Raw genomic sequence first — 127,014 nt, 5'->3', positions numbered from 1 at the left:
GGATGGATGGATGGATGGATGGATGGATGAGTGGATGGATGGGTGGGTGGATGGGTGGGTGGATGGATGGGTGGATGGATGGATGGATGGATGGAGAGGTGATACAGAGATGATAGATTTTCTGGAATTAGGTCACATGATTGTCCAGTGTGATGTACCTAGAACCTATAGTTCAAATCCAAAGGCTGCCTGCTGGTGGGACTCCTCCCTTCCCCAATCATGGTGAGTCTTTTTCATAAAGCCCTGAGCTTCCTGGAGGACACCTAGTCACATTGTTAAGGGCCATGATTTTACAAAAAGCCTATGGATTTAGTTTGAATTTCATACAAAGTAGAGTGTCTCAGAAACAAAAAGAGTGTTTGACTAAATGTACAGGCACCACAGTCTAGCCAACGTGACAGAGATTATTAACCATCATAGCAAAGCTGACACCAAGCCTAGAACCAGGGACTCTACTTGGCCCAGGAAAACAACATATCCCATTCTGTTGGAATGAACCTTGGCATCATTTTCTGGAAGAAACTGAGACACAGTCTTTCTCATTGGATTTGAAATGGGATGGATACATATACGTGAGATGTGCTATTGGTACAGTTGGTTGTGGAAAAAGTCCCTTGGTTTGACAGAGAGAAAAGCATGGTGCTCACACTGAGAGGAAGCCGCATGGAGAGGCGGAGCCTGGGGCTCTGCCTGACTCCTGGATGACTATCTTTAGGTTTGAAACTTGGCACCCCCACACTGCCTAACCCAGTAAGTTCTCAGCTTTCGTAAAAGCTAGATTCTTACAACACTCAGTTTCTTTAGGTACCATTAAAGCTTATGGTTAGTGTAAGAAATCCTTTGTTACCAAAAGTAGTTGCTTAATATTTGCTATTTTGTTTTCAAACTTAAATAAGGAAGATTGCCTAGATAGTCCAAGACAGACACTCTCTACAAAACAAATCTTCTGTCACTAGAGGGCATTAGAGCTTACACTTACCAAAGGACTCATCAGACTTTCTATTGACCAATAAAATGTATTTAGGGGGTCATAGGAGTTCCTGTGGTGGTGGCTAGGCAGTGCAGCTCCGTGACAGATCCTGCTTCCCACGCATCTTCCATCCTGAGGAAGGTTAGCGCGGATGGAGTGGCAAAGGCGGAGCACAGGCGCCGCTCCGCGAAGCCTGCCCCTGCCAATGTGGATGCAAAGCCTAAAAAGGCCACCGGAAAGGATAAATTATCTGACAAAAGAAAGAGAGAGAGGGGAGAGGAGAGGAGAGAGGGAGAGAGGAGAGAGAGGAGAGAGAGAGAGAGAGAGAGAGAGAGAGAGAGAGAGAGAGAGAGAGAGAGAAGTGTAAACGAGAGTGAAAAGGGGAGTGAAAGGCAAAGTGACCAGCAAACTACAGATTTGCCTGCAGAAAAGGGAAAGACGGAAAACCAGAGTCCAGCCTCTGAGGAAGAGAAAGAAGCCAAGTCCGACTAAGCATCCATCACATCTGTCAGTGGTCCCCGCCTCCCTTCTTGTACAATCCAGAGGAATATTTTTATCAACTCTTTTGTAAATGCGAGCTTTTTGGTAGCTCAAGAAACATTTTAAAAGGTGAGGGAATAGCACCTCGTCCCATTTTAAAAGTGTAAATGTTTTTTAAGAGGTTAAATCATTTGCTGGTTGTTTATTTTGGGGTACAACCGGAAGCAGGATACTGAATCAGGAGAGGCTGTGACTGTCTTGGGGGTCACCATAATATTCCATAGAAGGGTCTAGTTTCATATCCTATGGGACAAAACAAACTAAATGGCAACTTGGAGTCTCAGTCATGCATTCGTGTCTGGACTATTTTCGGTTATATCTGGTCTGGTGTTTCTAGTAGAATCATTTCCTAAGGAAACCACTCCTTGTTCCTTGCTCTGTCAGAACTGTAACTGCTCTGGTCATAAAGTCGATTTTCCTAACAGTTGTGATAATGTGCTGTGAAACATGGAGATTTGGGGTATGTTCTGTGTGTGGCTTAAAATTGTGAGTCGGTGGTTTGTGAGCATTTGGTTATTATGTGAGGTCTTACGAAATTTGCCAAGTTTGAAGCAGGAACATCACTGGAGCAAGTTCGAGGAGGAACAATACTCTTCATTTAGGTACATGAACACAGTGTGAGTCTGTTCAGAGTGACAGTATGTGTGTTAAGAATTGGAATGTCTGTGGACTCTACTCCTCAATAAAATCTCAGCTTGTGAAAGAAAGTATTTAGGTTCACAGACAGGGAAAAGGAAGAACTTTAACCTTGCCAGTTAATCTGCAGTGAGGACCACAAGGCATTTTCACCTCTGGAAGATTACATTTCTCATGGGATGAAGAGACTCTGTGTGCAAAGCGTTTAGTATACCTGAGAGCCAGCTCCATTGCTAGTTCCAGTGTGGCTTTACAAGTCAACGTGTTGAAGATAAATTAGCTGGATTCTGGTGTCCTTTCCTGGGCTTCCTGTGTACAAGCATGTTCATGTGCCCCAAGAGACAGCACTACCCAAAGGAATGTGCCCGGAGTCTGACGGATGAGGGCTGAATGCCTGGCCCGTGACGTGTGGAAGAAGCCCTTCAATCTTCCAAATTCTCCCACGAAAACTCGCCTACCAATATCCCTATGCTCCAAAAACATGGAAATGACAAGGTCAAAAACATTCAGAAACTGAGATGCAGTTAGTCAGGGAGGGAGGCAGAGGGAAGGGGGCTGCAGCAGAAAGCTAGGGGAAATCTGCAGACCCAGACTTAACACCCAAGTGAGCATCCTGCCCCTGCCTTTTCTGTCGATGAGGCTACACTAAACACAGAGACATTCCAGGACTCCATGCATGTACAGGCATGCAGAGGGATGAGGAATATGACTTCAGGGGCGTTGGCCTGGTGTTGATGGGGTTTAGTCTGCAGTAGGCTGTACCTAAGACATGATCGTCGTGTGCCCCTCTGTGCGAAAGATTGGCTGGTGACTATAAATTACTCAGCATACTCCAGGGTAAGTAACCAAAGCATATGCCTAACCGAAGAGAGCATCATCTTTCTGTAATCATCAGGACACCTAGCTGAAAAGGACGACTGGCCAACGGATGGCAAAACGTACAGCTCAGCATCACTTATGTCTTCTTCTTTCCTTTCAGATTTCCTGATCCAATGTGCACGAGTGTTCCGCCCACACCTGTGTGTGCACCGCACAATCGGCGACAGCATAGATTAAAGACATGTTTTGGTAAAGCGTAGTTTTAAAAATCAACTTACTTGCTTCTTGAATCATTTTTTATTCTTAAAATAAGACGTCACATGATAGTCCAGGATGGAAAAATCAACATTCCTTGCCAAAAATAGAAAATATCTACAAAAATAAATACAAACTAAAGTATTTGCCAGAATACCAATAGAACTGTTTTCCAAATCACTACCGGTAAGACACCGTCCCTCTGGAAGGATTGGTATAAGGCGTACTCTGTACTCTCAGTATTATCCTGTGGGCTATCCCCAGATGACAAACTAAGGCTGCCAAAGCTGGCCTAGGGCCCTGGAAGAGAGGTGATGTGAGAGAAACTGCTGGGGCAGTGAGGTGTAAGAGGATGAAGATGACCCTATGACCCCAATGCCAAATAATTATCAACATTTAAATTTTCAGTATAATCTGTTTTCCAATGCATCTTTGGGGACTCATTCAAAACCATAGCAAGAACCAAAAGGAATCATTGGGTCAGGGTTCTTATTCCCTTTAGAGTCTGTTGTTTCTTCTCATTAGATCTGAAAGTGAAATCATCAGTTTTAATCTCAAACTCTGTGTGTTTCTGTCTCTGAGGGTCTATCTCTCTGTCTCTGTTCCTCTGTCTGTCTCTTACATGTGACTTTTTCATTTGCACAAGCAAGAACAACTAAACCCAAGAATGAGATTTTCATAGGTGGAGGGGGCAGGATCAGAAAGTGCTTAGGCCACACAGATTTTTTTTTTAAATTCTTGGTATATTAAAGCAAAAGCAATCAATAACAATATTGAAATTGGAAGTCTTTAGTGTCTCCCTGTGGCCCACTGATGCTTTTAACACTTAAAACATAAATTCAGAATTACGTCTGTGTCACAATTCCATTTGACATTTGATGTGTCAGTATCCTGCATCACTTGAGGCTCTTGATGGCTGTGGCCTGGGCCATTCCTGACATCTTCTGACCTGTGTAGTCAGAAAGCTGGGGTGAGTGGTAGCTAGAGGAATTTGGAATCTTAAAATTAACATCCGTCACTTCAAACCTGATTCTCCTCCCTGTGCTCCTGGGAGCTGAGCACCACTCTTGGCCTATATCCTTCCAAAACTTGCTCCCCCATTTCCTAAAAGTTTACTCCCTTATGAAGGCCCTTTCAGTATTTAGATGTTCTCCTTGATGCAGTAACTTACTGTAGTTTGACAAAGGTTTACCTAACATTCAGAGTGCAGAGCAGTATCTGTGAGCAAAACTAAACTTCATCCACAAAATATTTGGGTGACAGGGGAGCTTAGCAGCTCAAGGTAGGCACAAGCTGGACAACCTGAACTGAAACCACAGGACTCACATGGTAGGCGAGAACTTTAAGTTGACGCCACCCCACCCCCATGTACACAGGAGACCTCCCTCTAACCCCACACAATCCCTGTTCCTTGAGAATTTTTCACACAGGCAGCAAGAACAATGAAGGTGCCTAATGCTCTCATTATAGCAAACTCAGGGAGCAATGGATATTTTTACAGCAGTTTTCACACCGAGTAAAGACACCAGGATAATAGTCTGCTACCTGGTGAGTTAACTAGTGAGTCTGTGTTATCTTTGTTTGTGTGTCGAGAAAGGGTAGTTTAAGGCATTACATTCATTCATAGCATATAACACTCACACTGGCTTGGCTGTGTGTGCTTGCTTTTCAAAATATCAACCCATCTGTTTTTCACATTTCCCTAGGAAGTGGGCTTTGGCCCATGCTCATTCAGTGACCATGTGGGCTTCTGAGGAAAACTTGTAAAGTCCACACTAAGCCCAATTTCCTTTCAACCCTATTGTGTTGGCGATCTTATGATAATGGAAGCTTAAAACCTTCGTGTTTCATTGTTCAGTCAAATACTTGGCTTCCTACAGATTCACAATACACCATTACTATTTTTTTCTTAAGTCCTAGGCTTTATTGACTAAAATTCTGATATAGTGAGCTAGGACCCTCTTTATCGTATTGAGTAAATTCATAGAGAAGGGGCCGCTTCTCTTCTCTGCTGCTTGTACCCATTTCCCTTTATAAGACTGACAGCTCACAAACTGGATGTGGGCGATGGCCACACGCACTGCATGCAAATGCAGAATAATTAAAATGGTAAGGCCACAACTGCACACTCCAACTTTATGATTTTCAAATATCAGGATGGAATAAATCACCTACTCACAGTATTAATTGCAACCATCACTGTTTGTGCGAGCCTGGAATCCTAGCTCCATTTAAGGCTGAGGAAGGAGGGTCATGCCTAGCTTCTTGGGAGGCTGAGGCAGGAGGATTACAAGTTCAGGGCTGGTGTGGGAAATTTGGTGAGATGCCATCTCAAATTCAAAAGGATACAGAGGTTACTCAATGCTACAGTGTGTATTTCAAGCTTGTGGTGAGACCCTTGATTCCATCCCCAGTGCCACAAAAGCCACTCTTAAATTTGGAGTCTGATCCATTAAAGTCTGAGAAGGCTAAGTGACTATGGTTGTCCATGATATTATAACTTAAAAGGACTCAAGAGGTGACAAGAGCTAGCTAGCTCACGGAAAGGATCCACCAGTACATGAAAACAAGCCTGCCTGCTGTCTACCGTTCACAGTTTTGTCAGCTGTATTTTTTTTTTTTTTAGCATCTTTGCAGTTGGGTTATGGGAGAAACGCAGGAAAACTAATGAGTTCTGACATCTCCTAGCAGGCTTGTTACCTGACTCCTATTTAGGATAGCTTTGTATTATAATGTGGAAGACACACTTTCAGGGAGCAGAACCACGTTGGCCTTGAATGAATAAATATTTTTTTTCCAAGAGGAAGATGGGGAGGGGAGAAAGGGAAGGAGGAAGAGAGAGGAGGAGGGGGGAGGGAAGAAGAGGGGGAGGGGAAGGGAGAGGGACAGAGAGCGCCTTACTTCCTTTTCAAGTACACTGAGCTTTTCTGTGAACTGAAGGAAAATTGGCTGGAAGTCGGCTGTGTCCCTTGGCCAATCAGGAGAATGTGACCATAAATGTCCATGAATTGCCCCCTCTTTGAATCACTGCCTTTTTTATTTCTGTCTTGGGGACTTGCATTTTACAGTTCTGTGCCCCATCCATGGCCTTTTACTTATGACTTCCCTCACTTCAGAAAAGACATTTAAGTTCAGTGTGGTTGTTCATCTAAAAATCTAATATCTCTTACATGAAAGCCCTTAAACTAGCTCATACACTGGTTTGGTTCTCTTAATAATCGTAGCTAACACATTTAGAGAGCTCGGTATGAGCCAGGCACCATTATAAGGGCTTTACATATACTGTTGTATTTTATGCTCATAGAAGTTCCCATGATGCCCTGCTACAGAGGAGAAATAGCCAGAGGAACCCACTAGGAAGGATCACACAGCATTCATCACCCAGTGAGGAAGCTACAGAGCAGAGATTTGAAGCAAAGCAATTGTTTCCTGTGTTCTGCAATGTGCTACTTTTACATATCCTAGGTCATGGAGAACTCAAAATATGCCAGACCCTTTTGGCTATATTAACTCATTTAACTCTCACACTTGTCTGATTTATACAGACAGATCAAATCCATGTTGCATCAGGGCATCATGGGAACTTTTGTGAGCATAAGATACAATCGTCTTTATAAAGGCCTTATAACGGTGCATGACTTATACTGAGTTCTCTTAATGGCTAGTGATTATTATTAAGAGAACCAGAAACAATATATGAATTAGTTAAGTTTTCATGTAAGAGATGGTGCTCTTTTAAGGAAACAATCACACTGAACCTAAATGTCTTTTCAGAAATAGAAATTAAGGTAGAACTGAGTAAACTCTGTGGTTAGTACAATAGGAGGATAGCTCTTATCTTTTTGTGAATGAGGTCATTTACCTCATGTTTTGTTTTGCTTCAGTAAAAGCTAATCTTAAACCTTTCAATAGCCCAAGTTCAGGCTTACACACATAGGATTGGGCCTGAGACACGTTTTCTGGAGTGATCATTAACTAACGTCTTCTCCATCCATTTTCTCTTCTCTCCTTTCCCACCTCTCTCAACCCTCTCTTTGCACAGCGCACCGTCACCCATGTGGCTCTTCGTAGCTCCATTACAACATCCAAGGTGGGTATTGGAGGTCATCAGAAGGGCTTTAACCTTGGCTCTTGCTTATATATTAAGATTAGATTTCTTCATTTTGCATTCCTTTCGTTGAGTACTAGAATAGACCACTCAAAATAGACTTTACTACCTGACGTTCATGTTGTGAATATAGCTAAAACACTGGACACCACAGTCCACACAGGTGAAGTATAAGTCAACTGCCACTTCACTTACAAGTACACATTCCCTCTCTCTGCCCAGTGATTAACACAGGAGCAATATTTATCAGGAGCTTAATTACATCGAACTTAATTGCAAATGTATGTAATTATATGATATATATTACATATTAAACATTGTACATTATACACTATACATTATATGTTATACATTATAAATTATATGTTGTATGTTATATGTAGAATTATACATAATATAAACAATATTAAAATATAAAATTAAGCTCAGATGATATATATAAAATATCACATTTGAATACATATATGTATATATATCATCTGAGCTTAACTTTCTATTATTATCTCCTCTCATTCTTGTTTTTCATATTCAGAAACTGAAGTTTGGTGAATGAGTTACTGATACATGCTTGGGCAAAGGCTAGCACACAGGTCGAAAGCCTCCTCAGCTCACATTGTCACTTCTTTGCTCTTACCATTCCTGACCTCTGATCCTTACAGCCGGCCTCTCTTTGCTCTGTCCCCACCCTGTCATCCAAATGTCTCCACTGGAAAAGACCCTCATTGAGTCTCACTTCCCGTATAAGGCAAAACTAAAGACTTGTAGCCTCTTCTGACTCACATCACCCAACTCTGACCTTCCCAAACTTAGAGGTTCTCGGCGTAGCTGAGGAGCAAGAGTGGATGCTACATTGGAGCCCGTGACATGTAGCCTGCCTGTCTTTTTAAATGGATATTTGAAATCAGTCTAGATTCACCTGGAATCACATTATTGTTCGTTTATTAATCAGTAGCTACTTGACCTTACATAGTATGTGACTTCTTCCTTGTCAGATTTCCTTGTCAGAATAGCAGACACCTGAGAGAATAATATTTCTCCCTGTTTCTTTTGGAATTATTTCTTTTGTTTTTTGAGATTATAACATAATTATGTAACTTTCTAATCTTATCATAATTATGTCATTCTCCCCTTCTCTTTCCTCCCTCCAAATTTCTTGTTTCTTTACATGGAGATTTTGAGCTTAAATTGGGACCCCAACAATCTTCCCTAATCCTACAACTACTTAAAAGGACCAATAGGACAATGAATGTCCCACAGAACTACAGTAGGCAGGTCAAGGATGGTCCCAGGTCCACAGTCCCGCTACACAAGAACAGATGACACACAGGAACTGTCATGGTCATCCCTAGCCTCTGGGCCTCTGATCACCTTTTTAGGGCATCAGACACCAGGCTCCGGTTCTCATCCTGTTCTTGCTGCTTTCCTGCTTTTGATGCTGATGAGGCATGGGTCCTTATGCGGCCTCTCTTCCCTCCAGCTCTAAGGTAACGTAATCACCAACGGCCTCCTCTTTAGGATGTGCAGCTCTACCAGGCTCCTGCCTTTTAATTTCATATTTCAAGTGCATTCTTGGATTCTTACTCACATTCTAAAACCAAACCCTTTCATTTACACCTGGGCAAGAAAAATAGAGACTTGTAACCGGTAAAGTAAATAGGTAAACAAGCAATAAAATTTTGAAAGAGACCCATTATCAGGTCTTCTAAAACACAATTTATGCCCATAGGCTTTCTGTGTCAGTTAGAATCCAAAATTACCTTGGTGGGGCCTTGACAGCAGAAACCAGTTTTACATGCTATGTAGCCTAGGCTAGCTTCAGATTCACAATGTAGCTCAGGCTGGCCAGGATAACTGGCATGTCCTACCAAACCTGACCTCACAAAGCTAATTTTACAATGACGTTAATGCTGCTTCTGATTTATTGACTGCTTTCCACACGGTAGAGAAGTAGAATGGTTGCGTGAGTACACTTCAAAGATCATAGTCGAGTCAAAGATCATGGTCGAGTCACGGTTAAGTCAGGACGCACCTGTACTTTGCTTCTCTGAGATTTTTGTCTTTTGTTCTATGAGATGAATGACAGCAGAACCAACTTTTGCTCGCTGTGAGGGTTAAAGGAGGCGCTTTGCATAAATTCTGTCTCACAGTAAGTGGTTGGCGGATATTAGCTGTCATGAATAAAATAATGACGAAAGAGGTAAAATTCTAGACGTCAAAAAGGAGGAAGTGTCACATAATCTCTGATATTATAGGAAACATTTAAGGCAATGTTGCTAGCGATGAAAACACTAACATGGGATAAGAGTAGAGAAGACTGAGTTTAATAATCCACCCCCTCCCTGAGATGGTCACACGGAGAGCCTTCTCTCCATCCCTTGACGGTACAGTGTACTGGCAATCCAGTGTTTTCTTACTGTACTCAGATCTGCATGGGACTTCCCACGTGGCCTTTCTTCCTTCTCTTTACAGTGGTTCCGACTGAGCAGAACATTTTCCCTTTCTTAAACCCTCTTTTTTTGACAGGGGACAGTAGGTATGATAGAAACTTGCGCTCAAAGCAGGCACATCAGTGTGCAGCCGGCACCATTGCAAAAGCCAGCGAACACATGCCGCGTTGTTTCCTAGGTTTTATATGCTTGTGTGGAAGAGGTAGTCAAGAGCTTGCCCTGGGTTTTAAAACATATGAGCAATTCTTCACGAAATTGATAATTCATTGCTTACCAAAGGAATAATCAATCAATCAAATCAATCAATCAGCTTCTCCTATGGGGGTCCCCCAAGAGTATTTTGGGGTTGCTTTTTGTTTCCTGTTTTTGTTTTGTTGCTAATTACTCAAAGAAATCTAGAGAGCACAGGCAAAACTCTCCTTACCCAGAGTTATCTCTAGTGTAACCCCACAAATAGATATCATATTGGGCTAAGCCTCTATGGCAGTTCAGTATATTTAGTGAAAGAATTCTTGATTTCCACTTGGGAACGTCGCCTCTAGTGAAATCCATACATTTATGCTTTGATTTGCATGATACAATTTTATTTTTAAATCTTCTAACATATTTTGTCTGGTCTTTTCTTTCTTTCACAGCTTCAGATCAGTTGAAAGTGCCACCACTCCGAATGCTTAGTGAACTTTTAGAATTTGTAATATCAGTAGGGGTCTCCCATGTTCAAGACATAGAACTGATAGTGTTAGTCATTGTCAGGTTACTGATGGGGCAGAAGGATAAAATTACAGAATTCTGAGAGCAAAAGTATTTGAACTAGGTCAGTAGCATATAAAGGGTATTTAAATGCAATTAATGTCTTACTCTATTTTACCTGATTTTTTATGATGAAGGAGCATATTGTCTTTCACTCTCTAAGCTGTGTGCTTGTGACTATACATTATTTCTTGCCTTTACTGTCATGCGTGACAGTGTAATTTGTTACTACATTACCTTATACACTTCATAATTGCTACAACTAATTAAGGATGGCGGCCTGTGCTAGGTTGCTCATGTAAAGCAAACATAAGATTCAGTGCTGGGGCAGTTTGGTCTTGGCCTCAAGTTTGAGGGAGAGTTTGGGTTTGGGTGGCTACTAATTGGGGGATCTAATGAACTGGCTTCTGCTGAGGCCTACACCTTAACATATACTGGGCATACCACAGCCTTGGCATTCAAGGTTAGACTTCTAACTCCAGTTGTGTGGAGCTGTGATTCAACACTGCAGTGCTAATCCGATATGCTAATTCTACTCTGAACGGACCCAAGGGAGGTGCTGAGAGGAGAGAGAACTCCAAAGCAGTTGAGGCTCCAAAGTTGTGAATTGCCAAGGATTTCCCTGGTCTCTTCCTACCTTAGCAGTGCATTGCCACAGGGTTTGACCATTCTTTGAGAATGTTTATCAAGAGCCCAATTACGAAGTTGGTCCTTTCACATTGTGAGGCTGGACCAATGAAGGAAACAGAGAAAAGGGTCTGCCAGATGGCTCAGCAGATAAAGCGTCCTTGCCGGCAACTTGAGTTCAATCCCAGGGTCACACAAGGTGGTAGGAGAAAACCGGCTTCTGCACATTGCTTTCTGATCTTCACACGTACTGTTGAATTCACACTCCCACACCCAGACACACACACACACACACACACACACACACACACACACACACACACACAGAGAGAGAGAGAGAGAGAGAGAGAGAGAGAGACGCTAAATAATAAATGTGATAGCTGTTTTTAAATTTCGTACTCTCACAACATATTCAATTTGGGAGAAAAGCAGTCAGGTCCTGAGATCTGCTCTTCAAGCGTCCAGAGATGTGTTTTCAGGAAGCTCCACCTGAACTCTAGGCCCTTACTATTGTGGCCTCTTCTTGATAGACCCCCGGAGTGGGGAGACCCTCACTCAAGTCTCGGGATGACGCAACCCCCCAAGAACTCACACAAGACCGTCCTTGTTGTAATCACATGAGGTTTATCGATAGCAACCAGTGCACTGGGGTCGAGACTCGTATCCCACGCAGGGGTAGTGGAGTTCGACCCCGAGAGGCTGGGAGAAGAGGTATTTAAAGGGAGAAACCACAACCTGAGGGGGCAGGGATGGCGTCATAGAATAACAGTGAAAAATCACAAGGAAGAGCTCTCTGTTTCTCAAGATTGTTTCCTAGGAGAAGCTGTCTCCTACTTCTCAGATTGTTTAACTTCATGGTCCGCTAGTTCCTAGGAGAAGTTGTTTCCTGCTTCTCAAGATTGTTCTCTAAGATTTATGGTCAGCTAGTTTCTGGGAGAAAGCTGTTGAGCTGGCCAATGTAATTATCCATTCTATAGCCCTAGGAGAGGCTTCTTGGAACATACAATTCTGGGGCCTAACCTGTTTTCTTTTTCTGCTCTAAACTTTGTGTCTAGGGGGGCAACTTTAAAACTTTTATCTTTCATTCTCTGCATCTGAAGTTTCTGGCTTATCTGAACACTGAGAATGGACAAAGGGCAGAGATGTCACTGTTTCTGTCTCCCATGCAGCAAATGAAACACAAATTCTTTGGCAGCACATATGTGTCTGTAGTGTTTGTGTGTGTGTGCGCGCGCGCGCGTGTGTTGTGTGCATGTGTGCATGTGTGTGCGTGTGAGTCTATAGTGTGTGTGTGTGTGTGTGTGTGTGTGTGTGTGTGTGTGTGTGTGTGTGTTATAGGACTCATGGATAGGAGGCAGGCTAATTGAAAGTTATTGGCAGACAGCGGGTTCCGGGAACAGAGGCTCGGTTTTCTTCAAGGATGTTGTTCATGTTACACTGGTTGTGTTATAGCCTTGGCATCCTGGCGGTGCTAACTCGACTCAGTGGATTACAATGAAAATGTAGAATACATGGGTTGGGAAACAAACCCATGGAATCTTGGAGAAGTGGGAGGGGGAAGGGAATGTGAGAAAAATGCATCGCACAGACAAATGCAATTCACATAGTAAATACATAGAATAAAATAACTTGAAAGCCAGCAGTGTATTTTTCCACTCCTTAGATCCTTAGAAATCAATAATAGAAGTCTCTGGGTTTTTGTTGTTGTTTCTGTTTCTTTCCAGAAGAATGCCTTTCACCTGCTTCTCTCAGTAAGCGAGAGCATTACTTAAACAGCGGCCACATGCCACATACGTCCTGACCCCAGAACACTAGAACATTTGTCAGGTTCCAAACATTCTGCTTCCTAATTAGGAGAAAAGAGATTTATTTTTACCAAACAAAGCTTAAAGCAACTTTGCCAAGGTCAGATGGAATTCACAGAAGCATTTTTATTGCTTACTAACCTTTAGCTGACCCACCTAGGTCCTAAACAAATTGCCTTCTAGGACGGGGCTGCTCTTTCCAAAGGTTTCGAAGCAAATGGATAGGACTCTAGGTGTAATCTTATTTTTAATGCCTAAATCACTAACTTAAAGTAAAAATCCTCTAGACATCGCTTTAGGGGAGAACAAGAGTCGTCTATGTTTGGATTGCTGTCCTAGAGATATTGAGAGCCTAATTAAATTACCAGGTGACTAATTAAGTCTGGAGAATTTTACTCCTTTATCAAGTGACCAGGTTACTTTTATCATATTTTTATCAGTTATGAGTCATCTCAATGTTTCAACCCTAATTTTAAAGTGTAATAGGTTAAGGCTCTGGGGCTAGAAATACGGCTCAGGGGGTAAAAACTCTTACTTAGCAAGCCTGAGGTCCTTGATTCCATCAATCTCTGGGACACATCTAACAAAGCCAGGGGCAGTGACGTGCATCTAATCCCAGCATTCTCATGGTGAGATGGGAGGCAGAGACAGGACAATGTCTCAGAAGCTCACGACCAGCAACCTAGAATATGTATCAAGGAAGAAACAAGATCCCTTCCTACCAAGCTGCAAGGGAAGAATTGACCCCTGCACATTGCCCTCTGACCTCCACAGGCATGTCACATGCACGCACGCACGCATGCACACATGCACACATGCACACACACCACAGATAACACATACATGCCATAATAAATAAAAAAATGTAAAGCTCTGTTGTCAAATATGCAACTATGAAAACCTCACAGGTAAACATGAGTCTATCTTCTTCTCGGCATAAGGTAATTCATCATGTGCTTTTGGAAAAGGCTTTGGATTAGTAGCAAAATGAGTTTGGATCATACACAAATGTTTACCATTTAATAAGGTAGCTGAAATTTATTTAGTTAGATTTAATTTAATTACTTTGATCCCAAAGGGAAAAAATCAGCCATTGAAGGTTTTGGAGGGTGGCAGATTTGCAGCAAACACCTCAGGGCACCCCCTAGGGTTTGAATCTGGAATGCCTCAGCAGCCACACTTTGAGCACTTGCTGCCTGTTGTCTTGCATTGTTTTGATGACATTGGAGCCTTTAAGAGGTAAAGCCTGGTGATAGATTAAAAAGAGGGCTTTGAAACGTATGCCTACCTCTGGTCTGGTCTTGGATCCTTTTTCTTCAGATCTACTGCATGTGAAGGGCTCAACTACATGTCTCTGTAGCCATAAACTCCACCACTCCTTCCTGACCATCCTAGACTGTACCCCCATAAGCCATGAGCCAAAAGTTTGGCAAGATGGCTCAGAAGTTAAGAATGCATTCTCCTCTTGCAGAGGACATAGCTTGATTCTCAGCACACTTGTGTGGTGGCTTACAGCTCCCTGTAACTCCAGCTTCAATGGATCTGACACTCTCTTCTGGTTTATATGGGCACATGCAAGCATATATTGTCACACACACACACACACACACACACACTTAACTCAATGTTTCTGATTTTTAAAAATGTGAGGCAAAATACCCCTCTTCCCTTAGGCTGTGTCTGCTAAGTATTCTGCTATGAGATGCAAAAGTGATATAGACAGTATCTTAACCACGGTCTAGGTATCAGTGCCTGACTCTGATAAACTTATTGGCAGCCAGTGGTAAAGCAGTGTGCTTTCCTTTTGAAAGAGGACCTAGAAGAAACTATATCTAACGAACTGATTTCTTCATTGTGAACTGCAGGGAAGAATTTCACAACTGTCGCCCTGGCAACCTCTCGAATGGCCCAACCACGTTCTCTACTAGAACACTGCACTTCCGGCTTCTCTGAAAACTGTTCAGACGTGGAGATGTGGCTCAGTACTTAAGAGTGCTGGCTGTCCTTGTGGAGACTCTGACCTCAGTCCCTTGCACCCACAATGGCAGCTCACAACGGTCTGTGACTCCAGTTATGGTCTCTAAGGAGGAGAGACACACTGGCATGCTGTGAATGCATGGCGGAATGAAAGTTGAGAAATGAAACAGAAATTAAAAGCACTTTTAGAAAGACTACAGCTTACAGGTTGGGTTTTTAAAATTCCCTATCAACTGGACTTTGATTCTGTGTCAATGATTTTTTTCCCAGAAGCTTGTCTTTATATGTAAACATCCACACATTGAGGCTCACCAACCTTAGACTGTTATCCAAAATACCTAAGAATGCTGCAGAATCGCCTTTAGGATTCTCGGTCAGACAGACCTCGGGAACAGAATCAGAGATGCGTTAAAGGGTAAATGTGCTTGCTTTGATGGCGTAGATGCAACATCAGGAAGAACAGAGAAAATACTGAAGGGAAGTATTTCTGCCATCATGTGGGCTTGCACGCAGTTTCTGCAGGATGGAGCATTTGGACCGGCTCTCAGAGGGTTTTAATTACTTCTATTAGAGAGGCAGCATTAATTCCAAGTGGGCAGTGACTACTTAAACTCGGAATGAGCAAATTAGTAAACATACAAAACTATTCAAAGGCTATAAAAGAAGGCGGGGAAAACAACAGAATGAACGGCAGCATGTGGGAACCCGTCGGAAAATTACTGAGCTAACTGAACCATTTTATATTATATTATTATTATAATATAGATATTACATTAATTGTCGGTAGAGTAATCATGAGAGAATATCAATCATGTTCCTAAAGTTCCGTTGTGTCATATCACTACTGTATAAACACTAACTAAATTCTCATATTCTGTCTGCCCAAAGCCCAGACAACAGCTACGTTCAAGCAGATCTGTTTTTATTTGTGAGGCTTCAGAGATTTTGTTTCATTTTATTTAAAATGGCCAATTAACAAGCCACCACCCTAGTTAGCAGCGTTAAGATCCCCACCCCCACCTTGGATAAACTGCCAAGAAGCTAGGTGTGGATGTCGTCTCTCTGTCAGAGCACCTCCATGTAATGGTCAAGTCTTGGCTGGTTTCTCCAGGAGATTATGCAGCAGGGACAAGAGGCAGATTTTGCACGAATTGCTGTGATGACTCTATGGACATTTGTATCACACATCCACATTCGAAAATGTCATTTCCTATTAGCCTGGAAATTACAAAGCAACTGTTCTAGTGCTTGTCACTGTTACTTATTTCTGCCAAACCAATAAGGGGTGCGGTAGGAAACAAGTCCAAATATTTAGAAAGAAGTTAGATGAATACTATTTGAATCTAACTTTTGTCGGTTGATATCTGAAGAAATAAAGCCACCATCAACTCTTAATATATTTTATTTAACTCATCACTCAGATACCAACGTGAATTTAAGTAGGTTATGTAGATAAGGAGTGTGTGAGTGTATCAGTTTTCTCCCTCCCAGAGATACCTCTTACCAAACATCTTCATAGAATTTGGTAATTTAAACTTACTTTAATTAAGTAATTCTACATCCGTTGTTGTTGTTGTTGTTGTTGTTGTTGTTGTTGTTGTTGTTGTTGTTGATGATGATGGTGACGATGATGTTGATGATGATGAGTCTACTTATGTGTAGGTGCTATGTGTATGAGTGTAGGCACGCACAGTGCACATACACAGAACTCAAAGCTCCTCTTCCATGAAGGGTCCCAGAGATCAAAATTCAGTCATCAGGCAGACAGAAGGACTTTTACCTGCTATCTCATGTTCCTAGCCTGTGGTTTTCCTATTCTGTGATTGTCTTTGCCCTTATTTATTTGGTCAAGTTTTATCTTTGAAAATGGAAAATATATACAATATTTCTTATCATACCTACTTGGGGTTGAGACAGGTATTAAAGAACTGAAATGTGAAACATTCAAAACAGTGAAGTCGATAAAATGCCCTGCTTTGTCCAGTTCAGGAAAATGTATTCCAGCCTAAATCCACCAGTGACTGAACAAAGCCTGAAGATTCGACTCCATTATTAAGGAAGATGGCTCTTCTGCATGTTTCTTATGGGTTAAGTGGAAGGGTGCAAATTGTTGCTGAACAATGAAACCCTCGTGTCAGGCAATAACTCAGATGTATCCCTTTGCCAGACTTTAGATGCATAAACATCAACTTGGGAATTCCAGAGTTATCCTGACTAATTTCTGGACTTTCCCAATGAGACATTGATACTGTGGTCTTTCCCGTTCCCTAGCACTAATATGAATTGTGCTAAACTAGACAAGGAATCATTGGGTGGTCCCAGAACTTCTCAACAGACACTCATCTACTGTGGATTAGCATCAGCAGGCTTAGATGCAAATGGACCTGGAAGTCAGGAGAAGGAAAGGTTTGCTCAGTCAGATTTCCTACACATTTCCCAGATGCAGAAGAGGAAGCTGATATTGGGGATAGATTTCTTTGGAGACGCACAAACACGGCTAGGGCTTTGCCCTTCAGTAAAAAATGAATAGGTACTTTAATGGAGGAACATAAAATGGAGTTATTTCTAAGCATATCCTGAATTTCATCATTAAGCATGAGATGTATAGAGTGTCTGTATATTGAAAAGTATTCTATTTTAGAAACTTGTAAAATCATATTTCCTTCTTACATCAGTACATCTGAATATGAATCTAACATCAGCATACTTTTCCAAATTTGTCTAGCCATTATAGACATTCCCTTACTGACTTGCTCATCCTAAAAGCCCAATTAGAGCATCCATGTAAGTAATATTTACTGAGGATTCCTATGCCAACACTATAATTTGGATTGTGATCCAATGGAGAATATCTGCCAGAGACCTTGCTATAGCTCAGGTAGGAAGGTGCATATTAGTGGAATCTCCATGCATAGACCTGCTGTTACAGTCTATAGTAATCATATGGGGAGAAGACAGTATGCTATTCAAGCCTATAAAAAGACCTAAGTTGGCTATAGTGGTGTATTATAGTGGGATTTGAGGCAGGAGGACATCCTTGAGACCAGAACCAGCCTCAAGGGCATAAAGACGATGTCTCACCAAGTAAAAGTGAAAAGATCTGATCAAGAGGAAAAGGTGATCAAGACGGCACTTTCTCCTTGAAAAACTGATCATCCAGAGATATGAAAAAAAATGATGGTATTGTAAACATCAAAATGCTTTTAAAGATAAAATTCTAGGAGCTGGGGAGACAGCTTGAAGGCAAGAATGCTCTTTGGAATACCTAAAGTTGGTTCCCATCACTCACATTAGGTGAGTCACTACCACCTGTAACCCCATCCAGGTGATCTGATTCTCCTTTTCTGGTTCACAAGGTACACACACACACACACACACACACACACACACACACACACACACACACACACACCATTCCCTCATATCCATCCATACATAAACATATACACCTACACACACATTTATGCATCTACATATATACCCCTGCATAATACATATATACTCATTTACACATACACATACATATACAAACTCTCTCTCTCTCTCTCTCACACACACACACACACACACACCCCATGCCCTCATATCCATACATACATATATATACACCTACACAGACATATATGCATATACATATACACCCCTGCATACATACATATATACTCATACACACATACACATATGTATACACATACATACATATACAAACTCTCTCTCTCTTTCTCTCATACACATACACACACACACACACACACACACGCACGCACACTAAAATATTTTAAAATCTAGTAAAAATAGATCATTAGAGACTAATGCTCCAAAACTCTTCTTTGTGTAAGGCACAACATTCATGCTTTTTCTCAGATTTGTAGGATCTTTCATCGAGAGACATCAAAGGCTAAGGTACTGTTGGATCTTATAAGCAAAGGTTTGGGTACACCCGGTAACTCAAGACATAGGCATTAGTGGAAATAAATACTTATTTCAAAGGTTACATGTAGACTGTTAATACCCACTGTTTTGAGGAGTTGACAGGAGCTGGGTAGTAGAAGAGCCAAGGCTAATCACAGGGGAAGAAGTCCCCACTGCCACCCTTTAAGGTCATATGCTTTTTGGCTCATCAATAAATTGCCGTATTCACATCATAATTATAATAAACAACGATTCACAATCATAAAAACTAAATAAATGCCTCATTTATAAAGGTTCTTGTCCTGAATGCTATTTAGAACGGAAGGGGAAAATGGAAATGAAGCTGGATTACCTGTTACCCTAAGCACTAAACTCACAGAATCCTGACAAAAGCATCCAATTCTGGGAAGCCCTCCACCTGCGTCTACTTTCCAAGAAGGCACTCAGAAGGGTAAGCGAGGTCAAAGGAATACGTAGAATTCTTTCAGCACACACATATAAGTGACTAGAAAAGAAGAGAGAAATGTCTAGGTCAGTAGCTGCCTGGAACATTTTTAGCAGAGTCTCATTCCAGGCCAGCCAGTGAGAAAGGAGCAGCAAAGGTCTGTGACTCAAAAGATGCCTTCCCTTATAAGGTCAAGGCTCTCGGCGGCATTTGGACTGCTTTGGGAGGAGGCATTCAATTCTCGGAGGAAGCCAGGGTTTTCTGTTCCTCTCTACCAAAAAAGTATGCCACTGACAAATATGTGTTCAACATGCAAACCGGGCCTGCGTTCTTTCAGGTCGCAGCAGTGCCCACGTTACCAACATTCACGACTGAGTTTTGGACTAAGTTGCTGTTGTCATGGATTCGGGGAAACAAACAGTTTTCAGTTGTTCATCGTGAGTTTTAAACCCAAGGTGAACAAAAGCTCCATGGTGATTTGTCAGGATCTCGCCCCCTGAAAGGAATATTCTTAAGATATATCTTTGCTCTTAAGTAAGAGTGTGTATTAAGTGCATGGCTAGGACCTCTTAAAAACGTCATAGATATTCTGATTGGTCAAATATTCTGGTTAAATGAGAGCAGTTATACCTAATTTCAAGGACCTAAATACACATTAGTTACAAGAATGCAAGTTAAAGATGGATAATTATTGTGAATTAAATAGTTTACTTCTGAAAAAAGAATGTTACAATCAAGACATCCTGCAAGCTCACAAGAAAACTCCCAATTGTTGATATATGTTATAACAAAAACATTTTTTATCTGAATAATGTTGTTTGAAGTACAGATAAAATATATAACCTTACGGGATGACGATGACACTGACACTCTTCTGAGATTTTATTCATGTAAAGATTTAGGTTTGTGAGTGACAAGGGGCTTGTGTGTCTGGAGATTTGACCATGCTAGGAGGTTTACGGTTTCCTCCCTTTTTTAAAAACCGACCAAAATGCGGATTTGCATGAAGGCCCTGACCAGAAAGAGCATCACCCTGGAGGTGGAGTCCAGTAATATCATCCAGAATATGAAAATCAAGGGCTAGGACGCATATGAAAAGCAATCCCCAGGCCTGTTCATCTATGCAGGCAAGCAGCCGGAACGTGGTCACATGCTCTCTGATTACCACATCCAGAAAGAGTCAACTCGCATCTGGACTCCTATCTGAGGGATGGGTATTAATTAATTCCTCAGTTTGCATTCCGGGTGGGCAATGATGGGGTTTCTTTGCACTAGATATAGTCATTTGCCCAGATTTAAGTTTATAGATTATGTTTCAGTAATACCTGAATCTATGTTAAGACTATCAATAAAGGTTTCATTAATTGGTTAAATAGTAATAATAATAATAATAATAATAATAATAATAATAATAATAATAGATTGAGCTTATTCTGACTAGCTTCTCCAGAGAGGACAATAGAGTATGATCATAAGCTCTACCTTCCTGCTTTGAATTTAGTGGTGACTGAAAAATGGGTCCATGTATGGGTGAGCCAGGATTGCTTCTGGCCTGGTGGAACTTACAAGTTTAAGCCTGCTTCGTTATTTTAAATGGACCCTTGTAAGATTCAGATCCCAGAAGGAAAATCATGGAGCAGAATGTGGTGGTTTATATGTTCATTCTCCATCCATGGCAGTTTAAGAAATAGCAGCCTTGACTTGCTGAGTCTGCTGCCATTAGAAGGTTGTTGCCAGGTGTGCCACAGTTACCAAATTTAGGGTTGGCAATGTGGACTGCCATAAAATGCTTTCAAGAATGGAACAATACCGAGGATCATAATATTGTCACCAGAATCCAGCACTCCACCACACTCCTGTCAGTCTTTACAGCCATCTGTAAGAGGTGCCGTGCCATTACATTATAGAGAGCAGAAGTGAGGAAGAACTATGCCAGGAGGTTTGAAAGAACTCGATGAAACAGTGATGCTTGACTCTAACCTAATTCCATGTTCCACGCTCCAGGCTCTGTTCCATAATATCTTTTTGCACAAATAATAACAATCTTTTCTGACTCTAGCTATCTCAAATTCCAATCAGATTTTTCCAAGCGGTGGGAACTTTGCAGTATGAAATTACCCTATAGGGTCTCAAAGTTGTAGGCAAAGGAAGAGAATGTCTCAAATTCCAAGTTGCAGCTTCTAACATTCTTGAGGCATTCAAAGATATCTCCCAGGGCCTTTTCTGTTCACTCTCTTTTCTGAGGGCATAAAGCATGTCTGATGCTCAAAGTGACACACACTCCCAGAATGCTCTTGGCTCAAAGGCATTTCTTCATTGTTCAGGCTGCTTTGGTCTTCTGGAATCCCTTCAATCAAGCATCAAGGTCCTCTGGTGGAAACCTCAATGTCTGCCTCTCTTCAGATTATTCAACAGTCCAACATCCACTCCTAAGCCTGAATGGATCCAAAGCTAGGTGTCAGCAGACAAATACTCCACAGAGATAACACTGATGTTATCATTATATCTGTATGCTTTTGAGGACTTGGTGTCATGCTCTCCTCCTGTCCTATGCCTCTGGGATATTGGGTGGCTCTTGTTTTAATGAAGATCTGTGTACTCCACATCAGATAGTAGCTCAGGGGACTCCTAGGACAATATGTCTCAACTCACAGCCCAGCAATGTGTTAAGATTCTGGAAGTTTAGGCCACATTTTAAGGAAATTTTACTTATACCTTTTCCAAGGACTGGAGTGGGAAAATAGTCATGGAATTATATTTAATAAGCAATTTACTTTTTGTAAGGCCTATTCCCCAAATGAGCCAACATAGTCAATTAATGGCAAATGAGAAGCAATTATCAATGTATGGCCAAACTGAGACTCTTCCAATGAGTCTTGCTGATCCTGAAGGAAGGGATTTCTCTGAAACTGAGCAGTCCTGGGAGGTGTATGCTGGGCCAAGGTGCAGAAGAGGCCTGACAGCCAACCATGTCTGCTTTGATGACCTGATGTTCTAGAACACATGTGATCCAGTCTGTGTTCTGTGCATGAGATTTTGGTTGTCAGACAATACTAATGTGTCCAATGTGCTTCAATTCCTGAGCAGGGATCCTGGGCAGACACCAGTCACAGCTTACTTATGGGAAACAGGGCCATGCTTTCAGACTGTACTAAACATGGAGTCGTTAAAGAAAGACCAGAGCCAGAGAACTTCTCTTGTCTTGTGAATCTTATCTGCTCTTTTCTTAAAATGAATTAGAAGGTGAAAATAGGTGCCTGAGATGCTCACTGTAGCTCTTTAAAAGCTGTGGAAAACAGGAAGTTGTGTAACCGCATTCCTGAGCAGGCTGGCCCAAGGGATTAACCAACACACTGGCTCTCTCCAAATGTTTGCAACCCAATGATTAAGTATAGAAAAGATGTGCAGAAAAGATAGACATTGGTGGAAGGTAATTGTGTTGAATGTGTCTCTACAATGATGGGAACCTTATTTGAAGCTATGAACATGGGCATGGGGTCCAGTTAAAGTAAGCAGGACATTGGACACATGCCTCGGACTGTCTCTTGCCCCAACTCCTTGACCTTCTCTTTTTCTGCTTCCTGACTTCTGTAATGTATTCAGGATTCAAGGACATTTTCTATGCCTTCATACCTCTAAACACTGCCATATAGATAGGATCTAAATCACTTCTTGATTTAGAGTAGTCATTCCTTGGGTGCTTTCTTTCTGGATATGAAGTGTATCTTAATAAACTGCCACTTACACTTCTGTTATTCAACTCTGATGTTGCAAAGGTCTAAGACCATCTCTCAGAAAAATAGATAATTATTTTTCTGTGGTACAGTGCAAAACTCTATGTGTGTATCATATACGATCCACAAGATAGTGCCTGCTCAGTATAATGAGAATTGAAATAAGGAGTTAAGTTAAAAGATGTAAAAGGGCTTTTAGGATGAGCTACAAGGCAATTATAAATTATCACTTTGTAATAAAACATGGATAGGCAGAGAAGGGAGAACTGGGTGGGGGGAATCTAAAAAGCTGGGAGCAAGGGTGACACTTATAATCCTGCAATTGCAGGGTAAAGTCAGAGGATCACTATGAATTTAAGGTCAACCCATATCTGAAAAAGCACCAGGCAGGTCTCAGAAAGAAAAAGAGAGAGAGAGAGAGAGAGAGACAGAGGAAGATGGTGGGAGGGAGAAGAGAGTAAAGGAAGGAGACGATGGCTAAAAGGGAAAACAAGCTTGCACAAATGCTAAGGCTGTGATGCACATCCTGGTTCTTTACTAACTGAATGGGAATATCAGGCTGATTACTCTACAACTAGCTTCCTTTCTGACCCAATATGTCAATATCCAAGTGTGCCCGGTCACCCTCTTTACTGGTCTTTGTTGAAAATGGTGGCTTACTAAAGATGGTAATTTGCCAACACTGAATAAATAATAATAATAATAATAATAATAACAGTAATAATAACAATAGTAATAATAATAATAAAAATAATAATAAAATGCTGTTGTCTTAATCCACAGGTCCAGAAGACAACATGTCAAAGATGATTGCATAGCTTTACCTCCCAGGACTTCCAGAGAGGGGCAAAAGTAACTTGGCCATCTGAAGACAGTTGCTGTGAAACACCCAAACTCTCAGGTACTCATCATAACCTCCAATAAGTCCAAGTGGTTGTTTAAACCCTCACTCCCAAAGGGAAGGAAACTCTCACTCATCTTCCTCACTGTGTGTAAGTCTCACGGGAAGCACTGTCCTTGGGGACGTGCCAGGCACCAAACAAATACAAGTAATTCCTCTTTTGTGAATTATTAGAGACATAGCATTTAGGGCATTACCAAGCCTCGACTCCAAATTCCACTTTCCTTCCCTCTGACCTGGCATTTTAATGACAGTAGAAGCTGGTTGAAGGACCAGACACTTGACTGAGTCCTGAGGGAGGCTGGTTGGTCTTCTGAGGACCTGAGCTGGGGTTCCAGCACCCTGCCTGTAATTTTAGCACAGGGGATCTGATGCCTTCTTGTGCTTTCTGGGACATGCACACATATACCACACACAAACACACACTAAACATCTTAAAAAATAAAAACACTTTCCTTTTGGAAAGCTAGCTTCAGAAACAGTGGATGTCATTCACTCATGACACATGAGGACCTTTCAAGCCATAAACTTTCTTTTCTTTCTTTTGTGTGTGTGTGTGGGGGGGGGGTGGGGGGTTCACACCTTTAATCCCAGCACTCAGGAGGCAAAAGCAAATGGATCTGAATGTGAGGCCAGCCTGGTCTACTGAGTGGGTTCCGGACAGCCAGGGCTACACAGAGAAACCCTGTTTCAAAAACAAAACAAGAGCAACCCACACCACCCAAAACAGTGGGGCATGGTCGTGCGTGTTTTTTATCTCAGCGCTGTAAAGGCAGAGGCAGGCAGATCTCTGTGGGTCCAGGCCAGCCAGGGTTATACAAGGAGACCTTATCTCAAAAAGTACAAAACACAAACACCCCCCTCCTTTCTACTTGAAGGCTTTTCTTCCCTTCTGATCGGTGAGGAAATTCACTCCTTAAATAGGTGTGAGTCATGTTAGTCACTAATTCTAGTTAATCAATAATAATCAAGGAGTAGATTGGGCCCACAGTGTACTCGCCTATTAAACGCTGTATGTGCTTGAGTCAACACACGTCTCATCCTCAGGTGTTGCTGTGGGTTGGCGCCATTGAATCTTGGTGCTGTGTGACAGCAGCAGCACAGTGTGGATGCCACCATGAGACAAGAGCAAGCTATGGTCACAGCATGGTGGTTGACCCCCTGGGGCACAGTGGTGGCCTGCTGCTTCAAGGGACCAGGCCTCTGCCTTGCTCGAATTGATCTCCACTTTCTGCAATAGATGCACCAACATGTGCCTGTGTTCCAGCATCGCAGACCTAGCCTCTATGGCAATCTGGGTCATCCACTCTCTTAAATGTTTTTAACTTCTGTTGGTTGAAACACACAAACACGTGCCAATTGTGAGGCGATGCTACTGTGACCTGTAGGCAGGACCCAAGCACGGTTCCCTTCACTCGCAGGACTTAATCTCTTAATGGAACACAGGCTCAACCATGTCCATGGGAAAGAAGAGAGTTTGACCTGACCTTAGATTTCAGTTTTAGAAAAGTGAAGCTTTATATAGTCACTGTTTATTTCATGAAAACTGAGCAACACTGGCATTGAAAAAAATATAATAATCATAATGTCTGGACATCTCTTTTGGGGTCTGGGAGGGGAGGTGGAACTGTAGCTGCTCAGCTAGGCTTCTTAGCCTCCTGGTTCAAACATGCCTCCCTACCTAACAAAGTGCAATGCTCAGTGCATGGACCAGCTCTGTTCTCCCAAGTGTGGGAGAAGGGAGGATAAAGGAACAGAAGGAGGAGTTGATGTTAAATACCCCACTTTCTCTCAAGCCAGAAGGAAGCAAAGGGGCAGGGCCCTGGGGTGGGGTAAGAGTTGTTATTTCCACTGGAAAAGGAAAGAGAAATGTCACACTCCCTGACCCCTCCTCCTCTTCAGAGAAAGTGTACTCTAACTAGCAACCTCTACACCACCGTCCCTACACATCACAGTTGGGAGGGGAAGTAGGCTGGCCCAGCCCTCCGTAAGTCTGCTGAAGAGCTGACACAGGGAAGGAGGGATCCACACCAGGCAGCAGTTTCAAGCTATGGAATGAAGGAAGGCAGAGAGGAGCAGCACACGAGGCCAGGAGACAGTGCAAAGGGCCACAGCTTCTTTGTTTTTTATCAGGTGCCCATTACAGATGGTTGTGAGACACCCTGTGGTTGCTGGGAATTGAACTCAGGACCTCTGAAAGAGCAGTCAATGTTCTTAACTGCTGAGCCATCTCTCCAGCCCTGTTTTTTTTTTTTTTTAATTCTATCATTTGGAAGAAGGTGGTAATTAATTTCCAACATACACTTCAGAGTCCCACCTTCCACACAGCTCCTTTACTCATAGCCCTTTGGTTTTTCAGACAAAATTTATGAGCCCTCATAAAGCCTTACAGGTATTGAATACTCCTCAATGCACCTGAAAGCAGTGTTCGGTCCCTTACAAAGGCTGTGTTCCAGAGACTCTGTCCCTATACATTTGTGGTAAGGTGGCTGTAGACACACATTAGGGTAAGTGGCAACAGGAAACGGGGATGCCCAGACACCTGGGTGCAGGGAGGGCAGGAACATCACTTCTACCTTCCTTTGTCTTTTCCTTTAAAAAAAAGCAGTGTGATTGGTTAGAGAACAAACCCCAGAACAGTATGTCAGCTCCAGAGGTGACAGAGCGAACAGTTCCCAGAAAGGTGAGACAGGGAAAGGTCAGGGTAATGCTTGCAGCCTCAAGTTCCTCAGGAGTTTCTGGCAGCCCAGCTCATAGTTCTCCTTATCCACGCTCACCAGCAGCTCGGTGGCTTCATGGCCCACAGCTTGCTTGAGAGAGTCTGTGATGAAGACGCCTTTCAGTGCCTCTAATAACGAGCCATTAATGTAGTCTCGCCATGCGTCAAGGAAGGTGAGCTCAGAGAACTTGATGTCACAGATGATGGAGCCCAGGTCCCGGGATTCAAGGTTAGTGTTGGCCTGGTTAAAGCGCTCAAACTGGCGCTCAAGTGGGTCCTGCTTATTAGAGAAGACAGCGCCTTGCAGAGCAGTCTCATACTGGCAGTATTCCGCTCGAACTCACAGCCTGATGTCACATGTCTGCCTTTTCTTCAGGTCTGGAGTCACTGACTTCTGGCGTTTTCGCTGACTCCCAAGTGTGGATCTCCCTCAGGCTGGCAGCTTACTACACATTTGAGAACCCGAAGTGGGTCAGCACACCACAGGATAGTGAGTGGGGAGGCACTGTTTTAAAGGGCTGGGGAGGCCTCGGTTCTGGATCACTGAGGGCTCTGGGGATCACATAGCGAATTGATGTTTCCTCCAGATACTTGTCTACGAGATCAGGGCACACAGCCCATTTCTTCTTGGGAGTAACGTAGGGCAGCAGGTCATGGCGAGTGATGATGCGTCATAGGTACAGCACCTGACGAAAGTTACTCTCGTCACAGCGGCCCTGGCGCTCCAGTGCCCATAAGAAGTCACGTCCATTTCAGATGAGTCCACGATCATGGTCGTCAATAACATCAACAAAATGGAAGGAACGCACGCGAACATCTCTGTGTGTTAGGTGGGTGCCCTCGATGTCAAACATGGGGCGGAAGCTGTAGAGCCCATGTTCCTGCTCAACATGCTCTTCGGGCCACACCTGGCTTGCCCGCCTCTTTAGGCCCGCCATGCTAGAGGCTCAGAAATGGAGTGCTTTCCAGAATCTCTGAAAAGAGCAGCTACAATCTCCAGCGATCTTTGCAAGAAACTTAATTTCCCAGGGCTCTTCCCCTCTCAAGCGCTGGCTCACCCCATAAACTTTCAGGCAGGACTCATGGTGATAGCTTTCTACTCCTTTTGCTTGCCTTGCCTATACTTGTCCTTGGAAGGTAATAACTTAGGGCTGGTTTATTTTTCTACATTCCACAGCGTGAGTTGGTTGCTTCATTCCTTTTCCTATCATTGGTAATGAACCATTCTCCTGTGAATTCAGCCAGCCCTTTCCTTCACCATCATTAACCATCACTCCCCTAAATCGTACAGACGCATGTCTAGCTCTTGTGCCCATCACTCGTGACCAAGTGTGATTTGGAAGAAGCATCTTCAACCCTGTCGGCCCTAGATATCTAACATTTAAAGTTGGAGCTGCAGAAATTGTGCTCAGTGCTGAGTGTAGAGAGCCTGTTACACACTAACTGCTTAGTTTGTCACTGTTGGGAATTATAACAGTGGCTGCAATGGACCATGGACTTCATGGACACGGGGCTCCTCAGCAGTCTTTTATTTGCAGATGTTCTGGGATCCTTCCTCTGTCACACGCCCTTTTATTCAGCCCATACTAGCTTTTCTTTGACACTTCCTCCAAGGTCCAAAGTTGTCTCTGTGTCTTTCTGTCTCTGTATATGTCTGTCTGTCTCTGTCTCCTTGGTATACTTTCTTTCTCCTTGGATATACTAGGGTTCCAATTTCAAAGCACACAATGGTCAACGTATCAACAATTTTACTTTTTATTTATTTTTTATTTGATATTTTATGAATTGACATTGTGAATGTTATCCCCTTTCCTCCCTCTCCTATCCCCCATTCTTCCTCCCCCTCTCCCTGCTTCAATGAAGATGGTCCCACTCCCACCCACCCACTCCCACCTCAACACCTTGGTATTTCCCTACACTGGGGAAATGAGCCTTCACAGGACCAAGGGCTTTTCCTCCTATTGATGCTAGACAATGTCATCCTCTGCCAGATAATTCTACTTTTATTCACTGGTGTCTAGAGAATCCATAATTTGATTTCTGGACTCAATAACTGACTATTATCTAGTCTTATAGAAATCAGAAAACGCACATCCACTGTTTCAGCCACACTAAGAAAATTATAATCACAACTGGAAGAAGTCCCAGTATTCATTTGGTTCTTGGCCCTTTAGCCATTTACATGAGTACCCAATTCTCAAGGTTAAGGATGCGTTTAAAAGCAGATTCCTGGCTGAAAAATTTATACTGATACTCTACCTTAAGGAGGTGAAGTATAGCCTTCCATTCTTTAAATATAGTTGTTTATAATGGAGTCCATGCAAGAATTACTGTTATGAATCAGCTCGATGAACTGGGCAGTGGTGGAGCACACCTTTAATCACAGCACTCCGGAAGCAGAGGCAGGAGAATCTGTGTTCCGGGTGAGTCTGGTCTACAGGGGAAGTTCCAGAACAGCCAGAGCTACACAGAGAAACCCTGTCTAAAAAAAAACAAACAAACAAAAAAAAAAAAAACCAACAAGGTAGAGAAACCTGAAAAATGCCATGTCTTTCAGGTGAAAAGATTAACATCAATTGTTAGAGGAAATATTTCATCTCAATGATTATATTCTCAGATAAAAACCCTGCAACCTTTGCATTTATAATAAGTTTTAATCAGCACTAGAACTGGGCAGTTATCTACCCTCTGTGCTATTACAATCTATTTCCCCTTCAATAACCCTGTTTTGATAATTTGCTATGTTCTATCTGGAAGGTTCTTACTGCAATTGGCCAACTCTTCTGGCTATGTTTTCATGATTCACCCAGCCCATGGCAGCTTCCTCCTCTCCCTCTCCTTTCTCTTGTGGTTCTCCTCCAACCCCGCCCCAGGAACTGCAGCTACCGCCTATTTCTCTTCTACCCAACCATTGGCTATCAGCATCTTTATTTAACCAACAGCTTTAAATTAAGGAGCAAGGTCACATTGGATGTGCAGACTCTCTCGTCCTGGGGAACAAGCAGATCTTGGGGGGCAGTAGTTAGCATTACAGACATAGTGACAAACAGTAGTGCTAAGTCATCCTGATCAAATAAAAAGGACATGCTACTTAGCTTTTCTTCTCAAACACAACCCCATTTTAATCAGGGAAGTAAAAAACAGGGGGCAAATCTCAATCAAGGGATATGTTACAGAATAGCTTACTAGTCCTCAGAGCTAGCGAGGTCTTTTAAAATAGTTTCTTAGACTGCAGCATCTGAAAGGATCTTCAGATGAGAGGACTAAGTGCACAGTGATGCAGGGCATGGGCTTCTGAAGCAAAGGGACAATAAGTGTCTTAGTTTGTTTTCTAGTACCACGATAAACACCATGATCAAGGCAACGTGGAAGGAAAGGGTTCGCTTCAGCTCACAACGGATAGTCCATTATGATGGGAAGTCAGAGCATGAACTCAAGGCAGGAATCAGGAGGCAGGAACTGAAGGCTACAGAGAAACGCCACTCATTGGCTTGCTCCCAGTGACTTGCCCAGCCTGCCTTTTTATACCACCCACAACTACATGCCCAGGGATGGTACTGCCCACAGTAGGCTGGTTCCTCCCACATTAGTCTTTAACTGAGGAGGTGACCCACAATGTTGCCTTCAGGTCCATATGTTAGAGGCATTTTCTCAGTTGAGGGTCCCTCTTCTCCAATGACCCTTGCTTCTGTCCAATAGACAGAACAAGAACAAACCAAAACCAACCAACAAACAGAACAACTAACCACCACAGGCATGGACTAATACTAATAAAGGATGGCCTTCAGTTAATAAAAATGTGTCAATATTAGTTCATCCATTGTGATAAATGCATAACAGTGCAGAAAGAGATCAGTCATAGCAGAGGCTGGGTATAGGACAGAGAGGAGCACTTTTTTTTTCATTTTTCTGTAAATCAAAAAAGTATTCTCAACTAAAAAGTTTAAGTTACAATTCAGGAGGTGATTGGGTAAAGGGTCCTAGCTTTATAAATCACTAACACAAGAGTCCTATGGATTCCGATGCCACAGGCCACAGGCTTGGCTCAGAGGGATTTTGGCTGCTGTGAAAATTCTCATCCTGGGCGGTGAATTATAATACGGTGTCTGGGGTCAGTAGTCTCTCTTAGCTGATTTAGTAGTAGCCTGAACTTACATTGGAATTTGGAAAGGCCTTTTGGGTAATTTTGTTGTAATTGTGTTTAAAACTCACTATACCTGAGAATTCTAATTTGGTAGTCTATCCAAACTGAAATTTAATATAGATTCAATGTAATGAGGTTCAGGGGAGATGCCCCAATGGGTATAATGCATGCTGTACAGATATCAGGAATGGAATTCCAATCTCCAAAACCCACATGAAAACCTGGCAGGTGCGCAATATCTGGAGCTGACTGGCCAGCTAGGTGAGCTGAATCAGCAAGCACTGGGTTCAAGGGAAAGATCCTGTCTAAAAGATCCTATGGAGACAATCGAGGGACATAAACACTATCACCCCCTGGCTTTTGCAGTACCTATATATGCACAAGCATGTGCCCTGGTACATGTAAATGTGCATACACAAAGGCATGCACACCTGACATCATACCAAAGCAAAGATGAAATGAAGTAGAAATGTCAACTCTATATATTTTGGTGGTTAATAGTTGCATGTGTCCAGTGGCTACTGCATCAGGCGTTGCTGATTCTGGGCATTCCTGTCACTACCAGAGCTAACTCAGCAATACCATGCTAAGTCATCTCTGGACCAGGGCCCAGTGAGGTCTAAAACGGTCTCCAGTTCTCAAGGGCTGTACTATAAACCATCACTAAATCACATTGCCGAGACATTCTGTGATGTCCGTGGGGCAATACAGCTGGAGATGACTCTTCACTGTGTGCTTATAGCTTAGATTTATTTTCTAGTTTCCCTGAACTGCGACCAAGTGACCAGATGCATGCTCCCCAATCAGTCCATAGCTCCTTGCATCCATGACTGCCAACAGTTATCTAAGCATGCATGGCAGTTATCTAAGCGCTCAGTGGAGCTCTGTAAACTTATACACACTCATCCAGTGGGCCTTTCTCTCCCAGAAGAGACTGGAGCTGAATATAAAATCTCAAACTCTGGCTGGAGAGATGGCTCAGTGTTTAAGAGCACTGACTGCTCTTCCAGAGTTCAAATCCCAGCAACCACATGGTGGCTCACAACCATCTGTAATGATAATCTGATACCCTCTTTTGGTGTATCTGAAGACAGTTACAGTGATATATATATATATATATATATATATATATATATATATTTTAAAAACCCTCAAACTCACACAGTGTGACCATTAATTACTTGCTCAAAAATTGAGCAAATCCTCCTTGGTTACTTCAGATTGCTTTTTGAAATTCTTAAAATAAATAAAACAACTAAAACTTACTTTCTTCTTCTTGTCATAATATTCTGATTACTGACAAATACAACCAGTATAAACAAAAAAGTTATAAGATTATCAAAGCTCTTTTCTTGGTTTTTAAAGGAATTAGCTTGTGAAATGACCAAGACAACACTCCAACACTCATGAAGCAAGACATCAGCACAGATATCCATGCCAGGGTCTAAAGTAAAAAATAAAACACAAAAAAAGAAAAACATGGAACTTTGCTTTATATGATGCCTATGATAAAACCGGTTGCATTAATCATAAATGTCCCACTCTGCCTCACACTATGCAGCCTCTGTATTTGAGCGATCAATGTATTTCTTAGTTGATGAAACCAGATACAGAGTAGAAAACTCTTAAGCAACACAAAGAAACCCCATTATTATTTAGCAACCATTAGACTCTTCTAAGAGTCAACAGTGTAATTCTCAAAGACAGCTATGCGTGCCTGGGTGCAGGTGGACACCATTAATCAAGAGCATGAGACATGGTAGCGTGAGTAGACAGCTGCTGGCATTCACCCTGGGCTTTCCCTGACATGCCAACAGTTCAGAGCCACTTATGGAATCCGTCTAAAATATCTCCATCATGAATTGAATCAGAACCTTGGCTTGCAGGAGGGAAGTACAGAAATGTAAAGCCGTTGACTGTCCATTGAAGTCAAAGAGCTGATGATGTCTTTGAAGAATGGCAGGGTCACTTGATCGCTGTTTCTGTCCAGTGGGCTCATAGACACAGAGGAGGATGAGCAGGCTTCATTTCAACATTTCAAACTTCTTTTACAATTTGTTTTTATGATGGGGCAATGGGTCATCTCTGTGGCCAAAGGACGGTCCTTAAGCACGATGTCAAGGGTCAGCGATAAACCAAGAACACGCACGTGGAATGTACCTAAGGGTTAACGCAGTTACAGTGATTCTGACTTCTAAGTTCCTCTTAGGGTAACATAGGCTGGTGAATCCTGATTACATACTTCCATATGTAATACATACAGACTTCATTGATACTGCACACAGACTCCAGACTACATACAATGTGGCTTCCATAAAATGATCACTCCTCTGCAGATTCGCAGGTGACCCAAGCATGTTTTGTTATAGGCTACCTTTTGCAACAGTGTTGCCTTAAAGTCCCAGCTAGTCAGAGACAGGCCCTTCCTCATCTCAAGCCCTTAGCTAATGGACCAAAAGGCTAGCCTGACAGGAAGAGCTGGCATCTTCTGAGGAATGTGCAAACCATGCCTGCCTCTGCTCCATGACACTAGCCCAGTGTCTGGGCATTTGAGCAGTTGTTCTGAGGGCTCAGGATGTTTATCCCCATAAGCAGCTGAACTGCCTCCTGTTTCGAGAGCAGAGCAAAGGAATGCAGTGGAAGAGACCCAGGCCTCTGGCCACCCAGATTAGAGAGTTTTGTGCTGAGGTCCCTATATGGTTGTGTTAGAGTGAACGGCCAGCTTCAGCCTGTCTTTGCTCCTTGTTTGGGAAGCGAGTGGGAGGGGATCAGACCAGGGGGCTATATAACCCTTCAGCGTTCAGCCTCCCCAGACACCACCCACCCAGAGTGGAGAAGCCCAGCCAGTCGCCATCAGGGTAAGTGGCCCCAGCCCAGGGATGTGACTTAGAGTTTTCCCAGGCTTTTTAATCATCCAGTGGAACCAGACGTTGTCTGTAGTAATCTGAATGACTCACATGTTTTGAATTTTTGAATAAAGACTTATGCTGTTAAAATGATTGTAGCTCCTTAGCTTGCATGATTTTGCATCTAAATGGGACTAAAAATGAAGCGTGGTTTACTGGCAAAGGAGATGGAGAGGAAATTAAAGTTTGTTCATGCGTGTCATCTGTGAAATCTGTTTACACTAAACCAACTGCTCGGATCCCGCAGCCTACTGTAGGGGAGAAGTCCAGCCGTCTATGGTAAATTATACATTTGTTTCTACTTAGGTGTTGGACACTTCTGGATTTGTCTATGGTTAAGACTTAGTGTGAGCACTTTCCATCTGACCGAGTACAGCCGGGTTAACTGGAAGTGGATGTCAGGAGTGAACTGGCGCGGTTGCCTGCGCTCTGGTTTTGGCTGAGTGGACTGCATTGCCTCTGGGTTTCCGGGGCTCTAACAGTAAACATGTATATCTTGTGCCCTTACGATTCAAACCTATGTCATTGGTCATTTGCAGCAAAGCATAGCTCCTCTACTCTCTGCAAAGAAATGAGGAAGTGTCTCATTCGGGGAGATCTGATTTGCGTTTCTCTGCCTCAAGTGTCCCTCTGGCCCCTTAGGCAGAGTCTCTGTGGAGCCACCCCACTCAGGGCTTGGTAGCTTCTGCAGGGAACGGAGTTTTCTCGATAAGATTTTCCTCCCATTTTGTGATTCATGACTAAATATGGTTTGCGTTTTGAGACTCACAAACTGGGAAGGTTACTGTCCTTTCCTCCCCTCTCCCCTCCCCTCTTACAATTCATTTTTGGCACAAGATGAGCTCCACTGTGCTGCACCAAACTCCCCGGCCTCGGGTGCAGTTCCAAAAGCGGACGCTGGAGCCCAGTGTGTTTTACCTAATTAGGAAATGCTCCCTGCTTCAAACTGAGCTGCTCCTTCAGGTTAGATAAAAGTTGCAAACCACAGCGGCAGTTTCCTCTGGAAACACGCAGACGTCTTCTCTAGTGACGACGCTCCTTTCAAAGCTTATTAAGACACATTTTCTGGATATCTTGGATGAAGTAGAAATATGTCTTTACTGAATTAGACAGTGTTTTTTACTTGCATTTTAAAAAAACTAGGAAGCTTATTTCTCTGAATATACTAAGGCACAACCTTAAGTCATCCTGCCCAACAGTTTATGTGGGTTATCCTTCCCCGTTTTCAGAGGGCAGCCTAATTCCCGAGTGGCTTATCTCATTTGCAGCCCGGATGCTAAGTGTGGACAGCAGGCTTCCTGTAGACTCTCCGCTGGTCCTTTGCTGCTGGCTGCCTCTGCCAGTCACCTGGCTGCTGTGCCTCCCTGTGCTTTGAGACTGTCTTCCGAGTCCTTATCGTCCACTGGAAAGGAAGCTAAATATAATTCAGTGTCTGAAAGGAGAGGCAGAGGAGAGAGAAAAGAGCAAACCAACCAAGATCCCATTTTTCCGTTCTTGTGAGGGGAACCCAGGCATTGAAGATTTCACTCTGATTTTGGAGGCAGGGTTTGAAAGGAAACCAAAATCACAAACAGAATCTCTGGGTAAAGACAATAGTCACATGATGAGATCCACAAGCAATGCTTGTACAATGCCCTTGATGTCCCCTGAAGCTGTCGAAAACACAAGCTTAAATGTCAATTACTTAAAATGCTATTTTAAGCCCAAAAGAGTATGTGCTCAGTTAGTCAAGGTTAGAAGAAGAAATACCAGAACTCAGGGAAGAAAAAAATATCTATAAAACCTGATACTTGCCACTTCCAAAGAACCCCAGTAAATATCTTGGAGAGAATAAGTAAGCTTTGGGGGTGAGGAGGTGGGGGGCAACTCACATTTTATTACGGTCATATTATGTTTCTTTCTGTAACTTATCAGTCTTAAGTAAGAATAGCTATTCTCATCCTGTTGGATTTTCAGCTTAGCAGTGATTTTGATTAATGAGGAAATGTTGCAACTCCTAAAATTGCAAACACCCCCATCAAAAATTTCAATCCAATATTCTCTACTAGAGTAGCTCTTGCTAGCCTTCAACTTGTGATCCTCCTGCCTCAGCCTCCCAAGTGCTAGGATCACAGGTCTACATCACCACGCCCAGCCTTGATTCATGTCTAATGCCTCACCAGCACACAAGTCTTCAGAGACAAAAGATTTTTCTTTTAAACATTTAATATGAGCAAACATTTTAACATTTTAACATTCTCATACGCTGCCCATTATTCAAAAATCTACCTTTTTGGGGAAAAATATATTTTGCAAAAAAAAAAGTTTGGTTTGATATAGATAACAAACAAAACTAGATAGTTCTTTAACATGTGCTAATCACTATGTCCCTATAGATCTATGTTCTCCTCTCAGGACCTCTCATCTGTGCTCTGTGGCCTGTTCACACACTAATGCTCTGCCCAACTTGAGAGTGTTAAAAGAGCCTGTGACGCTCCTGCTCTTTGTGCTGGGGGCCTGTGGTGCTAACCTGGAAGTCAGGGTTTCAGCTCATCAAAGGCTTTACAGCCTGGTGAAAGCATTTCAAGATAAAGAGTGTTAGTTGAGATCTGGGGAGAGCGTCCAGCTAAAATAACAGAACAGGGCCAAGAACCCTGTCTGTGGTTGGGAGTGACCATAGGCTCTAGCCAAACACTCTACATTGCATGCAGTAGCTGCTCCCTCTGTCTTTGCAGGACCTCGAGAAGCTGCTCCAGCTATGTGTGAAGAGGAGGACAGCACAGCTCTGGTGTGTGACAATGGCTCCGGGCTCTGTAAGGCCGGCTTCGCTGGTGATGATGCTCCCAGGGCTGTTTTCCCATCCATCGTGGGACGTCCCAGACACCAGGTGAGTCATAGCTTGCACTGAACACAGAGAGGGCAGGACCGTAGGCTAGATCCCTCCATGTCTACACGTATCCAACAATTGTGTATTGCTTTCTACCCAGCGTTTATAAAACCTTGTGGAAAAACAGATCTGTGATAGTCTGGGATATAACCTAGTGGTACAAGTCTAACGTATCCCCCTTCCCCAACCCCACTAGTAGTAATTAATACTGAGTGATATATGCTAATTTCATGTATCAGGCAGAAAGATTACATGGTCACAGCCACTATGATCACTACCCTCATTAGAGTGGCAACCACAGCTGTGGTTGTTATAAGCTGTCCCTGTGAATACCATTACCACTTTGGGGAAAGAAACTAGGACAAAAGAATGCCCTGGCTGGTCACTCATCCCCATAGAGTTTGGTCTTAGATGAATCACTGCTATTAAATGTAGCTTTATATCACACCAGCTGTTAAAGGAATCATTAACTCACAAGTTTCAGGAAAGAACTGACTTGTGCTATGTTGAACCATTTTAGGGAGTGATGGTTGGAATGGGCCAAAAGGACAGCTATGTGGGGGATGAAGCGCAGAGCAAGAGAGGGATCCTGACCCTGAAGTATCCGATAGAACACGGCATCATCACCAACTGGGACGACATGGAAAAGGTACCATCCCTGGGAATCCGAAGGCACCACAGCATGGCACAGCTGGGGGGACATAGCTGGTCATGCCTGCTCAAGTGCCTTGTTAATATTTAACTTGGATTGTTACTGCAAAAAATCTTGACTTATTTCTTTCTGAAAATAAATCCCTTGCTGATTGGTGTTTATAAACTGATGGTTGGGAGACTGTTCTGTAGCTGAGAGAAGTCCTCTGTTACTGCGGGATAGATTCTCTCTCAAACCCACTGGACCCGCATCCCCAGAGTACAAGCTATTTAGAGGCAGAAATCTGGGAAGGCCTTAGCCAGCCCATTCTTGAGGGTTTGTTGTTGTTGTTGTTGCTGTTGTTGTTGTTAATAATAATAATAATAATAATAATAATAATAATTTTTCCTGAGCAGTTTTAACTTTCATAATTGAAAAGAGACCACTGTGATTCATTCCCAAATGCCTGTGAACATATTGACGTGCACGTGTGACTGAGTTTTTAAACGAATACCCTCAAATTCTCTTTCTGTGCCACAGTAAAACCCTTGTTCCCAGACCACTGTGGAAGAGCCAACGGAAAAAGAGATTATGAAGCTTGTTTTTAGGCATTTTAGAAACTCTAGTGACAAGCAAAGCAAAGCAAAGGGCCAATTAGAAGTAGACGTCTTTTTTAATGCAGCAGAACATATTAAAACTGCGACATCTGGCTTTCATTTATCTGCTTTATTAGATTTTTGTATCCTCCCACACACATACACTCATCCACACACTCTCACATGTATCAATTAAAAGTAAAACCAACACATACTGCTGCTAAAATGTATTGGAAATTAAGTTAAACCTTTCTCCCACTGCAAGCGCTGCCCACCCTTGCCTTTAGTTAGTCTGGCTTGTGTTGCTGTAGTTTGCATCACAGAGACAACACAGGGCAGTGAGGGGTGGGGTCTCTCCATGGAGCCAATGGGGTCTCTTTACGGAGCCGGACAGCATCTCCCCATGGATGATCCTGGAAAGGCATAGAAAGAGGAAAAAATGCACCCACATTCTAGCATTTAAATTCAAGGCATGCTGTGGAGAAAAGCAAGCAAGGAGGGATTGGGGTTTTGAAGCTTGTTCGGGGTAGTCACAGTGTAGATGATGGAGTAGGGTTTGTGAGCACTCTATTTTTTTCCTGTTTCTTCTATGGAGTAGGGTGTTCATCCCGTTGATTGTCTTTTCCTTTGGAATAAGATGAAGGGATTAAGGACGAGTTGCCCACTCTTCTTTACTGTAATGAGGAATCATGAAGATGATTTTCCAAACTGCTCAGCTCTTCCCTTCCTTCCTCCCCCACACGTGACAGGACTTGCACGTGTCCCTTTGTTTTCGGGAAAGCACAAAACCAAAACCAAGAAACTCGACAAAGCCTTTACAGTTGGCTTTACTTTTGTTAGTTTGTAAACTGTCATGAACCATGCTCGTTTACTCCTGGTTGAGCTCGTATTCCTGATGCTGGTGGGCAATGGCCCTTCTGTAAAGGGTGAATTACATTTAGCCCCTTCCATAACAATGTGTTCTTCTTGACACTCGGGGATTAAAGAGGTTGTGCAACTTTAAAGCCAGCACACTTTTGTCCAAAATGCGTTCATACAGTACACACAAGTGAGCACGGGCTTTTGGGGGGACGTCTGCTCCTGAAAGGAAGGTCTAGTCTGTGCCTGCATAAGTTGCTTTCTCCATCCTGGGGTGGGGGTGGGGTGAGGATGTAGAGGGAAGCAGTTGGGAGACCTTCTCTCCACCTGCACACACACACACCCACACACACACACACACACACACACACACACACACACACACACACACACACACACACACACCCATACCCACACAAACAGCCAGGAACACTCTAGAAGCGTTAAAAGATGGCAAGTAGGCTTTCAGGTGGGCCTCAGTCATTTATATGCATGGTCATTCGTCCTTTTATGTATTATACTAAATCAACTTTCTGTGAATAAGCTAAGGTGAAGACATAGCATGACGTGTAACTAACGAATGAGAGTGCCTACTCTAGCCTGGACACCAGCTCAGGACTTATCCTAGTGTCATTTTCGGTAACTCACACAAAAGAACCAGTGGCGCAAAAAAAAAAAAAAAAAAAAAAAAGAACCAGTGACGCCTCGCTGGTTATTTCTCTCGTTCTGTTACCAACGGTGAGACCAGAGCCCCAAAGAACTGCGAACTTGCTGGCTCACAACAGGAATTTGTGACAGGAACTTGGAAGTTCCTGCTGAGGAACAGGAGGCTGCCCAGCGGAGGTCTGAACCTACACTTGACTACAGAGCCCTTGACCACTGCACCATCCTGCCCCACAGTTGCTGTACATACAGTCTTCTGTATGGTGTTCACACTCTCTGGGCTTCTGCATCTGTGCAGACGAGGTCCTGTGCATTTCATCTGGTTCTAGTTTTGTCCCGGTCCCTTTATAGGACCTCCCACGTCCCCGACGGCACACCATCCTCATATTCACCTTTACCCTGCTCTCTAGATCTGGCACCACTCCTTCTACAACGAGCTTCGCGTGGCCCCAGAGGAGCATCCGACCTTGCTAACGGAGGCGCCGCTGAACCCTAAGGCCAACCGGGAGAAAATGACCCAGGTAAACATTTGCTCCAGGAGCTAACCCAGATGGATTTGGGGCAAGGGCAACCAGGATAACATTGTAGCACAATAGGCAGACATAAGGCCTGAACTGGCGGTTCGCCAATAGACAGACCTGGAAACCCCAAAGTCCAGGGATCTTGACAGCACTCACACCCTTGCTGCACAAAGATGACATCATTTTGCCTCAGAGGGCAAGAAACAAGTTTAAAGGTTTAATTAAGAAGGGAGAATATTTAGGGTTTAAAAACTTCTCATAGGCCATTCAAAATGCAGGATAATTCTTTTCCTAGGACCCAGCTTCTTTGTTTGTTGTTTTTTCAAGGGACAGAGGTGTAGGCTCATGATGCCAAAATGATATGCGAGTATCATGAGGCTTGGTATAATAAATACTCAACAAGGGGTAGCAACTGTCACTGTTATCTATGTGAATCCCAAGACTATACAGAAAGGGAACATCCAGCGAACCAGCTACAGAGATTTCGGATGTGGATGAAATAGTAAATGTTACGCCTAATGTCAGTTCCACACAGCACAGGGCGTTGCAAGTGTACTCTAAGCCCTAATGATTTAAAGCAGGAACTATTATCCCAACTACCTAGGCTCAGCTACAGAATGGGATTTTCCTAAAGTCACAGTTAGGAGTGGTGGTGCCTGGAGTTGACCCATGGATTTTCCCCTTGAAGAACATTAAATGCACACAGCCCAGGGCCCCCTCCTTGGAAGAGCATTTGGTGTGCTCACCAGCACATTAGCTGTTCTGGGCAGTGGTTAGCATGTTGCAAATTGTGTGAGAGTGGAGACATGATGGAGAACTACGAATTTTTAGCAAATAACAGACATTCTGTCTGGTTTGTAAAGTAGAGAATGTTATTAAAATGCAGGCTGGGGACATCTTCTGATGTAGGAGAGATCTAGGGAGCTCTGGTTTTAACCTTGTCCCTGGATTGCATGGGCCATTGGATTGGCATTTATATGTAGCCCTCTATTCTGTATTTAGGTCTTATCTGCCGGGATCATAGCATCTCCCACTAGAGCTGCAGGGTGGGGTCTGGTTCTAGGGCTAGCTCTGACCCCAAACTGCATGAAACCATGGAAAAGATCAAACTGAACCACAGACAGTTCACTCAACCAGGGTTATTCCCAGAGAAGATCAGCATTGGTCCCTTGGATTTTATCTTGTCACTTCTTTTGTCTTTAATATAGTTAATAACTCTTAGACTCCCCCAAGAGCTCAGGCCAAAACCCTTCTCCCTTTACATTTGAGAAATAAAGAAAAAGTGAACACCATAGTGAACATTGTAGTCAACTCAGGACCAAGACTAGAACCTGTAGCCGTCTGCTTCACACCTTATAAGGTCCTATGCACATACCACTGGCTCCTTCCCCCTCCCGTCAGGTGATGGTTGACTATTACTACTACCTTCATCTTTCTTTGTCACATGACCAGAGCTGCCTTGCCTTATTTATTTATTATTTATTTATTTATTTATTTATTTATTTATTTATTTTTCCTGGAGGGTTTGAATCAGGGAGGGGTGTGTGCTCTTAAGTGTTCGATGGAAGGCTGACAGACTCGTTTACCTAACCCTTTGGATTCCTTTGCAGATTATGTTTGAGACCTTCAATGTCCCTGCCATGTATGTGGCTATTCAGGCTGTGCTGTCCCTCTATGCTTCTGGACGTACAACTGGTAGGTGGCCAGGGCAATGAGAACCTTGATCAAACGAATCCATCAGAAAGTGTAAGATTTGATGGTTACAACCTGTGGGTTGTGACAGTTGACAAGTGAATTGGAATACACAGAGAGGGTCCAACCCCATCCTACCCCCCCAAAAATGCAAAAGAAAAAGCCCTCACTTTTTCAAAACCAGACCTGGACCTCTCCTCACTTCTCTACTTCTGCAGCAGTAGAGTTTTAATGGTGTCTCCCCTCTTCTTCTGTCTCCCCACAAGCCTATCCTATCAATACCTATTTTACTTATCCCATCAAATGCCTTCTTATATATAAATGCCTTTGATATAAGGCTCTTAGGGAGCACTGCCCCCACAGTCTTCGGTGTGAGAGAAAGTAACTGCACCAGCTGCTGTGGTGACTTCCGCCATGCTTAATTGTCCCCCCAGGTATTGTGCTGGACTCTGGAGATGGTGTGACTCACAACGTGCCTATCTATGAGGGCTATGCTCTGCCTCATGCCATCATGCGTCTGGACTTGGCTGGCCGAGATCTCACCGACTACCTCATGAAGATCCTGACTGAGCGTGGCTATTCCTTCGTGACTACTGGTGAGACGCAGGGGAGGTGGAGGGAAGAGGGAAGAGGATGGAAGACACTATGTTGTCCACTGTGACTCAGGGGAAGGGATGCTGGCCCCATGAAATGGCCAGAGAGGAGGCTTAGCTGATAAAACCATTTGCTGTGCAAGCCTCACAACCTGAGGGCAATTCCTGAACCCACAGTGAAAGGAAAGAACTGATTTCTGAGAGCCTCCTTCTGATGTCCATACATGCGCACCTGAAATACACATACAGACATGTGTAACCACACATAAACACACAGTCATATGCACACACAAACACACACGCATACCCATACAAATAATAACGATAATAAAGTTTAAAACAATAAAAATAAGCTAATAAAAGCGAGTTGGTGTGCTAGAGACCTAGCCAACAGTGAAGCCTGACTCCAATGCACAGAGAAAGCTGAGGTTTTCCTGCTTTGCGATTGTAAAGTTATGACAGTTTCTTTGAGAGTCGCTCTAGACATCGGTGCAGAGGGCAAGTCATAGTGGAAAATCCTATCTGTTTATGTGGCTAGAGACCAAATCCAAGGTCTTGTATTTGCTAGCCCAAGCCCTCTAACACTCAGTTATACCCACAGAAGTACTTGGGTAATTTTTAATTTCTTCATTTACAAATAGTAGAGAAAGTGTAAGAGAGAGAGAGATGTACTTGGAACCTTTTCCATCTCTCTCCGTATACCGCTGGAACTGGAGCCATTCCGATCTAGCAACTGCTTTGTTTTGAAAAGGGGGAAATGTGTCAGAGATCAAGCTGCTACCTATCTGGGAAGGGCAGCAAAGATCAACTCAGTCCTCTGAGAAGCTGGTTTGGCAGAGGAATGACATGAGACAGGTAGAATTTAACACCTGTACGAACGCTAATGTGTACCACGTTTGTATGTGTTTGATAGCTGAGCGTGAGATTGTCCGTGACATCAAGGAGAAGCTGTGCTATGTCGCTCTGGACTTTGAAAATGAAATGGCCACTGCTGCTTCCTCTTCTTCCCTGGAGAAGAGCTACGAACTGCCTGACGGGCAGGTGATCACCATCGGGAACGAACGCTTCCGCTGCCCGGAGACCCTCTTCCAGCCATCTTTCATTGGTAGGCAATGGGGAATAGGGGTCTCCCTGTTCTGTACCCAGCCAAGCCTCTGGCATTTCAGTACCCATTGGCAGGTAGAAATGAACCAGGGCTTCAGAAAACAAAAGCAGTTCTAAAGTAGGGGTGGTGTCCCAGTTTCAAAATGAGAAGACACAGGGAGCCAAGAAAGGAGTTGTCTTCTGTGGAAAACTCTCCTACGTCAAGACAGATGCATTCTCCACACACAATGCAAAGGTTAAACGGTGTCTGTGCTTAGGATAAAGTGGAGCACTGGGATGGTTGGGGAAGACGGTGTGAGCGTTGGGAGTTTAGGGTTGCTGAGGGAGGAGGAAAACAGAACAAGTAGAGAGTATCTAGTCCACATTGGCATGGCAGGGTCACATAGGGTCTGCAGCGTCATCCTCTTTGGAGTCTGGGGGCCTAGGCTTGAGCCTGTTTTATTTTCACGAGCTTGAGAAAGCCGCTAAACCTTTCCAAGACTTGGTTTCTTCACACTAGGATATTTGGAAGGTTTATAGCAGAGTCATGCAGTGCTCTCAGCCCCGTACCTGTCCAAAACAAACATTCAACTATTACTTACTGCCAGCAAGCAATAATTAGCTGGTGGCATTGCTATTAACTAGATCATAATGCTAAGAAGGCTGAGGGCGCCATCTAGCGGTTTGTTTTTTTAAAAAGCCTTTGTCAGAAGTCAAGAAACTCAGCCCCCCCCCCTTTTGTTTTAAAAAGATTTCTATATAAGGATTGCATAAAAAGCATCCTTGGCAGCTGGTTATGGTAGTACATGACTTTAATCCCAGTATTAGGGAAGCAAAGGCAGGCAAATCTCTATGAGTTTGAGGCCAGTTTGTCCTGTATAGCAAGTTCTAGGTCAGCCTAGGATACACAGGGAGACCTGTGTTTAAAACAAAAACAAAACCGAAAACAAGCAAGAACCTTTATCCAAATAGGAGAGACACTTTGTCGATAGTTGCACCATTCGGCCTTGGGTGTTGGAGATACAAAGTAACAGCTGTGGAAAGACCAGGGTGCTTCGATCCACGGCTCTGGCCCTACCTCTTACAGGGCATCTGAAGGCCTGGTTCCTTATTCAAGGCAAATATAGCAGAATGTCTCTGGAGACAAGGTGTTACCATGTTGCAATCTCACCCTGGAAGCCCTGCAACTGAACCTTCTTTTTTAGGCAAGAGGCAGGAGGATGGTATGGAGTGCAAAAAGGCCCTTGGGTCTCTTGAATGGTAGTTTCTAGTTCACAATGCCTGCTAGGGCCAACTTGATTTTCTATGCTCAGCCTGAGTTTTACCCAGCATCCAAGGACCACGGCCTGTGTTTCTTTTCCAGGAATGGAGTCGGCGGGCATCCACGAAACCACCTATAACAGCATCATGAAGTGTGATATTGACATCAGGAAGGACCTCTATGCTAACAACGTCCTCTCGGGGGGCACCACCATGTACCCAGGCATTGCTGACAGGATGCAGAAGGAGATCACAGCCCTCGCTCCCAGCACCATGAAGATCAAGGTACCACACTAAGACCCTCTGACTCAGGAAGCAACCGGAGGGACATTTTTAGAGCAGTCACATGCATACGAGGCAGTTTAACAAGCTCTCTGTTCTTTGCAAAGAGAATGAGGCCAAGGTGACAGTGGGTTAGACTTAAACACATTCCCCTTAAAACAGGCCCTGAGGAGTCCTGTCCTGAGGTGTACAGGGAGTGAGTCACTGCTTGCTGGAGAGCATGTACTCCTTTAATGCATGTCAGAACAGCTAAAATCTCTATCCGTCCATCCTCTAGCTGAGCATGCTGCCAACCCTACTGACTTGGGGTTTGAGAATAGACAGGCTGCATCCAGAAGGAGTTAGGCAAGTCTCAAGTCTCCAAACTTGACTTCTGAAATGGAAATGGATGTGAAACCCAAGGGCCCAGTATGGTCAAAGAACAAGACACCCAGTAAAAACTGGGGACTTCAAGATGATGCACTCACAAAATGGGCCTGGGTGGGGTCAGGGAGTCTCTATTTGTACGATGTTCTGGAAGTCTGAAATGATCACCAAAGCCCTCACTGTGGAAAAACAAAAATGTGTAGCTTCAAAACAGAACTCCTCTAAGGGCCAGTTTTGAAATTAAACCTGCCACTAGTGACTATCACTGACAGTCCCCTGAGCCAGTATCTTTGTCTGCAACTCGAGAATCACTGGATACCTACCCTTCAGAGTTATTATAGGACTTAAGTAAGCTGTAAAACCCTTGACACAGGGCCAACTTAGTGAGAGCTTGGTGAACAAGAAAAGAGGAAATGTTGAACCAGAGCTTGCAGATAAGACTGAAAGTAAACTCCTGGCTAGCATTTCCAAGCACTTCAGACAGAACACCCACTACTCAAGAAACTAAGGGTAGAGTAGAATTTGTTGTTGCTCGGCTCTGTGTTTAAGTTGTGTCAGAAAATACCCTTGCTTGGTACTCTGCACTCTTCAGAAACAAAATCAAAACAAGACAAAAGTGAGCACGGTCTGATACGTAGGTCTGCACTCTGAGGAAGGCCAGGCACAGCAGGGAACACTCCAGAATGGGAACTCTGAGCCCTCTGTGTTGGCAGTGCTTATGGTCAGGACTTCAGAAAGCAGTGGTCAGTTAAATCAGGTGGAAGACGACTTGTACAGAAAGTTCTGGAACGATTGTCCCTGCACACACTAGGACTTCTATAGAATGTGCAGCTCCTACTGAGTTCCTAGGCTCAGCTCTGGAATCAGAGATTTTTGTCAGGGCTTTTACAAAGGGGTGTCCCAGGGACTCTAGGGCCAGATTGGGTTTTAGGGATGGTTTGGCATAGATTACATGGGGGAAAACCCAGAAAAATCAATGAGCCCCACAGAGGAAACACTCCAGCTTCTTCAAACCCATCCCCTCACAGATCAGAATGCCCTTGATCTCCAGTCAGGGCCGGCACAAGGCTCTTCCGCCAGGCACTAATGTTCTTCCTTTCTTACCCTGACAGATTATTGCTCCTCCAGAACGCAAATATTCTGTGTGGATCGGCGGCTCCATCCTGGCTTCTCTATCTACCTTCCAGCAGATGTGGATCAGCAAACAGGAATATGACGAAGCTGGCCCCTCCATTGTCCACCGCAAATGCTTCTAAGTCACGCCCCCACCCCCCCACCCCGCCTCCGCTCTGTCTCTAGCACACAACTGTGAATGTTTTGTGGATCAGCGCCTTCAGTTCTTTTCCAAATCATTCCTACCTAAAGCTTTGATTTGTTACTCGTGTGTTTTTTTTTAATAAATCAGACATGTGCTACCCTTCTAGCCCTGGCCTGTCAACCCTGATTCAGTTGTGTTTCTGTTAGGTGAGAATCACTTATTATAGGGCGGCTCCCTCTAGTGGTCAGGAAAAGATATGACACAATTAGAATAAATTCCCAGGCAACATATACATCACTTCAACAGAGGAAGCCCCACTTAAACGATGTAAACAGGGTGCAGTTGAGAGTGCATAGGACATATATAAATTATATAATAATATATATTAGTACCAATAGGAAAAATCTACACTACAGTGACTATTTTACTTTATACATATAGGTGACCGGATAGGTAAAAACAATTATACATGTGTTTACAATTTGGCAAGCAACATGGTTTTATTAAAATTACCTCTTTTATATTAAAGCATACACACACGCACGGGTATGCATGTGCGGCTTTTTTTTTCTTTTTAAAATTTTTTATTGGATATTTTTTATTTACATTTCAAATGTTATTCCCTTTCCTGGTTTTGTGTCCATAAGCTCCCATCCCATCCCCCTCCCTTTCTTCTTTTTTTTTTATTTATTTATTTATTTATTTTTATTAACTTGAGTATTTCTTATGTACATTTCGAGTGTTATTCCCTTTCCCGGTTTCGGGCAAACATCCCCTTCCTCCCCCCCTTCCTTATGGGTGTTCCTCCCCCACCTCCCACCATTGCCGCCCCCCCCGACAGTCTAGTTCACTGGGGGTTCAGTCTTAGCAGGACCCAGGGCTTCCCTTCCACTGGTGCTCTTACTAGGATATTCATTGCTACCTCACGAGGTCAGAGTCCAGGGTCAGTCCATGTATAGTCTTTAGGTAGTGGTTGGTCCCTGGAAGCTCTGGTTGCTTGGCATTGTTGTACATATGGGGTCTCAAGCCCTTCAAGCTCTTCCAGTTCATTCTCTGATTCCTTCAACGGGGGTCCGTTCTCAGTTCAGTGGTTTGCTGCTGGCATTCGCCTCTGTATTTGCTGTATTCTGGCTGTGTCTCTCAGGATCGATCTACATCCGGCTCCTGTCGGTCTGCACTTCTTTGCTTCATCCATCTTGTCTAATTGGGTGGCTCTATATGTATGGGCCACATGTGGGGCAGGCTCTGAATGGGTGTTCCTTCAGTCTCTGTTTTAATCTTTGCCTCTCTCTTCCCTGCCAAGGGTATTCTTGTTCCCCTTTTAAAGAAGGAGTGAAGCCTTCACATTTTGATCATCCGTCTTGAGTTTCATTTGTTCTAGGCAACTAGGGTAATTCAAGCATTTGGGCTAATAGCCACTTATCAGTGAGTGCATACCATGTATGTCTTTCTGTGATTAGGTTAGCTCACTCAGGATGATATTTTCCAGGTCCAACCATTTGCCCTACAATTTCAAAAAGTCGTTGTTTTGATAGCTGAGTAATATTCCATTGTGTAGATGTACCACATTTTCTGTATCCATTCCTCTGTTGAAGGGCATCTGGGTTCTTTCCAGCTTCTGGCTATTATAAATAAGGCTGCGATGAACATAGTGGAGCATGTGTCTTTGTTGTATGTTGGGGCATCTTTTGGGTATATGCCCAAGAGAGGTATAGCTGGATCCTCAGGCAGTTCAATGTCAATTTTCTGAGAAACCTCCAGACTGATTTCCAGAATGGTTGTACCAGTCTGCAACCCCACCAACAATGGAGGAGTGTTCCTCTTTCTCCGCATCCTCGCCAGCATTTGCTGTCACCTGAGTTTTTGATCTTAGCCATTCTCACTGGTGTGAGGTGAAATCTCAGGGTTGTTTTGATTTGCATTTCCCTGATGACTAAAGATGTTGAACATTTCTTTAGGTGTTTCTCAGCCATTCGCATTCCTCAGCTGTGAATTCTTTGTTTAGCTCTGAACCCCATTTTTTTAATAGGGTTATTTGTCTCCCTCATGGTCTAACTTTTTTGAGTTCTTTTGTATATTTTGGATATAAGGCCTCTATCTGTTGTAGGATTGGTAAAGATCTTTTCCCAATCTGTTGGTTGCCATTTTGTCCTGACCACAGTATCCTTTGCCTTACAGAAGCTTTGTAGTTTTATGAGATCCCATTTGTCGATTCTTGATCTTAGAGCATAAGCCATTGGTGTTTTGTTCAGGAAATTTTTTCCAGTGCCCATGTGTTCCAAATGCTTCCCTAGTTTTTCTTCTATTAGTTTGAGTGTATCTGGTTTGATGTGGAGGTCCTTTATCCACTTGGACTTAAGCTTTGTACAGGGTGATAAGCATGGATCGATCTGCATTCTTCTACATGTTGACCTCCAGTGGAACCAGCACCATTTGCTGAAAATGCTATCTTTTTTCCATTGGATGGTTTTGGCTCCTTTGTCAAAAATCAAGTGCCCATAGGTGTGTGGGTTCATTTCTGGGTCTTCAATTCTGTTCCATTGGTCTATCTGTCTGTCTCTGTACCAATACCATGCAGTTTTTATCACTGTTGCTCTGTAATACTGCTTGAGTTCTGGGATAGTGATTCCCCCTGAAGTCCTTTTATTGTTGAGGATAGTTTTAGCTATCCTGGGTTTTTTGTTATTCCAGATGAATTTGCAAATTGTTCTGTCTAACTCTTTGAAGAATTGGATTGGTATTTTGATGGGGATTGCATTGAATCTGTAGATCGCTTTTGGTAGAATGGCCATTTTTATAATATTAATCCTGCCAATCCATGAGCATGGGAGATCTTTCCATCTTCTGAGGTCTTCTTCAATTTCTTTCTTCAGAGTCTTGAAGTTCTTGTTGTACAAATCTTTTACTTGTTTTAAAGTCACACCGAGGTACTTTATATTATTTGGGTCTATTATGAAGGGTGTCGTTTCCCTAATTTCTTTCTCGGCCTGTATCTCTTTTGTGTAGAGGAAGGCTACTGATTTATTTGAGTTAATTTTATACCCAGCCACTTTGCTGAAGTTGTTTATCAACTTTAGTAGTTCTCTGGTGGAACTTTTGGGATCACTTAAATATACTATCATATCATCTGCAAATAGTGATATTTTGACTTCTTCTTTTCCGATCTGTATCCCCTTGACCTCCTTTTTGTTGTCTGATTGCTCTGGCTAGAACTTCAAGAACTATATTGAATAAGTAGGAGAGAGTGGGCAGCCTTGTCTAGTCCCTGATTTTAGTGGGATTGCTTCAAGTTTCTCTCCATTTAGTTTAATGTTAGCCACTGGTTTGCTGTATATATGGCTTTTACTATGTTTAGGTATGGTCCTTGTATTCCTATTCTTTCCAGGACTTTTTTTTATCATGAAGGGTGTTGAATTTTGTCAAATGCTTTCTCAGCATCTAATGAAATGATCATGTGGTTTTGTTCTTTCAGTTTGTTTATATAATGGATCACGTTGATGGTTTTCCAGATATTAAACCATCCCTGCATGCCTGGGATGAAGCCTACTTGATCATGGTGGATGATTGTTTTGATGTGCTCTTGGATTCGGTTTGCCAGAATTTTGTTGAGTATTTTTGCATCGATGTTCATAAGGGAAATTGGTCTGAAGTTCTCTTTCTTTGTTGGGTCTTTGTGTGGTTTAGGTATAAGAGTAATTGTGGCTTCATAGAAGGAGTTCGGTAGTGCTCCATCTGTTTCAATTTTGTGGAATAGTTTGGATAATATTGGTACGAGGTCTTCTATGAAGGTCTGATAGAATTCTGCACTAAACCCGTCTGGACCTGGGCTCTTTTTGGTTGGGAGACCTTTAATGACTTCTTCTATTTCCTTAGGAGTTATGGGGTTGTTTAACTGGTTTATCTGTTCCTGATTTAACTTCAGTACCTGGTATCTGTCTAGGAAATTGTCCATTTCCTGCAGATTTTCAAGTTTTGTTGAGTATAGGCTTTTATAGTAAGATCTGATGATTTTTTGAATTTCCTCTGAATCTGTAGTTATGTCTCCCTTTTCATTTCTGATTTTGTTAATTTGGACACGCTCTCTGTGTCCTCTCGTTAGTCTGGCTAAGGGTTTATCTATCTTGTTGATTTTCTCAAAGAACCAACTTTTGGTTCTGTTGATTCTTTCTATGGTCCTTTTTGTTTCTACTTGGTTGATTTCAGCTCTGAGTTTGATTATTTCCTGCCTTCTACTCCTCCTGGGTGTATTTGCTTCTTTTTTTTCTAGAGCTTTTAGGTGTGCTGTCAAGCTGCTGACATATGCTCTTTCCTGTTTCTTTCTGCAGGCACTCAGCGCTATGAGTTTTCCTCTTAGCACAGCTTTCATCGTGTCCCATAAGTTTGGGTATGTTGTACCTTCATTTTCATTAAATTCTAAAAAGTTTTTAATTTCTTTCTTTATTTCTTCCTTGACCAGGTTATCATTGAGTAGAGCATTGTTCAATTTCCACGTATATGTGGGCATTCTTCCCTTATTGTTATTGAAGACCAGCTTTAGGCCGTGGTGGTCCGATAGCCCGCATGGGATTATTTCTATCTTTCTGTACCTGTTGAGGCCCGTTTTTTGACCAATTATATGGTCAATTTTGGAGAAAGTACCATGAGGAGCTGAGAAGAAGGTATATCCTTTTGCATTAGGGTAGAACGTTCTATAAATATCCGTTAAGTCCATTTGGCTCATGACTTCTCTTAGTCTGTCTACGTCTCTGTTTAATTTCTGTTTCCATGATCTGTCCATTGATGAGAGTGGGGTGTTGAAGTCTCCTACTATTATTGTGTGAGGTGCAATATGTGTTTTGAGCTTTAGTAAGGTTTCTTTTACGTATGTAGGTGCCCTTGTATTTGGGGCATAGATATTTAGGATTGAGAGTTCATCTTGGTGGATTTTTCCTTTGATAAATATAAAGTGTCCTTCCTTATCTTTTTTGATGACTTTTAGTTGAAAATTGACTTTATTTGATATTAGAATGGCTACTCCAGCTTGCTTCTTCTGACCATTTGCCTGGAAAGTTGTTTCCCAGCCTTTCACTCTGAGGTAGTGTCTGTCTTTGTCTCTGAGGTGTGTTTCCTGTAGGCAGCAGAATGCAGGGTCCTCGTTGCGTATCCAGTTTGTTAATCTATGTCTTTTTATTGGGGAGTTGAGGCCATTGATGTTGAGAGATATTAAGGAATAGTGATTATTGCTTCCTGTTATATTCATACTTGGATGTGTTATGTTTGTGTGCTTTTCTTCTCTTTGTTTTGTTGCCAAGACGATTAGTTTCTTGCCTCTTCTTGGGTATAGCTTGCCTCCTTATGTTGGGCTTTACCATTTATTATCCTTTGTAGCGCTGGATTTGTAGAAAGATATTGTGTAAATTTGGTTTTGTCATGGAATATCTTGGTTTCTCCATCTATGTTAATTGAGAGTTTTGCAGGATACAGTAGCCTGGGCTGGCATTTGTGTTCTCTTAGGGTCTGTATGACATCAGTCCAGGATCTTCTGGCCTTCATAGTTTCAGGCGAAAAGTCTGGTGTGATTCTGATAGGTCTGCCTTTATATGTTACTTGACCTTTTTCCCTTACTGCTTTTAATATTCTTTCTTTATTTTGTGCGTTTGGTGTTTTGACTATTATGTGACGGGAGGTGTTTCTTTTCTGGTCCAATCTATTTGGAGTTCTGTAGGCTTCTTGTATGCATATGGGTATCTCTTTTTTTAGGTTAGGGAAGTTTTCTTCTATGATTTTGTTGAAGATATATACTGGTCCTTTGAGCTGGGAGTCTTCACTCTCTTCTATACCTATTATCCTTAGGTTTGATCTTCTCATTGAGTCCTGGATTTCCTGTATGTTTTGGACCAGTAGCTTTTTCCGCTTTACATTATCTTTGACAGTTGAGTCAATGATTTCTATGGAATCTTCTGCTCCTGAGATTCTCTCTTCCATCTCTTGTATTCTGTTGGTAAAGCTTGTATCTACAGCTCCTTGTCTCTTCTTTTGGTTTTCTATATCCAGGGTTGTTTCCATGTGTTCTTTCTTGATTGCTTCTATTTCCATTTTTAATTCCTTCCACTGTTTGATTGTGTTTTCCTGGAATTCTTTCAGGGATTTTTGTGTCTCCTCTCTATGGGCTTCTACTTGTTTATTTATGTTTTCCTGGAATTCTTTCAGGCATTTTTGCGATTCCTCTCTGTAGGCTTCTACTTGTTCTCTAAGGTAGTTCATCATGTCTTTCTTGAAGTTCTCCAGCATCATGGTCATATATGATTTTGAATCTAGATCTTGCTTTTCTGGTGTGTTTGGATATTCCATGTTTGTTTTGATGGGAGAATTGGGCTCCGATGGTGCCATGTAGTCTTGGTTTCTGTTGCTTGGGTTCCTGCGCTTGCCTCTCGCCATCAAATTATCTCTAGTGTTACTTTGTTCTGCTATTTCTGACAGTGGCTAAACTGTCCTATAGGCCTGTGTGTCAGGAGTGCTGTAGACCTGTTTTCCTCTCTTTCAGTCAGTTATGGGGACAGAGTGTTCTGCTTTCGGGCCTGTAGTTTTTCCTTTCTACAGGTTTTCAGCTGTTCTTGTGGACCTGTGCCTTGAGTTCACCAGGCAGTTCACTTGCAGCAGATAAGTTAGTCTTACCTCTGGTCCCAAGGCTCAAGTTCGCTCGAGGGGTTCTGCCCACGGGCTCTCCGAGGTGGCAGCAACCAGGAAGATCTGCGCCGCCTCTTCCGGGGGCCTCCGTGCACCAGGGTTCCAGATGGCCTCCGGTGTTTTCCTCTGGAATCAGTAATGTGTGCAGAGAGCAGTCTCTTCTGGTTTCGCAGGCGTGTCTGCCTCTCTGAAGGTTTAGCTCTCCCTCCCACGGGATTTGGGTGCAGAGAACTGTTTATCCGGTCTGTTTCCTTCAGGTTCCGGCGGTGTCTCAGGCAGGGCTCCTGCTGCTCCTGGGCCCTCCCCACAGGAACCCAGAGGCCTTGTACAGTTTCCTCTTGGGTCAGGGATGTGGGCAGGGGTGGGCAGTGTTCGTGGTCTCTTCCGCTCTGCAGCCTCAGGAGTGCCCACCTGACCAGGCGGTAAGGTATCTCTCCCACGGGTTCTGGGAGCAGAGAACATGTGCGGCTTTTAATTTGCATCAAGTCTTGCATATTATTTAACTTTAACTAATGTACATCAAACTTGGCATATTTAAGAAAGTATAATTTTTTTAGTTTGTTTTTAAGAAGAACGTATCATTTAAAACCCAAGAAACTACTTTAAAAGTTTCACTATGTACCTGGATCGTTGCTTTCTCTTCCTTTGACCAATACTTGTCTCTGAAAAAAAAAACTGCAGTGGATATATTTACATTAAAGGGAAGGAAAAATGGCAGTACTCTCCAAGGCTGGTCATACCACACGTCATACACAAGACTCTCACAGGTAAGAGTGTCCCAGAAATGTAGTTACTTTTTTTTTTTTTCTTTCTACTTTTTTCTCCATCTTTATTAACTTAGGTATTTCTTATTTACATTTCAATTGTTATTCCCTTTCCAGGTTTCCAGGCCAACATCCCCCTAACCCCTCCCTCTCCCCTTCTATATGGGTGTTCCCCTCCCCATCTTCCCCTCACTGGGGGTTCAGTCCTGGCAGGACCAAGGGCTTCCCCTTCCACTGCTGCTCTTACTAGGCTATTCATTGCTACCTATGAGGTTGGAGCCCAGGGTCAGTCCATGTATAGTCTTTGGGTAGTGGCTTAGTCCCTGGAAGCTCTGGTTGGTTGGCATTGTTGTTCATATGGGGTCTCGAGCCCCTTCAAGCTCTTCCAGTCCTTTCTCTGATTCCTTCATGGGGAGCTAACAACTTCAACAGCACCCTTGCCTATCAGATTGGGAACTACAGAGGTTATTTGTTTTTGTTTGTTTGGTTTGTGTGTGTGTGTGTGTGTGTGTGTGTGTGTGTGTGTGTGTGTGTGTGTGTTTTAATACCAGACACATTGAGGCTGGAGAGTTGGCTCTGTGGTTAAGAATACTTTTTGCTCTTGCAGAAGACCCGGCCTCAATCCCATGTACCCACATGGTGGCTTACAAGTGGTTGGCTGTGAATCAGGTCCCAAGGGATCCAAATCCCTCTTCTGACGTTTGTTGGCACCAGGCATGCATGTGGTACACATATAGACATGGAGGCAAAACAGTCAAACACATGAAATAATAAAATAAGTGGATCTGACTATAATTTGACAACCGGACATCTTGTTATCTGCAGCACAATTTATTTCTGATGGCATCATTTGGGTAAATTCACAGGTATAGACTGAACATCATGTGGTCTCTTTTGAGACACAGCCCCCCCCCACCCCAAAAAAAGGAAACTTCAAAATGTGCAAGAACAATAAATATCAAAGTTCTGGTCTAAAATATATAAATATAAAATATCCGTCACTTCTGAAAACATCATAAGAAATTCGGCAGCCACACATGTCCCTGGCAGGTGTCCAGTACAGATGGTCTTACGTTTCGAACATGTCACCTCAGGTCCAACACAGTTGTCTTTATGTCTTTCACTAACACATGGCTGCATATCTAGAAAAGAAAAAACAAGACAAAACCGCGTCACATAATAATGTTTACGGTGTGGTTTTCTTTTGGGAAGGGATAGAGATTTCGTCGCTTCTTTTTCTGAAACTTATCCTGATTTCTGACTTTGGTTAGGGTCAACATAACAGAAACATCTATGAGAACAATTTGTGCTGCCTCTTCACACTGAACGCCATGGAGATCATCGCTGCTGTTGAGCCAGGCATGGCGGAGTGCACCTTTAAGCATAGCTCTTAGGAGGCAGAGGAAGGTAGGCCTCTGACTTTGAGGGCAGTGTGGTGTGTAGAGTGAGTTCCAAGGCCACATAGAAAGACCCTGTCTCAATGATGATGATGATGATGATGATGATGGTGGTGGTGGTGGTGGTGGTGGTGGTGGTGGTGGTGGTGGTGGTGGTGGTGATGGTGATGTTGATGGTGGTGGTAATGATGATGATGACACATAACAACCATCATCCATGATGTCTACTCACACTGAACAGCTTGGGGTCCTTGGTGTGAGGATGGAAGCCCTTCTTTTTGCAAGTAGAAACCTCAAGCATGCCAGCGTTGGTGAGCCGGAAAATGCCGGTGCTGAATAAGAGGTTGAAAAGAAGCACAGAATTAAGGACCATCAGGGAACACATAAACACGCACCTTCCTCAAACAGGAAGAGGAAGAAGACACACTAGGAACTCCCCCAGACTTTCACAACTAGTTTGGCCATGATAAACTTTAGAAACATTGATCCCCAAATATCTAGAGGACCCCAAAGGAACAGGTAGCTGAACTGTTTGAGGCCACATGGTCCTCCACCTGACCAGACAGTTCTAATTCCTGTAATGTTAGTGTTCTTTATGTCAATCACCAGGTACATGGCGGTACGATAAACATATCATAGAAACTATCACCTAGTGTCTTCTTCCTGTCAAGCCAAGACAGGTAACTAAGAAGGATGAAGAGGCTGGGGTCACAGTGTCAAGTACCCAACAACTTTCAGGTAGACTAAGTCTCAGTAGACATCGGGTTGATTCTGAAGACTATAATTAGTTTGTAAGCCAAACTCTCCAGAAAATGAAAAGCCACTCCTGTCTTAAAACATCTGTAACACAGGAACAAAGGACTAAACTTGTTGCTTGGGGAGAGTTACAATGTTGCAGACAAGTGCCTGCGATCCAAGTATGGCGGACTCTGGAGAGCTCTCTTCTCCCACTTACTCTTTATGCTTTGGGGAACACACGATGGCAATGGCCTCTGGCAACATAAGCTGATAGGAGCAGTGAGTGTGGAGATCCACACTGGACAGGAATGCCGTTTGCGTGGGGTGTGTCTGCAGAGGGGAAAGAAGACAGCCTGGTTAGGGAAGGCTGGACTTCGCTCGGAACTTCTCCTGTAACATTCACTAAGCAAATGCACATGAAAAACATGTTTCGGTGAGGGCTGGTGGGATGGCTCAGTGGGCAAAAGCGCTTGCTGGGAAATCATCAGGCTTTGATCCCTGAAACCTATGGTGGGCGGGGGGAGTGACTCCCTGGAATGTGTCCTCTGACTTGTACATGTGTGCCATGGCTCCTGGACACCTGCACTTGCACACACCACCACTAATAACAACAACAACAACAACAATAGTAATAATAATAACAAAAAATAAAAAATAATAACTATAAAAATTAATTGGGGCAGCCAACAGAATTCTTCTTTTCCTACAATACTCTTGTTGAAATAACTGACTTAAGAGACAAAGTTCCTAGGAGTGTATGTGCTCTCCTTGTGGGAAAGAGTAAGATACGTCTATTCACAAGAGGCTTTAAATAGATCCTCCATTAATCTAACGAGCTAAGAGTCTTACTATCTCAGTCCACATGCAAGGATCTCCACACTCGGGAGGATGAAGTAACCTGGCAGAAAGCCGATCTTAGACTCCTTTCTAAAAGAACCAAACATAGCACACTCCTGAGACTGTCTACCTCTCGTCATTCTTATGAACAGGGGAGGGGGCCTCCAAGTTGCCAAAGATGTTTGAGACCCATCAGGCTTAGCGACTGAAAATGCACAGAGAGAGAGAGAGAGAGAGAGAGAGAGAGAGAGAGAGAGAGAGAGAGAGAGAGAGAGAGAGAGGAGAGGAGGAGGAAAGGAGAGGAGAGGAGGAGAGGAGGAGAGGAGAGGAGAGGAGAGAAGAAAGGGAGGAAGGGAGGGGGAGGGAGGGAGAGAGAGAGAAGAGGAAACCAAATCCTGTCTATACTAAGCATTTACTCTGCCATAGAGCCACATCCGCAGTAGGCTCAGTGTCAAAATGCAAAGGTTTCATAGAGGGGACAAGCAAGAGGACGTGACAACTCTCCTCTGCCACAGAACACCGTCTGTGAGTAAAACAGAGCTTGGTGTGCCATGGCAGAATGAAAGATATATTCTAGGGAACCATTGGTGCTGTGGGGGCAGCAAGCAGGTTGTTAATAGAAAAGGTACTCTGCCTATCGCTGTATTTCAGACTGAATGCTCCCTGTAAGTACCCATATCCTTCATTTCTGCCTCTAAGAACCGTCTCTATGTTCACGGGGAGCATGGCGCTACCATTGCAAAGGAAAATGGTGGTGGTGGTGGTGATGGTGGTGGTGATGGTGCTGCTGGTGCTGGTGGAGTTGGTGGTGGTGGTGGTGATGGTGGCGGTGCTGATGGTGATGGTGGTGGTAACAGCAGCAGTAAATGCCATTGAGTACAAAGGAATAAAGTACTGGGCAGGAAACTAATCACCTCCCATAAATTATGACAGAGTTCTCACTAAGACCTGTGCTATCGTTGTCTCCAACCCCCGTTCTATAGACAAGGAGATGACTGAGACAAACACCACAGTGACTTCTAGAAGTCTGAAGAGTCAGTCAAGCCAAGACGTTCAAAATTCAAACCTAGATGTCTGCCAGATCTAGATTCTGACCTTCTCCCTGATGAAGAGAGTTTATATGGAGGATCTAGCCCTGGGGTTGGTTGCTGTAAAAACCAACACAATTTCCCTGGAACTTAGAAATGTAATATTTGTGTATTTTCATTCAACTCCAACAGCTTGATACAGTAAAAGTGAGTTCCAAGGCTACACAGAAACCTTGACATACAGAACATTAACAAATCTGTTACTTAAACAACTTAAATTCAGCAAGCATATGTAACAGACACAGCCCATATTAGGGAAACTTTTCATTCTTATTTGGGAATTGTTTATCAAGAAGAACACTGGCTAGACTGCATATGTAATTTTAAAACTACTACTTTTAGTTTGTTATAATTTCCTTTGTATAGCTTGTGTATGGGCGCATGTGTGTATGTATGAATGTGTGTACATGCACGCATGTATGCATGTGTAATACAATGGTACATGTACATATTTATGTATGTGCATGTGTGTACATATGATACAGCGGTACATGTACATATTTATGCGTGTGTGTGCATGCATGTATGTATGTGTGTTACAGTGATACATGTGCATATTTATGTGTGTGCATGCATATAAAGGACAAAGGTCAGTATCAAGTGTATTCCTTTATTGCTCTCCACATGATTTTCGGAGTCAGTTTCCCCCACTGAACCCGGCGTTCACTCACATGTTTGGGTTGGCTGGCTAACAGTTGCCAATGATCTGCCTGTCTTTGTCTCCTCGGTGCTGGGATCTAGATTCATGTTGCAGCACCCAGCTTTTTAGGTAGGGACTGTGGTTCTGAACTCAGGTCCTCGTTCTTTTGCACAGCAAGTACTTGTACTAACTGACCCATTCCCCAGGCCTTCTGTGCTGTAGTTTATTCTGCTTTAAAATACATCCTACATACATTCTGTTAGGCTCAATAGCAAGAAGCTGTTGTCTTGGAAAGCAGAAAGCAGCCCTCACTGGACACCGGTGCCACCACTTTGATGTCCCTCCCAGTCCCTAGAACAGTAAGACTGAAACCTCTTTTCTGTCTAAATTATCTACTCTCAGATATTTTACTACAGATACATAAACAAACACAGTCCCCAGACTGAACTGTGTATAACTAAATAAAAAGAAAATCCCCTAGATAACTTGAACCATAGAAAAAAAAATAGAGCACCTTCATTAATAACACGTCATAGTTTTTCCAAGCCTCTAGAAAATGTTGAGAAATTCACTGACGTTCATTCATTTAACACTGAGCATCACGTGAAGTTACAGGTTCCTACAATTATGGTTCCTACTTCATGGAGGGTGAAGCTGCCGTCACAATTAACCTTGCTTGTCAATGCACTGACCATGAACTCTTAGCAGAGCTGACATTTATGAAACTCACATCTATTGGATGTGTAAGCCCAGTTTCACACCTACAGTGGCCTGGAAGATGTCAGAACTCATTATTTTGGCCCTAGCCATTTGTGGAAATCCCCAGCCATTTTATGAATACACTTCTGCACTGTCATGTGTGGACCCTTTTTGGTACACATAAACATTCTTTAAAAGAAGAGCCATCCCGGGGTTGGGGACTTAGCTCAGTGGTAGAGCGCTTGCCTAGCAAGCACAAGGCCCTGGGTTCAGTCCCCAGCTCCAAAAAAAAAAAAAAAAAAAAAAAAAAGAAGAGCCATCCAGAAAAGGTTTATAATCTAATTTAGACCCACAGAAAAGGAAAGGAGATTATTACACAGTTAAAAATTTAGCTAAGGCTAAATCTAATTCCTTGGATTATCTGAACCCGTCAAAGTAAGACCTACTGTTACCTGTTTCCTTTCTTAATTCTGAGTGAAACACACAAGTTTAGAAAACCCCTTTCAATCCCAAATGTGACAGATTTCATACACAGCTTGGCAACGAATAAATTGCTTTGCTAATATAAAATATAAAAACAAGAAACTATTTAAATCAACCCAAATTCCTATGTGAAGAAAACGACACACCATATAATGGAAACCGAGAAGGCCAAACATACGTGAATCCATCCCAGCGTGAGGAGACCATGTTGATCCTGAACACTGAATAATTCTTCTACATTCTCCACGTCGCAATAATCTGGGCCAGCAGACTGCTTTGGGACCACCACATGAGTAATGGTGAATTCATTATGTGTCTGGAAGACAAGCAAAGTTACAAGCCTCTGACAGAAGAGACCTGTGAGCAGGACGTCATCAGCTAGCAGACATCACCACTTGTACCACCCCCTAACTACACTCTCTCATAATTCAAAAACAAGCAGAAAACTTGACTTTACTAAAAATTTTGGACATCTGTTATTTGGGGCTTGAAACCCATTGCTGCTGTAGAAACTACAAAGGAATTAGTATCTGGGAGAGCAATGGGTCCTGGATGTGTAGCTAACAAATAATGTCATGGCATACTTGACCTACAATGGAAAATGTCTTCACACCGCAAGGCCGGGTTCCTTTAGAGAGACAGACTAATTTCACAAACGTGTGATGTTACTAAATGGTATTCCAATGAGTTGTAGGGGTTAATGTCTTGTTTTTATTAATTGTATGTGATTGTGAAAGAACTGGGACTTTCCTCTAAGAGTCGCCAGTGTCTTCTAAAATTAAAACAATGTGGTTTTCATAATTAAGAAGAAACATATCGCTCTCCTTGGGGAAAAGGTAAGTGTGGGAAAGAAAGGGTCTTGAAGTAAAGAGGAGAGTTTTAGGTCACTGGGCTGTGAGATGCTGTCCTCCTCCAGGCCTGAGGCCTTCCCGCTCTTCTAAAGCACCATCCTGTCTCTGGCCCCGACCTTCCGACATGTTGAGTACTATTCCCTTCGTCTTGCCTATACTATTCCTTATGTCTTTTCTTGTAATCTACCATTTTTCTAAGTAGTTTGTTTATAGTGTTTTATGGTATTTCTGAAATTTTAGAGTTCATTCTTTTGGAATGCTGAGTCCATGAATAATGTCAGTAGTTTAAGGATGTTAATATGAACTTCATAATATTTACCCTCCCCCCATCTACCCTGTTCTTATCGGAGGGACGCCAGCACTGCTCAAAGCATCCTGTTGAAGATGAAATAAGACCGTACCAGTTTTCCACAGAGGATCCCACAGGTTTCTATTCCTCTCACTGTGTTAGAGTCAGCCAGCAGCAGAAATTTGTGGCAAAGATCTCTTGACAAAACTACACACCTCAGTCCTTCAACCACTAAATCTACGACAGAAAGGAGAAACACGCTAAAAACAAGTCTTGGGTCTTGCCCTTTCGAATTTCAGCGAGCAGCTAAAGTACAGATTTCAACGCTGAAACTACTGGGCGTCTCACTTCCCACAGTTAGTTTAAAAAGGAAAATCAAATCTCTTGAATGTCAACATTGGTTAGAAGGAGGGTAAACCCTACATGGGCATCTCATATACGAATTAAGTCTATGAGAAAGTTGATAAAGACTCAGCACTATTACACAGTCGGCCTCTGCAACAACTCTTGCATTTGTGAGTTTTCTCTCTGCATACCGTAAATATGCCAAAGAACCCACAGGCCACAGTTCACACATGTCGTAAGACACAGGATGAAAACTCCTTATTGTGCATGCTCCATGCTACCTTGAATCATACTGCGATTGATCAGTAGACAAAAGCACTTTTTTTAAAAAACAATTGCTAGTAATGTAGCATGCACGATGGCTGCCTACCAAATCTCTTCAACAAGTGCCTCTGTGTAAAAGAATTGCCTCTTGGGAATTCGGATTTGGGAAACTTCATAGAGCCGATATAGCAGTGCTGACACCACTCAGTGCCAGTGTGAAGCCCCGCTATTCACAGCTTAGCTGTTAATGGAACTGAGTCCCTACCAGCTCAGGCTGACGCTACATGCTGAAGTGTCTCGGCAACCAATTTTTCATTATTTTCTTTCCTTTCCAGTGTTTCCCTTTAACATGTATACATGTCTCAAGTAAGACCCAAAGAGAGAAAATAAATACTTGGACTCCTCATTCAAAATCTCCACTTAGTATCGAACTATGATTGCTCTATAACCAAGTTACCCGGGTTGGATCCTACATCACTTACTCTGAACAGCACTCAGGGTGGCCGCTGGCTTTAGGGCCCTGTTCACCGGGGGAGAGTAGTTAGCGAGATCGCTAACATCACTTTTCTGAGGATGGTCTGCAAATACGTTCCTCAGCGAGTTGTTCTGGTGGGTGGAAAAACAGGACAGCCCACTTCCGTCAGTCTGCTCAGACAGCACCAGAGAGTCCTGACCTCGCGTCTGGCCCCGAGCCAACTCCTGCTTCTTGAGTTGATCTTCGAAAAACAGGAACTGTTCAGACTCCAGCTGCTGCCGGCGCATCTGAGCGATTCGCTGGCGCTCTGCCTCTATCAGTCTCTGATGTTCCAACTTTTTGAGAATTTCGGCTTTATATTTGTTCTAAGATGGTTGACAGGGGAAAAAAAATGTTAGTTTTCTGAGACAAAAACGTCAAGTAGATAGTTTCAGTCCTCGGGCTGAGGAAGAGGGAGAGGGAAAGGGAGAGGGGGAGGGGGAGGGAGAGGGAAGAGAGGGAGGGGAGAGAGAACAAGGAGGTCTCCATTGGGATGATGGACTAGGAGCACTTGGCTGAGTAAAATGCCCCCTGAGGAAAGACTGAAGGAGCAGAAATAACCTGATTGAGACTCAAACAGCAAATATTTAGGGAATGCACACTTGGGAATTAATAGCCTAGCATGTAGTAAAATAGATTAGGTCTGATTCCCCTCAGTAATTGTGCTAAAGCTGATAAAAAATATCCATAGGGTTTTAACCTCAATTATTAGGGGCTGGCTGGGTCACATTAAGAACTAAGAGAGTTATTGAATATCATTTAAAGCAACACATGTCTAATAATCTCACACACCATAAGGATTTGCATCGTGGATTTGAGAATGCCATAGATTTTACTCCTCTCAATGCCCTCTAGTCTCCTTCCACTATGCAATAAAACTTCAGAAATAAAGAATCCATTGGAACTCCAATTATGCATGCGATTAGCTGTTCGATCTTGATGGAATGTCGACTGTGCTATTGAAGAACTAGATTCCCATTTCCAAGTCCTACTTAATTATATACATCAAAAATCATGCTCTGCTCTACTTTCTGCAGCTTCTGTTTATCTGAAAAAAAATGTATCAGCCATCTGGCTCAAGGTTACATTGGCAAGATGGTCGGAAGCGCTATTTAAATCACAGTACAACATCTATTTCCTGATGCACTGCTTTATTAGACGTTTTAGGAGATGAAGACACCACATCCTTAGAGCACAGGCTTAACCAGAACACCCGGATGAATGTTTTATTAGTTTTACATCATAGCATCTTTAATTTTTAATTTAAATGTATACATTTCAAAAGCTCAGGCACAAATGATATTTTAAAAAAACTAGTTCGCAGAAAACAGTGAAGAAATAAACGTGCCAACTGAACTTACTTTACTTTGTAAATACTCTTGGTATTCTATGTTATATTTCCTTAGCAGGTCCGTTTTCAATTCGTCCGTCCTTGGGAACGCAATCTCCTTCAGTTTCTTCCAAAAACATATACACATACCGATTAGTGAGATTTCCAGTATACTCTTGTAGAACATCAGAAGAGAAAGCAAAATGGCTAGAATGTATAGGATCTCAGAAAAATAAATCTATTCTAGGGTTCCAAAATATAGCTTTAATGAATGAAGGAAAATAAACTGTGTGTGTGTGTGTGTGTGTGTGTGTGTGTGTGTTCCTGTATATGATCTCCATTCTACTAGTTAGGTAGGGCCAATCGAATTACACATTGCATATTTAAATCACTTAACATTGGTTTTACAAGGGGTATTAAGGTATACATAGTGGGTAAGGGTGTCGGATACAAAAAGCAGCTGAGGAACCTTTTATAACAATTCATATTCTAAGTCCTATTCTCAGATCTACTGAATTCACATCCCTAGAAAGTGCTGAGGGAGACAGAATCTCAAACAACTTCTTCATTGGTTCTTAATGGCAGGAGAACCTAGGACACTGGAGAGTCCAATCATACCCTCCCTTCTGGAGGAAAGGAAGCAAAAGCCTGGTAAGACCGGTACTCTCAAAGGCAGCTAAAGTGGCTGCTTCAAGTAAGCCCAGGGAAACAACCAGTCTCTCAGTCTCTGGGAGGAATTGTAAGGTAATTCCTTCTTCACATCATAGGTTGATGTAGCACTCTCTCTCTCTCTCTCTCTCTCTCTCTCTCTCTCTCTCTCTTTTTCTCTCTCTCTCTCTCATTATTATCATTTCTAATGTCAGTTGGACATTTTGAACGCACACAGTCATAATCATTAGATAACTTAGGGAGGAATCAGAAAGCCATGTTTGATGGCATGGGGTTCTTGTGCTTACACTCTCTAGAGGGCAGGGCAAGCTTGAAAGGGAGCTGTGAATTAATAATGAATACTTAGGGTCATTTGATCTCACGGTGAAGAATCAGTCCAGGGTACCTTCATGATGTCCTGCTTCTCGGGAACTGCACACTGCTGGTAATCTCGATGGCTGGGAAGTTTTTCTACAAATAATCTAGAGAAAGAGACAATATGGCATTAGCACCCGGTGAGAGAAGCAAAAAATATTAGTGACTTTCTAACAAGCATCTTTTTGGGAAAAATAAACCACTCAATAACTTTTTATTTAACTATGGTCTTTACACCCACTCTCTTTCTAAAGGTTAGTATGACTATTATTCTAGGTAAACAAGTACTTTCACTAAACAAAGTGTTCATTTAGTTGTGCTGGCTAGTGTTTTATTCATTTGACACAAGCTCAACTGAGAAAATGCCTCCTTTGGATTGGCCTTTAGGTAACTCTGGGGGACTTTTACTTGATGAATGTTCCATGTGGGAAGGTCCAGTCCACTATGGGTGGTGCTATTCCTCGGCAGGTGGTCCTAGATTGTATAAGAAACCAAGCTGAGCAAGCCATGAGGAATAAATGAGTAAGCGGGGTTCCCCCATGGCTTCTATTTCAGTTACTGCATCTAGGTTTCCACCCTTAGTTCTTGCCTTAACTTCCCTTCATGATGGACTGTGATTGGATTGCTGAAATAATAACCCTTTCCTCCTCAAGTTACTTTTAGTTATGGCCTTTATCAAAGCAACAGAAAGCAAACTAAGACAAATCAGGATTTCCACATACTCTCCCCACACTCCCTTCAGACTCTAGTTTTTCTTGGATCCTGGGTACTTGAACCGTCCCCCCGGGCACTGTCTTAGTTATGTGCAAGATTTTGGAACAATGGGTATAAATCTCTTTAATCCCTAAAAAGACTCAAACAAGTACCCATGAGTCAGCACCACTGTCCTGTGTTTATAAAAGCTCCTAGCTGAAGATTCATAGCTAAGAGAGTCAGCAACAGGACGACTAGTTGACATGTTAAATGGAAGTCATTTCTCACCACACTCTGGAGGAAAAAGACTCAGCAGAGGCGAAGAGAAAAGCATGCAAAACAGGTGCACTGCTCCCAGGGAAAGTGAAGCTAACAATTCTGCAGGGGTACAAGTTTCTCTTCCTTATTCTCTGATGTATCCCTGGCATGAAGAACGGTAATGGCCCAGAATAAGTGATCAGTAGAGATTTGCAAAACGAAGGACTCGCTTTTTCTTAATAGATCGCAGTGGGGTGTAGATCATCTAATACGGCTGGCGATTCTGACACTTCCAACCACACAGACAAATTCATTTTATTTCACCTGACAACAGGGTTATAGGTCACACTTAAACATGAGCATACCTTCCCTTTCTGACATGGGGCAGCTAATTCTTGCAGAAGCTAAAGGAAAGCGGTTAGCACAAATACCTTCTCAGAGCAAGTTGATTGATTCTATATGAAATGGACTAGGGTACGCTTTCCAGAACTCATGTCTTTCCTTTGCTTCCCTATTCTTGACCCCTCAAATCGACTCTGCATGTTGTAGAACACTGGTTCTCAACCTTCCCAATATTGGCGTTCATCATGTCCTGGTGACTCCCCAACCATAGCATTATTTTGTTGCTACCTTATAATGTAACGGTTTGTTACTGTTATGAACCATGATGAAAATATCTGTGTTTTCTAATAGTCTTAGGCAACCTGTGTGAAATGATCATTTGACTCCCTGAAGGGTTGTGAAGCACAGGTTGAGAAGCACTGCTCTAAGTGGAATAATCTGACTGCTGTCAGAAAGCTCATGTTCCTATGGGAGGAAAATGGCATGAGAGGTGAAGCTATAGTTGCGAAGAATGAGACAGGTTCCTCTGACTGTTGAAAGTCTCAACCCCTCCTAGACCTTCCTCTCATTCCTCAGGGTCAAAATGGACAAACTGGTTTGAATATGAAAACTCTCAGGGTATGCAAGCTGCCATATCAAAATATCACATAACCAGCATTCCAATGATCTCACTCTAAAGACCATGGAAACAGCGGTTCTCACCGTTTCTAATGATGCAACCTCTCAATACAGTTTCTACGTTGTGGTGACCCCAACAATAAAATTCCTTTCATTGCAACTTTATAACTGCAGTTTTGGTACCGTTCTGGGTCATAGTGCAAGTATGTAATATGCAGGATATCTGATATGTGAGCCCTATGAAAGGGTTATTTGACCCCCAAAGGGGTTGCGATTCATGGGTTGAGAACCACCACTGTAGAACATGACTTACGTTATAAATTTGTTGTAAAGAACAAAGGCATTTTCCAGGTTCCCTTCTTCCAAATACACAGACGCCATTCTTTCCATTTCCACTCCAGACCGGAAGTAACGGCGTGGGGTGATGTCTTCATTAATGGAGATATTACAACCAAGCTTGCTTAGGGCACGGACCCGCTCCTCTGGACTTAGAGAAACATCTGTATGGTCAGGCATAGCAGCTAACTTTTTCTGCAATACAGCATTTAAAGTTCTGATTATAATCTTTTAAATACACATAACTATTTATTTCATGTATTCTTTTTTTCAAAAGCCCAATATGAACACCTCAGGAAATCCTTCCAGTAAGAGTTAATGGTATGACCAATGCAAGCAAACCCCAAAAGGCACACATCCAGGAAAAATATATACCCTTGTTGGCATAAGACCTCTTCATAAGTTTCATGGCATTTCCTAGATATGCAAGTGTTTCAGGTAAAGCATCATTAATCCTCATGTAAGCTGTGGCCCTTACCCATCCTAGGTCATTTGTGTCTCAGTGGTGCTTACCTGAAATTCTCCAGAAAGTTGCTTGCATTAAAGTTACTGTTAGGATTTGATTCTATCACATAATATATCTAGTTTAATTAGCAGTTTCTAGAGTCTCCCTCCATTGTCACAGAACAAAAAGAAATGCCAACCCCCCAAAACAAAACAAAATCAAACAAACCCCCCCCCAAAAAAAACTGTTAAGTCCCAGAAAGGCTCTTTCAAGTAAAAGAATATCTTCTATGTTCATTTTTCAAACACAACCAAGTCTCTTAAACATTTATCTAATAGTAATTGCTTCATTAATTAGTTCTTGATTGAGAAAATCCTAATAATTATGGGCAACAGTCACTTCTGTTGATATCTTTGTGTTTTACTAATGAAGCCATTATGTATTGAAGTGCACAGAGCACACATACTCAGGCTAACTATTCAGAAGAAGGCAGCGTGCTTCAGAGATGCAAGACTCAGACAAAAGTTTTCCCAGCAGTAAATATTTTATGTTCAACTTGAATTCAGCTCTCCATATGCAAAGATGCCAGTTAAATAAAGTGGGAACAAGTCTGGATGCTTGCCAAGGCAATGAATACCACACTCAGACCACAGCCTGTTTTCCCCCTAGTTCAGACTTGCCTATCTCAAGAGTGCAGGCACTTGCAGCACCAGCAGCAACCAGGCCTTTCTTAAAAATGCAAATCCCTAACAGGCTCCACTGCAGATCTACAAACTCAGGATCTCTGTAGGCGGCTGGGAAATGGGTGCTTTTGTTATCATTCCCAGAAGAACTTAGTGCGTTCTCCAGTGTTAGACCACTTGACCATGGTCTCACACACCAAGAACAGGTTACCGCCGAGAAAACTTAGGTTCGCATGGCCTTCCTTAACCAGGTACAGGTAGCCCAACTACAGCCAAGGTGAAACATTTGAACAAAGTCTGTAGAGAGCTCTGGCAAAAATTAAATCAGATATAGCTGTATTCTGGCTGTGGATTTAGAACTGGAGATTCATAGTTTTTCTTGTGTCATCTGATTACTTCTAATTTTAATGGCAACTAGAACACTACGAATCTGAAATGACTCTTGCTTCTAAAGGTTTAATAAATAGTGCAAGCCAAAAAGCTTTTAAGGTTCCGTTAAGCTGAAGACAGTGATCCTTCCTAGACTGTCAGTTTTGATCGGACTTGTCGCAATGAACATGAAAGCTCCTTCCCTTTATTTCTTCCCCAAGGAAGTGATATGGACTGACTTCCTCTCTACGAGGTCTCCAGGTACCTCTCCTGTGACTTGCTGGGCACACCAGGTCCAATTGCAATTCAAGAAATAGCAAAATTCAGTCTTCTGAATGCCCAGAGGAAAAAAGTGTCTGGTCCAAGTGACCACAATAAATGGCTACACATAACATTTTGACCTTCACCTTGTACTTCTGAAACTTCTAGAAGAAAGAGAGGGAGGCTTAAGTAAGAACTGTCAGAATAGGACCCTGGTTGTCCAGGAAATAGGATCAACAGTCAACAAGTGGGACTTCATGCAGTTAAAAAAATGTCTGCACTGCAAAGGAATCTGTTAACTGACTGAAGAGGCAGCCTACGAAATTGCAGTAGAAAAGAAATGTATTTGCCAGCTATATATCTGGTATAGGAATGGTGTCTTTAATATAGAAAAACTCAATCAATTAAATATTAATAAAACCCAGTTAATCAGTATGCTATGGAACTGAGCAGAGAGTTCTTGGGAGAAGAAAGTGTCCACCATCTTAGCGTGTAATTCCTTAGGGAATTACAGGTTAAAACTACTTCAGGATTTCATTGTATTCCAGTCAGAATGGGTAAGATTTAGAAGACAAAAGAAAACAAATGCTGGCAAAGATGCAGGGAAAAGGCAAGCCTCACACACCATTGGTCACAGTACAAACTGGGGCAGATCAACTGTGTGTGACCCAGATACACCGCTTTTGGCATATACGCAAGCCACTCTCTTTCCTACTCCAGAGACGATGCTCATCCTTGTTCATTGCTCTAGTCCCTATAGCTAGGACATAGACATAGCCTGGATGCCATCAGTTAACAAGTGGATGATGGAGAGAATTTTATTCATCTGGAAAAAAATGAATTATGAAAATTTCAGGGAAATGGACAAGATTGGGAAACATGACACCGAGTGAGGTAACCAAGACCCAGAAAGACAAACGTGGCATGTTCTTAGTCATATGTGGATCCTAGCATCAAATCTTTAGACTTTTGTATTTAACTTGGAGTATGTGCAGAAGCCAGTAAACAGGAAAAGAGCCATAGATGGATGGGAAGGATTAAAAGAGATCTTAAGGCAGAAGAGTATAGTATGGCTTAGGGGTATAAAGGAAGGGGAATAGTGGGGAAAAATGGCTTAAGAAGGGAGGGTGAAGGAGCAGGGGCAGAGAATGAGGTTCGGAAAGGCCAAATGGAAACCTACTATTTTATAAATTTCCCTAATTCTCTCTCTCTCTCTCTCTCTCTCTCTCTCTCTCTCTCTCTCTCTCTCTCTCTCTCTGTGTGTGTGTGTGTGTGTGTAGAGAGAAAAGAGAGAGAGAGATTCATAAAAATAAGATAATTAGAGTTATCTTATTAAAGGAATAGTGCTTCTCCCAGAAGGCAGAGATTGTCAGATAAAAAGCCCAGTGTCAAATATATACTTTCTCTCAAGTTGTTTATTAGTGTTGTCCTGGAGGCCTCATACACAATACAGGCTACTGCCATTGTTAGGGATGTCCTGGAGAGCTCCTACCCAACAGTCTATTGAAGTAACTCTTGATTTCCCACTGGAACTTGATAATAAGAACCTATTGTTGAATACACTATACTCTGTTCATAATACATGGAGAAAGAAAGCTTCTCTTGGCTGGGTAAGGTATTGTTCAGGCTGCTGATGGAGAAAGGTCATCAACAGCCTTACTGCTATGAACCCTGTGAGCTACAATAATGATCAATATGGCAAGATAAGCCTGTGGGAACAAGAGTGGCGTGAATGTTATGGAGGTAACCAACCACTTTTCTCATCGAATTAAGGTCTGATCCACAAGGAAATGCAAACCTGGCCAAGGACCAATGGTTAGGAGCTCATATCACTTATGACTATTATTTTGCTAAACAGAGTATCAATCTGCCCTTTAAATACCTAGAGATTTGAGCAGCTCTTAGACCATATCAAAGAAGTTTATTTGTGTAGTTAATGCAGAAACTCTCAACTGGCCAAAGTGCAGAGTGTAAGTGTCTAAGGAGTGTCCTCCATGGTTCAGGGACCATAATGGAGGAGGGAGCAGGAAGAGATAAGAGTCAGAGGTCAAAGAAGTACAAAAGAATGTCTGCTGGTCATGACAGATGCACTCATGAATTCAGAGCAAGTCTGGCTGACTACATAAGAGCTGTGCAGCATGAAGGCAGTCAACATTCCAACCTGAGTGAGGAGGGAGAGGCTCGTGAGCCCGAACTCCTCACTATGAAGCTCTTGACAGTTGATGGCTTCTTGGAGAGGAAGACTTGGTTGTCTTTAAAGCTGCGATGCTCTGGTAAGTTAATCATGCTCTAGAGCCCCATGCCTATGAGTTTACAGGCAGCACACATTCGATTCTATAGGTCGTTTTTTAAAAAAATATTAAGAGAGAACATAAAGTTGGTGTGTGAGGAGTGATAATTCTGAGAAGTGTTAGGGGGAGGAGAGGGGGTTAATATGATCAAAATGCATTGTATAAATATATGGAATTTTAAAAATTAATAATACATTTAAAAATGTTCTATCAATTAAGAAATACAGTACTACGTGATGTAGAAAGGCACTTTCACGCAGTCTTGCTCTGCCTCCCACCTTCTGGTACTGCTTTTCTAGTTTTCTGAATAGTTACATAATTTCACACAGAATGGGAGTTTGTGAACTATTAGTCCAGCACTTCAATGCACAGTCTTTTCTAAATGAGATTTCTACAGCAACCCATCCACTTTCCCTCAGTTAACACTCCTCTGTATAACTTAGCCGCACTATATGAATCACTCAGCCATAGATAACTGTCACGTGATTAAATAAATAAATAAATGAATGAATATCAGAACATTTTCTTCAGAGGGCTTCTAGCCCCACAATGTATAAGAATTATTTACCTTTATCTCATCAGGACAAAATCCACATTGAATCAAGGACCTCTATACAACTGATTTTAACCCCTTACTAATTTCTTTGGGCAACCATTTTCTATTATTCGCTAGGATTCGCATATTCTCTGAAACAGAATAAATATTCCACAGATGCATCAAGGAGGAAGAGGAGGAGGAGGAGGAGGTGGTGGTAGTGGTGGTGTGGGGAGGAAGAGGAAAGAAAGAAAGAGAGAGAGAGAGAGAGAGAGAGAGAGAGAGAGAGAGAGAGAGAGAGAGGGAGGGAGGAGGGAGGGAGGGAGGAGGGAGGAGAAAGAAAGAAAGAAAAAGAAAGAAAGAAAGAAAAAAGAAAGAAAGAAAGAAAGAAAGAAAATAGAAAGAAAAAGGAAGGAAGGAAGGAAGATAGACAGACAAGATAGATAGATAGATAGGTAGATAGATAGATAGATAGATAGATAGATAGATAGATAGATAGATAGATAGATAGATAGATAGTATAGAACAGGGGAAGGGTATGGACTTAGCAGACAAAAGGGTCTGGATTCAGTCAAGAGTTCAGAGAGGCCGGTTGTGGTGGCGCAGGCCGGTAGGATTTGCTGAAGGAGGCAGAGGCAGGAGGATCACGAGTTCGAGGCCAGCCTGGGCTACACATTTAAAAAAAAAAAAAGAGTTCAGAGAGACAGAGAGAGCGAGGATTAGATTACAAAAGATTATCAAAGATACACTAGAAAATTACTCAACACTGTTTCACTGGTCTTTACTACTTCATTTGCATAGCAACTTCTTGGATGATGATACAAATTTCCCACTTGACAAAAACTGTTCCTTATTACATTAACAAGTACAACAGAATGCTAGTTCTTCCAACGCAGTATCATGGCAGAACACATAATACCTGTAAAAATGACTGCTTCCTCTGCAGAGGTAGACAGAGAGAGACCGTGCAACTTTATACCCCAGTGGAATGTCACTGTTGGGTCAGAAAGTGCAAAGGTTTCTGCAGGACCTCTTTCTCAAGCAGTCTAAGAATAATTGAGTTCCTAAGAAAGTCATTCTTGCTCAAGATTAAAGCATTCTTGTTACACCCTACAACCATAGAACAAGAAACTTCTATGTCTTTGTGGATTTTGTACATCCAGGGCCTATGCTTTATGTACAGAGGGCATTCACAATACTTGCTCTCAGGCCAACATCACTGTGAGTGAATCTTATCTGGGAGAAAAAATTAACAGCTTCCATTTATCAAGTCACCATGATAGGCTAAGGACATACAAAAACGAGGGCCAAAGAGATTGTGTAGTATGCCTATATACCAAGCAAGTAGACATGATCCCAAAGTCTTGTTACAAGATCCTACCATAACTTTCTCCTGAGAGGTTTCATTCAGCAGCAGATGAAAACACATGCAGAGACCCATATAGCCAAACATCAGCTGGAGCTTGGAGACTCTTGTGTTAAAGTGGGGGAGGGCATGGATAGCATTGAGTGAGCCAGGAGGGGTCGAGGTCACCAGAAGTAGACCTACAGAGTCAACTAACTTGGGCCCAGGAGAGCAAGGGGCATCACAGACACTGAATCACCAGCCAAAGAACATGCAAGGACCTAGGCTCCCTACACATTTATAGCAGATGTGCAGCTTGGTCTTCATGTGGGTCCTCTAACAACTGAAGCACTGACTATTTCTGATTCTGTCACCTGCCATTGGATCCCCCTCCCCTAGCTGAACTGCCTGGTTGGGCCCTGATATCCCCGGGTGGGGTGGTACTCAAGGAGGGCTTCCCCTTCTCTGAGAAGAGGTGGGGGCTTGGTGATAAGGAAGGGATTTGAGGGTGTGACTGGGAGGAGAGGGGGGAGGAGAGAACTGTGACCAGGAAGTATCGAGAATAAGTAAATACATTAATGGAAAAAAATAGTCCTGTTTCTTCCTCTCCAATACACTGTTCTTTCAGAATACAGGTAGGAATGCTATCAGTTCTGACAGGCTGTAGAGGGAAAGTGAGAAGCACAGGCGTTTTAAGAATGCAGACACCTAAGGTGGATGTCCAAGCAACAGCTCTGTGCTGAACATGTGAGACTTCTCAGTTGTTACCACTCAGGGCAAGCCTCCAACTTCTATCTGTACAGAAGCTGAGGCATGAGGAGACAGGAGTACTCAGACCCGACGGCCACTCTGAAATCCCCTCTAGTAATTTTCCAGAGGCTCTACACTCACAGATCTAGCCTCTCAGATTAACACTTCACAGATTTGTGAGCAAGAGGCTATTTTTAAATCTTGCAAAAGCTGTGGCTCTATCAGTCACTTCCTCGAAGGACAGGGCCACGCAGAAGGCTGCAAGCCTACAAGTGCTCTGCGTCTTGAAGTAGCAGCGAGTCAGTCTTTCTACGGCATGTCCCGTTCTCCTTCAGGAGCTTTTCAACTACATGCAAAACGTGAGTTGGCATGACTTACCAGTGAATTCACAGTAAATGGCTGCTCCATGCTGTCCTGTCCTTCCTGCAAAAGCAAGGTGCTCGCTCTTCCTGCACAGTCACTTCATCTGTTTCAAAGACACAGAGCAAAGCCAAGGTCACTCTAGGAGAACACAAGCCTCGATTCCCAGGGTCCAAGTTCAAATGAAGGTGAACCCTTTGACAAAGGTACACAACCAGAGTGCCTCATGGGACTATGGAGGTCTTCTCCAGAAAATACAAAACCGTGGGTGGTTATGGGTGCTTGAGATTGTTCTTCAAAGGTGGAGGGCTGCGAGGAACTAATGCTTGATGAGCAGAGCGTACGAGGTGCCATGTGCTAGTTCATTTAGAATCCTATGCAAGGCTATATATAAAGCAGGCTTACTTCCTTCAAAAACAGAAAAAGAAGAACAGAGTCGTTACAAGCAAGGATGCTGCGGCAACTGACTGTTCACCTGGAGCCAGGCAGATGTCCCCAACAGCTCTGTGCATCCAGTCATCGCGAACCATGGTTTGTGGAGTCCCCTCCCCTTGAGAGCCGACAAGACTGCTGGTGGGTCTCCTCCCTATGGAGCATGATAAATGAACATCGCTTCCACGATTATGTTCCACTACACATCAAAGATGAAGATGTGTGGCAGAGATATTAAAGCCATTTAAGCAGTTGGTCTTAAGTTAATTAAAAGGCAGCTTGCCAGGAGGTCTTCACCAGAGGAAGTGAGACTTTGAACAGCTTGTTTTGAGATCCAGATGCCAAGAGTTCTGCAGCTGCAAGGAAGCTAATTCTACCCCAAACCACAAGAACATCAAAAAAGCGCCACAGCCACAGATGACCCACCAGCACCCAAGTTATAGATTCCCTAGTCTGTCCTTACAAGGTCAACAGCTTGATTTCAGCCTTAAGATAACACACAGAGTGTCTAAGTAAGCTAGGCTCACATATGTCTCACAAAAATCTGAGATGAAGATAGGCTGTCTTTAACCATTAAGTTCAAGGAAATCGATGTGGTAGCACTAGAAAACCAGCCACCTGTGTGACTACAGGTGAGTTACTCTGTCGAGGCGTCTGAAACATGGGGAAGCAATAGAACCGACAGTATGGCTATAATGAGGATTAAATGGGCTAGTAGGTGAACTGTAAAGAATTCCCACTCCATAGCCAATATTCTATAAGCATTAAAATTATTAGCATCTTTGTTTTGCGACCGAGGGAGCTAGGCTTCAACGGTGTTAAGTGAACATGCCCAAGTTCAAATCTTAACAATCGCTAGCCCTTCCTTTGTACAACAGTGGATGTCAACCTTTCTCTCCATCCTTATGTAGCAGACACTCCAACAGAATTATTATATCTAGGGTAAACATTAGAACGAAACGATTGTCTTCCAGAAGTCCTCTGATCTTAGAGAAACCAATGTAGAAAACAGGGATTGTTTTCTGTGATCTATATTGCTATTTTCTGGAGGGGCTTTTTCAGCCTTTGCCTGACTTTGGTCACAAGACAGTCCCGGCATACATAGAGTGTCTTGCATTATTGAACACTGCGAACTGTACACAGTAAGGACTAAGTTTATAGAGGCCTAATATTTTCCTTCATGAAACCTATAGATTAGATTAGGGGCAGGGGTATGAGGAACTTGCTTTTACTCCCTGCCCCCAAAGAAAAGAAATAAAACAACTTTGTGAACAATCAATAAATCTGCTTTTGCACAGCGCTTTGATGTTCGTCCACAGAGGCCAGATCTCCCTGCTTCCAGTAAGGCCTTAGCTCATTCTTGAATGATCCATTTCCTTTGATCATCTCACATGACCAAGAGCAACAACATCCTTCCTTTTCCACCATCAACCAGGTCCTGTTCTTCACACCTTACCAGCCTCTTTGATAACTTTGGACACTCATCTCCTCCCTCAAGCGTGACACTGTGATTGATCCAATCTGATCAATTCCTCTCCATGTTATTATTCATCCCCACCCACAGAACCCTTCAAAGAAAATGACTCTGCCTCTTAACTTCTGGATTTTCTCTCTTGACCTCATCAAACCTTGGAGTAGATGGCTGAGCTGTGCACCTGAGTGACAAAGATGCACAGGAAAAATAAAATAAAAAAAAAAAAAACAAAACAAACAACTGCTTTGGAGAGCTACAGTCACAGTGTGAGCTGATCGCTCTGGTACCGTGGTTGATGCAGAACACAGGCAACACTCAGGGGAACAGCCACTTCTCAGTTCTTGGACCAAAAAGGAACAAACGTTAGAGTTGAAGAGACTCCCTGCCTGATGTCACTGCACATGTCTGTAACCTCAGCATTAGCAGGGTCTGTAGGATTCGGGAGTTCAAAGATAGTTTCAGCCACAAAGACAGCTGCGTTTAGCTATATAGAAAGTTGAAGGGCGGCCTAGGCTATGTGAGACGCTGACCCTGCCTCAAGCATCGTAAAGAAGAGGGGACAGAGAGAGTTCAAGAGAGAGCCAGGACAGTGTGCATGGGTGAGGGAAAGTGCACGGGCACAAAGAAGTACTGGTCAGTCGTCTGGTTTTGTAAAAGAATCATATGTGGAGAGATGGAGTCAAGATGGTTAGGATTTCTGTACAAGGCCACTCTGAGCTACACATCAAGTTCAGATCAGCCTGGGGCTCCTGGGATTCCTTTTATTAATTAATAAAGACCCAGAGTTCTAGAACTCGTCCACAAAGATTCTAAGCCCAGGAACTGGCATGTTAGAACACAGCCCCAGGATTTTTTTTCATACAGGAGATTCCAGAGATACTTTGAAAAGAACAGCACTTAACTATGCCTGGCAATGTACCACACAGGATTCTTAGTTGCAGACAAAAGACCCAAACTCTTGAGTTCAGAGAACAATGGAGAGATCATATATTTCCAGGAAAGCCAGCAAAATTGGGCTTAGAGGCTGCATTTCCAGGAACACCACCTCAAATCTCATAAAAGCCTCAGTAGACCAAAAACGCTACCCCACTCTGTTGTAGTGCAAACAAGGGTATCTACAGCTTCCTCTATTCCTGCCGTGAATTGTTGCCGTGGAAACTATGTGCAGTTGCCTGGGAGTTTCTATATGTCTGTAGTTTCCATACCACAGAAGGGAATAAAATCGTCCATCAGTTATGCCTAGGTCACATGCCTGCAGCCAGGCTGTAAAGAGGGTTGAACATGAACTTTTAGCCCTTCACATTTCTATAGAAGGCAATGGACAGGCTAATTTAGAAACGTATGTGTTCAGGGTGGGTGGATGTACACAGCAATAAGTGTACAGAACCAAATGAAAAATCTTTGTAATGAGTTTCTGTTTGTATAAACTGCTTAGTTCATATATCTAAAATACCAGAATTAATTAGCTTGACACAGCTAAAATAATCCCTTTGACCTTTTACATGTAAGTTTATAATTCAGTGGTAGAAACCAACTCTTTCCAAATACAAGATGAAAGAAGTCCACAGTACAAACACAGCAGGCTGTAAGTATCCCACAATGCCATTCTCTCTGATACGAATGTGTCATTATCAGTAGATACAGAGCACGCTGTTCAGACCCACATTTTCCACCTCTGGGGCCACGTCACCAAGTCATAGACTACAGCGCTCAGACAGAAGTGAGACGGTCAAGGTCTGGACCTTGAAGAGGAATGATAGCAGTGACTGGGCATGGTCGGGATTTTTCTTGGGCCTGGGTTTGCATGACCCAGGGACTTAAGACAGCAGAAAGTCAGTGGCCACCAAAAGTCAACCTGAGACAGTGGAGCTCAGGTTTGCGGTCTCCCTCTGGTGAAGAGTAAAGATGTGGAACTCATAGGAGGAGGCAAAGCAGAATCGACTTTCTTAAGAAAAATTAATAAAAAGTGAGGGACTGAGGCAAAGAGAGAGTCCGAGAGAGGAAATATTTAAACTGTTTTGTCCAGGGTGCTCTGTAGCACTCATTGTAGAAACTGGACAAAGACTGGGGTCATTTCTATTGAGATTGTTAGCACTTGGGACTTATCACAGGCTTAGCTGATTAAAAGGTAGCATCTGCCCACATTCTGGTCCAGTCAGCAGATAGTCACACTCTGCTCATGTGCTGCCTAACACACACGCACGCACACACACACACACACACACACACACACACACACACACACACACACACACACATGTCTATCTCTGACTTCGGCTTCGTCAGCCGCTGACCTTGACCGTCTGCTAGCTGTTGGACCTGGCTGATCTTACTACCATTAACCTTGTAGGGGTTCCAGGCTATTGATAGTCTGCGCTCTTTTGTTCTTACATTTATGTGGCCAGCATGTAGTATCATGATGGAGCTAATTCCTATCACAGCTACCAAGATGTGGCCCAAATTGTTCTTGATTACCTCATATTTAATTCCTTTTGTGTATGTATGGAGTGGGGTGGATAGTCTCATTCCTAAAATGAGTGGAGGCTCTCTAGAAAACGATCTTACTTTTTGGCCTTTTGCAATTGGCTGCATTAGCAGCAAGAATATATGAAAAGGGTAGCAGTGTTGTGCACATGTTCCTCAAGGAAGGGTGCTGTGAGGGAGGCAGCCGGCCTGCTAATGCTGGTTTAGAGGCCTCCCTTGCTCTTTTCTACACGCACCTCTGCCGCTCTTGCCAGCTGAAGTCACATAAAGGTGAGATGTGTCATAGGATGAGCCACGGCAGAACAGGAAAAAAAAATAAAGACCATCTTAGCTTGCTTATACGCAGACAACTTAGACAGATGCAGATGTCTCTCTTGCTGAGTGCTGTGAGTGACCGTTTAGGGAGCTGGACCAGCATCCTGCCAAAGGAAAGCCTGGGGACCATGGCCATACGAATATGAAAACACAAGCCTGTCTCTACCCTTCTTTCCCTAGTCTCAGCACCTGTCTGCTCTATCTCTCCTTAGCGTTACATCCCCTAAAACTGGCTTCTCCAGAATCAATATCGTATGGTCTCTCTGATCTACAGTGAGCTGCAGCCCCTAAAGCTACCTTTGGTTGTCATAAATAATTAATTAGGTAGTTTACAGTGAACTTTCAGTCAGTGATCACCATTGAAAACTTAGAAGATTCCATATGAAAATTGTATTTTCAGTTTCTTGTGTGCTTGTGTGTGTGTGTGTTTGTGTGTGTGTGTGTGTGTGTGTGTGTGTGTGTGTATGTGTACACAGGTGTGTGTAGAAAGCAGAGGTCAGTGTAGGGTTGTCCTTTTCCATTGCTCTCTGGTTGATTTTTGACAAGGTCCTTCACTGAACCTGACGCTCTCGGACTCAGTAAGACCACTGACCAGTCAGCCTCCGGGATGTGTCTGTCTCTGCTCTCTACTGCTAGAATTGCAAGCAATCATGCACCTCTATATCTGGCCTCCTCCTGTGTGCTGGGGACACTCAGGACTGTCTCCACATTTAGTGCCAAACTCTTTACCAACCATGCTGTCTCCCCAGTCCCATTTTTCCAGCCATCAGAGTCTCTGCCACCATGGAGCCTAAGGCTCTGTACTTGGGCACTAATAATATTTAGTTGTTTTATCTGTAGATTAGAATAGGAGAACTAGAAGCAAAGTTCTAATAAGGAAATCAAAGCCATTTTTATTTATTTATTTATTGCCCAGAAGGAGAGAAGGCAAACAACTTAAGTTCTAAGGGGATAAGCAAGTGGTACTTCATGGCAGGAAGTAATCCATGTAACATTAGCTCAGTAAGAGAGCTGGCTTGAGGCTGGCTGTTCTAACTCTTCAAATGTTAACAGCTAACATAGGGAAGACAGGTTGAAGATGACTTCAAATGCTAAAGATAAAACAGTGCGATTTGGAGAATCAGAAATATACCGAAGCAGAATGTCAGAGGCAACACAGAAGTATTGCATGTCACGCAAGACAGAAATGTAATTAATTGTTTGAAGCAAAGATCCAATGTGCCAGCAAGTGCACAGTGCAAACAGCCCTGTGCTCACACAAGGGGGATGGAAACTTGGTTCTAACATCTTCTTATTAAAGGTCCCCTCCAGCTTCACAACCTCCTTCACAAACGGCCTGGCTGCACTGTTCTCACACAGCGCCGTGTGAGAACATCCATCAGAAACGTTTTGGTCTCAGCCTGCTCCTTAACCTCATTCCCAGTACAGTCCACATTCTTCAGATTTGATAAGATCTAAATTGCAGCCATGTGTTCATCCCTAACCACTTTCCTAACGCGGCCTCTAGACGTGGCGATTATTTTCCCCTTACACTGACCTTTTACAGAGGTAGAGCGAGCCTTGGCTTTCTGCTGATCCTGACATACAGGGCCAGGGAACGTCGGTGCCAGAAGTACTCGTGTTCACAATGAGCAGAAAGAAGCTAATCCTGTCCCAGACGGTCAGTTGATAGCAGCCCGGGGAAGAACAGCCAACCACACAGAGGGTCTATGACAAAAGTGGCTTCATCCTCGAATCTTCTCCAACTGACAGCTAGGAGCAGGTGACTGTCCTCCCAACCAATAGCACCAGGCTCTTGCCATTCGATTCCCAACTCAATGTTGCCAAGTCTCATGGCCCCCAAAGACTGCAGGACAGTGTGATTCTCTTAAAATATGGAGCGAATAACGGCAAGAATGGACAGAAGAAACTCTCTGGCTAGTATTTTGTGACTTCTTTGTGTCTCAGGTTTTCTCCCCTCCCCCTCTTTCTCCACCCTTCCCCCTCTCCCCTGGTCTCCCCAATGCTTTCTGAAGGTCAGGGGATGTTCAGAATCTAGGGTCTCAGATGCGTGACAAGTACTCGGCCACTAAGCTACATACTCAGACCAATTCTGTAGGCTTTTTTTCTTCAGTATCAATTTACTTTTTCTTAAAAATATGGATTTTTTGAGCTGGGCAGTTTTGGCTATGCCTTTAATCCCAGCACTTGGGAGGCAAAGTCAAGTGGGTTTCTGTGAGTTCAAAGCCAGCCTGGTCTATAAAACGAGTTCCAGGACAGCCAGGCCTGTCCTGTCTCAGAAAACCATGTCTCAAAAATACAACAACAATAAAAAGAAAAGAAAGGACCAAACAAACAAAAATCAAACAAACAAACAATGACGAAAACCACCTTTTTTTTTTCTTTCAGGAAGAGGTCCTTAAGCTCAGAATCCTGACCCACTTTCATCCACAACAGCAGTGTTTTCCAGAGTACAGAAGAGAATCTACCAGACAGTGAGCACTCTCCTTACAGACTTCACGCTCATGAAAGAGCTGGGGACATCTCTCCCAGTCGTGTCCTTTCCTCCTGAGTGCCACCGTGACCTGGATAAGCAGGCGAAGTGCTGTCAGGTGAGAGAGCAGCCCAGCTCTTGCCGTCTGCACGTCCCAGTTCTGATTGGCCAAACCAACAGCCCTTCTTGTCCCCACTGGGTTAGAGTTCATTTTCCAGGAGAACAGGTGCAGCTTACTTTAACTGGAGGCTCAGAAAGGAAATTATTGTATCCTGGGCCTTGAGCTGCGATGATCTTATCTGCTTTAGATAAAGGGAGAGGGCCACTCTCACGCCTTCTGAGACAGACTCACAGAGGACCTCTGAGCCATACTGGTAAAGCTGCAGACCTTTAGGAGGGGATGTCAGCTAGGCATAGCCTCTCCCTTCATTTTAAAAGATTCTAAGAACAGAATACTCTGGTTATTTAAAATACGTATCTATTTTCTTAAGAGAAAAAGGGCCATGGCCCAGACGACATCATATGTATGCCAAAATATGGGTAAAATAAAGACAGGCACAACTCAAATTTGCCAAATTACTAATTGAATGTTAAAATCCCTTGAAGTTGCTAAGACTTAGAAATTCCAAGAGTATCGCTGAAGAACACATTTCCCAAAGTTAAAAGGAATCTCTGGGGAAATAGAAGAATGCACAGGAAGAAGCAGGAACGTGAGAAGCAGCGTCTGTTGAGGGTTTATTTTCCCTGCTACCTGCTAACCATGCTGATGAAGGTGACCAGCCATCAAGACTGGGGGCACTTCCATGGGGGAGTATTGAATACGCCACTGTGGGGGAGACTTTGCTAGATCTACATATTTCAGTGTGTATGAGTGCATTGTCTGCATGTGTGTATGTGCACCACATGCACGGCCAGTAGAGCATGTCAGATCACCTGGAACTGGAGTTATAGACAGTTAGAAACACAAACCAAAGCCAGGGCCTCTGCAAGAGCAGCAAGTGTGCCTAACTACTGAGTTGATACAATGCTGCTGCTGCTACTGATGATGATGATGATGATGATGATGATGATGATGGTGGTGGTGGTGGTGGTGGTGGTGGTGGTGATGATGAAGAAGATGACAGTAAGTTTGTAAGATTTAGTATTTCTGAATTAAACAGTTTTGATGTGTATTACTTCTTCCCGATGTAAAACACAAGCATTGACCATTTGTTGATATCTCACTTTCACCTCTAAGTGTCTGATAGAAGCAAGGCTTCTTTTTAACTACTTGACTCTTTTAACCTGTCATGTGTTTATGAAACCTTCCAATGTCTCACAAACTTCAGTCCCTCCCTATTCCATACTACTTAATAAATTATGAAATAATTACAAAAATGTAGCGTGGGTATGTACAACAAGCACTCATCTATGAATTGAGCTACGGGACTATTCTGAATGTGCCCATGAATTCCGTTTGTTTGGAACACGCAGTGTGCTCTCTCTTCTTTCTTTCCCTCTGTTGTGGTGGTTCTCAACCTTCCTAATGCTGCAACACTTTAATATAATTCCTCATGTTGTGGTGACTCCAAGCACAAAATTATTTTTGCTGATACTTCATAACTATAATTTCACTACCATGATGATTTATAACGTAACTGTATAATATGCAGGTTATCTGATATGCGACCCCTGTAGGGGTTACGCTATTATTTCCTGGCTGAGTTTACAGGGGAGGTGCTAATGAAGTACTGTTTGTCTCCTTTAACGCATCAAACAACAGCAAGACAGCTGCCATGGTGGTCGTAGGTGCCCTTTATATAGACATAGGTTCTGTTAATATAGACCTCCTTTCTCTAATGGAATCCTACATCAACGCTCTTGACCTCAGGCTGCGGTGAAGATCGCCTGCTCAGATAACAGACACATGCTTCCACCCTAGACTTGTAACCCATAGTCAGAACATTTGAGTTCAAAGTCCAAGCTGTCTTAGCGTGAGGTAACACTTGACAAACATACAGCCCAGCACTCCCTAGCCTTCCCTCCATTCTATGTATGAGAAAACACTTCTAGAAGAGGCAATAAAATGGAGCAGTGATGGGGAAGGGAAGCAAAAGGAGGAGCCTAGGGTTCAGTCATGGTCCTGCAATGATACCAGTCATTCATTATCCTTTGAAAGTTAACAGTGATATCCGGGGAGGGTCAGCGCCACAGATATCAGGCAAGAATGACGGAATTGACTGTAGAAATGGGACTTCAGTCTAGCATCACAAATATACGATTCATAATCTCTGTCCGAGACATAAAAAGGACATTCATTCACATTTTTTCCCTTAGGCAGAATGATTCAGTGTCTGTGCCTGGCTACCTAAATGCACAATTATTCTAGTAGGACATGGCTCAATTCAAAGTATCCAGTACCTTTTTTAAGTACAGAATAGAGTTTATTCAGGGTATGGGAAGGGGAGTTGAGAGAGTAGAGACAGAGAAAGGTGGAGGGAGGGGGAAGAAGAAGAGGAGGAGGAGGGGAGGAGGAGGAGGAGGGGGGGGAGGAGGAGGAAGAGGAGGAGGAGGAGAGAGGGGAGGAGGAGGAGGAGATGAACACCTGGAGAGAGATGGAGGGGGAATGGGGAGGAAGGGACAGAGAGGGAGGAGAGTAAGAGAGGAGTAGCAGGAGCAAGATAAAGCACCCACTACCTTTTAAGATAAAATTCCAAATGTTGGGGGTATTCAACAGACATTCCATAAACTTATAAACAGATTTACTAGCAGGAAAGCAACATTGTTATCTTGAATAGGTGGGATGCTGAGCTTTTTGAATATATAAGTCAGTTAATAAGCAATATAAAAATTTTTAGTAAATAAATTTAAGGTATCAGGAAGATACTTAGATTTCAAATGCATTTTTCTAATTATAATTTCAGGATGATAATTTTGCTTTCCTGCTGGTGAGTCTTTTAAAAAAAAATTCCAGAAATTATTAGCTTCAAATATAAGTCACTAATTTTACCATATATTGTAATATGATTCCCTTTATCCCAAATTGCTTTTTACAAATAATTTTCAAAGGTACTTAGTTCAACAGACCCATTTTTAAAGCTATTTTTTAAGATTTATTCATTTTATGTATATGAGTACACTGTTGCTTTCTTCAGACACACCAGAAGAGGGCATCAGATCCCATTACAGATGGTTGTGAGCCACCATGTGTTTGCTGGGAATTGAACTCAGAACCTCTGGAAGAGCACTCAGTGCTCCTAACCACTGAGCCATCTCTCCAGTCCCCAGACCCATTTTTAAATGATATCATTTTTCTGCTTGCCAAGTTGACTGAAGCTCTTAGTCAGGATCAGTTATAGGATCAGTTCTTAGTCCTGAATAACTGTATTTAACTTTCATAAATTTCCCAAGGAGAGTTCTCCAACAAATGATGTCAGTCTGACATTACTATTTGAAAGCAAGCAAGCAAGTGAGCGAACAAAAGCCAGACATCCTGAAGCATTTGTCCACTGATTCCCTAAGGTTTTCCAGCCTCAGAGCTCTGCACTGCCCAGCGTGCTCCTGCGAGCAATTGCATTTACATTTGGTGTTACAATAGATGAGTTCTTCAGTGCAGTGGACAAAAGCCATAAATGGCTATGGAATGAATCTAACTGTAGGGTGGCAGGGCTCGGGGTGAACACAGGGTTACCTACACACCCTTTCATGGGGCTCTCTCGTAATACACCACTCTTTAAGAGGTCTTGATGCCAATGGAGTGCTTAAAAAATGACCTTTTCCTAGTCCTGTCATCTCTCCCTCCCTGTCAGGAGCATTTTTCTAACAATGATGTAATGTTTCTTCTGAGTATAGTTCACCTGGACCACAGCAGCATGAATGAAGAGGGAGATGCTGGCAGCAATAAATTCTTAGGCCCCAAATGAGTCAGAATTTCTGGGAAACATGCCCTTGGCATCTCCCTCGATTTCTCCCTCTTCTAAGCCAGCAGTCCAAGATATGTTAATTTACATCAAAATTTGAGACACTGCATCAAGTAAAATTCCTCTTACATGGTAATGGATAACTTTTTAAAATGCCTAGCCTTCACTCAGCTGACATTTGTTTACGTTTCTATGAAGTAAGAAGTATCTCTCCTCTTCCTCAGCCCAACCATCTGCATCTCAATAATGGACTTCCCATCTTTGCCCTTGATGTATCTTTACCCTGCCGAATACAGTGGTCTTTCACAGCCGCCATTTAACTTGAGCTGCAACTGTATCTCTTCATTTCTTTGAAGGCATCCAACTGTCACTATCAGCCAAGGATAAATCTACCTTTCCTACAAATGCTATCTGCTCTCCCCAATACACTTATTTCTCCTTTTACTTATTTGTCTTTACTCCTTAAGCCCTGAGTGTGAATGAGAAAGAGATGAGACAATGGGGAACAAAACCGCAGACCTATGGGAGCTTTCTGTCTTATGATATGCTAGGGGCCAGGGTTATGGTAGAACAGTAAAGGTGTTAAACACCTGTATAATAAAAGACTGTGGCACTTCCTACAATGCTGGCACTAAGGATCAATTAGAGTTTAGGATTTAAAGCAAGAATTCTGCAGACGTGATATCAGGTCTATCCTTGTTGCATCCAGAAATACGGCATTGGTTTGTCTGACTATCAGAGAAGTGAACTTTGATGATTTAAGCTCTGCAGCCCGTATGAGGAAACTTTTTTTTCTGTAATGAAATTAGAAAGCATTTTGTAAGCAGTTGTTTTAAGAGTATGCACACATTCTGCTACTGGCTAATTTTAGCAGCTAAATACAATTTTCGTCTGAAACAATTATCGCAGTGTTTGAAAGGGGTGATTTTTCTGTTGATGTCATTCTTTGCAAACGTCTTGGATGAAAGTTGTTTTGTTTTTATATAAAGTTTAGAAATGTTAAAGTGTCTAATGATCTAGCTACAGTGGGAGAGAGAGATACTGAGGATGAGCACAGGATTTCCCATCTGCTAGGCAAGCATTTTAGCACCAAGTCTTTCTCTCAGCTGCCAGCATTAGATAACTGGTGCATCCATTAGAAATACCAGGTGTCCAACGGTAGCCAAAGTCTCCCTTGTTAAGGCTTCCTTCCCAGATAGATGATAGCACTTCTAAGATCTTGGGGATCTCTAAAACGTGCAGCCTAGTGAAAAGAAATAAACTCTGTATGTCTACCCCTTGAAGGCAACAATGGATCCCACACCCACACGAGTCAGATCTCTGTATCTCTCTACTCTTTCTCTCAGCCCTCCTCTTTCCCAGGTACCCTTTCTTCTCCCTGGCCTCTTAAGAAGTGAGCAGCTATTCTCTACCGTTTCCCTCCCTATCTTGAGGCTCTCTCTGTCTTGTCACTGACTCCAGGGTAATGGAGTCAACTCCTTTTGTCTGTCTTGGGTAATTCAGTCAGGAAAGCAAAGCTGACGATGGTAGATCCTCAAATTCACCAACTATAAGATAACCTAAAACTGTCTGCCCCTTGTTTAAGACTCTGACACCTTTATATTAGATACTATTGGACAAAGAGCTCTTGGCCATGTCTACATTAGAGTAATATAAGGCATAAAATACAGGTTGTATTTTACTTCCCTAAGCAAAATATCCTTTTCCTTGCCTCAAATTATAATTGGGAACTGACCAATGCGTCTCCTGAGATATATTTAGCTTTTTGTTTAATTCTTAATCTTTGTAATAAGTTAATCTGTCCAAATAAGGCATTTAGTACATTTTTACAAGCTTGAAATTATCTGGCTGTGATGGATCAAGTCAGAAGAAAATAAGATGTGGTGGCCCAGACAGGAGACAAGTATATCACTGTGGAAGGAAATAGCCCAGGTCTGTGTGAAAGACAATAAGTGAAATGAGAAATGTAGTTTTGGGGGACAATCTGAAGGATACTCATAGAACTCGGACTCAATGCAGATACAGTGGGATGCAGACACATAACTAAAGATGTCGTAAGTGGCAGCAGAGGTGGAAATTTGGAAGTGTGCTCCTTACCAATATCCAACCAATCACACAGCACACAACCCCAACTCTCAACCCCACATCCCACCTACCAACTACATCTGTGGATTTGATTTGCCCTTCGAAATGTCTCTCAAGCCTACATCTTCTATCTTATCAAGAGGCCCCTTAATACCCGCCACTTTATCTATCCTTATTGCTGGAAGAGATTTCATACTAGACCTATGTGCTCCTACCTCATTTCACCCTGATTAACTCTAACATGTGACATATATTGTGGCCTCTTAGTACCTGACTTGGACTTTGCCATTTCTTTGCTTAAAGCTCTTTAATCAATCATCATTATTAATATCAAAGTTATAAATGTAATATTTTACTTATAAAGTCTATGATGGCCCCTTGGAACCTAAAACCATAGTGGCACAACATTTTACAAATATTCTCCCCCCCTTAGCATGTTATAAGTTAGACACATAAATGATTTATAATAACTAATGACAAAATAGAACAATTATAACAATATATAAAAGATTTAATGAGGACGCAAAGTTGGTAGGGTAGAGTAAGTTAGGGTACCTTTGGGAGGAATCGGGGAGGGGTGAATATATCCAACATTGTATGAAATTCTCAAATGATGAGTTGTAAAAAAAATTGAAGAGAGATTCGTGGCTGTGAAATTGCTCTCTCGGAATATTGTATCATGCTCAGCTTTTCTTTCCTTGGTTACAGGTAGCTGAAACCATAGGACTCAATGTCGAGGATGAGAAGGGGTAAGTGAACAGCTGTGGGTGGTGCTGCGAAGCTCACTCTGATCCAGGAGGGCATCACTAGCCTTTGTTCACACCCTCGCTCCCCATACAAGCGTCTTCAGTTACACCAACATGCACCATGCAATGTCAATGTACATGTACCCTCCCCCACCCCCAGTCTACAGTTCTCCTTCCTGCCCATCCTCCCAGTGATTGCTTCAACATCTCTTCTTCAGGCGGGATGCTTTGATCACCACCAGTTTACACGCTCGATTCCACGGAATTGAACAAACACTAAGTAAGCCAGAATCGAGGGTTTGTCTAAACAAAACAAGCAAAACCACAAACCAAACCAAACCAAAAACCTAACCTGAAGCAAACCAAAAGGATGAAAACTCTCACAAATGCTCTTAAAAACCATAAAGATCACGAAAGCTGGAAAGACTGAGGAATGATTCAAGATATGAAGACCATGAGGAGGAAAGACAGCTAATGATGGTGTGTGGTCTTGGACGGGTTCCTCTACCAGAGGAAGGACATGGGTAAAATTTGAAACAAGTCAAAGATCAGACAGCAACACCGTAACTTCTGTGATGGTTAATATTTAGAAGAGTCAGTGTGAAAGAAGTGAAGACATCCTATATTCTATTTCTACAATTGCTTGGCAACCTGCAATTATTTTTAAAAGAAATGTTTTATTTGTATATAAATTCACACACACACACACACACACACACACACACACACACACACAGTAGTATTTGTCTTAATCCTTTGAGAATTTCATCTAATATGTTTTAATCAGATTCACCACTGAAAGTCCTACTATAACAACCTTGTCACTTTCCCCACCCAACTTTAAATCACAACCCCACACCCATTGAGCCCAGTTTGTGTTACCCTACTTACTACTCTTAGGGGAGAGGCCTGCCCTGAGTGTGATTGACATATTAGGCCAACTCCCATCATTTAAGAAAGCTGACTGTCCTTCTCCCAGAACCTGTCAAATGCCAATAGCTCTTCAGTTAGTGCTGGGGACGTCATACTCACTAACGCCCCACCAGGCTGGCATTTCTTGTCTGGCTTCAGTTTGTGCTAAAATGAAGTATTTTTAAAGTGTTTAGATAGCATCTTTGAAGGTCAGCAAGTGATGTTTTTACCGAAGTCAAACAGTGTTTGCATCAGTTGCAGCCCCTATGAGATCCTTTACCTACTATGTCAGATGAAACATTTGCAAATCAATAGTAAAGAGACAGCCTTGGATGCAGATGAGCACTGTGACAAGACCACGTTTTAGGTGTTTACAGCTGTGTATGATGTGGAAACAGTGTTTAAGCTCACTAGTAATCAAAACATAAATAAATCTGAATTTCAACACAGGGCTATAGGTCAGTAGTTAAGTGTTTAGCCAGGAAGATATTTGACAAACTCCTGTTAACACTGAGGGTTTGTTTCTGAACATAACATGACAACAATAAAACTGCCCCAACTCAGTTTCTAACAAGAACATGAAAGGTACCACACCATTCCATTCTAAGAACTTCAAGGCAGCCCAGAGGGTTGTATTCCAGTTTGTGATAATGTGAAAATATGTACGCAGCTCAGAAGAAATGCTTGCTCTGTCACCACAGATACAAACCAAAACAAAACCTTGAATTTAATCTAGGAAATTTTATTTACTTGACTGATAAAATTCACCTAACTGATCAAACTAGGTAGTGATGATTCTGAAAAATGTACGCTCCTGTTGATAAGTGGTTGTAATTTGAAAATTGTTTTTGTTTTAGATTCCTTGCCTAAATAAACACACATATATACCATACACCCCCTACACAGCAGCAGCATGTTTTAAACATATTAAAAAATTGTCATCAGAAGAGAATCATTTAAGAGAATTTGACAGATGGATCCTTTAAAAAGACTTAAATGCTTGCATCCTGGACCATGGACCTGACCAAGCTCCTGCATCCAGCGAGAACAGCAAGTATTGAACAACATTAAGGCTTTCTCTCTATCATGCTCGAAGGATAGGTGCATAGGTATTTACCTTGTTTGGCACTGGGTATGAAAACATCTGTCACACCATGGAATTTTTCTCACATGTTCTCCCAAGGATTGGTTCCCAGGAGACTTTCAATTCATTTTCTGCATTATTTCCTCTAAGTATGCATCAGTTTATGGCTGAAAAAATTATATATTTTCTAAGCCTATAGGAGTGGGTTGCTTAAGACTTGACTTCTTGGCTGGTCACTTTCTCTGCGTGCGAGGTGAGCAAACAGGGAGATGTTAGGGGTTACACGTCATGCATCATGACATCCGATTGCCTGAAAGAGCAATTTCCTGGCTGTGGGCATTTGTGAACACAGAAATGGAGAGAATCCTTCTGCAAGATCTTTATAGATGGTGCTACAGAGCCCCAAGTCCTTACCCACACTCCCATTTGCCTCTATGGTGAGGAGCCTATATTTTGCTCAACCGGATTTCTCTGTTTCTAGGTGAAGTATTACATGGCTCATGCTGAGGAATATATCTATTTGCAGCACATTTTGTCAGTCCCCTGTTCAAAATCGTGCAGGTGTGTCTACCACAGAAGATTCAAGCGCCTTGGCCAGCTCTTGAGGGCCCTCTTGGTCTGGCCCTCTCCTCTCTCATGTGTTGTTAGACTGCTTACGGTACTCACTACTTCTTCTGCAGCCTTTCTTTGATCAAACCTATCTCCGAATGCTGGGCATTCACATAGACACTTGACGTTATCTCTACAAACTCTCACTAACGCTGAGGGGCTCTGAGCACACCACCTCAGAACAACAATAAACCTCCCAAAGTCAGGTATTACACCACGAACATGAAAGGTACGTGCCTTTCCATTCTAAGGACTCCCAGGCAACCTGATTCCAAGTTGATTTTATTTACATACTTGAGGTTTGCATCAATCCAGTGGGCAGTTTTCCTGGGCGGAACACCCACAGAAGCACCTCCCTTTTGGGCCTTCCCTATCCCATTCCACTTCCTGGCTACTGTTACTGCTAGAAAAAATTTTATGGAACAATTTAAAAACAACCCTATGAGGACAAAACGGGGCACGGGGGTGGGGGGAGAACTAGAACCAATCCACCTTATACCAACGCAGGAACCCCTGAACAAGGAGGTGTTCTTTAGGTTTCACAGAAATACACAGCAATGGTGCTGAGGGATATGACTCTAGTGGTAGGACACAGAATAATGTCCTGTCCAGGAGAAATGAAACCATGGGCTCAGTATACTGATAAGAGCAATCCAACCACAATCTTATTACTGAATGTAGTTTTCCTTCTGGTTTTAATCAGATGGGCCTGGCTGATTAATGTTCAGCCCTTTGAGCTTGAGATGTAGCGTTCCAAAAGGGACCTGTACCAGGGCTTCTTTTTGAACACAGGCAAATGCAAAACAGGAAGTCAGCACACATGGATCCAGAAAGGGTCAAAACAAGTCATCCTGACATTCTGTTTCCAAATTACCCCAATGAATCACCAAGTCAAGTCACCCAAGTGACTGATGGGTAGTGGCTCACTTAGTTACCTCTCATAGGAATCTCTGGCAAATCTCTGGCTCAACTGAGACGCCATCCAAGCATTAGTTATGGCAAAAACACCAAGGTTCACCAAATCTCAAGTTCTGTCATCTGTAGTCAAGCTAAAACTCAAGACATTGAAGGGTTTCTTTAAGAAGAAATGAAAGTTTGGTTCAATGAAGAAATATTTAAATCAAAGCATAGAGGTGGTATTTAAAATGCCCTCAAGATTATAATCCGAGGGGTTGGGGATTTAGCTCAGTGGTAGAGCACTTGCCTAGCAAGCGCAAGGCCCTGGGTTCAGTCCCCAGCTCCGAAAAAAAGAAAAAAAAATTATAATCCATTGTTTATCAAGAAGCTGTATCCAAAACCAGGAAAAACTCACGCCTGCTTTAGCGAGACACGACATCAAGACTAGAAGTGTAGAACTCAGGCGATCAAGTCTGTGCTTAATGCATGAGTCCCTGAGTCCAATCCCAGTATTAAGACAAAAACAAACTGAAGGCTGCGTGCTACCTAAGACTTCTCGAAGTAACGCACAAGGACAAAACTTACAAGGCTCGGTGCAGTGTTGTGAAAGTGCTTAAGTCAGCGAAGGCGGACAAGATCCACGTAGAGAAGATCAGAAGGCGCTGACAACTCTGACTCCTCAGCACCTCAGGCATCGCCCCATCTGAGAACGAGATGAAGCTACTTAGGGAAGCCAAAGAACAGCTAGAGTTTACTCTCCCTGCCTTCTTCAGAACATTCTGCACAAGCTGAATAAAAAAATGGAAATATGTTCATCACTGCGTTATGCTTAGAGAATGGAAGCCTCTGAGACTCTGGACCATTGGGAGGTGAGGATGTCACAGAGGTCCTCGGAATACTGACAGCCAATGACACTGGACCCGGACTGCTGCACTTATGAAGAAGCGTGTCTTCCCCATCTCGTTTCTGAAAACGGTCACTGAGTATGAAGGTGGATGGATGTGTCGTGTATGCCAACGGCACAGAGCAGAGAAGTGAGAGGGAACTCATTTTAAAGCAAATGTAAAAACACAAATTAGAACCAGTGAGAGGCCTCAATTGGTAAAAGTACTTGGTACTACATTTACCTGACTTATGTGTAGCCCCCAAAATCTAGAAGGTGGAAAAAAAGAAAACCAACTTCTAAAAGTTATTTTTGGATCTCCATATATGGACTCAAGGCCAGCATGTGCACATGTATGTATGTATGTATGTACGTATGTACGTATGTATGTGTGTGCCTGAGTATTAGAATAATTCTCTTTAAAAAATGTTTGTATTCTTCTCTCATATATTATATCCCAACTGCAGTTTCCTCTCCCCTCACCCCAGTTTTCTCCCTAGCACCTCCTCTTTTCCACAGATCCACTGCCCCTAACCCCCAGCCAAGAGCAGGCCTCCCAGGGATATCAACCAAACACAGCACAACTAGCTAAGTAAGACCAGGCACGTACCATCACGTCAAGGCTGGAAAAGGCAACCCAGTGGGAGGACAGGCATGAGTAGGCCAAGAAGTCAGGGAAAGATCCCGCTCCCACTGCGATTTCCACAAGAACAGAAAGCTACCCAGCCATAACATATATGCAGAGGACCTAGGTCGGACCCCTCCAGGCTTCCTTGTCTCTGCAAGATCCCATGAGTCCTGATCAGTTGATTCTGTGGGCCAATCCTGCCTTTCTCCTGCCTTCTCCACAGGACCTCCCTCAGCTCCGCCTAATGTTCCGAGGTGGGACTCTACATAGGCTTCCATTAGTTACTAGATGAGGGTCTGTGAGGATGACTTGGGCTCTGATCCCAGCACACTTGGCAGGAGGATGATCTGTAGGTCAAGTTGTGTGGCTCGATTAGTGTTCCAGTCCTCCACTCGAGGCCTTGCTTGGTTATAGAAGATGGCCGGTCACGGCTGGGTGTGCCCCGTTACTAGGAATCTTTGCTAGAGTTACCCTTGAAGATTCTGTGGAGTTTCCATTAATGACTCTATGACAACATTTACAAAATACTAAAACATCAAGGAAAAATTGTCCTCCAAAAAGTCCAATAACCTGGGTTCCAATCTAAGTGGGAGGTGCAGGGTCTATGTTTGAATTGGGAGCTGTGAGGCTCCCTGAGGACCAAGATGACCCAGACCATACTTGTCAGGATCTCTATAGTCAATATGCAGGATGGCGGGACAGGGAACGCACACACAGAAAGCAAGCAGGTGCGGAAGCAGCTGCTCTCGGTTCGACTCCAGCTCTGCCGCCAACTAGCTTTACCATACTCAACACTACACCTGGCTCCTTTGTACGCCAATTTTTAAATATGCAAAAAAGGTGCCTACTACCATTAGGTGCTTTGCGAACATTAAAAGTAAAAAGCACACGTGGCTCCTCATTTGTATCAGACGCTGTTTATTTCCACACCTACTTATTCGTGTCTTCCAATTCAACTCTTAGGAGATAGAAATTAAACACCCAGTTTGAAAGATGAGGAAGCTGAGCCTCAAAGAAGGCAGCAACTTACCCAATGGCACAACTAGCAAACAGCAAAATAAATTCATGTTTCTGACCAACGCGCCAGCCTTGAGCTATCACGACCAGTAGCTAATATCTACTGTTAAAACTTTGCAAGGTTCTGAAGATGCAGAGGACTCAGTAGAAAAGAATGTGGAGGACTGGTGGTGTCTGCACGGGAGTGAGCCACGCTGTGGATTATCTTGATGCCTCTTCACATAAGGAGTCCTGACATCTGAAGTTGTCTTTATCTTGGTGTCCCAAGGATCGTGGGCCAGGTCATTGCTGCCAAACACCAGATTACCTCATCCTCTCTCCTTTTTCTAACCCACCCTCTGCAGTTGCCAGAATGCACTTAATGGAAACACACCTCCACCATTCACTGCTGTCAAGGAACCTGCCATTGTCTAACCCGTAAAATTAAATCCCAGCACCTGGCTTATAACATAAGGCATACCAAAGGGCTACTGACGTAAGGAAAAAAAGCCATACTTCATGATGCAGGGAATAGCTGTGCTATGTGACTTCAAAACTGTGAGAAGCAATTTTATTTGTACATATTTATTTCAGGGTGCGGCTCTTTTTATCTTGAAGCCTCTTCAGAGAAATGCATAAAGGGAAGAGCATAGAAACTAATTTTTGCATTATTGTTAAACGATACAGTGTTATTATATTAGTCAATTCTGATAGCTTTCTAACTTCCAACCAGAAATTACATCCGGAGAGAATTGCTAGTGGTTACTAATGGAAAGTCAGAACTGTAGCAACAGGAAAATAAACTTCTAACATTCCAAAAGAGTTCCTCAGACGAATCATAAGAACTCGGAATCATAGAACTCACTGGTGTTGGGACAAAAGGATTGATTTTCATAAATACGGGTTATGAAAGAGCCACCCATCTGAATTATGCTTCTAAGCCAAGCGCTTTAATAGTCAAAAATGACATGGACTTAATTTAAAAATTAGAAAGTGAACCAAAAGACGCGTGCTTTGGAAACCAGAACAGCTTGTCAAATGTTAAACTGGTCTCTTAGTCTAAAGAGAAGCAGGACTACACTAGCCTTTCAGAGGATTTGCTTAGAAATGCAAATAATCTCTGACAAAAGCCACATCCAGAAGCAGTTCCATCCAGATTATTCAAGAATGGAACGCTGTGATGTCAGCTCAGGATTTCTGAATAAGCCCCCAGTAGGGCATAGTTCAACATGACACAGTCCAATAGGAAAGTTTATACATCCAGGGAGCTGGGAAATGTCAGCAGGTACCAATGTGGTGTTTTAGGTTGTTTTAAACCTTCCAGTCGTGACTCATTTGGGCCTTGACTCCTTTGAACAACCCTTACCTGGGTTCACTACATTCTGCATATCAGATGTTTATATTACAGTTCATAATAGTAGCAAAATTATAGTTATAAAATAACAATGAAATAATTTTATGGTTGAGGGTTATAACACAAGGAACTATATTAAAGGATCTCAGCATTAAGAAGGTTGAGAACCACCATTTTAGAGCAATAGTTACTGGTCCTCCCGTTGTGGAAAATGATCTTTCCCATTGAATATATTGACCCTGCTTTGAGTTGATGCTATGCTTAGGGGTTCATATAAAGTTACGTCCAAAAAAGAAAATCAATGTCAGAAGAGTCTATGCAAGTTAAGTTGGTAAGACAAAAACATTCTAGAATGTGTTACTCATTTGACAAGTATTTATTGAACGGCAGAAACCTATCAGCCCTAAGGGATGGAAACCTGGCTCTGGTATTTTCAGCAGTAATAATGAGTCATTTCTCCTCGTTTCAAAAGAAGTAACTTATAAGTCCTTAAGGAGGTCAAGAAAAAAAAAATTACTGGATTAAACAGAAACACACAGACACCCAATGGGTTGATTAAAAAGCCAACTGGCATAGCCTGAGAGATGTATCAGTGTGTAAGAGTTCTTACACCAAGCCTGAGGTTCTGTGTCAAATACACGGGATCCAGACAGTGGAAGGAGGAAACCAGTCCCCGAAGTTGTGCTCTTAATGGGCACACACACTAAGTAAATATGGAAAAAAATGTCCCCAACTCGAAAACAACAGCTAAGAGAGCCCTTGACATAGACTCAAGGCCATCAACGTGATTTCCTCTCCTGATTTCGAGTAAAAATTATGAGCCTAGATGCCCATGCATGCATAAACATTCTAGAATGTGTTACTATATAAAGAAAACGTAGAGAACCTATAGTGTTATTTTTACTCAGCTGCAAACATGAAATTATAACGATTAAAAAAATGGGTCTCTGTGTTAAATGAAACGAGGCAGACTCAGAAAGACAAACAGCATATTTTCTCTTGTGTGCAGATTCCAGAGTTCACTTTATTTGTGTGTGTGTGTGTGTGTGTGTGTGTGTGTGTGTGTGTGTGTGTGTGTGTGGAAGGGGTGGGTAGGGGATGGGGGATATGAAAGTGAAAGGGGGACCTGAGAGGGAGAAAGAAGTCTATTTGTCTATTTAACAGGAAGGGGGAAGAGGGACAGGAGGAGAGTCCACATGGCCTGAGGCAGAAAGGGAACTGTGGGGATGAAGGTGAACAGGAGGAGTGAGGGGAAGGGCAGTATACTGATACCCATGTACCAACCAGGCAGATTTCTTTGTGTGTTAAAACGTTAATTTGAGGATGATCAGTCTTTTATTCTTATTGTTCTTAAAAGCAGACCTGAGAAGAATCCTGAAAGTAAGGGTCTCAACCAACTGAAAGTGGGAAGCGTTTGCTACTAGTAACAATTAATAATAATTCTTTAACTTTTTATCAACCTTTCAGCAACCAACCCCAAAGATACCATTCAGCATATATGCTGTGGTTGAGCAGAACACCAGGCTCCTCACTACTCTAAGCCACACGACCCTTAGAAATGGGGAAAGGGCTTAGACTCTGCCTTTATAGACGCATATTTTACTTAAGGAAACAAGAAAATAAAATTCTTCTTAAAATTCCCAAGAAACAGCTGATGCACGCATTATGGCTGAGGTGTACTCAGTAGTGGGTTTCCATGAGCAACACACTCTGCTATTGGTGAACGGAACAGACAACTTCCTTCCAGTTAATTTTCCTGGATGATCCCAATCTCATCATCCCCTGCCTTGGAATAAAAGGGCTCTGATGCAGAGGTTCTCAATCGGAGGTCATGACCCCTTTGCAGGTCTAATGACCTTTTGACCTTTTCACAGGAGTCACCTAAGACCATCAGGAAAACACTGATATTTGCATTACAATTCACAGCAGTAGCAAAAATCACAATTATGAAGTAGCAACAAAAATAATTTTATGTTTGGAGGAGTCACAACAACATGAGGAACGGTATTAAAGGGTCTGTATTAAAGCATTGGGAAGGTTGAGAACCACTGGTCTAAATGAGCACATATTTACAATGGATCTAAAAAAAAATCCCAGCAGAGTCTAGTTACAGATTACATTTATAAAATTCAAATTAGCATCCTCCAAAAATAAAAAAAAAAAAAAAAAGAAAAGGAAACAAACACTACTTACAAATTGAAACCGGAAGTCAAACAATTCAAGAGTTAATTTCTGTCTGCTCTCACGAGTCTGTATTGACCTTGACAGAGCTCAGATGAACCTTATTTCTGGAAACACTTTTGAAACTCAAGACTTCGTTTAATTTTCGTGACTAGCAGGGTGTCTGGAAAGCGGCATGCTCACCAGGGCTTACTAGCGACAAAACACTCATTCGGGAAGGCAGACTGGCCCCTCCCCCTCACACCAACCTAGAGAGTCTTTCCCCCATCCTCTAAATCAGATAGTCTCTTAAATTTCAGCTTCATTGTCATTTTTTTCTTTTACATTTCAATTAATCACAGCACTTTAGACTCTAGACCGCCAGCAGTTGTTTCGAAGAGTTCTGAGAAAATTATGGTTTCATAGCATTGAATTTTTTTTTTTTTTTTTTGGCGCATTTCCCTTGAGGCTTCCAGCGAACACTCAAGTTATTCCAGTAAGAGAATATGTCTCACGAGGCTAAAGGGCATCAATGCAACATCTAGAAAGTCCCCCCCCATTCCCTGTCCCCCAGTATGAAGGTGCTTTACCAGTTCTTGCCCCTTCCTCCTGGACATTCCTGGCAGCCGAGGTGGAGCCCCACGCAAAACCAGTGAGGTGGGCTCTCGGAATCCTGACATCATCTGCAAGGATGCATCTCAAGTCTGAACCAGAAAAGCACGCGCAGCCGGGTCCAGGTCACCGCCCCGAGGGCCCAGAGACCAGGAACCACAGTCTCCGCCTTCCCCAGCGGGAAGAAGCTAACCCTAGAGCGGGAGAGGGGCGCTTGGGGGCGGGGACCGAAAGGAGACAGGAAGCCACCCGTCATCTCCACGCACCTCAGGGCCAGCGGGCACACGTGCGCGGCCACTCACCAGCAGTCGTGCGCGTCCGGAGCTTGTGTGGGATGGCGACTGCGGCGACTGCCCCCGCGCGGGCCGCGTGGCTCCGGCATCCGTGTGGCCTCTGCAGCCCGGGCGGCGGTGGCTGCTCCGCAAGGCACCGGCGCTTGGTAATGGTGGCACCAGGCTGGAAGGCACTCGCAGGCTGGTCTGGTCCGGGCCTCTGGGGTTCTCTTGCTCTTGGTCGGACGAGCTCTGATGCCTTCCCGTGCCTTGGGCTCGCTGTTCTTGATGGCGGGATAGCAAACCGACGCAGGGGCCAAAGGCCTCTGAATCTGTGGCGGAGAGCAACGTAGGGGATGAAATTGTCACAGGGATGGACCGCCCCCCTCCCCCTTCCCCGGCCTCTGGGTGCGGCCTCCGCCTCTGCCTCCGCCCCCTCTGTAGCCACGGCTTCCCACGTGCTGCAGTAAACCTCTGGGGTGGCGGGTCCCTGCGGATGGCCTGGGGCCAGATGGAAATGGTTGCCTATGATTTAACCCCCGAGCTACCTGCATGCTCGCTGCCCTAGGTTGGACCACCTGGACAGCCCAGTGAATCATCAACTTCGCCTGGAAGCTGGGGAAATGGCTGGGCGACTCCAAAACAGCAGAGCACACAAGCGGCGATGAAGCTGGATTTGCCAATGTAATGGATTAGATATAGGGTTACAGCTTGGGTAGGAATCCCATTTTGAGATTTAACTGTGACTAAGCACTCCTGCTGCGAAACACTCTCCCTCTTCCCACCTTCTTGAACTAGGAAAATACAAACGGATAGCTCCTCACCTATAGTGTCACCATCATATGCAGTGTCCTTAATATGGCCCTGGATCTGAGCCACACACACAGTACGCGCAATGACCCATATTATAAAGTCCCGTGCATAAAAGCTGCATCTTATATGTCTTCCTCGAATAAGATAGAGACAAGTAAAATTGTTTACGTGAGTTTTACTCAGCTGCAAAGTAGTAGAAGGCAGGCTGTAAGTCAGAGAGTATGGAGGAAGAAGAGAAAGGATGAAGGTATCGGGAGATCCATTGATAGCCGGGAGAATCCGTTCTGATTTGACATCTGTGCTGACAAGTTTTAAGGAACTTGACACAAGAAAGAGCCATCTGAGAAGAGATTTGATTTGAGAAAACGCCTTCAGAAGGGGGTATGGGGCTGAGGAAGGGGGAGGGAGGGAGGGAGGGGAGGCTTAGGCAAGCCATTTTCTTAATCACTAATTGATGTGGGAGGGTACCAGCCCATTGTAGCTGGTGCCACCCTGGACAGGTAATCCTAGGTGCTATAAAAAGCTGACCGAGAAAGCCAAGGGACAAATTAGTAAGTACACACACACACACACACACACACGCACGCCAAGACGCCGCACGCCGACACGCACGCATCTTGCACGCACACACACCCTTTTACACACACACGTGTGCCCATGTCCTCTACGTCAGGTCGCATGCCTCCAGATTCCTACCCTGCTTGAGTTCCTGCCCTGACCCTGTGGTGGAAGTGAAATAACTTCCTTCTCCCTAAGTTGGTTTTTGTCTTGCTGCTTTATCACAGTGATCGAAACTCTAAGACAACCTCAAAGGCTGCTTCTTTGAGGGAGGAGACAGTACCCACCTGCCAACATTTTAAGAACAGTGCTACTACTGATGAGACTGGGGGTCTTCAGCTGCGGTGGGAGCCCAGCTCCGAGTGGAGGAAAACACCACAGGCAGAGTGAGGCACACTGATTGTCTTGGTTGGGTTTTCCTTTGGAAACCAAACTTGTGACCCTGACTCTGCCACCTCTGAGCTATTGAAATCACCTTTGGTCCTTTCTGAGATGACGCCACCCTCACCCTGCTGTGATGTGAAAATGAGCTTCCATTGCCTAAGGCAGTCTGCAGCCTTGATTTTTCAAGAGGCAAGGTTTGTTTTACTTAATCATTTATTTTAGTTATACAGGTAACCAAATCAGGAAATTCCCCAAATACTCATCTTTAAATTCTATTCATGTGCTGTTGGAGGGATTAAACCCAGAGCTTCAAGGGTGCCAAGGATGAGTTGTAACCTTCCACAACATCCCTCACACTTCAAAATTCAGATTTTAAACGTTTATCAGGAAAAAGTTGTAGGGTGGCCCACCCACTATAGCTGAGTAAGAGGCGAATCCTTCAGATTCTTCAGGTTTCCTCAGTCCCAGGACCACCATTCCTGTGTGTATACACATTCAGTGACCGTTGCAGATTTGGTAGACATTTGAGCTTGATGTCTCCTTGTGTAACAGGCAATCTACATCCTAGTGATACTAGTGAAAAAGAATCACATTCCTAATTCCATATACGTGCAATTTGTAAGAGTGACTGATTACAGATTTTACTACCTATCATACAAAGTCTCCCTGAGGAGAGTCGGGTGGTGCATTTCTGGAGTTCCAGCTAATTGGAGACTGAGGTAGGAGAACTGACTAGACTTAAGAGCTCTTGGTCAATGCAGTCAGCACAGAAAAACCCTGTCTCAAAACAAAAGTAGCATTTGGGGCAAAATAGCTCAGGGGGCAAAGATGCTCGGTGCTGTGTTTGACAGCCTGAGTTTTATCCTGCCCACATGCTAGAAGGAAAGAACTAACTCCTGGAATCTGTCTTCTCATGTACACACACACACACACACACACACACACACACACACACACACGTTCAGTTCATGAATAAATGAATAGATAAATAATCATTGAATTAAATATTTTTGTAAATAAATCCAGCCACTCAGAGGCTCCTATCTGTCTATGGAACTAGATTTTATTATTAAGGAAGTTTAGAAATAGTTCTATTACCTGTTGAGGGGCCTTTGTGTCTAGGGACTGTAACTTCAGAGGTGACAATGATACTGTCCTACGTAGGCAGTGCCAGTGATGTCTAAATGGGCTGTTGGAGTAGTAAAACCTATTCTGATGCCAACTGGCCAGCTTCCATAACCGTTTGATGCACAGTATGATGGCCTTCCCAACGCCTTTCCAGTTAAGCCAGGTGGAAACGGTTTCAGCGTTTGCCACACTTTGGAGGTAACATAAGCTCTTGATGAAGATGTACTACAAGAGTTGAGAATTTTTATCCTTAGATTTAAAGTTTTAATCTATGGTGTAGTTTCCTTTCATTTTTAAAAGATTCAATTTCAAGATGAACCAAAATCCACAAATCTAGGGAGAAATGAGGGGGAAAAAGAAGAGAAAGAGATGGGGAGGGGGAGAGCGGAATCCCTAGACCTTTAACTCCAGCTACTCAGGAATCTGGGACTGGGTGACCTCTACCTGAAGCCTAAGCTGGGGAACAGTGGGTTCAAAGTCAGTCTGAGAAACTTCATGAGATCCTTTCTTCAAATAAATCATAAAAGGAGGGCTGGGGCGGGTGTAGCTCATGGTTAAAGCAGCTGTTTAATATGCATGAGAATATTAAACCTCTGCTCCTGTGTACACTAAAATAATCAAAATTGAAAAAAAAAAGTCATCAGGTACTGCTGACTTGTAGACAGCCATTTCTGTATTGCTGGCTAGGATAGAATTCGATGGGCTCCCTTGTCTCTTGGTGTCATTTTGGATACCATGGATGGAATAGGGATTTTTCTGTATCTTAACAAACCATAAAATGGACATGTTCTTCTCTCCTGCATTCCCATTTCTAAGAAGGAATGTTTCCAGAGGGATTCTGAAATGAGAAGTAGGACTTCTCCAGTGAGCTATTTATAACCAACCCTCAGAATCGCAATGTTTATGGCGATTTTTAAGGACACTGAAACTGATGAAGATACAGGACACAAGACTGCTATCCACATAACATTAAGTGTGTAAAAATTCAGAAAAGCCCAAGGAGATTTGATCAAAATTACCTTCTGGATATTCATGGGACAGCTTTCTATAAACTGAATCGTATTTTCGATTTTTCTATAAGTCTGGTGACTTCCTTTTATTCAGGAAGGAGAACTTACTAGGTAAAGAGTAAGGGGTAACTGGCATCCAGGGCCTGCTGAAATTATGCTTGTCACAGTACCTGGTTCATACGAGATGGGTCACAGTTATTTAGGAAGGAAGAAAAGAAATGAAGGGAGGCATAAAGGAAGAAAGAACAAGGAACCATGATTTAAGGGATGCGATTCCCTTGTCGTCCGCTCAGTTGCTGGCACTTACAGAAACAAGGCATTGCATCCCCCATAAATTGCTTCGTTGAGCAACACTGTATTTGAGTATTTCCCAATGGATAACAAATGAGTCCCATTGGACATGCACTACAGCCAGATGCAGATTTTTTTTCTTGTCCCACAACATCAGAGATGATCTGTCCCAAGATGTGGACCAGCCTGGGAGCATTGGTACTCAAAACCCAAAAGGTCTCTTCTTGCCTTTGGTTATAACATAGAGATCTGTACTCTAGTTAGAGAACCTGCACGCCAAGAACTTGGCTTGCTTTCTGATTTCCTTGTTTCTGAGATCTTATTTCTTGGAACTGGCAGTACAAAGTGCGCGAGGGTTGAATTTGCCTTACCCAGGATGCTAAGCTGACTATGTGCTACTCCAGGAGTTTGAGGTATGTACAGAAAGCAGTGGTCTCTTGGCTCAGCCCTATCTCTGGCTCCAGACAGGCTGCAGTCCTTGAACTTGGTTTAGATTTAGATTTCCCTGGCTCTGGTTTATGTTTAATGTCAAATATTAGGGAAAAAACAAGCACCCAAACACCCAGTGGTGCTGGGAAGTAAGGAGAATCCTCTAGAAAGCATGTGTTCTTATCCTTGCATTTTTTCAATAGTTTAAACTGGGTCTGGGGAGCTCATGAAATTCTTTCAGTCAACAAGCTCCAAAGGATGTTGATGAAAACACAAAGGCATTGATTGACAGTTTCGCTCTTGTTCTCTCATGAGTTTGCAGTAGAGAGTTCTAGATCTGTGTGTGTGGTGTTGACCCAACTTGAATGCAGATATAGATAGAAAAATCCAACCATTTCTCAAGCTGGCCAGGGAAGAGAAAGGAAACAGGGCTGGGACTACAGATTGTTGGTAGGTTACTGACCTAGTTCATGTAAGGGCTTGGGCTTGTTCCTGCCCTGGCATTCTAAACAAAAATAAAAACCTAAAGAAATTCTGAGATTATAAAAACTCTGAGAGCCACTGGTCTGTACTAAAATAATGATTTCTCTTTTCAGTTATGGCTATGCTAGCTTAGCCTGAGTCACTCAACACAGGAAGAAACTTTCAGAGCAGAAATTGTGGGCACATTTGACATTTCTCCACAAGTGAGCTTTACTTGGGTGTCCTTTTCCTGCTACTTTAAACTCAGACAATTTTATAACTGTGACATTCTGTGTCCTATGTACCAGATGAGACTTGCAAATGTCTGGAGCCTTCTTCCCTGCTGTCATTTATAAACTGTCCTGTACCACATCCCCAGGAGCTCAGGTTTTTGTAATGCAAATCATGAACGATAGCTCAAGAGAGCTTGGGAATTAAATTTGAAGCTATTCATTATTGGAACTTACTCTAGGAAGAAGAAAGCTTGCACTGGGAAACATTTCAATATGCAGCAGGCCCTTGGTGGAAAATGAACATTTCTCCTTCATCTAATATTTGCTTGATGTCTTAGATTTAGGTACATATGATGTTCACATATTAATCGTGTTTGAGTTGTTGTTTTTCAAATAGGAACTCTTCAGGTAGGCTGGTTCACATATAAAAGAACGTGTGAGGAAGAAGAAAAAGCTCATCAAATGAGAGATAAAAGGCTTTTCCTCATCACCATCGAGTGTCTTTAGTTGTTGCTCTCCATGCTGAGGCTGCTGCAGTGAAATCGGAGCTTTACTTTTATCTAACATTGCCAACAGCACAAAGCAACATAACAGAACATAATCAAATCAATACATGTAGAAATAACTTTTATTCTCCTGTAGTAATTATAATCTCAGAGGCTTATTGCTTCTGTCTGCTAACCGAGGCCTAGTCCTGGAAGCTTCTAGCCTTGGTACAACCTAGTCTAGGCCTAGACTGACTTCATCCTCAGACCTTACTGCTGAATAAGCTCCTCCTTTCTAATTCTTTCTGAGTTCTGATGACTGATTCAACTCAGCTGCTCTGGCTTGAACTCCTCTCCAAGATGACTGACTTAATCTGGCTTCTCTCAGCTTCTCCTGAATTACTGTAGCGATCTGTTCTAATCTCCTGGCTCAATCTATCTTCACCTGTGTCTGGCTTGTTCCCTCTCTGCAACTTGTCTTGTGTAACTGTCCCAGGAAAACTGCCTGCCTTCTACCTCTTTTTCTTCTTCTTAAGTAGCTTCCCTTTCCTTTCTGCTCTTATGAGAGCTGACCATATCCTATTCTGTCAAATCTTTCTCTGATTTGTCACTTTGTCTGCCACTCAGTTAGAAATCATTTTCAAACATTCTACAAACTAACTACATTTCAAACTTCTATAAACAAATTTTACCTTCATTGCTTAGCATTAAAGATGTGAACTAAAGAGAGTCTATATTCCAGCCGGGGGGATTCAAGGTGTGTTCTGAGGGATGAACCATTCAACAACTAGAAACAGGGCTTTTCAGTAAATAACACAATTCCATTACAATGTGATCAAATATCCTGCAACAAATGCATTCCAGTTATTCATTGAAAGAAAATGCTAGACATAAAAATGTGTCATCGTGTTGGTTAAATTTAAAATTTGTTAGTAGAAGTGACTTGAGTGAAGAGAGCAATCACAGAACACAAAATGTCTGCTATGGCAATGGCTCGGTGGATAAAAGGGCTGTGTGAGTGCCAAGACTTGAGTCTGAGTCTCCAGCACCTATATAGAAGGCCAGGTATGGTTATGGTCACCTGTACCTCAGAACTGGTGTGTGTGTGTGTATGCTACAATCAGGATTGCTGGGGTTTGCAGGCCACAATCTTAATGAAAAAAATTAAAATAGAGAACCCCAAGTTTCAGTAAGAGACCCTGAATTGGAATAAATCATCAGATAGTAAAGGCCACCAGCATGCTAGTGTGATCCACCTCAGAAGGTAATGCGATCTAAGAGAGTGGAGACCTAGGATAACCAGTCATTCAGCATTGGCAAAGATAACGGTGGTTGGTTGGAGATTAACAGCTATAGTAAATATTATACTGACTTGGGCCTGGTGTGCACATACACACACACACACACACACACACACACACACACACACATATTTGGAGAGAGAGAATGTACATATAGTTTATACGTGTGTGTCTGTTATGCATGTGTGTACATCTATGTGTATGGGCATGTGCTTTTGGTGGACAATGCTTATGTCTCCCATGATCTACTATGGATCTCCACCTTATAATTCGAGGCAGAATTTCTCACTTATTTCAGAGCTTACCACTTGGCTAGAATGGCTGGCCAAGAAACTCTGAGGAGCCAACTGTCTCCTCTTTTAGCATTTCAGGAGTACAGACGTGTTACTTGCCTGACTTGTATGTGAGTGTCAAGGATCCAAACTTCAATGCCTGAGCAGTCTGCCCTTACCTCCTGAGCCATATATCTCTCCAGCTCCTGGCTCTCATTTTAATATATGTCGCTGCTTGTATTATGTTAATATGGGTCCCCGAAATTGTTTATGCGAGAATCTGCATCTCCACAGGTGAGACACTGAGGAACCCTGCCCCCAATTGTTTCTGGTTGGTAAATAAATTAGCCAGCAGCCAATGGCTGGACAGGAAGACAGAGGCAGGACTTTTAGGATTCCTGGCGAGAGACTGAGGGAGAAGGAGGGGGAGAGACACCATGCCTGAGAAGCTGTGAGACAGAGAGCAGAGCCATGTAGGAGCTGAGGATAGCGGCCGAAGGGGCTGCCCCATTGGATCCAGGGCAGCAAAGATGGAATATTGGCTTTAGTAAGTGACAACTCAGGGATATGGGAGAGAGCTGGGTTAGCCCGTGAGGTTAGGAAGCGGCCCAGGCATTGAGCTGTTTTAGGTATATCAAAACAAAGAAACAAAATGGCTGTGTGTATGTGTGTGTGTGTGTGTGTTTGTGTGTGTGTGTGTGTCTTTCATTCAGGAACCCAGAATATTGGGTTGGGTAGGGAGGAATGCTGCTGCCACTGGGATCAATTTAATTGGATATTACTACAAATATGTGTTATATATTTAATATATTTTTATATATATTATATACTATATATATTTTATATAGATGTTATTTTATATAATATAAACTACACTTCCTATGCAGGATTACACACATTACACACATTTATATATTTATATATATATATATATATATAAGCTTATATACTTGTGGACTATGTAGCTGAGGGTGACCTGAAACTACTTGCAGGCTTCCTTAGTGCTCCTGCCATCTACCTGACCCAGTTTTTGTTTTGTCTGGGTTCAAACTGCAACAATGTGCAAGCTATTCTCTGCCAAATGGATGTTAATCCAGGACAGGTTCCCCTGTGTTCATCCAGACCTTGTCTGTTCAGTTGTCAGTTTTCTTCCTCTTTCCATATCCAGCAATGATGACACTACTCCTTTTGAAGATGGGACTCAAGTTCTCCTTGGTGTCCTCAGACAGAGTCATTCATGCCTTATAGACGTGATCCCACTTATTCTTCATAACAGGTACTCTGTATTTGCTCATCAAGAAACTGAAACTAAGAGGCCAGCCGTTTAGTCAATACACCTGTATCAATTCTCCGTTATTCTGCAACTGAGAAGGTGAAAGGTTTTGTTAAGTCTGGTATGACCAGAATTGGCGTCTACTTTAGGGAGAGTTTTAGGGACTAAAAGTCTCCTCACATCTCAGGGGTCCATTTTAAAAATTCAGCCTCAGGTCCCTTGTAATGTTATAAAGGAGTTTGGCCATTGTGCCAAAAATGTGGAAACTAACCTGACGTAATCCTGCAATTCACACACACACACACACACACACACACACACACACACACACACACACACACACTTATGTGCATTTGAGGGGGCAAAGTCCCAGAGTATACGCTGTTTGAGAGGACGATTTGAGCCATTTCCTTTGACACTGCATTCCCTTGAAGCTAAAAGGTGTAAGGGCTTTAGGGTATTTTTGTAGGAACTCTCCAGGGTAGGACTGCAGATATAAGCAGGTCACCCTCACACTGAAAAGCAGCCCCAGTCTCTACATAGCTCTCTGAGGTCCCTTCCTGTGCTCTTGAAAGTAAATGAGGACCGTTTCTGAATCCCCAGGACAACGCAGTCTGTGCATTTTGCTGTCTAGTATTGGTATCAGGATGCTTCCCTCCAGCGGGAAATAGGAATTGAGAGACAGGGCGAGGAGACGGCACTGAAAACACAGACATCTCTAAGGCTCAAGACTAAAAACACCACTGGGTACCTCATGGAATCTGGCTTAAGTGCAACAAAGGCTGAGTAGGAAGAAGTGTGTGTATGGGTGGGTGGGGGGAGGCGGGCTCGAGAATGGAAAGAGGATAAGAGAGCATCAAGGGATGAGGATGGCCAGAATGTATTATAGTTTTTTAGGCATGTATGGAATGGCCAAAGGATTAATTAGCATAAACAAGTGATTTTCTCTGGTGTGTGTGAAGGTTCAGTGATAAAATGCAGTTAATGTGTTAAGTAGTGAACCGTGACAGACCGTATAAGGGAATGCATGGCCTTTAATAATGTCATTAAGCTTATTGTGACAGTATCTCTGTGTGGTGAAAAGTAGTGGTCTGTTATTATATTCCAAAGGTCTTGCCTGTTAGTCTCAAGGATGCTAGGTCAGACACAGAGGAGGGCAAGGGATGGCTAGTAAGGGTGTGTGTGTGTGTGTGTGTGTGTGTGTGTGTGTGTGTGTGTGTTGCATCTAGATTGAAGTCAGAAAACAATGAGTGTCTGCCTTTACCTTACAATTTGTCTGAAGCAGGCTCTGTTGTCCTCTGCATACCCTAAGCCAGCTGGCTTGGGAGCTTCTAGCCTTGTTCTCTGATTTTACCATGGGTCTCCACCATCAGGTTTTACCATGGGTGTGCTGGGATTACAGATTACCTCATTTATCTCCAGGTTTTTCCCCCATGCTCTTTGGGGATCTAAAGTATTCTGTTTCTAGGAAACTTACCCTTTTCTCAAGCAAACAGCTGTTCTGGCCTTCTCAGAAAATCATGGTTTGTATTTTTTTTAGTCAGGTATCCTCTACAAACCTAAGAAATAGAAGGGGGAGAAGAAGGAAGCAAGCAAAAGCAGCAGAAGAAGAAGAAGAAGAAGAAGAAGAAGAAGAAGAAGAAGAAGGAAAAGAAGAAGAAGAAGAAGAAGAAGAAGAAGAAGAAGAAGAAGAAGGAGAGAAGAAGAAGAAAAAAAAGAAGAAGAAGAAGAAGAAGAAGAAGAAGAAGAAGAAGAAGAAGAAGAAGAAGCAGCAGCAGCAGGAGCAGCAGCAGCTTTAGGGTTCTTAGCATCTGGGGCTTTTGTTGTTTGGCTTTTGTTTTAAGACAGGATCTCCTTTGGGGCTGGAGAAATGGTTCAGCAGTTAGGAGGACCACTGGTCCTTGCAGAGGACACCGGTTTAATCCCCAGCTCCCACATGGTGGCTTACATTCCATCTCCAATCCAGGTAATATGGCACCCTCTTCTGGCCTCTTTGGGCACCATGCATGCAGATGGCACACAGATACACATACAGGCAGCACGCATGCATACACACACACACACACACACACACACACACACACACAGAGAGAGAGAGAGAGAGAGAGAGAGAGAGAGAGAGAGGCGCCTAGGATGATTTTGATTTTTGATTTTCCTCCAAAATGCTAAGATTTTAAGCAGGAACCCCCATGCTGAGCTTACGTGTTAATTCCGGTGGAACCCGAGGTTTTGTGTATACTGAACAAGCATTCATTCTTTCAGTTGGGCTATGTTCTCAACCCAGCACAGGTACTTATATGCTGACAGGTAGCTGCATGCTCCATAGTGAGGAAACAGACAATGAAGAGCTAGATGTGTCAGCATGATTCTGTAATCCCAGCGCTCTGAGGCTGAGGCAGGAAGGTTGAGTTCAAGGTTGGCTGCCTGAACCTCTTATCTAGAATCTGCCTCCCCCATTCTCCAAAACATGTAAATGAAGTACACTTTAAAGATATAAAAACAAGAACTCAGGGAAACAAGAAGTGGCACACAGCTATAAACAACACATTCTCTGTGATAAAAAAGTGTTGCTTTATCGTTCAGTTAAAATGGTAAATATTGAGGCCAGAGAAATGGTTCTGTGGCTAAGAGCTCTTGCGTCTCTTGCAGAACCTGAGTTTAGTTCTCTGCACCTTAAGTGGTCACAGCCATCTACAGCTCCAGCTCCAGGGGATCCAACACATTTCCGTGTCCTCGCGGGCTCTGCCCTCTCCTGCACATGTTCTTACAGACATATACACATAAAATAAATCTTCCATAAGTGCGATTCGTTTAAAACAAAATCTTACAGGCAGCATGTTTTATGGAGAAACAGTAAGAGTAGTGTAAGTGCCTTCATGGGGACACCCTGCTCTCATTCATTTTTTAAAAGATCCATTTATTTTATTTTGTAGTTTTCCTATGTGTGTGTATGTATGCCTGGAGAAACCAGGGAGGGTGTGAGAGCCACTGGAAGTGAAGTTCCACGTGTGAGTTCTGAAGATCAAACCAGCAGCTCTGTAAAATCAACAAGTGCTCTAAGCCCCCGAGTCATCTGTCCCCTGTCCCCTTCTCTCTTTTTTAATAGGGCAGCAAACCTGAAGATGATGGTAGGACTCATTATTCTAATAGTCGAGAGAGACCGAAGTGTAACATTAAAATGTGCAATACGGAGATAGAGAGATAAGTTATCTCATCTTAGAGTTACCAGGATACAGTATATGAAAGTCACCTTGGAAAATTCTGAGGAAAAAAATTATGGTAAGGACATTATGAAATATTTATAGAGGTGAAAACTAATATTAATGATTAAACCAATATTAGCTTAAGAGAGAGAATCCTTCAAATAAAAATTTTTAGGAGTTTCAGTACTAAATGTACAGAGAGAATATCTTTACACAGATAACTATTCAATTAATGTGCATTCTTGGGCAAGTTGATGAACAGAAATTATCTTTCAGGTACAGAGAAATGGCTTTATGGGAGGCATTGCTGCTGTAGTCAATCAACAAATGGTCAGACTCCTCCATGTCCTTTGAAAGCTGGGTTTCTTTGGGTGGATTATGACAGACTCTCCTCAGGATTCTAGAAATCCAAAATCCAGGGATTTAACAGGGATCTTCAGAAGTTGTTCATGAGGACATTTTACTCCAGGTCCAGACTGTGGGTGATGCATACACTCACTTCCTGTTTTTTAAGCGCGAAGGCAGCAGCTATCTTCCACCTGGCCTTGACGGGTTGGAAGGCATCTGACACCTAAGCGTCTATATGAGCCAAGGAAAACAGAAGACCGGAAGTGGTTCGGGATAGGCATTTTTAAGTAAGGAGTCATCGCTTCTTAGGAGTATTAGTCAAGATCAATAGTTGTGAGGGATAGAAATGATGGACAGAGCTCCAAACTCGCCGGCTGGGACTGTGCTACAGAACTGGTTTGGGGAAGATAACTACATGCACCACCATCGTCAGGATGAGTCACTACAATTAGTTTTTCCAACATGGAGCTCTGCCTTTGAAAGCAATTTTCTCTTGGTGCTTTTCATTTCTGTCTTTCGATCTGGAGCACCGCTGCCTTTGCCCCATGGTTATTTCTTTCAAATATGTTTATGTAGACGCAGAGAGCAAAGACGATATTTCTTTACAGAGCAAGGGCGTGTGTGCCTGTGCCGTCTCTGTAACGCAGCCACCTATGTTACGGACGGGTCTACAAGTCCGTCTAGACATCTCCCTTCAGAGCTTTGGTCAAGATGGGGAAGAGTTACGCAAGCTCAGATTCCTGGGTGGCATAGTCTTTTGAAACTTTACAAGTGTTATTCTATCATCTGCCAGCATTTCTAAAGCTGGTGACTTAGTAGCCTAAAACTAGTAAAACAAACAAAGATAAAAAAAAACAAACAAACAAACAAAAAAAAATCTTTCACATTTCTTAGAACTTTTGCCTACTGTTTTTAGAAACCGGAAATGGCCGCTAGAATGAAACGGGCACAGGCACCAGCCTCCACGCCCGTGCCTGCGTCGGAGGCAGAAAGGAATTTGAGAAGTCTTTTCTCCTTTTTTTTTTTTTTTCTTTTGCTCTGATTCTTGATTTTTAATTTTTTTTGACAGTTTGGGAGTGGGGGAAGTCTCCAAATTCATATTTTTCAGGATTTCAGCCAAAACAATAGGTAAAATGTCTATTGCATTAGTAATCATTTTATATTTCTAAAATGGATAACATGAATTACAAGGACACTGTCAAAGAGATCTATAATATCCCTCAAGGACAGACTTTTAGTTCCACGCCCTTAGCAGAGCTGTTCGTGCCACTTGAAAGTCACTCTTTTTTTTTTTTTTTTTTTTATTAACTTGGGTATTTCTTATTTACATTTCGATTGTTATTCCCTTTCCCGGTTTCCGGCAAACATCCCCTAACCCCTCCCCTCCCCTTCTATATGGTGTTCCCTCCCCATCCTCCCCCATTGCCCCTCCCCCGAAGTCTCAGTTCACTGGGGTTCAGTCTTGGCAGGACCAAGGGCTTCCCCTTCCACTGGTGCTCTTACTAGGCTATTTATTGCTACCTATGAGGTTGGAGCCCAGGGTCAGTCCATGCATAGTCTTTGGGTAGTGGCTTAGTCCCTGGAAGCTCTGGTTGGTTGGCATTGTTGTTCATATGGGGTCTCAAGCCCCTTCAAGCTCTTCCACTCCTTTCTCTGATTCCTTGAAAGTCACTCTTAATTATTATTATTGAGGGCTTTTTTTTTCTAAGAGAGAGAGAGAGAGAGAGAGAGAGAGAGAGAGAGAGAATCCCAGTTTTTCCTGTTATATTTCTCAAATAATGTGGATGCCACAAAGGCTCGTCTGAGTCACGGTTGAGAAGAAGCATGCTCTGATGTGGCCAAGGCCTTGCATAACCATAGGTGGATACAGTCATCTCCACCTGCAGAAGCAGGAGGAAGACAAGACCGAGGGTTTGGGTTCTGTGCCAGGAGGGTGAGTGGGTGGTAGCGGGAATCAGGAAAGAGCACTCGGGGGAGCGACTCCTAGAAAACACCTGTGAACTGATCGCAAGCTTAAATCCCCTTGTACTAAACAGGAGACAGGGGCAAGAAGGGGGGAAAGAGGGTATTTGTAATATAAAGACCACAGACTTCTACAGGTCATATGTTCAATTAATTATCATAAAGTGAATGACTCTCATGGAAAATATAATCTACTCAGGAAAGAGGATATTTCCAACACCTACAAAATTCCCTTTTAAAAGTCACCCCTTTAAAAAAGAAGGTATTCTTCTTTTAGGCTTCAAGGGTGATCTGAAGATTTACTACTCAAAGTCCAACATCACTAGTTTACCATTTTCAAATGAAGTAACATTTTTTTAAAATGGGAAACAAGGGGTATAGCTCAGTGGTGGAGAGCTTGCCTCCAGGTCTAAGGCCCTGGATTTGATGGCTAGCACTGAGAAGCTAATTTATACAAGTGGAATTATACTCATGTACCACTTTGTGTGGAATTATATTCATGTACCATTTTGTGTGGAATTATATTCATGTACCATTTTGTGTGGAATTATATTTATGTATCATTTGTGTCCAGCTTCTTTGCTCTGTAACTTGTTTGTGCACCTTGTCTAGGCTTTTTTTCTGTAGCTAAAACAGACTTGTCAGTCTCACTGCCATTTCATCAGTGTCTTAAGTACTGTCTGTCCATTCTGCAACTGGGTATGATATCTGTCTATAGCAAACAGCACCGCCTGAATATCTCTGGATATCATAGTGCAAACATTTGTGTTTGGGGCATACCTAAGATTTGAATAGTGTGTTTCCAAGTAATTTTCCAGTGTGATTACATGGAAAATGTCTATGCTCATGTTGCACTGAGAACTCTGAGGGGGATTAGGCTTCCGAAGATGCGTGGGATTTCCTGTGTTAATCAACAGCTCCTTCGTGTAGATAGCTTAGGTGGGGGGATAGGAAGGCTGTCTTATCTCCCAACGGTTACTAATGGTTAACCACGCCCACTCTGGCAACTTATGGTTCTTTTATTGCCTAAACTCAACTGTGTCCCTTTAATAGTCAGAATTATGAACCAAGGGTCAACATTAGATTAAATTCAAGCCTTGTTCAAAAGCTCATGGGTAATGCTACTCAAAATTTACATAGGATATTGGATAGTGGAAAAGCAGTGTTCAATTATCTTCTCAGAGGAATGAGACTATCTGTAGATGAATAAGGAGATGTTCATTACCAGTTTTTATATTTAATAACTTAAAAAATGCAAAATTTCATTCTATACACTCTTCATTTTTATATTGAAATATTTATTTTTAATTTTTTTTATAAAATAACCCAGATAAATATTAGGCATGCAGACTATTTAATATATAATTAAATTTATGTTTCTTTATTACATTCATTGTATTTTATATTTATTTTAATGAATTAAATTAAAGTAGTATGCCCAAGGCTCTATGGCAAAGGGTATAATTTTCTGAGCCTGGAGCATGTGTTAGGGTTGTAAGAGTATAACGAGGAATATTCTATTTAGCCCACAAATTAATGAGATTATACCAAGAGGAAGAACCCTAAAGATCTCTTGGGCCACAGGTGAATGGAGACTGAAAGGAGCTAAGATCCAGTCCAGAGAAAATCCAAATGTTTCCTGGACTCTCTGGATTTCTGGTGTGTCTATGAAATTATGACAAATGTATGACTATGCATATCATAGTATATGTCTATGAAAATTGACAATTATGCCAACAAACATGTGACATATGTGACTATATCATACATCAAATACAGCTCTAAACCCAAGGTATTAGAGAGTTAGGGGTTGCAAGAAGCATCCAGATCAGAAAATTATCCCATCCAAGATACTCTTTTTCTTCATGAAGGCAGGCTTAAGTCTATTCCTGAGTCCAGAGAGTCCCTTCGATCTTACTGGTTTCACTCTGCTTCCAGGAGCCGTTATACCTGATAAGATGATGAAAATTGTTACAGCCATATCCTTATGCATTGGAAATCTGAGCATTCGGAAGAAAGTCCTCACCAGGAATTAGTGTTTCCCCAACATTTAATGGTCTTTACTTGGCAGGTAAATCTCAAGTTGACTAGGCTCTTAATCTGGTATAGAGTGGTTTGTGTGCAAACCAGTTACATGTTTATACCCAGAGCAGCACACAGGCACAGGGATCAGAGGCATCGTTGGTGTCTGTGTTTGTAGACAGTTTTCTGTGTGGTTTATGATTAGATCCCTTAAGTTGTTAATTCATTTGGTGTATTGTTTTGTTTTAGTTCTTGTGAGACAAAGTCTTTCACTATGTGGTCCGGGTTGACCTCGAACTCACCATCCTCTTGTCTTTACCCATCTGGGTGCTGAGATGGCAGGCATAGACCACCAGGCTCAGCACCCGTTTTATGACCAGTCTACTTTCAGATACCAACACTGATGCTCAAGCCAGAAGAGTGAGTGGTGGTGCTCACCAATGATCCCCATGCTCACCGATGATTCCCGTGCTCACCCAGGATCCCTGAGCTCAGGGCATCACGGGAAAATGGCCATGGATAAACCAAGTAGAACTCTGACAGCTGGAGAACTCAGCTGTACTTAATGCTCGTGGGTTTAAGCTTTTAAAGTACAAGATGGTAGTTTGCTACATTTGGTGCATATTAACAGTAATAGCTATGTAGCACATATTTCTTTTTCTCCTTTAAGAAGGCTGTAGCAGAAGGAAAATCAAATTTAAAGCTAGCCAGAGATATATCAGAAAATCCTATCTCAAAATGCAGAAAACAAAGGAACGAAAGACAATAGCAAGAAAAGGGAAAAGCCTGCTCAGAGATCTTGCTTGAGATGAGCTGGTTTGTAAGGACAAAGCCAAGAAGATTACTGCTCAGTAAGCGAAGACTCTCTTATTTTCAGTTACACTGTAACATTTCTGGCTGTCTTTGTAATGTCTGGTCTAGACATGGTTGTGATGTCAGTTTAAACAGCTGTGAGGTCATGGGCCCTATCAGTTCAAAACTGATGAGAGTAAAGCTGATGTAGACTGAAATTCACATTGGAAACTAGATCAGGGCATTGAAACCCAGCGACCTAACCTTTCCTTAAAACCTGAGCTAAGGTCTCACATGGAATGCTGTCCAACCCTACACAATCACCTTGGTCCATTGTTCACCTGACCACTGCTCATCACCCACAGCTGTACCTGCTTTTTACTCACTCAGCTGAACCTAACTGGCCGGGTGCTGGTCCGTGAACGCACGCTCTGCCACTGGGTGGTAGACAAGTGGGACTACCGTGGACTTCTGTCTGTTCTGTGCAATCAGGCGCTGTGGGGGGGAAGCAAAGTCCTCCTAGAAGGACCAGGACAACTCACAGAAGATTCTACTTTATCTGGCTTTCTTAGACTACTGGCAAAAAACGTTGCCTCCCACTGTGTCTGTGGCTGTCAGGGGAGCGTTGCTCTGAGAGAGAGGCGGCTGTGCAGCAATTTCCTCCGAGAGTAAAGCCCTGGCAGGAAGCTTGCTAAGATACAGGATGTTAGGGGGGAGGTGAAACAGCAGACTGTTCTCAGACAGCCAGCGGTTCTTAGCCTTCCTAATGCTGTGACCGCCAACTGTTGGAAAGCCCCACCCCACCCCCAAGCCCAGCTTCCGTAACCCAGCGACGAGCAACCTCATCATCACCAACTGCCAACATGAGACATATTTCTACTACATCCACGAGTTGGCTTAGTCTTCCTGTGCACATGCGCTGTATCCCTTTACAAAAAGGCAGCGCCTTTGCAGCCTGCTCCCCCCCCCCTTCCATGGTTGCATAATGTGACTTTGTGGCGTCCCTTGGCTCCAATCCTCCAAGGCATCTTCCCTTCTACCGAAAAACCATAAAGTTATTTTGTTGCTACTTAATAACTATAATTTTGCTACTGCTATGAATTATAATGTAAATATTTAACATGCAGGATATCTGATATGCAACTGCCCAAAGTGTGGTTGCAACCCGCCGGTTGAGAACAGCAGTTCTGAGAGGAGGTGAAACTTTCTATCCTGCAGGGGAGCATCTTAAGCTCAGGAAATAGCTCAATAGCTTCCGGAAACTTTGGAAATTGAACAGATTCACTTGCCCCTTCCCTTTGGAAGCATATTTAAGCCACAGAGACTGACCGCTGAGTTGCCTGTCAGGGCCAGACCAGCCAAGCTGCCTGGAAAAAACACCCGTTAAGTTGTCTGTAGGTGTGTGGCACACTCCAGGTTTCCAGATCTCATGAATCCACACTTGGTCTTTCAGTTGTGTTTGAACCACTTCAATTCCTGTAAGTAACCCCTCTTCCGTGTTCCTGTAAGAAATCCTATGTTGGGTTGGTTTTTGTTTGTTTGTTTGTTTGTTTGGTTGATTGTTTTGTTGTTGGTTTTTTTTGTTGTTGTTGTTTTGTTTTGTTTTGTTTTGTTTGTTTGATTGATTTTGTCACAAACCAGAGTCTCCTGGGAAGGAGGAGCCTCCACTGAGACATTGCCTCCATCTGATTGGCCTGTGGGTGTGTCTGTGCAATATTTTCTTAATAGATGATTACTGTGGGAAAGCCTAGCTTGCTATGGGCAATATTGCACCACAGCAAAGAGCTTGAGTTATTTAAGAAAGCAAACTAAGCCAGCCATCATGAACAAGCCAGTTAGTAATCTCTCTCCACGGTATCTGCTTCAGTTCCTGCCTTGAACTCTTGCTCTTACTTCCCTCAGAGAAGTGTGACCTGGGGGTTGTAAGACAGAATAAACCCTTTCCTCCACCAATTTGCTTATGGTCATGGTAATTGCCACAGCAACGGGAAACACACCTGAATCGATCCCAACGAGCACATCGTTCATGGAGTTTGGATTTCAGAGGTGTCCACTATGACTTCTGTTCCCTACCTGGAGTGAGTACACGGCTTTTCTTGTCTCACCAAGAATAGTGTCACAAAAACAGAAGTATTTTAAGCACTGATTATTCATCAGTGATAGCATTTGGATGGCCAGAGTTAGTAATGCCAGTGTTGTGTTATAACAGGACAACAACTGGTCCAATTGACTTATATTTAAAAAAAAAATCAAGGTGCAAGTCAGGGATATGAATGTGGAACATCGGTGGTCTAGCTGTGCTTTAGAGAAGATAGTGAGACATGATCAAGAAATTATGAAGCTATTACAGCAGTGTGCTCCCAGCTTGCTGCTTACTATAAAGCCTTGCCCTGCTAGACATTTGGGGCTCCCCCATCACCAAAGCCATCCTGCCTGACAGTGGCGCATTGGAGGGGCCCAAGCTAGCTTGGATAGAATAAAAGCCCTGCTGTGAGTTGCATCAGATTGGCTCCTGTCTGGGTTTTTGGGGGTCACTAATATTTCCCTGGCACTACACCAAGGACTGAACAAAGCCCACTGAGATGCAATGGATGTATCCCTTCTGTGACTGGAATGCACAGTAGGACAGAGGCGGAGTGGAGTTTGGGTCTGGGCTTTGCCTCATGCTGACTGTTATCTTGAGAGGATACCTTTACCTCTGAGAGGCTCAGTTTCCTTATCAGCAAGAAGGGAACAATAATAGCAACCCTCTCCCAGGGTTATTGTAAAAAAGAACTAAACGGGGCCATGTGGATTAGGTTCGTAAGCTGCTTCATGGATAGCATCAGTTTTCATTAGCGCCTTAAGAAATTGTCCCATCTAAACTATAACCATATGTGTGTTCAGTGTTCCTGGTGGAAGGTTCTGGTATGCTAAACAAAGGAAAGTTGTTATTTACATCAAGGAAATGCTAGGTAGTTCAAAATACTCTAATTTGTAGTATGGAAAAGTCCAGCTATTGGATGTTGCCTATAAGTTAATTATGCATATGTTAATGGTCAGAAGAAATAAGACTACATCCTGGGATGGCTGAAATCACAGACCCTGATGCTGAAATTCCTTTTTTTTTTTTCCTGTGTTACCATTTTTGTGTAGCCCTGGGCAAGCTGAGTTAAGTCTCTGTATCTCCAAGTTGTCATCATTCAAAAGGATAGTTAGATACCTCATTTATAGGATTGTCACCAATGTGAGTGGTGTTAATACAAGTAAAGCTTAACTATTATCAGGCTCAATGGGATTTCATGTGTGTGCATGCATGTGTGTGCACATATGTGTATGTGTGTGTGTGTGCATGTGTGTGTGTGTATGTGTGTGTGTGTATGTGTACAAGTGTCCCAAAGAATATTCAGAAGTTGTTGCTAATTGCTATCTACCTTTGTTCATTTCTTATTTTTGATGCAGGGTCTCTTAGTGTCTTGAAGTTCACCAAGTAGAGTAGGCTGGTTGACCACCAATCCCATTTATCTACCCAACTCTGCCTCCTAGTGCTAGGATTACAATTGTGTAGCACAGGCCTCTGTGTTTGCTTTGGTTTGGTTTTAATGTGAATTCAGAGAATCTAACTCAGGCAAGCACTTTACCAACTGAGCTCTCTCTCCAGCCACACAGGAGACTTTTTCTTCTTTGTCTTTCCTCCTAATCCTTTTAGAAGTACAGAAGTGAATGCTAGCAGCAAACCACAGAACTGAGATCAGGAACCCTGTTGGAGGAGTTAGAGAAAGGATTGAAGGAGCTGAAGGGCCTGCAACCCCATAAGAACAACAATGCCAACCAACCAGAGCTCCCATGGACTAAACCATTACCCAAAGACTGACCCATGGCTCCAGCTGCATATGTAGCAGAGGAAGGCCTTGTTAGGCACCAATGAAAGGAGAAGCCCTTAGTCCTGTCCAGGTTGGACCCCCAGTGTAGGGGAATGGAATGTTGGGGGGCAGGAAGGAGGGGTGGATGGGGAGGGGAACACCCTTATAGAAGAAGGGGAGGGGGAGGGGAAGGGGGCTTATGTCCAGGAAATTGAGAAAGGAAATAACATTTGTAATGTAAATAAAAATATCAATAAAAAAAGGGAAAATAATAAGTAACATTATGGTAAAAAAAAGTTCAGATATATTTCATATCTATTTACACAAATGAAAAAGGTCTGAACACATCACTCCAAACATGCCATAGTTGTCTGAAGATGATTTAAGCTAAAATGTGTGAGAGTCCACAGACTCAGAAGGTGTGGCCATGCATGTAAATCTCCCTTATTCCATCTAAAGGAGCCAGCTTCTGGGAAATGAAGAGCCATGAATGTTCTTCAGGATCCATTTGCTTCCAGACAGGAAACATCATGTACCCCAAGTCCCTGCTCCAGAGGAGCATTATTAGTACAAAAGAGAGAGAACATATTTCACAAACATTCCATTTATTGTCTTGACAGCCCACTTATCTTTCCAAAAGGCCATTCATGTCCATTAGCGCCGCCTTTCTCTCCTACTGCTTAAATGTCCTAAAGTCTCCAATTCCAGCCATTCTCAGGTTACTTGTCTCTGAGATCTCATGCACATTCTGTCCCATAGTAAAGTGCCATCTTCTTTTTCTTCCTACCCGTTTTCCTCCTGGGTGAGCACTATCACCCACAATGGGAAGGCACAGCTCAAAACAAGAAAACAACCTAAAGAAGAAGACAGTAATGTCTGGGAAATTTAGTAGGTCAAAATCCGTGCTCCATCACCAGCTCTGAGTTCATAGATCGCATCCTAAGACTTGGGTCGATTCATGCCTGGATCCTGAGGGGATGGCAGCCCTGGCTCAAAAGCGCCCCTCCCAGGCTAGCTGCTCAGAATTGGGCAAGAAGATAATGGATATCACCCATTGTACAGTTCTGTCTGTTTTATTTGAAGAATTTTCAGAATCTTAAACTGCAGCATATTTAAAACATAAGTCCAAAACTACATGCGAAGCCAGATAAACTGTTAGGACTGATCAACACTGCGTTATTTCCTTCCAGGCCTTGCTCTGAGAAAGAGCAAAACAAAGATTATCTCACCCTAAAGTTGTACAACCCTAGTTTCAGGTCTCCATGTCGAAGCTCAGAGATGCAGCCCTCTGATGTGTGGGTGGAGGGATTTTCATTTTACAAGCTCTAGGGTTACTCTTAGGCACATTGTATAATGATGGGGGCACTACCGATGGTAATGATGATATAGGGCACAGATATTAAAAGTTCCTGCGTTTCTCCGGTGGAAGGAACATTAAGTGGATTTTTGTTCATTTGCTTGCTTTTCTGTCGAACACCAAAACTTTCGCTTAAAACAAGCAATTCAAGTCTGATACAGTGGCAAGCATCTGTAATTCCAGCATTCCTATGGTGAGACAGGGGCATTATCCAGAGGCTCAAGGGCATCTAGCAGGAAGTATGCAGCGAAACACTAGAAACAATAGGAGAGACTCTCTCTCAGCACCTCATGGTTGTCCTCTGACTTCCGTGTATAAGTGTTATCATGGAAAGAAAGGGCTGTCTCCTCAAAGGCATAAAAGATATGATTTATTCTGAAACAATGAGTCACCGTGGCCCGGTCACATACATTAAGTCTCCTCAAAACATGTTTCTAATGTGAAGGAAGTTTCAAGGCTTTTTATAGCCACAGAACAAAGAGGGTTACAAATCAAGGCTTTTACATGTACCTTGGTGGGAACATCAAAGGGGCAGGAGTTACAGCAAAGTCTCGTACGGTAACAGGTCTATGTTAGTGGTCTGCTGAGTTCATAGGTTTCAAAAGGCTTTACAAAATCTGTTAGTCACCGGATGTTAGTTCTGGCATAGAGGTGGTGAGGTGGTCATGGCTCTTTAGGGGGTTGAAACTAGCTAGCCCAACTGAGATAAAGAGTAATTAGACTCTGGACCTGCAACTTCCCAACCTCTTCACATTAGTCCCGTTCTAATCAGTAAAACAGTCTTTACAGACACAGCTTTATGCCAGGAATTCTTCTTAGAGTTCATACCCATACTATATATATGCACATGCGCACACACACATATACACACACATATACACCCCCATACCCCATACCACACACACCCCCCCCACACACGCACACACACATGCACACACACCCCATACCACACACACCACACACATATTCCATACCACACACACACATATACACACATACACCACACATACCCCCATACTACACACCCCCCACACACCTCCATACTACATACACACATACCCTACACATACTATACTACACACAAACCCTACACACAGAGCATACAACTGTACACACACAGCATACTACACACACCCCATACTACATATGCACACCCATATACCCTATACTATACACACACCCCACACTACACACATACACACACCCCACATAACACACATACACACACACATAAAATTTTTAAAAATCTGTTTAAAAATTAAGTATCACATAGAATTCCTATCTGCCTCAGTTTCATTAGCCTCTTTAAACATTTCATCACACACTCGACTCCAGTCATAATTGTAGGGGTGAGAAATGTAAACAGGCTAGAAAGAGAGATGAAGGCCATCGGAGAAATCTTCTAGTTAGGGACAGTGTTTCATACTTGCAATCCCAGCACTCAGAAAGGCTGAGACAGCCTACATTTGTGAATTCAAGGCTAACCTGAGCTAGAGGAAGACCCTATGTCCAATCAATCAATTAATCGATAAAAAGGAGAGAAAATTTCTATGAGTCAGTAGGCTAAGCACCTTATATATGGAGAACATGGACCAAGTACTGGTTTATGTCCTTCAAATATGCTAGATGCTACAATGCTCAGCACTGTGAAAGCAGTTTTAAGTAGGACATGATAAAATGTTTTGCTGTGAGTCTGAATAGGTTCGTTCACTTGTTTGGTTGAATTAATGAATGATAAAGGAAAATAGATTTAATAGAATCATTCCGGATACCACATCTTACTGTGTGGTAAGGGGTTGGTGGGAAAGATCTGGGATTTGCCAAGGGTTGAAAGTAGATCAGCTTCTAGAGAGCAAGGACAGGAGCCTGGGCAATTTAGGACGATCAGCTCTGACCTTGGCAAGCCAAGTTTTTGAAAAAATCGGTCCTTCTCCCCCAAACACCTAAATAATTCTTTATCTTAAAGAACAAACACAATGGATACAATAAACACTGAGCCCCTACCAGACCACTGAGTGACATCATCCCCTTTCCAATGTAAAGGACACCAGAAGTAAAGAAAAGTTATCATGCAACAAGTACAGTAGGCAGCTCCCTCGACCCCTTGTGAGAGCCAGTAAGCTCGCCCTGAGGGCCACGACTAGTCTCATCTACGAAACTGGTTTTCCTATGGAGCAGGCTCACAGCCTTGAGTCATCTAGCTACTTCCTAAGCCACAGGACAGGGTCACAATGTTAAGCCATCCAGGTAATTCCCGAGCCACTGGAGGAGTAATGGAGTTTATAGAGTAGGTAGTTATCTTCAGAAACATCCATCCGGTGTGGCCAGACACGCCAGGAAAGAACCGATAACAAGACAGTTACTCCCTAGTTTTTAATTTAATTAATTATTTAATTTACTTACTTATTTTCAGTTTCTGAGGCAGAGTCTTAGATGACCCAGGCTGGACTTAAGTTTGCACTGACCTTGAACTCGTGATTTTCCTGCCTTAGTCTCCCGAGTGCTGGGATTCTAGGTGTGAGCTGGGAATGCCTGGCTTTTTTTTCTTTCTGGAAACATAAGTGAATTTTTTTTTTGGCCTGAGATATGTAGACATATCATAAGTTATGAATTACAGGTCATAAACTCCAAATGGCCAGGAACTTTTGAGTTTAACATGTTTTCTTTGTTTTTCCCTTAGAAAATAACTGATGTTGTGACTCCACAGAATATTGTGACCCAGAATAGACGCAGCACATGGTTTGCCTCAGTGCTAAACTATGATGTGACCTATTTTACATTTAAATGTTCAGTGTTGATATTTCTTGATTTAGAAGCTGGCTGAGACCATTTAATTCTCCAGGACCCTAAATTTCTTGTTTTACTGGAAATTTTTAAGTAATTAAATTTTGGCAATATTGTTTTAAACTGGAAATGCTAAAAATGTTACATTAAAATATTACACTCACTCCAATGAATGACTTAGCAGAAACAGCCTGCAGGCATCATAAGTAATGATAACCTTGCTTGATTTGCAAACACAAACATACTTAAGTTGGGATAGTTCTTAAAAATTCTTAAAGGAAAGAAAATTTGAAGAAAAAAATAAATGTGAAGGCCAACCCTGTTGGAAACTGCCAGATCCCTCTTACTTAACGAAGACTTTCCCACAGGACAGATAAGATGGCAGCCGTATGATTGTAACCAATGACTGCTACCTTCTCATCTCTGTGTACCACAGGAAAACCTCCCTGGTGTGCCCTCCAAGGGCTCCTTGAACCATTTCTGATTTGTGGCTGCCCAGTTTAGGAAGCACTTTTCCCATAAATAATGCCACCCGTTTTTCCTTCTGTAGCACTGTAATTTAAACTGAAGCACTTTTGTGGGCTAAATCAACACCGAGGACATCCCTAGCTTTTTAAAAATTGTTATTATTATTATTACTATTATTATTATTATTATATCTTTTGAGTCAAGGTCTCAGTTCTTTGCATAGGTTGATTTGAGCTCTGTAGCTGAGGCTGGTTTTGAACTTATTCTTCTCCTGTTTCAGTCTCCCCAGAACCTGGGCTTACATGCAGGCACCACCCGTTCCAGTATTAAGTATGAAGTCTTTAAATGTGTTTGCTTTTTAAAAGAAGGTAATTTAATGTTTATTGCTGCATTATGGCTTCTGGATCCTGTTAGTCGTCACTAAAAAAGACAAAAATAGGATTATCTGTAAAAAGAAAGAAGGAGGCAGAGAGGGGAGGGAGGGAAAAGGGAGAGAGGAGAGAGAGAGAGAGAGAGAGAGAGAGAGAGAGAGAAGAGAGAGAAAGAAAGAAAAAGGAAGGAGAATAAGCTTTACTGATATGAACAGATTCTGGTCTCACCACATTCCTGTACTTAGCTCCCTCTAATGGGAGCCATTAGACAATGCTGGAGAACTCATGAACCCCCTGATTGTCCAGGAGTGTTCTACTAAACCTCTCTCAGAGAAAGTCTTACAGGAGCCTTTCTTTCCTGGAAGGGAATTGGTTGCTAGGCAGCCAGGCTGTCCTCCTCTGTAGACAGGACAAGATGGAAGCTTCTAACTTTAAGACGTTGGCATCTGATTCAGACATTATATCTTGACAGAAAATAATTCTGGGACCTCCTTTTCCTCAGGCGACTTTGTATTGGTGGGCTCAGCTTGGCAGTGTGAGCCCTGCGTGAGTCTGGTGTTTTTAGCAGGCTTTATGCTGAGAGAATTTGTCTATATCACATTCTAACACCACCACTACTCAGATCCTTTCCCCTCACCTCTAACTGACCCATTACTTTAGAACCCGATTCTTTTCTTACCACCACTGTGGACTGGTCTCGCTATGAGGAGCTATCCCATGTGCTGTGGTTCGCTCAGCAGAGTCCCTGGCCTCCACCTGCTAAGGTGGAGGCCTCCCGGGTGCTAAGTGTGATGTCAAAGCACCTTCAGGCATTGCCAAAGGTCATCTTTTAGTGTAAAGCATTTCCCCTTAGTTTCAGAAATGGTAAAAATGTAAATTTAATTCAACATATTTGGTAGTTCAGTGCTTGAGATCTAGTGACCTAGAGTTAACTGTGTTTTTCCAAATTGCGCTGGTCAACTGCCTTTTTCATTGTTTTGTTTCAGAGCTAATCCTGCATGGAAACAGTTAATTTTTTTCACAGTTATAAAATGTATTTGGTTCCTTTAAAACTAGACGGCATCCACTAAGGCACAGAGACTCCAACTAGATGAATTGTGGTCTGCATAGAAAACCACTAAAATGAACATTTAACGTCCAGGGAGAGGAGCTTGGATAAGGAGCCAACATCCAGCTTGCCTGGAAATGAAGAGTTCTTTCTTCACAAGTTAGTTAGCAGAATCTACAAGGAGTTGTCACAGGGTTACAAGAGATTTGCTTCAGAGAATGAATTTCCCAGAGGAGAAAGGGTGGATTTCTTTTTTTTTTTTTTCCACCTATGTGGCTTGTAAGAGGTTTAAATGTATCAGGAAACAAAGGAAAGATACAAAGGCGCTACCAAGGCAGTTCTTACAGGGCTACAAAAGACTTGCTTCAGAGAATGTTCCCAGTAGGGAAGGGGTGAAAGAGGCTGCTTAAGAGTGTTAAGAAACAAAAGAAATACAAAATCAAACCACAACAAAGAGGAAGCAGCTGCATGCAATCTCAATGGGCATTGCAGCCATCTGTTTCCTTTATGACAATTCTTAAACCCCTGGGAGTCAGGCTTCAGTGGCAACTTCATAGCAGAGGTGTGTAATTCTTCTTCTGACAATCATAACTAAAGAAGGCTACAAGCATAGCTCAATGGTCGAGTGCTTGCCTGGCGGGCTTCCAGACACTGATTTAGATCTACTGACACTGCAGAAATCTAAAACAAAGCAAAAGCCCTCCTCTTCAGGCTTTCCTATGACCATCACTGGGGTCAAAGAGTTTTCCTGAGTCGGTGTACAGAGCGCCTTAAAAATTCTCAGATGAGGGCTGGAGAGATGACTCAGGGGTTGAGAACACTGACTGCTCTTCCAGAGGTCCTTGAGTTCAAATCCCAGCAACTGCATGGTGGCTCACAATCATGTGTAATGAGATCTGATGCCCTCTTCTGGTGTGTCTGAAGACAGCTACAGTGTATATAATAAATAAATAAATAAATAAATAAATAAATAAATAAATAAATAAATAAATTCTCAGATGACTGGGGAAACAATATCAACCAGCTTGAGATGGCGGACTATCTGAAACAATACTTCTAAAAGGAAACGTGAAGAACTCATACTACTCACACATATACTGATTATTCACACTTAAAGATTTGGCATTAAATTAACATGCTTGACCGGAAAAACTGACAATTCAATTTTAGATGTATAATACAGTAATTGATTTTTTAGAACCACTATTGAGATAATTAAAACAAGTTAGCAGTTTTCAAATGCCATAAGCGATTACATCAGAAATATAGGTGAACACGCTTGTATCTTTCTATACCATCCTTTATTAATAACAACAAACTCATGAGGTATAACAGCTCTGCTGGCAGCAGTCTTCAAAAGTCCTCTTTTCCATGGGACAAGTACAGATTCCTTTGCTCCAATCAAAATTACTAATCCTCTCAGACCAAACATGATATGCCACGTATATGATATGTGTATGTGTAGTTTACAGAATGACTGTGGATAGTTTAAAAGGCTGTTCAATGAGTTAGAACCTGGGAAACTGCCATCAGATAGTCTATACCGGAATAAGGAACTAGTGTCTCCCGGAGACCCTGTGGTGGTGGTAGACATAGGCTACGGGGGAAGATTGGGGTTTCAGAGATGGGACCTGGACCACAGAGTCGGGAGAGCAAAAGATAGGATCAGGCCCTTTCTAATGACAGGGAGATGAGTGGATAGAAATTTGAGGTTGTCTGCATCAGTCACAGGGCGTGAGCTGAGTTGAAGTCCCGGGGAACAACCATGAGTTCTCTTTCCATTGGTCTCTTCATAAACAGGGCAGGAGGTGGGATGAATGCTCTGTGAGGCATCACCAGGTGAGAACGTAATATCCATCCCTCAGTTTGTCTGCTAAGTTCTCAACCTACTCCTCCTGTGGTGATCTTAATATGCCCAGGTGCTTCTGCAGTCCCGGTTCACCGTGACCAATGTGTATGTCCAATGAAGTCTGTCCAGGGCAAGGCACAGTCTCAAAAAAAAAAAAAAGTTTCACACATGACAAAAGATCTTTGAGCAGGGTTCTGGCTGGTCTCTACAGCACCATGTAAGAGTAGAGTATCGAGGACTGCAGGCACAGATGGTGTTAGTGGCAGTGGAGGAGGCTGGGTCACAGATACCACAACAGATATAGGGGGAGCTCCCCAGCTCCTCAGAGTGACCTAGTATCCATTTTTTCTTTTTTTAATAAAGTGTGAGAGAGGACTTTGAAGGTTCTCAGAGGAATTACATTAAAACACATGGAAATACTAATTACTTTTACTTG

The 127,014-nt window shown here is 42.8% G+C and overlaps 3 protein-coding genes and 1 pseudogene across 3 annotated transcripts in view; 2 read left to right on the top strand and 2 right to left on the bottom strand.

The window, feature by feature from the left end:
* Positions 1-1,462, top strand: part of LOC116893059 (non-histone chromosomal protein HMG-14-like) — a 7,197-nt gene extending 5,735 nt beyond the window's left edge. Inside the window, exons 2-3 of the mRNA XM_032895021.1 lie at positions 1,035-1,275; positions 1,363-1,462. Of these exons, the coding sequence (XP_032750912.1) occupies positions 1,035-1,275; positions 1,363-1,462 (341 nt within the window). The remainder of the gene's footprint in view (positions 1-1,034; positions 1,276-1,362) is intronic.
* Positions 1,463-26,625: 25,163 nt separating this feature from the next.
* Positions 26,626-27,583, bottom strand: LOC116891102 (annotated as a pseudogene).
* Positions 27,584-36,412: 8,829 nt separating this feature from the next.
* On the top strand, positions 36,413-46,544 carry Acta2 (actin alpha 2, smooth muscle). The gene is made up of 8 exons (XM_032891814.1): positions 36,413-36,561; positions 37,082-37,210; positions 39,720-39,830; positions 41,441-41,525; positions 41,957-42,118; positions 43,029-43,220; positions 44,562-44,743; positions 46,219-46,544. The coding sequence occupies exons 1-8, from the start codon at positions 36,433-36,435 to the stop codon at positions 46,360-46,362; spliced, it is 1,134 nt and encodes a 377-aa protein (XP_032747705.1). The 5' UTR covers positions 36,413-36,432; the 3' UTR covers positions 46,363-46,544.
* Positions 46,545-54,604: 8,060 nt separating this feature from the next.
* Positions 54,605-73,707, bottom strand: Stambpl1 (STAM binding protein like 1). The gene is made up of 10 exons (XM_032891813.1): positions 73,597-73,707; positions 66,517-66,734; positions 64,324-64,399; positions 63,301-63,396; positions 61,908-62,265; positions 60,929-61,053; positions 59,855-59,992; positions 56,147-56,259; positions 55,424-55,523; positions 54,605-54,936 (listed from the first exon to the last, which is right to left on the bottom strand). Exons 1-10 carry the CDS (start codon positions 73,624-73,626, stop codon positions 54,880-54,882), a joined length of 1,311 nt encoding a protein of 436 aa, XP_032747704.1. The 5' UTR covers positions 73,627-73,707; the 3' UTR covers positions 54,605-54,879.
* Between the last annotated feature and the right edge of the window lie 53,307 nt (positions 73,708-127,014).

This window comes from Rattus rattus, chromosome 2 (genome assembly GCF_011064425.1).
Source record: "Rattus rattus isolate New Zealand chromosome 2, Rrattus_CSIRO_v1, whole genome shotgun sequence".
Classification (NCBI taxonomy): domain Eukaryota; kingdom Metazoa; phylum Chordata; class Mammalia; order Rodentia; family Muridae; genus Rattus; species Rattus rattus.
The sequence above is the reverse complement of the archived record's forward strand: the minus strand, read 5'-3'. Positions and strand labels throughout refer to the sequence as shown.

Coding starts and splice junctions, on each gene's coding strand:
- Stambpl1 (XM_032891813.1), bottom strand. CDS start 73,626: ATGGAGCAGCCATTTACTGTGAATTCACTG. Junction 61,054..61,907: donor CACCCTGAGTGCTGTTCAGA/GTAAGTGATGTA, acceptor TTTCTGTCGTAG/ATTTAGTGGTTGAAGGACTG. Junction 54,937..55,423: donor AGGACCCCAAGCTGTTCAGT/GTGAGTAGACAT, acceptor TTTCTTTTCTAG/ATATGCAGCCATGTGTTAGT.
- Acta2 (XM_032891814.1), top strand. CDS start 36,433: ATGTGTGAAGAGGAGGACAGCACAGCTCTGGTGTGTGACAATGGCTCC. Junction 36,562..37,081: donor TGGGACGTCCCAGACACCAG/GTGAGTCATAGC, acceptor GAACCATTTTAG/GGAGTGATGGTTGGAATGGG. Junction 37,211..39,719: donor ACTGGGACGACATGGAAAAG/GTACCATCCCTG, acceptor CCTGCTCTCTAG/ATCTGGCACCACTCCTTCTA.